The sequence below is a fragment of the Thermobia domestica genome, chromosome 4 (assembly GCF_964235325.1).
Source record: "Thermobia domestica chromosome 4, izTheDome1.hap1.1, whole genome shotgun sequence".
NCBI lineage: Eukaryota > Metazoa > Arthropoda > Insecta > Zygentoma > Lepismatidae > Thermobia > Thermobia domestica.
The window spans coordinates 229,732,550-229,876,728 of record NC_137457.1 but is presented as its reverse complement, the minus strand read 5'-3'; the positions used below and the strand labels follow the sequence as shown (position 1 = coordinate 229,876,728).

The 144,179-nt window shown below is 36.5% G+C and overlaps 1 protein-coding gene across 2 annotated transcripts; it reads left to right on the top strand.

The window, feature by feature from the left end:
* Positions 1-31,111: 31,111 nt before the first annotated feature.
* On the top strand, positions 31,112-135,381 carry eIF2Bdelta (eukaryotic translation initiation factor 2B subunit delta). 2 transcript variants are annotated; one of them, XM_081755533.1, is made up of 12 exons: positions 31,112-31,214; positions 43,155-43,190; positions 53,131-54,743; positions 63,299-63,443; positions 75,115-75,246; positions 86,407-86,528; positions 98,359-98,473; positions 119,934-120,113; positions 122,977-123,104; positions 128,038-128,215; positions 132,502-132,682; positions 134,885-135,381. In XM_081755533.1, the coding sequence occupies exons 2-12, from the start codon at positions 43,176-43,178 to the stop codon at positions 135,088-135,090; spliced, it is 3,015 nt and encodes a 1,004-aa protein (XP_081611659.1). In that variant the 5' UTR covers positions 31,112-31,214; positions 43,155-43,175; the 3' UTR covers positions 135,091-135,381. The 2 variants fall into 2 exon arrangements, with proteins under 2 accessions (XP_081611659.1, XP_081611658.1); XM_081755532.1 differs by lacking the exon at positions 31,112-31,214 and adding an exon at positions 31,235-31,352.
* The last annotated feature ends 8,798 nt before the right edge of the window (positions 135,382-144,179 follow it).

Sequence of the window (144,179 nt, the reverse complement as noted above, 5' to 3'; positions counted from 1 at the left end):
GATTTATCAATGAGGTTGCGTTTCCCCTAAGATGGTGTACTATTCATGGACAAGATTAGTTGAAAATTATCATTCTATGGGTATGTATGTGTGTAATGAAACGTATCAACGCTTATTTTGAGAATTAACAAATCACTTTGAGGGTAGACAGGATGTTATTTTAGCAAAATATGAATCCGGGGGGGGGGATATCACTGGTCTTTATCGGGCAGGATATTTTCGTGAGGGTGAAACAATAAAGCAGGCTTATGAAAAGTTCTACCAACTGGTGTCGTTACGTAAGACAAATAGCTTATCTGACGATATCACAGCGAAAGTACTAGGCGAACCTATGAACTTTCCATGACCAAGTTTTTCAGAGTTTTGTGGAAGTACCTAAAACAATGGTTAGTATGCGTGCATCTTAATTTCAAATAGTAGCTACAAAATTCTGAGAATACGCGTATTATGTGGACAGCTGAAAAAAGAATAAAAATCCCTGAAACATATATATCCGGGCATTATTTGATTTTGTAATACAGCACTTGTTAAGAAATGCTGATGAAAATGCTCTGGTTGAAATAACAATTGAGTACAATAACTCAAAAATAAAGAAGCCTCTATATGTCTCATGGACACGTAAATCAGAATTGATACCGGAGGTCCTCTTCTTTGTGAAAGAGAACAACCTCAATTTTAAATAAAATATTTATTCCGAGGTACTGTAACTTTTAAGCTACATTTGCAAAAGAAAGGAATCGAACCCGGAGGCCTTCTTCAGAACAGTAGAAAACATGCTTACTAGTAACGAGCACTTCCTTTTTTGGGATTCGGTGATCTTTAGGGTACACATTGTAAATCCTCGAAGGGAAAAGGTAAGACACGTGGTACTAGTAAGTATATTGACCTTACTATTTATCGAGAACACAGTACCATTCCAATGAAAAAAAAAAAGTATATTGTCTTCCCAAAAATATTATTCTGGGGAAGGCTACAGCAATTATAGACAAGTATATGCACTGAGAAAAATCATTTGGAACGAGTATTAAAAAAAAAGCACCAAAATTATGTGAAGAAATAAACCTAAACATAAAAAGTACGAATGGTTGTACTATTGATGATATAAGAAATTTCAACAATATCTCAAACCTAAGTACCAAATTATTGTGTACACGCTGAACCGTTTGTACCAAGTAATTTATCTGTGAGTAAAAGCAAAAAAAAAAAATCCTCATCCTCTATGAGAATGCTCGCTATAAATTAATCATGTGTATTACATCTCTTTTAAGTATGAAACGATATTGTAAGCATTGCGTACAGGGAGTTGGAACTTATCATAAGTGTGAACATTATGAAACTTAATTTCTAAGATTGTATCATGCATAACCAAAATAAGAAAAAAAAAAAAAAACATGGTTAACAAGATATTCACAATCTTGTTTTTCGATTTTCATTAAATACAGTGAATATGTAGTATTTTATATGTATCTGAGGAGAATATTATTATTTATTCACTTTTATCCTCCTCCTCAATATATAAAAAATCACTTATTTAACGTTTTACTATAATAATAATAATTGCCATAGGCGCCGATTTTGGGGCACAGGACGCTTTTGGCCCCCCAATATTTAGAGATGGGGTTCTCGCCCCCCGAATATAATCAAGTCGAGGAAGAATTAACAAAGACGAGCAAGAATTTCTGTCGTAAACTTCGTTGTGCTTTTAATTCGATATAGAAAGAGCCTTCTTATGCGATATAAAACGCCATTTTCAAACTATGTTTCATGGAGCACTGAGGTTTCAACCAACACTCTGGTAGCACTGATATGACAAGCGAAGATAAATGTGGGCGCAAACTTGCAGTGAAGTTACCAAATTTTGAACCTGAATTTGTTTTAAAGCCTTTAGGCACATTTGTATTAAGTTGTGAATTTCGCAGCGGAGTGGATGCAGCTTACCGAGAACTGGGAGGAAAGGGTGCCTTCATCAAGCAGTTGATAGAACATGGCTGAATATGATGATATATTTATTCATTGTTCCCCCCCCCCCCAATATTTTCTTCACGTCGGCGCCTATGATAATTGCACTCAAGCATCCAATATTGTATATGTACAACTTGACCGTTTTAGGATTAATCATTTCTTCTTGTGCAAGATTTACCCCTTCTCCTCCTTATTATCAGAAGAACAGTTTAGTATTATTATTATTGCATTGCGTTCCAACTCATTACACTGCACAGTAACCATTTCAATTTTGTTAAACAATTACCACAGTAAAATTCACTTTTTAACAGTTTTACATTGCAAAAACTCTACAACTATCATCCATTGAAACAGTTCTATCAATTGCTGGATTTTTATATCCTGAATACAGTTCATAGTTTTTAATTACATTAGTTTCTAATCATACACATTGTTCTCAAGTAAAAACTTGTTAAAATCTTTTTCTAAGAATATTTCTATCAGTTTTTTAATAAATGTATCATTATTAGTTGCTTCTTCATAAAAATGGAAAAATTGTTGTAATTTGTTGAAAGTCTTTCCATGTGTCTTCTGAAATTATTGCAGAATTTTGTCTTGTATATCTATATCAGTAATAATACTTATCACATTTGTCTTCAAAATATTTTTATGTATGATTATGCAGTGGTGAGTTATTGCATCTTTAAACTCTTTTGCACAGCCATTGCACAGTAATAAACTTCTTCTTTTAGACTCCCACAAATGGAACGTGTTTATTAGATATCGAATGCTTATATTATTATCATCACAACGACAGATCTGCACATTTTCACGTAAGATATTACTTTTTCATCACACATTTTTACCTTCTAATTAGCAATACCCACAAAAAGAAGCAGAAACAGTTTTTTAATGCTGATGATGCAGAATTGTTTCTTTTTCTTTTTTATTTACATATATACAGTAGTACGAAGAAATCTTCTCACCGACTAGAAGCACAGGATTATTTACATATATACAACAGTACGAGGAAATATCTTCAATGAATAGAACCACAGGATTATTTACATATATACAACACTACGAGGAAATATCTTCAATGACTAGAAGAAGCAGCAGAGTTTTCCTTTTAACCACCATATTTATATAGTTTAGTAACCCTAATACAACATTGAACAATTATTAGCGGCTCCTTTATTCTTTTATTTGAAACGTCCACCTAAAATACAAGTTTCAGCAGGTAATGAGTAATAATCTGAAAAAAATATCCCTGAAACTGTTGGATTTCATTATTTTGTATGCCCAATTTAAAATACAAATTGTAATCTTACGTCCAGTTTTATGAATTTACCTTTTTCTACAATACATTTTTTCATCGGAATACTAACATTATCGTTTTCACAGAAACCGAATTAGTAAATAATTTTAGAAAAACTGTTCTCCTTAAGATTATATTCAACTAATTATTTTTCAATGTGTATGTGGTCATAGGTTGAATTCACGTACACGCTGTTCTTCAAAGTTTTAGTATGCCCGGAAGCTTACGAACGGCATCTGGCAAAACAAAGGTTGATGTACGTCGTAACGCTCGATGAAGCATGGATTTACCTTTCCGACTGCGGCAAACCGAGACCCATCATGTACCAAGAGAAAGGCGCCAAGAACTTCAGAAGGTGGGTCTGTGTCTGTAAAGAATCCTTCCCAAAAGGGTTCATGGTCGTTACTGGCTACTTTTACCGAGGTAAACTGAAGATTCGTAGGATGGCGAAGAACTGCTAAATAAATTCGCAGAATTTTCAGGAGCAGATCGTGCGGTCGATCTACGAGCATGAGATTTCAACGATGTACGGAAATGACCCCAATTTGGTGCGCATTCACATGGACAAGGCCTCATCACATATCTCACTATCGTCCCTCGCATTCTACAGGGAGATAGAGGAGGCAAGTGGTATACAGGTGATACCTTTCAATGAGGTACCTATTAAATCTCCAGATGCAAGTCCTATGGACTATTGTGGATTTGGATTGCTGAAGCGAACTTTGGGAAAACGGCGTGTGACAACTGTGGAAGGACATTAGAAAGGTGTGCAAAGGGAATGGGACAAGATTCCCCTCCCAGTTCTTCAGAGAAGCCTATTACAGTGGAAATTACGCTGTCGGGCTATTGTTAGGAACCAAGGGAAACACATCGAGCACTTAAGGACCTGGCGCCATGGATTCTTCTAAATTTTTAGGTAAGTCGAAATTGGCCAAATGTAGACTGAACAACCTCTGTACTCTGAATAACCCTGAGAGTACATATCCAAATTAATCAAGTTATCATTAACATAAAGATATAATTCTACACCGAAACTTCTTACTCTGTGTCAAGGAAATCATTTCATACCATATTAGCATTGAAAGTTGACTTCAATATTAAAATTAAACTCCTAGAGGCAAGCCTTCAGAACTCCCCAACAATGCGTGCGAATCCCAAGTGAACATAGCTTCGCTTCCTGATCAGCATAGCCTATAAACGTGTCTAGAGAACTGGTGAGGCTCAGATGGAAGGGACTCCGAGTGTTTCCAACGTACTATTTTGTTACTAAAAAAAAAAAAACGAAATTTTGAAGTATTGACTTTATTTTATAAGAAACCGAAGATAAAGAAAATATACGGTAGAAAACAAGGTACGCCCGGCCTCAGAGCCTCATAGTACGCTTCGCCACTGTGAGGATTCAATATCTGGTCCTCCATATCAATACACTTTACAGCCTGCTATAAATTCGTTTGTTGAGTGGTGCACTCATTCGAAACTCAACCGTCAATTCCGACGAAACACAGGCAATTGTCTTTCCGTCTCCACAAAGACGCTCATATATTAGACGAATCGTCTCGACCTCACCACCGACGATTCTGTCATACACCCCTCGAAGCAGGTTACATATCTAGGCGTAGTGTTTGTCAGTAAACTTACCTGGAAATGACATGAGCGGAAACTTCCGGTACAAAATACACACAGACTCAACATCATTCGAAAATTAGTTGGTATGGCTTGGGGATTGCACTCTAATACCATTCTTACAACGTATAAAATATTCTTACGCCTTCTTCTCACCCATGGACACACTGCCTTGATATCAGACCAGCCTCCTTCTATCAATACCTCCAGATTATCGAACGGCACGCTATCCACCTTGTATTTCCTATTCACTTGCCTCAGCCTACGGCTCCAATCTACCACCGAATAGATTCTACAACATATAGAGTCTTTACGCACAACATAAATTACCGAGCGCATGAGTTCCGATAATCTAGTATATTTTTACACAATCCATCTTGATATCGCTCATGACGTTCCTCCGGTATATATATACTCCTCTCCAGCATCTTATGACACCAAATTCTCACTCTTCCATCCTATGATCCTACAAACTTAAGTATGACTTATTATTCTGATTATCCTATTATCCTTATCATGTTTACCCATCTTTGCACTTGTAATATCTTTCTTTACCAACCTGGGCTTCCTCTTGTCACTCATTAGTCTCGAGTCGCACCGAGACAGAAGATAACCCTCATATGTTACTCTAACAGCTCCGCAGTGTTGTCTCGTTTACTGCACTTCATAATCTCATCCAATTCGATACATCCCTCTTGCCTACACTTAACTAATTTTGTTATCGCTCAATCTATACCACCTTTCTTACTTTCGGTTTTATCCGTTACATATATATATATATATATATATATATATATATATATATATATATATATATATATATATATATATATATAGGGTGTCTCAAAAATTTCTTACCACACCTATTAAAATCCAAATGTATGTACTTTCAGCGAATTTGATGTGGTAGGTTAACTTGGGGGTTAGGGGGACACTTTCTGGCGTATGTTACGCGTACGGCCGCTATCTTGGTGCCGCCATCTTGAATTTAATTTTTTTATTAAAACGCTACGTGGGTCATGTGATACATGACCATAGGCTAGAATTTCACCAGAAAACCGAATTTGAAGTCAAGATGCATTTACCTTTATGTGGTAAACAGTTATCAACAATTTCAGGTGTGACTTTCGTATTACATAATGTGCTGAACATGTCCGTGCTGGGCAATGCACGTGTTCAGACGCTTTTCCCAATTGCTATGCACACGTATTAAGGTTTCTGGGGATATTTGTTCGTAGGCAGCCATGATACGTTGTTCCAGATGTCGAACATCACGAATTTTTACAGCATACACCATAGCCTTCACATGTCCCAACAGGTAGAAGTCAGGGGGGGTTAAGTCTGGTGATCCGGCAGTCCATTCCACTGGTCCACGTCGACCAATCCAAGTCCCAGGGAATTGTTCATCCAGGAACTGACGCATCTGGATGCCATAATGGGATGCACCATCTTGTTGGAAGAACCTTGGGGAGGTAACATGCTCGGACATCAGAGCCGGCATCGCGTTTTCCTGCAACAACGCGAGGTATCGTTCTGCATTTAACGTTCCTGGAATGAAAAACGGACCAACGATCTTTGTTCCCCATATGCATACCATAGTTTTCCCTGCACCGGTCATTTTCGAGGGATGTCAAAGCGGGGTTGTCACGGAACCAATAGCGCATGTTTTGCCCATTGACCTCACCATTTACGTAGAAATGGGCTTCATCCGAAAAAAGTATCTGCATAGCGAACTGGGGATTTACCCTCAACTGCTCAATAGCCCACTTGCAAAACTGGATGCGACAATCGGAAAGGTCTTCCGACAAATGTTGCTGCAATTGCATTTTATATGGATGCACTTATACCTTTGGAGCACCCTGTGCACTGAACTGTGACTCACGGCACACTGCATTGCTAAACGACGTGTGCTTCGCTGTGGCGACTTCGAGAAAGGAGGCCAGCACGGCAGTAGCTGTTTCTTCGTCCGTGGCTGTCCTTGGTCGTCCACTACGGGGTCTATCCACAACTGTTCCCGTTTCCTCGAATTTGATCAATAACCGTGCCACTGCAACATGCGATACAGGTGCTCGTTGTGAATGACGCGCATTGAAATCGGCAGCCACTACGCGGGCACTCCTTCCGCCCCATATTTTGATGATCCGGATGCGTTGGTCCCTCGTTAACGGCATGATTCACAATCTGTAACACAAAAGAAACACACTCAAATTCACAACTTTAATTGTGGATAACTGTTTACCACATAAAGATAAATGCATCTTGACTTCAAATTCGGTTTTCTGGTGAAATTCTAGCCTATGGTCATGTATCACATGACCCACGTAGCGTTTGTAATAAAAAAGTTAAATTCAAGATGGCGGCCTTCCCCGTAACGTACGCCAGAAAGTGTCCCCCTAACCTTTAAATTCACCTACAACATCAAATTCGCTTAAAGTACATCCATTTGGATTTTAATAGGGGTGGTAAGGGACGTTTGAGACAGCTTGTATATATACATATATACAGGGTGATTCAATAAGAATGTACCAGGCCTATATCACAACTGATGCGGCACGTAAAGCCTTCAAACAAAACATTGCATTACAAAATCGTATGTGTAGAATGCAATAAAAATAGTAGCGAGACCAGTGGCGTCTCGTGAATACCTCCATCGGGGGCAACTTCAAAATTTGCAATGGAAAGTGGTATAACTGTTGGAATCGTTCGAAAGGACATTAAATGTAATGCAACTTTTAGAGGACAAACTTTGTCATATCCTTTCCCATTTAGCCGCTAGAGGCGTTGTTGCAGACGTATCTGACTACCCGTAGCAGGCCTTTATCTCAGCTAATAATGCACATAGAGCCGTCAAACAAACAATTGAACTACCAAATCGTATGTGTAGAATGCAACAAAAATAGTAGCGACACCAGTGGTGTATCGTGAGTATCTCCAATGGGGGTCATCTGCAAACTTGACATGGAAACAAGGGTTGGTTGTGTCTCCATTGAAACAAGCGCACAATGGGAGAAACGTCGAGAAGGAGCACGTTATCATATTTCTTCCTCGTTTCCAGCAACACGATCGCATTACCTAAAGTGAAAGTCAGATGGTGCGAGGGTCACACCAGGTGAAAGTCGGGACAGTACATCCAAACCATGCCCTGGCAACACAACCGCCGACGTCTTTGCAGGATTAACTCTGTGCCTAAGATAAGGGTGGCCCAGACCCACAATGACGTGGACGCGCGATGTATCTCTTTGTACGTACGTACAATATGAAATATCTCCCAAATCAAGGATCATGTGTTGTGGGCTTGTTTGTCGTTGTTTCGAATAACACACTCATTTATCGTTGCCAGTGATTGTGTGGTAGTACTCTTGTAGATCCAGTAGCTAACACGTACATGACCTTGATCAAGACATAGTCTATGCGGCCTCGAATAGGCGATCACTGCTATGTCAGACAGAGGGCAGAAGGAGCGTTGCTGTATCCAAAACAGGTAACAAAAGCGTGTAGAGTTCGAGAGTGATTAACCTCTGCAGTGATATAAATTTTCCCGAGTACTGGACAAGGTGTCGTGCATTGAGTTCTACTACCCTATTGTGAATAACACAGAGGCCCGAAGGTTGTGTAGTTACTTTTTTTTTTGTAAACGTGAGATCCAAGTAAATATATGTAAATACAATGGAATTTAAATATGCTGATGAAAACAATTTAAATGAAATGTAAATAATCTTAATAATATGCAAATCTACTAGCAAAGTCGGTAGAGCTATTTAAAAGTCGATAGAGCAAAATTTAATTTAAAATGATGAATATATTATGCTGAACAAAATGAACTCAAATTACTTTAGAATTTGAAGCAATGATGAGAATCTAATATTCAAGGCCATAAACGCAGTTTTACTCCAGGTGTAATGAGTCAATACTATCTCCCACTCACGCAACAACATAAAGATTTTGGTCAATCATGTCGCACTGGACTAGGACAACTCCAGAACAGCTGAAAAGAATATATAATATTGGCACAATTTCTACATACCTTGATGGACTTCCTGTGGAGAATGATGCACTCTGATTTCATTGGGATGAATGAATTTTAATATGCCGTAAGCACACGTTATAGATCACACTTTACACTTGATTTACAAGAGAAAAAAATACTTTTAATTTTGAATTTCGAGGTAGTTTCGTCGAAAAGTTATTTATATTGATTTAGGCCTATCTTCACATATAATCAGATTTCGTGCCCGTTGCTTCACACATCTTGATCCTGGTTCCTGGTGATTCCTGTGGATTCCATGTCCTCTTATCCTCGCGTTGGACTCACTATCTTCCGTTTCTAGTGAGACGTCGTTCCAACGATGGCATCGCTCCTCTTCCCATTGGTACGAGACTTTGCTGCCACACTTCTGTTTCGCTTACGCCTAGTCTTTTAGGGAATAACTGACGTTTCCCATTCCCCGGTGCACGTACCGTAGTTAGTTTGCTGGTAGATGCTTGTTTTGCATATCTAGCGCGATCCAGCCCGTTAAATGGCTATGGTGCGACTATCTAATTTTCATCACCCTAATAGAAAAGGGAAGATGACTCTGGCTTTACAAATTACTTGCAAAAACGATAGTTCGAAGTTTCCGCATTCAGCGTTTGCGTAAACTCATTGCAAAGGTATAACAAAAAAGCACTGTTCTGTACCTAAGTACACAGTTGGCTATGATGAACTTTTATACTTTTAAACGACTAATAGTCTAGAGCAAGACTTATACTCCATTGCTCTTACAGTGTCTATTACTTTGCTGATAGCACACATTATTATTACGAGCAATAAGCACCGAGAGTGTAACTTTTTCCACTAAAGTCAAAGCTGAATACTCAATATGCTATAGGCGCGCGAAGTGTAATGTTTCTTCATCGTCGTCCAACACGAATTAACAAAATACTCAAAGAGCGCGAAGAGTGATACTTCCCTATTGAAGACTAAGCACGAATTCTCCTGTACGAGAGCGCGAAGAGTGTTCCTTCTCTATCGAAGTGTAGAGACGAATTACCTTGACTTTCCCCCGCTATTCTCTTGTAACAAACCCTTCTTGTTGCCAAAAATCTGGGCTCGCCTTCTATCTACTGCGAATCTTATGGCGGGGGTGATTGCGGCAAGAGGGGGTGATTGCGGCACCACACGTCATTGTCCTATCTGACCTTATTACTACACCTTGCCTACTTTTCACTTTAATTACATAGAACTGGCAAACACTATTTAAATTTTGACACTTACACTATAAACTAGAAAGATCAGGCTCTCATTTGATATGTAGCACTTCATGAGGATTCCATAAATAAATGCAGAAATTAGTTTCTAACAATGTGCAAGCGTTGCACTTGAGTTATCCTCATCCTCACACTTGCTTCAGTCGGTGCTGCCACCTGTCGGGATTACTCGTAGGCATTTCACCTGCATGAGGTGTTGTCGCAACTGAAATTTTCATCTGATTTTCAATGTTTTAAGTGATTGCACTATTTGTAGATACACAGCATATTAAAATAAGTATTTACACACAAAAATACACATAATATAAACATATGACATGCTGTCATTTCCTAACAACTTAATACAGCATGATTTTATTTAACGTGGGTGCAATTTTTCTCCCCAGGATGTCTGCTTCTCCGACCACAACTTTGTCGCTCTTACATCTATTATGCATCCTCCCCAGGTTTAGACTATTGGACTTATCGTCCTGAACCGAAATAAGCCTTTCTTAATTTATTTTCAAAACCATACTATAATGCAACTAACTTATCCTACATACTACGATATCGAAAACTTCAAGAAAATGTGTACATCACTTAAAGAATTACTTGTGGAAGCATAATTATTTACAGGGGTGAAGGCTTCTATAGGGAATGCTTTATTCCTTGATTTTTCTCCTTCAAGTGGAGGGAGCTTCAAAATCCTAGGCCGGCACTGAGCTGTCGAAAAGTTCGTTGGAGATGATGCTTCCGAGGAAATAGGTGTTAGATATGGTCATGTTCTCATTTTTCACATCTCTTTGTATTCTATATTTTTACAGGTGCCTCCCAACTCCAACAAATGTTTTTGACAATGGCTGTTCTCGACTTTGTGTCTCCTGCTGTCAACGTATCCGACCAAAGTAAAATTGTCGCCTATGTCTTTTGTATGCCCTTAGATACATAAAGTTCAGCTATATGCACCTGTACTATGAATAATCGAGTTAGCAACGATGTACCAGCTGCTTCAAACTCGAGTGTGTTCTCTTCTTGCAAATAAAGAATCTTGTCTTTAAACTTTTCCTCTTTTTTCTCTTTGCTGCGTTTCATAAGCTGAGTTCCTGTAACATCCCTATTGTATTCTTGTAAGATTCATAAATACTCTTTAATTTTTACAAGGTATAACTTGTAAATAAATAGATCTTGCAACATTGAAAAGCATCATGCTCGCGGGATCGCGAACGGAACTCTGGGTACTGACGCTAAAGATGGCGTGGTCTTGATTCGTAGTTTGGCACACACGCCTTTCATCATGGCTAAATAGTAAAAAAAAATGAGTCATCAAGTTGTTTAGACAATATTTAAAGTTTCACTTAGCAAGAAGAAGATTTTGCATTGCATATTTCGTAGTGTGCAGTGTTGGTTTGAAGGAAAAGGAAGAAAATATAGGGGCACGTTATTTTTTTTTGTTGGACAATGTGACCTGGTCATTTCAGTCAATTTTCTGAGAACCTCAGTTAGTGTATTGGTGAAGTGCATAACATTACTATTGTCTGTTCATCTCTGTGGATATTCTTCGTTATCTCTTCTAAAGTTTGCAATATGTGTTTCTCTAACAGAAGCCATGATTTAAGCATGAACAGCTAATTCTAAATCGGAGCCCCCCAACCTGCGACACTTCCAATCCAAAAACTCTATCGTCATGCCATCAGACGCATTTTCATTTGATGAATTCTCAATAAAACGTAGATTGTCAAGGTTCTGTCAACGTAGCTTTGACAGTATTTTGAATCAATTGTTTACTAACGGTGTTGTGGCAGCAAGCATGCCGTACTATTCAAGTAACTTTTATCCTAAGACATATCGAATGCTATATTAATGGTTTCTCTAGTTGTGGAATCATGGATTTGTACATTTGTAGTGAACAGCCTTGCACCATTATGCATGGTGCACAAGCTCTACCATATTGCTGCAGAATAAAAGTAAAGATGAAGCTACTAACTAAAGTAAAGATGAAGTGTAGTTGATTAAGTTGTTTGCCTGGTTGTTTAGACTTACCATAACCAGGGCCTGTGTATATTTTCATTTATTATGTGTCGATATTCTTGAATCTATCTGTCATCACTCGTGCTTGAGATGGATATTGAATTATTATTACTTATTATGAAGAGCTGTAATGTTATGAGGACCATACTGTATTGTCCAACCTAATCTAGCCGGAGCCCACCTGCTTGTCTTCGCCCTGCCTGTATGTACCGTAATGGGAGTAATATTTACCAGGAGATCCACTATGACATATCCTTGAAGAAGTAAGGAATCCTTCGTTCGATTCCTCTAGTTAGCTAGTGCTGTATAGTTAAATAAGTGAATAAGTTCCTTGAGTGTGTTTTTGTGGTTTTCACTCATATTCTCTGAAGTTCCAATTATCAGTGAAGCTTTCAACTGCAGTACATTTTTATATATGTGTGTGTCCAACGTAAGAATAAAGTATGCAAAATATTTATTATTATTAGGCTAATATGCCAGCATAAGCAAGTCTTGTTTATACGGGCCTACCTTCGTAGTAGGCATATTGGAGTGTTGCTCCGCTTTGCACGGATGCTGAATCTGCTTACTAAAGAGTTTATTTAGTGTATTGTGATATATATTGCAAGTGGCCTATTTTTAGGTACTTGATACAAGTATTTATGCACCTTTAGTGGAGGTAAGTTTGGCTGCTCAGTATAAAGCCAGCAGCATATTAATGGCACACATAAATGCAATACCTAGTTAAGAACATATGGAATTGCGAGCTTACTCGTAGGTGTTTATTTGAAGCTAATATAACTGTCTCAGCTATTTAAAGTTTGCAGCACGCTTCCCTCTTGCACAGGTTAGTGCTTCATTTGTCTGCTCGTTTTGTCTCCGGTCAGTTCCTTAGTGAACTTAATTCGTTGTGGAAGTTCTTATTGATCTCACTCAGGTTCTTTAATCCCATCTCCTAGCTAGGTATCCTAACTACGTTAATATGTTGTTCAGGCAATACATATTATTATATGGACTACATGGGTCTCTCTCCTTCTAGCCGAGTATGTCGCTACAAAATGCAACTTGTCAACTATCCCTTTTTACGTCTCAGTGTCTAATCGTTACGTTTTGTAAATAATTTACATGAGTTGTCGCTACTGCATGATGGCTTTTCAGTTCTATTAATTATAAGCTCAACTGTCGAGTTTATTATTAAGTAGATGTGTATGTGATTAATCTATTGAGTACATGTTTTGGTCAACCGACTAGTCGAGGTTCGTTATGAAAGTGTACGCAGGTCTGTTCTTATAAGTGCACACGATATGTCAATGATCTGGTTAATATGTCTGTTGTTTATTATTGCCTTATCTATATTTTGGGTACATATTTACTTTTGTCTTATCTACATATTTGTGTTTATAGTAATGATGTCATGTTTCCATCGTTTACGAGGATACAACATTAATAAGTAAAAATTTTTTCAAGTGACTTGTATTGTAGTGCTCACATACATATATATGTCTTGAGACATTTTATATTAGTCAATATAGGCATAATAAAAGTTTATCTCCCTGTATTTTTAGTATCTAACTGAATCTAACCTAAATAGTATCCTCAGAATTGTTGTTTGAGTTTTCAGGTTATCTACATGCAAGAATCTCTCTACGTAAGAAAAGGGCTGCCTCCTAAATGCTCGTAGAGTATTTAGGTGGTAGCCTCGCTCAGGTAAGATACGTTAGTTGTTGTTTTCTTTTAATTCAGTTTCTTCAGTGCAATCAGTTTGTTTTAGTTTTCTTTTTGTTTTTATTTCAAGGTTCCTGTGTTCATTTGAGTATATAGGTGGCAACCCAGTTTTTCCTCATTAACTTAGTGCTATAGTGCTGAGCGTTATATTTAGCCGTGGCTTCCTAGGGATTAGGGCCCTCTGGAGCGCTACATTCCCAATTTCGTATGCTTTCTATATAGAATTTATCTACAGCTTTGCTTTGAAATTAAATGTCACTTGCAATTAATATGAATAAAATTCGCTTATTTCGATCTTTCACATATATGAAATGATATTAAACACGAATAATAATAAACATAAAATGAAATTAACTTTACACTATTATTCCACAATTAATCCTTTAATTAACTACCTAAATCTAAATAAAATTAATTATACGTAAAATAAACATTTCATACGCAAATTAGCAAAATAATTATATGCATGAATAAAATCATAATCATTTACATAAGCTATTGTATGTATATTACGTTATTCCCTTCAAAGGAATATGTAATGTTATTCCATTAATCATTGCATTTTCTCACATCTACATTACAATTCAGTAGTTGGAAAAGCGGAAAGAGTATCTCTGAGAACTGCGTACTGAATATTCTTTAGAATTTGTAGTAGCCAATGAAACTTCTAAAATCCTTCACATTTATGGGTCTTCTGAAAGTTATCACTTTCTCCATTTTCTCTTGGCACTTTTCTATGCCTTCAGGCGAGAGTTCATAGCCTAGAATGCTTATGCGCTGTCTCGCAAACTGATATATCTTCAATCTGAGGGTCAGACTACCTGCGTGCAATTTTCCCAGAACTACGTCAAGATGACGCATGTGCTTATCAAAAGAAAAACTCGCAATTGCAATGTCATCCACATAATGGCCGCTAAAATTCCTACATTCGTCACCTAAAATCGAGTCAATAGTTCGCACGCAAGACGCTAGACTTTCTTTTATCCCAAACGGTAATTTCACAAATACGTATGTTATGCTCTCGTGAAGGAAACCTAAGTACTTCAAGCTATCTTTCTCCACTTGAATTTGGAGAAAGCTTTCCACTGAATCGATAACGCTCTAAAAACATCTATCGCAAAGGTCCTGCAACGTACACAAAGCTGGGATAGGCTAAGCGAATTCGCTCGTAGTGATTTCCCCCAACTTTCGTGCATTCAAACATATACGGGCTCGTCCATCTTTCTTCGGAACGACAACTAGTGGACTGGTATACGAGGTCGGGAACTTCTTCACGATTTCACAAGCCACCCATCGGTTTATGCTGTTGGTCACCTGCGTCTTGTATCTTAATGCATAAGGATACATTCTCGCCTTTACGGGGTCTGTCGTCTGTGACCTCGATGGTATGTTCGTAGTTTTGTATACACCTGGGCTTCTCGTCAAAATTCTCTCGGTGTTTATAGAGAACGTTATACAATTGTAGTTTCTCATCCCTACTTAAGATGGTATACTTTTCGACATGCTCCTTGATTTCTGCTGGGGTAGCCTGGGTTCGAACTTACTCCCATTCATGCGGCGAGTAAATAACATGTTCAGTGGTGGTTGGGAATTTACCATCGTCCAACCGTGTTCGCATTGTTGCCAATTCCCTACCACGACATCCTACTGCGTCAAACAACTATGACTGAACATTCGTATGGGGTCCTCTACTTGACACGCACATACTACTTAAATTTGGATTGTCACTATGCAACTCTCTAGCATCGTGCTCGAAGTCCCAGGATAAATTTCTTATTATCAGATCGTCTTCCTCAATGTTATGAAAAGAAACCTCTATTGAATAGGGATGGTTTAGCTGCAACACCCCCTGATCGAAGTTCAGGACGGCTCTACTCTGCAACGAAAAACTGAGATCCCAAAATCAGTTCTCTATTTACCCCCTTCACTATAATACCAACGGTGTAATACAATCTTCCCTCAATTTCTAACTCTAAAATGGCTTGTCCAATAAGTGATGCGACAGATCTCCAAAAAGCAGAGCTCACTTTAATGTTCGTTGACTTTATAAAGGCTGGAGAAGGTTCCAGCTGTTTAACTCGTTCACAAAGCTGCTCCGATAGCACACTGACCGTAGCGCCGCTATCCAGAAGCGCTAAAATCTTCTCACCAAAGAGAACTACTTCTACTTCCGGTAATGTAATTACGTTGTTCTTCGGAAGTTTGTCAACACTAGTGTCTAGTAAGTCCCGAATTATTGCGTTCGTCTCGTCAAAATTTCTCTTATCTAATTTTATTACTTTTCCATTTCTCAAAATTAAGCAAATCTCTTGCTGACGATCGTCGTCGTTTTCTCCACGGGCAAAATGCTGTTTCTCGATAATTTCTAAACATTTACTACAATTATTCACGTCTTCAATTACTCCAATTTCTTTAACAAGCGTCTCGCAGTCTAATTCATGCGATATACAATTCTCGTTCTCATTATTAGGCAAGTACTCAGGTGTAATGTTCGCTGGCTTTTCCAGAATATTCAGTACACAATTCTTTCCTTCGTCTTCCTGATTACGCGTGAGAAAACTTCAGTTTCGCGCACTAATTGGGCTGTTCGGTCGTGAACGGTTTCGAGACTAAGGCTGTCTCGACGGTCCTGGCCTCTGTTCTTGTATGCTTATTTCATTTATCTGCTGAGAATAATCATTTTCACTCTCATGCCCAGAGTTCCTTCCTCTACCACGACCACGCCTATTTCCATTCATTCCTCCAGACGACGCGCTGCCTCGCATTTGCCAGCCACAATTGCCTTGTTGCCAATCGTGACTCCCATTATTCTGGTGGTTTTGGATGCCTATCCTATCCCTCTGATTATAACGAACACGATTTTGGTGCGCCCTTCTGTGAACTCTGGAGGGTTTACTTGGCCTATTATTCTGCTGTGAAGCAGGCGACAGCTCACTCTCTCCTTCTTCTACTGCGAGCAGGTTATTCCCTCTTCTACCACCATTGGCAGGTTATACCCCCTTCTATTACTGCTCTGGGGTTGGTACGTACTTTGTAATTCTCCTACGATCCCTAAGAGCTCCTCTATTCTGCGGGGCTTCGACGAGACAATACATCGGTATATCGAGAACAGAAGTTGTCTCGGAAGCACTCGAAGTAGGACTTGTTGCGGCAGTGGCGGGTCGAGAATGCTGTTTGTGTGTAGCAGCTCTAACAAGTATTCTGTAAGCTTCTTGTTCCCCCTCGGCTCGAATCTCGCTGTTAGACATCGAAGCACGAAGGTTTGCCAGCTTTTCTTCGCTCAAATAGGTAGCCCGGAAGTGACCTATTAATTCTTTGTAGTTCTGACACTTTACTGAGGTGACCTGGAGATCCCCTTAAAACTTCGTGTACAGAAAGCTAACCTCCTGTCTTCAGGCACACCAGTAAGTTCGAAGTCGCTCTCTAACTCTAGTAAAAAGTTATGAGTTTGCACCTCCTTTTCTGTACCAGTGAAGGTGGGTAACGTTAGGTCCCGGTGCAAGAAACCTATTGCGGACGCTAACTGACATGCCTGAGGTACATTTCGCAAATAGAGAGACGATTGATTTGCCTGAGTGTCTCGTCTGGAATCTTCAGGGGTGTGTCTCGACGGACCTGGAATTGGAGTCACTGCTCTGGTAATCGAGACGGATGCAGATATATTAACATCGGTCATTCGGTCTCGAACCGTTTCTCTCAGCGATTCGAGTTCTCATTCCAGTTTGGAACATACGTTGTTCAACATTCTCCTGGATTTCATGAATACCATCCCGGCATTCGCTTTGTACCTCCTCGAGCTGTTGTTCTTGCCTGAATTCTCTTCATGCTCGAATCAATTGCTCTCTCCAATTGATCTCGACTTGTCTGAGGTTCTTCTGTAGTTGATCTACTCTTCCCTCAACCGTGTCAATGCGACCTACTAAGTCCCCTACACTGTCTCGGACACCTTCTACCTATGTCGTAACTTCGGTCATATGGTCACTTACTCTTTCGATGTCTCCCCGTAAGTGACCCACTTCCCGGTCTACCTTAGCCAGATCCGACCCTAGAGCTTCGGTGACCACTTCAATCAGATTCCCTGAGCTGATCTCAAGTTGTCGAACTTGCTCATCTGTTTCTCGGATCGTAAACTTGAGCTCTGCACGTCACCGCTAATTTCTTATGTAGAGTTTCTGCAGTCGGGTCTATCCGCGCGTTTAGTTCTTGACGCTGGTGGTTAACTCCTGCCTAACGCTAACGGTGGTTTTGCGCCCTGCAGACTCTATGCGCTCTAATAGTTTCTGGTTTGCCTGTTCCTGTTTTCTCTCTATTTTCCTTGCAATATCTTGCAATGCCTTCTCTTGTTTCTCTGACATCTTCCTGAACATTAATAACAATGAGGGGGCAGGGTCAGTCATATTGCCTACGTGTTGAGCCGAGATTCCCGGAACTGGTTCTACGGTACGCTCGTTCGCTACCTCACTGGCTGCGAGGTCGCCAGTGTTTCCATCTAACACCTGTTCCCCTACCTCAGGTGTGTCTCGAATGACTACGTCGCTTTCATCGTTTCCCTTGTCTTGTGTGTAGTTTTCTAAATCATTCCGAAACTCGCCTAATTATTAAAATTTTCTTCGAATTCAGCCATCTTTCTCGCTTGGCTACGCGTCTTTACCATGAATACTCTAAATTTTCTAATAACTCTAAATTTCCTGGTTATACAAATTTCAAAATATGATCCCCTTCTAAATTCTAAATGTCGGGATACTCTATAATTTATTCATAAACACTAGATAACCATCGACAATAAACAACAGATAAACAAAACACACTTTTAAATTTTCTTGAGCAGACCCGAGAAATTCTAATAAAAATAACCTGTCACACGCAAAGGCTTATTTCGGTTGACATGGTTATGTGAGCGATAGTATTGCTAAGCTGATGTTTCAATTTGGCACATATAAATTGCTATGACTCGAATACTTAAATGAAAATGAAAAATGAAATGAAATCTTTGAGTTTTGCGTCCCACGCTTATTCCGGTTAGGCTAAAGGAAACGGTGAAGATAAGAAATGAATGAAATGGTGGAATGAAGAAAGTGGGAGGAAACGGGAGAACTCCGGGAAAACCCACGCACACGGTGTTTGTCCACCACAAAGTTCACTTGGCGGGGCCTGGGATCGAACCCGGAATACTTAAATGAATTTATGTTACACTTCCTCAGCTTTTGACTACTCAGTTTCGATAAAACAAACAATTTTAAAGATTACAAAATTTTGAAAGGTTTTCTCCAAATCTATACTGAGCAGTTTTTCTCTAACCTTACAAAGTTAATAATTTTGTACCTGGAGTGAATCGTGCCCCACGCTGGGTAAGCCACTTTTGTGAATAACACAAAGGCCCGAAGGTTGGGTAGTTACTTTGTAAACGTGAGATCAAAGTAAATATATGTAAATACGATGAAATTTAAATATGCTGATGAAAACAATTTAAATGAAATGTAAATAATCTAAATGATATGCAAATCTACTAGCAAAGGCGATAGAGCTATTTAAAAGTCGGCAGAGCAGAATTTAATTTAAACTGATGAATATATTATGCTGAACAAAATGAACTCAAATTACTTTAGAATTAATTCTAATGAAATTACTCTACACTATTACTTCCACAATTAATCCTTTATTTAACTACCTAAATCTAAATAAAATTAATTATACGTAAAATAAACATTTCATTAGGAAATTAGCAAAATAATTATATGTATGAATAAAATCATAATAATTTAATAAGCTATTGTATGTATATTACACTATGCATTACAAACTTGTGACGGGACGAATACGAAACTTCCAGGAGCAGTGAAAGCTCTTTGATTGTGTTGATGTTCGAGTGATTGTAGTAGGAAGTGTCGGTACTAAAATAACATTCATGCGGTATACGAATTGGGAGGCATTCCAAATGCTCATGATTTTAGTGGAAGGCCGGGAAAATTATAGGACTGCAGCTCGATTATACACTGAACGCTATCCACATTGACAAGCTAGCACGATAAACTAGCGAGATTAGCAGCACGATTGCGGCAGAGATGCAACATGCGTGGACGCTATGGTGTCCGGAAAAGAGTCGTACAAAATGAAGATGTTGCCATTGATATAATTGCCGCTATTGCAGTAAATCCTTATGTATCTTGGCGGCAGATCGCACGAGATCGTGGTATCAGTCAAGTTAGTGTCCTGCGTATTCTGTGGAAATCACATTTTCACCCGTACCACCTCTCTCTGCATCAAGAACTAAGTGATGTGGACTGTAATTTACGGTTTCTGTTCTGCAACTGGGTGGTCAATCGCGTGAGAGAACATCCGAATTTCATTCATTTCATTTTTTGGACTGATGAAGCGACATTCTGCAGTGATGGCAAAGTGAATTTCCACAATGCACATTACTGAGCAGTGGAGAACCCTCACCGGATGAGGGAAGTCAATCGGCAACATCGATGGTGCATTAATGTGTGGGGTGGCATTGTAGGGACTCAGATCATTGGGTCATGGTTTTTTGCTTTTCATTTAACAGCTGCAATGTTTCGTGATTTCTTGCGACACCATCTACAGCCGCTATTGGAAAACGTACCGCTCCATATACGTCAGACGCTGTGGTTTCAATTAGATGACTGTCCAGCCCATAATGCTGCCATGTGTAGGGAAGAGCTAAATGTTCTATTTCCGCAACGCTGGATCGGAAGAGGTTCCAATCTACAGTTTCCTCCGCGGTCGCCTGACCTTTCTTGTATGGATTATTTTTTTCTGGGATCGAATTAAGGATCTTGTGTGTCAACCGACCAACTACAATTCGCAACATGCAAGTCCGCATTACAACCTCATTCCGGACCACCAAAGTGCAAGAGTTGGAAGCTGATGCTCACAATTACGTACAGCGAATAAATCGCTGTATTTGTGTTCGGGGACATCACTTTGAACACTTGTGAAAGCCAGGGGGCGTCGACTACACTCTACAGAAGGTAAGCTTATTATTTAGCTCTTTACTCATCTTTCTCCAATGGCTTGATTGCAACGCCTCACCCTTCTGTCCCCATGTTTTGTTACATGCTTTGGCTGCAGCACATTCGGTTCGTCTTTCTTCGTTGCAACCAATAGTTTCTTCTTCCGTTTTGTTATAGCATCGTATATTGTCCCTCACCCTAGTTCTCCCCATCCACTGCGCTTCTGTCGCAGCCATACGAAAACCACTCTCTTCAAATATTGCGTATGTCATTGGTTCCCTATTTAGAGATTCATTCAACAGCAGCAAATGTACCTCTGCTTACTGTTACAGTATGTACCCTCTCCCCGTCATGGTCTCTTACTGACGCCATTTTGTCACCACTTAAACGGTGTGATTCCACGTATGTACAATCGTGCGTCCCGTTCGTTTCAGACCAGTATTTACTTTTTCTTCCCTTTGGTTCCGCATGCAGAAACCCTCGCATCATTTGAATTTGACCTCGTAATGCGATCGTGTTGCTGCCACATAGAAAGAAATATGCCAACGTGTTTCCTCTCGACGTTTCACCCATTGTGCGCTTGTTTCAATGGAGGCACAACCAACCCTTGTTTCCATGTCAAATTTTGCAGATGACCCTTGTTGGAGATATTCACGATACGCCTCTGGTGTCGCTACTATTTTATTGACGTCTACACATACGATTTGGTAGTTCAATTGTTAGTTTGACGGCTCTATGTGCATTATTAGCTGAGATAAAGGCCTGCTACGGGTAGTCAGATACAAGTTTGCAATAACACCTCTAGCGGCTAAATGGGGAAGGGTATGACAAAGTTTGTCCTCTAAAAGTTGCATAATATTTAATGTTCTTTCGAACGATTCCAACAGTTATACCACTTTCCATTTCAAATTTTGAAGTTGCCCCCCGTTGGAGGTATTCACGAGACGCCACTGGTCTCTACTATTTTTATTGCATTCTACACATACGATTTGGTAATGCAATGTTTTGTTTGAAGACTCTACGTGTAGTATCAGCTGCGATATAGGCCTGGTACGTTCTAATTGAGTATGTATGTATATAATGATGGGTCAAACGTCAAGGGATGATGGAGAATGACAAAAGAACTGATTTAAGAAAAGAAGTTGTTATCTGAAAACACGTCAGTTCTGAGCTACGTATAGCCCGCCGAAAATGTAAGAAAAAGAAGAAAAAAAGAACAAACTGAATAGAACTAGAGAACGAATTGTCGGAGAAAGGTCGGGCCAAAGAAAATAGTGTATTATTTGACCTGGAGATTCGATTCATGTACAAATCGATGAGAAACAGTGGCGGCGCAAGGGGAGGCTCATCTGGCAGCACTGAATGGGAACATTGATTAAAACTTACCAGCAGGATGGAAAAGGACACGGAAAGCATTTTGAGGGACAGTTCCCTATTTCTGAAATGCAGCAATCCGGAGCTATAGCCCGCCGAAACTGTGGTTGACTAATACAAACGAGCGAGAACGAGAGAACGAATTGTCGGAGAAAAGTCAGGTCAAAGGAAATAGTGCATTATTGGACCCGGGAGGGGACGCGGCGCGCTGATTGCAATGACTCATTATGCAAAACTTTCACAAACATTACATTGATGATTGTCCGGGTATCGTCCAGTGAGTATCCAGAAATCGGGCGCAGGGCTCGCGGGCTTCTCCATGAGAAGTAAAATACATAAATTAATTTGTAATGAAGCGCTTGTTGAAAGACTGTGGATAAAATTTTAAAATTTTTCTCAAAAGGAAGATTCTGAGTTCGTTCTCCACTCATTGCAGATACTGTATGCTTTTCCAGTTCATGTTAATCCTGGATTCTCTCGTGCTGAACAACTTGGCTTTCCTCAATGCCTTCTCAAGAAGGGCGGAGATAAATAATTATTATGAAGCACTGCAGTCCACATTTTTAATTAGCGAACCAAATATCGCAAATTTATTTTTCAGACCTGTGCCCCCCTAAAAAATTCCTGGATCCGCCTCCGGTATCGGCTGTTACCAATCGCCTACTAATAGTCATAGCGTACCCAGTGTGCAGGCCCGTAGCCAGCCCAAAAATTTAGGGGGGGGGCGGTAGAAGTTAGGGGGGGCCGACCCAATCATATTATACTTCATCACCATATTATAGTTCATTTGCAAACCTACCGTAAAACTTTTAGGGGGCCAGCCAAATTTTAGGGGGACCCGGCCCCCTAGCCCCCCGTGGATACGGGCCTGCCAGTGTGCGAATTAGGTAATCTATATTGTGGGGGATAAAATTAGGCCAACAGGATGCAAATTTTGAAATTCAATAATTCAAAATGAGACAATAATGTCTTATCCGCCCTCCCCCACATATATAAATATGACATCTGTAATAAATAAGAGATTTATTAATTCAATAAATCTAGACAATAACTATGTACGTATATATTGTCTGACATGCACACACCCCACAGAACCTTTCTGAACGTATTTAAATGTAGTACTTCCACACTTTTGTCCCCGTAGCTGTCTAAGGTTTATTTACTTAACAATTTGGCCCCAGCGATAGCCATACTCACAAGCATATGCTAATTTTTCCACTCATATTGAAATCTTCCACTTCGCGTTATTACACGCAGTTTGCAAAAGAAAACCTACTTCAGCATTATGAATACCACTAAAATTATCAGTACAGTTAAACCGAACTTACTTTAAAAAAAAATCTAGGTATTAGCCTATTATACGAGAAATGGATTGTTGCTGGTCCCGATTTCTTGCATCAAGGTCAAATCGAAGGCCAAATATTTAAAAAATATCAATTCAAATTTCGAGCTTGCGCTTCTACTCCCGCTAAAGATGCGATCTTTATTTTTATTTATTTATTTATTTATTTTTTTAAATATTGATTCCGTGACGGAGCTCAGGAAGTCAACACTTACAATTAGTTTACTGTTAAGTTACAGATGAGTTCATTCATTATGTGCTACGTTATTCAAATAAAGTATAAACATTACATTGATATTTCCCAGACAACATTATTGGCGTGGACAGCAAACTGTGTAGCGAAAAGAAAGATGGAAAAATGAAAGGTTAACTTTAAAAAGCCCGCTCCAGTTGAAATGCTTAGGCCTCTTTCACATTATCCAGCGATTTGCCGGATCCGATTTCAGCCCCTTTCATATTATCCGGCGTTTTGCCGTGGATGAAAAATATGCGAGCAGGGTTGCTGTGCAACTAAAGAAACAAAACTCTGATTCTTGTCGTGTTGTGGTGGTTGTAATGGACAGACGCAAAATGTGTTTTCTACTCGCCTTGTTAAGACACAGGCAGAAAAAAAAAAAAACGTCAGAGACACATATGGGTTCACCCTGATTTTTCTATACAGTTTCCACAATTAAGGGAAGACGAAGGAAAATTCTTTAATTACTTTCGTATATCTATCGCATTAACTATTGTCATTCATTAGTTTTGTTAACGTGGCTGCAGTCAACAAATGCAAAATAATAGGGTAAGGGGGTACAATTTCGAACAGGTACAATTCTGAACACAGTAGGAAGCTTTTGCACCATTTTTCGAAATACAACAGTTTCTAACACTGAGTGGAGAATATGGCGTTGACAGTGACTCCTGTGCTTGTTTGTTTCTGATAGAGTTGTGTGTTTAATTGTTTGTTGAGGCCGTACAGAAATTATTCTTCAAACAAAGGTGTGTATATCAACCTTAGAAAATGTCGTACTATAAAATAGCTCATTGTTTGATTGTAGGCCTACTATAAAATAGTTGTATTGTTGCTTTAATTTGCGAAATGTTGATTGTTAGTTTACTCTAGTATGTTGCACGGTCCATGATGGAAACAAGCATGGTACACCAGATGCCATCTACGAGCAGCATTTGTAACTGTTTAGTCGCAGATAAAGTATAGCGAAAGGTACAATTTCGAACACCAATAAGGGACAATTCTGAACACTAGGTTGAAGGTACATATCAGCCAGTTGTGCTACCATTCTAAGTGTGCCCTTCGTGTTTTGTATTACAGATGCCACGACGGAAAACTGAAAAGAAGAAGCGTCTTTTGTGGGATCCTTCTAATATGGCAAGAGCTGTTAAGAGCGTCTTATCGGGTGATTTATCGTTAAGAGGGGCATCGGCATTGTATCACATTCCACTAGGCACCCTTCATGACCGTGTAGGCAAGGAAAAGGAAAGGCAGATTGTACTTACTCCACCGATAACAGGCAAAATTGGACATCCCACAGTACTATCGGAAGAAACAGAGAAGGCTTTGGTGAATAGATTAGTGTATTTCGGGAACAGAGGATTAGGACTTACACCTTTGCAAGTAAAACGTGCTGCTTTTGATGCGGATGTGGCCTGTGGAGTTCAGCACCCATGGAATCCAGATGTGAAGATAGCTGGTGATGTCTGGTTCAAAGCCTTTATGAAAAGACACCCAAACATAAGTTTGAGGAAACCAGAAGGACTATCGAGAGCTAGAGCTGCAGGTATGAATGAAGAAGAAGTGAGGAACTACTTCAGAATTCTGAAAGGTGTAATGAATGTCTTAAATTTGTTTGATAGACCTCAATACATATACAACATGGATGAGACAGGGATTCCCTTGAATAACAGATCCATGAAAATAGTAAGTCAAAAAGGAAAGTGTGAGATCGTGTCACTAATCAACGTTGAAAAGGGGGAAAACGTGACAATCGTTGCTTGTTGCAATGCTTCTGGCTCTTACATTCCACCGATGATCATTTTCAAAGGTATCAGAATGCGCCAGGAATTCAACGATGATTTTCCACCTTGCACAGTTGTGGAGTTGAGCGAGTGTGGTTACATCAACGAAAGGCTTTTCCTTAAGTGGTTGGAACATTTTTGTATATACAAAACTCCTGGTAAAGTTTTGCTTATACTGGACAATCATGGAAGCCACACCAATTTCAATGCTTTGAAATTCTGCCAGGAGAATGAGATCGAGCTCGTGGGTTTACCACCTTATAGTAGGCACGTTCTCCAACCTTTAGATAGGACTTTGTTCAAGTCTCTGAAGGCACACTAGCACAGGAAAGCAACAAACTGGCAACATCACCATCCCAACGAGGCTCTGTTGAAGCTCAGATTTAATCCTCTCTTTTGCGAGGCTTGGAACGAGGCAGCTTCTGTTGGCTCGGCCATAAAAGGTTTTGCGTGTACTGGAATCATGTCCTTTTCGGACGATACTGTTCCAAAGTCCAAATTTGCTCCTTCCCTTCTGTTCGTATCGTCTTCGGAAGTAAAAATCAGTCCAGGAATAACACTGAAACTAATGACATTTGTGCACTAGGAACATCGAAAATTGATGATTCACCTACATCACAAGATCAAGATAGACCCACTATTATCTCACCTACACGAAATACCTCAGGTTCTCCTATACTACAAGACGAAGACAAACCTACCATTCTCTTACCTACACAAAAATCCTCCAATTCTTCAGAAAATTCTTTGGTTCGTAATATCCTCAAAACTCCTGAGAAGAAACCTTCTACGCGTAAAAGAAAACTCTTAATCTCGCTCCATCTTACAAGCAACACTCACATAGTTGAAGTGCACGCTAAGAAATTATGTGTTGTTAACCGGCCTACTCCAGGAAAGAAGCTTCAAGTTGCAAGACAGCCGCAAAGAAGCAGGGCATTAACTCCAACAAATGAGGACATATATGACTTTTGTCAGTTGAGCTATTACAGTGAAGAGTCCGTCGTGAAAGGCGACTGGATAAGATGCCAATCTTGCCAAGTGTGGTATCATGAAGTGTGTGTAGGTGCACACGCTAAGAAACAATTTATTTGTGGAAAATGTATGTGATCGAAATTGTACCTACCGGTGTTCAGAATTGTACCTGATGTGGTACAAATCTGAACGTTTCTGTGCTAACGAAAAAATTATGTTTATGGACATTGTAACAGAGCTTTGTTCTTAATATTTCTGTAACGCGACACATAGATTACAAACTTTGTATTTACCAAAAATTGTCATGTTATTACGTCTAGTTTGTCTAAAAATAAAAAAAGTTTCTAAAGTGTTCGAAATTGTACCCTCTTACCCTATGCATTTTATTTGCTTTGTTACCAGGCCCGTAGCCAGCCCAAAAATTTAGAGTGGGCCAGGTAGACGTTAGGGGGCCCGACCCAATCATAGTATACTTCATCACCATATTATAATTCATTTGCAAGCCTACCGTGAAACTTTTAGGGGGCCCGGCCTCCCTAGCCCCCGTGGATACGGGCCTGTTTGTAACCGAAATGAGAGAACATGCCACATACAGAAAAGATGTGCACTTTTTATTAGAGAAGCGGTATTTTGGAAGAGATTTTCTATACTGTTTCCGCAATTGATAAACTTGGGCAAAATAGCGGCCCGGTTCTGGATATTTAAAATACCGTTCCGGTATTTAACTGTTGTGACTAAGAAAACCAGGCTAAAGTCCCCTTGGGATAGTCAACTGTTGAGGCTTATCCGAGAATCTCAAGCCAACATTCAGCCACTGACCCCAAGACTGGTCTGTAGGCTTTATTATTATTATTATTATTATTATTATTATTATTATTATTATTATTATTATTATTATTATTATTATTATTATTATTATTATTAACTGTTATGTCCGTTCTTCTCACGGGTAAGATAAAATATCAATGTAAACAAACTGAACAATGAGAGAAGAATTAAGAAACATTTCTAAAATTAGATACATTTTGTGTGAATATATATCCAACAACGTACGTGTTTTCATTGGGAAGGCCGATGGGGGCTGAATTTGAACTTAAACACTATCGGGAGTATCAATATACATCTGAGCGACCTCGATAAATATGAATTCGACACAAATATTGGTCATTTTCTACTACTTTTACATGTCCCGGTAAACGCCCCTGAGACCCCTCCCTGGTTCGAATTGTGAAAAAATCGCCTCTGGTCTTCAGCCGATACCGCAAAAACTATGAATGTGACACTAACACCTGTCATTTTCTACTACTTTTACATAGAAAGTAAATGCCTCTGTGATCCTCTGGTTCCAATTTTGAAAAAACAACGCCTCTGGCTCCCAGACGACGGAGGCTGTATTTGGAAGTCAACGCCTTGGGAGTATCAGCATTCATCTCAGCGACAGCGAAAACTATTGATTTGACACTAATATCGGTCATTTTCGATTATTTTTACATGTCTCGCAATTCTCCACCCCGGTGACTCCCGGCCCGCATACAATGGTGGCTGAATTTTAAAATTATCGCTAATGAAAGTATCACCATTTATCTCAGAGACCGCGAAAACTGAATTTCACAGTAATATCAGTTATTGTGGATTATTTTTACATGTCTCGGTGTTCTCCTGGCCCAAGTTCCTTAGCTGATGCGGACTAAATTTGAAAGTAAACGCTATCTTGAGTTTCACCATTGAGCTCAGTGACCCCGAAAGCTATGGATTTGACATTAATATCGGTCATTTTCGATTATTTTTACATGTCTTGAAATCCCCCCCTTCTGGTGACCCCCGGCCCGCATACAAATGGTGGCTGAAGTAATCGCTAATGGTAGTGTTACCATTGATCTCAGCGACTGCGAATTGACACTAATATCGGTCATTTTCTACTACTTTTACATGTCCTGGTAAACGCCCCCATGAAATCTCCTGGTTCGAATTAAAAAAAAACGCATCGGCTTGATCTGGAGCCTGAACCAAGGTACCCATGACCAAATTTTGGTAACTTTCGGTACACTCGTATGGTCCCCAGACCGCACAAAGACAGACAGATATATATATAAACTCTTTATTTTATTTATATTAGATTATTATTATTATTATTATTATTATTATTATTATTATTATTATTATTATTATTATTATACTATTTCGGGTTTATTCTTTTGTTTTAAGCGTTCCGACTATTGACTCAAGTCTCTTTAAAGCACTGCTCTAGTCCCTGAATTCAGAGGACTATTCAAGAAATTACAGCCAGATAATTATAAAATACATAAAGTAGGGTATATTTATCAAATATCACATCATGAATTCTCTCTTGCTTTGCGTAGCAAAATAGTACATAAATGTATAGCAAAAGACTGTATTGCTGAAATATTTGATAGTGTATATTTGAATTTTGGGTCACCACAAATTTATAGAAGCTCATTTGTCCAGTGCTACCCGGACATCTCTCAATCTTCATTTACATAGAAAAATAATAATTTATATTGATTTCGACACTTCGGTAGTATTGGTCGTTTTCAATTAATTTTACATGTCATCTTTCCCCATATATTGTATGTACAGGTTTGGTTAATTACTCCAGATGTACTGGGCTAGAAAATAACCACATACACAAACACACTCCACATACACACAAAACCACACGCTCCCATATTATAGCAGCCACTTTCTGCTCTTTCCTGGCAACACTTGCTTCCTCCCCCAACACCCATCCGGTAGTTTGCCGCGTATATGTGAAGAGCTTCATTGCTTGTAATGTCCCGCTTGGCTATATACAGCGATTTGCTGCGCCGGATTCTAGCAGGGAGATCCGGCTGTTTTTGCTCGCCGGATAAACGTCCGGCGACCACCGCACATATGTGAAGAGCTTCATTGCTTGCAATGTCTTTCTACCTCGTCCGGCAATTCGCCGGAAACGGATCCTGCAAATCGCCGGATAATGTGAAAGGGACATTGTACAGACACAGACAATGACATGTAGAACTAGTCGTATTAGCAAATGCTGAAGCAAATCTTCAATTATGCGCTTACTCAGCTTCAAACCATGTCTGCTCACTAAGGGCGCATCACCAGCGTGTACGTTAACATATAGCCACCAAAGAATATATCTCAGATTTTGAGTATAGTTTCAAAAGTTCATTTTCGTAGACTATAAAAGGCAGTGACTACTATAAACGCAAACTACTAGGGAATGAAAACCATGCGCTAACAAAGAATATACTGGAAAATGATCATCATCATCATAGGTATTCTGCCTTTATTGGCAGGTCACTTGCCGCAGCTGAGAAGCTTCCATGCTCCACGGTCCTCCGCTAACCTTTTCGTCTTCGCGTATGATCTTTCTGTTTTAATATCATCCATTAATTGTAGTCTCTTTCGCCCCCTCCCTCTCTTTCCCGCCACCATACCCTCTAGGACGTCCCTCATAATACAATCTCTTCTTAGGCAATGTCCCAACCAGTTTCTCTTCCTCTTCCTAATAATATCTAAAAGTGTTCTTTTCTCACCCACCATTTCTAACACTCTCGCATTCGTTTTCCGCTCGACCCAACTAATTCTTTCCATTCTTCTCCACACCCACATTTCGAAGGCTTCCAGTCGATTTTCGTCACCTTTACGTAATGTCCACGTTTCCGCCCCCAACACTGGAAAATGAAACACGACAAAAATAAAAATGGGATTATAATCGATACAAATGTAGAGGATGAATATCAAGGATGTTATAAAATACAGAATCTGCCCATACGCATCTTCATCATATGAACTCAATGAAGCCAAAAAACAACCGAGAATCGTCTGATCCGGCACGTCTGATTGGCTACTCTCGTTTCCGCCATGATTGTTGGCTCAAAACATTACGATCTTAGTGGCGCGAAGTGGGCAGAGTAGGTGTGGCGAAGCTGTGACGTATGGCTTCACGATTTTGTAGTATGGGCAGATCCTCTATTTTATAACATCCTTGATGAATATGATATGTCCGACCTTCGCCAAGTACGGTGGAAGAAGTTATTTGTTTACTTCCTCTTGGCCAACCGCTAAGAGCATTTATAAACCCATTATGTGACTTTGTTATGCGCAATTAGTATATTCAAATTCACGAACGACGGCAAACTGAAGGGTATGAGGATACAGTTGCAAGTAATAACCGTAGTTATAATAATATAGTTCAACTAAATAACGATGAAAATAGTTGGGAAATTAGAAATGAACAAAAGTGAATAATTTACATCACTCATTTCGAAAATACAGCTAGAAGTTTAAACTTACAAGAAACGACAAAATCAGTGAAATTTGGTGTTATACTAAGCATAGTTTGGGGGGAAAAGTGAGCATCCCCGGTGGGGATACTTCAGCTGACTTCTTTGGGGGTGAACAAAATGTGATTGAGGGGGAAATCCCCCTCATCCCTCCGGTAATTTGCATCCTGAGCGTACCTTTTGTAATGTTTTTGTCTTCATTTCAAAACTTCCACTTGTGAGGTAGACATACGATAATCTTTACAATTGTAGTTTACATAAATTATGTCCGATTCACATACTTGTAGTTGTGTTAGTGAATAGAATAAAAGAGAAGACTATTTGTAATTTGCAGTTATTTTGACTTCCATACCTGGCAACGCTTGGTTATAGTGAATGTCGATGTGAATTGTGAACTGATTGCGGTATGTTTTCTGCTTTTATAAAGTTCAGTATTTTGAATGTGTTGTACGAAAAAAGTAACGTAATTGTGAAAGTAACTTTGTAGTTGTGGAAGAAAGAATCATGCCAAGGTGTTAATTACCGTTGTGTATATTCATAATGTACGTATTTGTACAAAATATGTCGCATATTGAAATGCTCACTTAACTATTTGAGTTTTATTTTGCTGACGGGAGTAGCATTCTTTTATTAAAAGGGCTGTGAAATTTCTAGAGTCAATGTAATTGGGGATTTATATGTAGAATAATTTGTAGATCTATATATGTGCGTATAATAGCGAAGTATTGTATGACGTTCTAAGCTGATGATGTTTAATTCAAAAATTTGAAATTCAGCAGAAGGATGATGAAATTACATACGGGTTTTTAGAAACATACGTCAAATTATTCAACAAATCATCTCTGCGCCGTTGTAACATTTTCTGGGCCAGCTTTACAACGCCCGCTTCAATTGTTATCCTTATGTAGTCACGAGAAAAATGTAGAGTTGTTTACGAAAGATGAGTTCGTCCTTTTTTTTTTTTTTTTTTTTTATAAAGCTGTCAAGTCTAGGGTAATGGTTGTCAACAATAGTTTAATGATACGATGCAATTTGTGTTGATTAAAAAGTAGGACTAGTGTAGGTAGCTTAGAGTAGGGGAGGATTAAGTTAAAGTTTGGACCCCTTTCTGTAACAGTTAATCCAGTACCAATTTTGACTTTTGCTGAATTTTGGGAACACTGTGAAAACTGCTATCATTGAGTTGCATCTTAATCTGAAAAATGAAGCAGTTGGTAGGAGCTAAATCTGCCGGGTGCGGAAACGACATGTGAGTGACGAGAAACTTGTGAACGAGGAGTACTTGGTAAGAATTGGGTTCTTCGTACGGTACAATTCGGGGTAATTGTTTAGTAATGGGGGGGGGGGGCAACAGTAACGAAGGCAAAAAACAACGTGCCCTGCGGGGCTCTTACCCGCCTTGACTCGCTAACGCCCGCACGGCAATACTGTCTGAATTAAATGTTATTAACCTAATCTAACCGAATGTGAATAGAATATCAAAAAAGTCAGTTGAAGCCTCGGAAGTGCTACAGATCATCGCAATAAATTTCTGTGTTCGACGGTCTGGCCCTTGGGGACGAATTGACGATCAATAATGCTGCAAAGTCGGAAAGCACGATGAATATGGTCTTCGTTGATCGATGGTTCATTCTCCGCTTTGTCCCAGAATCGTGCGCATAAACCCAATATTCATCAGTAGTGATGATCCTAAACGTGAAGGATGGATCATCTACAACACGCCAAACGGAGATCTTCCCTCACGTCGACACGATGTCCTTGCTATATTCGGCCCGTGATATCCGGATTCGATTTCTGGTGGAAACGTCATATGGGTCGGAACCTACGTTAAGCTGTAGGTTTTAGCACGCCTCTCATCTTAAAGGGAAGCTGAACCAACCAGGCTATGTCTCTTTTGTTCAAAGGTCAACAGTCGGGGGACGAATTTGGCAGAGGCAAACAGTTTAATTCCGACATTAGAATTGTCGATACTGATTCGTACGATACACCATCAATGTCTGGAATATCTTTGATCATCCTCGGACAATCGTTATGCACAAGTTTCCTAATTCGTCTCAGTTTTTTTGAGATAATTCTTGAAGAAAGTCGTCCGAGTCACTCGTCGCCTTCAAGGCATGTTCTTTGATCTTGGAATTGTCTGTATCACTGAGTGTGTCATTATTGCCTCATCAATGTAAGCTCTCAGTGGTAGAGCGTTCACCTCTGGTGCTTGGGGTCTCGGGTTCGATCCCAGCCCCCGCCAAGTGAACTTCGTGGGTTTTCTCGGGGTTCTCCCGTTTCCTTCCACTTTCTTCATTCCACCATTTCATTCATTTCTCATAATCACCGTCTCCTTTAGCCTAACCGGCATAATCGTGGGACGTAAAACTCAAAGATTTCATTTTTTTTCAATGTAAGCTTGCCGCAGCTTATTCATTGTCTCTGTGGCCGATTTGCCACCTAAACGCAAAATTTCACGTTGGCTTGTTACGTCAATTTTTTGTCTCTGGTGTAATCATAGACTTCTACATACACGTGCTCACAGAACCACCATCGGAACAATTTCTTGATTAACATAGTTGTTGTGAGAGCATATTGCCATATCAAGTTCGAAGGTCCCTATAGCTGCATACCTAACCTTATGCTGCCATGTTTTCGCCCGGCAGAACTAGGTTATCATTTTATTATTATTATTTATAGACAGCGTTGTGTAAATTTTATGAAAGTGAATGATCGGTACATGGTAGTTTAATTTCTTTCGGTATCACCTTGCTGTTCATTTCATTTACTCTCGTTTGCTGCAGTCTCCAGCTGACATAATCACAGCAATAATGTAAACTTTGGTCCGATGTAGGTTTTAGTAGCGTTATATTCCATTTTACTAACCTGCGACATGTTCCTGTAATTAATTACCGAAGATATTTGGTATGCCAAATGTTTTTTTAGTAATTACAGGAATATGTCACAGGTTAATAAAATTGAAGATGTTAACAAATATTCATTAGCAAATATTAATAAATGTTTCTTTCGTTCCATAAGCAACTACAGCTTTATATAGGTTTTAGTATTTGATTTAAAAGAAGAAGAAGAAATATCGATTGTGTCTATCTTTGTATCATTTCTGTATTGAAAATTGTGTTTTTATTCATTTATGTATAAGGAAGTGGGAACCAGGGTTGGCAAACACAATGGTTTTTTATTGAAAAAACCAAAAACCAGTTTTTTTTTGTTTAAACCCGGCTTTTTTGGTTTAATTTACTCTGTGTATTTATATTAGATATGGACAGAAATTAGTTTGTTTCGCCTTGGTGGTATTATGCAGCAACAAGGTTATGCTGGAAGGGATCATATAAGCTTAAAGCACAATCCAAACCGCTTCTCGGCTTACATCCAAGAGATTTCGTCACGAAACCGGGACTAATTGGTTACAAATGCGATTGCCGACTCACTTACGAAGGACTCCTGATAAAAATACGTTGTACTAATCTTTACATAGGCCTGGTTGTTAATATAATTGTCAAGAGTCATTTCAAAAGGACAAAATGATAAACAGTTACACAAGTAAAAACATTATACATTATACAGAATTATATATAAATTGGGAAACTCCCGCCTTAGCCATTGGGAAAATCCTGTTATTACTTTAAATGTATTTGTATGTAAAATTTTAAGGTCAACGTATCATAATCACTACGCTAAAACTGAAGTATTAAATTACAAATTTGGTATGTAGATATCATTCAATAAAATTAAAACAAAGTCGAATCCAAGCTGATGTTGGAAGCTACGTAGGTAGTTGATACATTTTACCAATTTCTATCAAAATATTTAAGCAACCTTGGCTTCTTTATAAAACAACAGGCATTTAGGCAAGCAGAAATATATAATTTGGTTTCGTTTCGTATGTTTAGGCTTAACATCCTTCTGAAATACCAAGGTTATCATGGAGAAGACTTTCGCTTAAAGGGACACCTCGAATCGCTACTTGGTTTACACTTGAAAGATGGGCTGTGGTTTGACCGAGAATTGATCACGGGAGCCCTTGATTAAAACGTGAAAAGTAGATAAACGGAATGTAGATGGTGTGATATGTGGAGACGTCACCATGAAGTTCACACGATTTAAAGCATTTTCATTCTTTTTTTTTTTTTTTTTTTTTTTTTTTTGTTTAAACCAGTTGGTTTTTAGCGTTGTGTAAATTTTACCCTGGTGGGAACTGTAGTAATTGTCTCGTACTTTTGTACAGGATTGGCTGGTTTAAACCAGCTGTTAAAAAAAGAAAGAAAAAAAATGCTTTAAATTGTGTGAACTTCATGGTGACGTCTCCACTTATCACACCATCTGCATTACGCGTACCTACTTTTCATCTTTTAATTAATTGGTCCCGTGTTCAGTTCTCGGTCGAACCACAACCCATCTTTCAAGTGTAAACCAAGTAGCGATTCGAGGTGTCCCTTTAAGCGAAAGTCTTCTCCATGATAACCTTGGTATTTCAGAAGGATGTTAAGCCTAAACATACGAAACGAAACCAAATTATATATTTCTGCTTGCCTAAATGCCTGTTGTTTTATAAAGAAGCCAAGGTTGCTTAAATATATTGATGGAAATTGGTAAAATGTATCAACTGCCTAAGTAGCTTCCAACATCAGCTTGGATTCGACTTTGTTTTAATTTTATTGAATGATATCTACATACCAAATTTGTAATTTAATATCTCAGTTTTAGCGTAGTGATTATGATACGTTGACCTTAAAATTTTACATACAAATACATTTAAAGTAATAACAGGATTTTCTCAATGGCTAAGGCGAGAGTTTCCCAATTTTTATATAATTCTGTATAATGTATAATGTTTTTACTTGTGTAACTGTTTATCATTTTGTCCTTTTGAAATGACTCTTAACAATTATATTAACAACCAGGCCTATGTAAAGATTAGTACAACGTATTTTTATCAGGAGTCCTTCGTGAGTGAGTCGGCAATCGCATTTGTAACCAATTAGTCCCGGTTTCGTGACGAAATCTCTTGGATGTAAGCCGAGAAGCGGTTTGGATTGTGCTTTAAGCTTATATGATCCCTTCCAGCATAACCTTGTTGTTGCATAATTAACACTAAGGCGAAACAAACTAATTTCTGTCCATATCTAATATAAATACATAGAGTAAATTATTTAAACCAAAAAAACCTGGTTTAAACAAAAAAAAAGTTGAAACATTTTTTTTTTGTTTTTTCAATAAAACCATGGTGTTTGCCAACCCTGCTTTTGTACAATATGTATATAGTTATGTGTTGGTGGTTACAGGTATATTTGTTGTGATTAAGGGATCGAGCATTGAATCAGCTGCTGGGAAAACAATGTGAGTTCATGAAGGCTAATTTTAAGAATAATTGTGATGACATGCTAGTATCGTACGTACGTACTTAAAATTTGCGTCTCAGTGAGCTTTTAAACTCATTTGTCATGGACAAAAGCTGTTTCTTTCATGCGGCAATAAGTGATTGGGAGATACTTTCCAAAATATACAGGGACAATTAAACTACAACCTACATAATGAGAATTGTAGAATGTCAGTGGAAGACATTTTAATTTTTAACTTGACGTAAAGCTGAACGGAGCGAAGTAGCTCAAGTGGTAGAGCGTTGGCTTCGCATTCTGGAGGTTGCGGGTTCGATTTCCGCTGCCGCCCATCCTGACTGGGGTTTTCCAGAATTGTTCTCAGTCCTACCAGGCAAAATGCCGGGATTACACCTACCAACAGGCCTTGACCGATACTTTCCAAATTCTTTTCATTGTTATTGTTGTTTTTAGATATCCAGTATAAAATGACATCTGATCTGTATCTGGTGATTGTTAAATAGATAAATAAATAAAAAAATTCTTCGTCTTTTACTGGCAGTTCGAATGTTCGTTCTTAATAATGTATTCTATTTTTCTATGCAATCAATTCCAGAAACTTTTGAAGTACGTTATCGGTCTGAAGCCTTACACCCTGTTACTATAGAATAAATTAGTACAGCACAAGAGTTTGCTTGTGAGAGTCAAGTTTCGAAATAACTTTTTCTTTTTTTTTGGGGGGGGGGGGAGGATCATGTGGGTTTTTTCGGATTTGATGGTAATTTTCGGATTCTTAAGTTTCCTTTAGTCAAAAATGTTAAAAATTTGATTTATACATGAAGATAACCATTTGGAAATCTGTCGTCCCTTTTCAGCACTGAGGCTATATGAGACATGTAGGCCTACCTACAGATTAAAGTGAAATCCTACTCACTGCACTCTATTCCAACTGGAAATAGAACTCAGACCTACATGCACCAAAAGACTCTAACCATTAGATTAGGAGAGGGCTGTTCAGCATTTGAGTATATGGAGAAACCAGTATATATTGGTTTGCCTTCTTATCACCCTGCGCCAAACTCGGTAAAATTAAACTTTCCATGGCTGAAGACCAAACTGTATTCAGAAACGATATAAACAATCACACTGTTTGCATGCGATATTGAAACTTGTCGGCCACTAAAGTGTATTTTCAAGCAATGACTATTCCTAAGCAGTAAGACTTATTACCTGCGTATCAGTTTGTATTTTATAAATCAGTGGTATTCAGCCAGGGATATGCGATGACCTCTTGTGCAGTATATAAAATTTAAAACGAATGTAGTTCTGTAACACAGTTCTATTGTAGCATGCTTTCCTTGTTTCTAGTAAAACTTGGTTATTTCATTACCAAATAAGTACAGGGTTCACACTTACTGGAATATCGGGAAAATGCTTCAGAATATACCGCAAGACATTGAAATTTACTATATTTCACAAAAGAATCTGGTAATATCTTAGCTGTTCAGAGATATGAAGAACAACACATCGGGGTCGCGGTGACTCAGTGTTAAACGTTCACCTCTGGTGCATCGGGTTTCTGGTTCGATTCCAGCATCTACCATTTGGGTTTATTGCGAATAAACACTATGTGCATGGGTTGTCTTTGGATTTTCCGATCCTTCCCACTTTCTTCCACTATTTCATTCATTCTCATTATCACTGTCTCCTTTAGCCCACACAACGTAAGCATGGGCCGTAAAACTGAAAGATTCGTGAAAAATGCCTCAAAAAATCAAGATAGATTTAAAAGGAAGGTAAGAAAACGACTGAAAAAGTAAATTATCTTTTGAAATAAAGAAGGTTGAGCGCCGAAAGGTGTTAACTTCAAATTTACAAAGGAAAAGAACAGGTTAAATAAAAAGAAATCAAATAATTCAGAAGAAAAAATAAGTTTGTTGGTTGTAGATAATAAATGAGGGACGAATTGTGTGTGTTTATGTTCAACAATGTATTCAGAATGCCGAAATGATATACATCGTTAGTATATAATTATCGTTTGGTACTAGTGTTTTGTTATATTACAAATACAGAAGAGCTCTCTTGTAGCTTTATGTTTGAGGTATCCAAGTTCAATTCTCCGTGGAAGCTCATGTGTTTTTTGGATCCCACGCTAAGCTGTAGGTCAATTAGAGATGTAAATGAGCGAACTTTTCAGGCGAATTTTCATTTTCGAAAGTTCGTTTCCGAACTTTTCATAAGCAACTTTTCCCGAACTTTCGCTTTCTTTTATTTACTAATTAGCGACACTCATTTTTATAATAACTTATTCTGAACATAGTGCGATGACTGTGAGCTACCTATGTGTTATACAGTATAGTTATTTGCACCATAATGATACAAGATGGACTGACACATATTGACATTATACATGATATGGATAAACACGTAAAACACTTTATTGTAACTGAATCAGTGCTTTCCACAAAGGAAAAATATTAAATAAAATGATTAATTTTGTATTGGTAATGCGTGAGTTTATGATATAAACTTGTTTGTGCAAGTCAAATTTAAGTTTTCGATTGTCAGCATCATGTAAAATTCTGCCGAAAACATACTGTTTTATGATATAGGCTTGAAATTTGAAATACATGCTTGTAACGCTCCGTAACGTCTTTTGAAAAAATGTGAAAATTATGTACTATTAGAAAGAGAAAAAAAACTAAAATAAATTTACTTCGATTTTTAATATAGCCATGTTATATACCAAAATGTTTGTAATTTTACAGGGATTTTTTAAATGGACAATTTAAAAAAATGAGCCGAACTTTTCAAGTTTGAACTTTTCATGAAATTTTCCAACACTAAGGTCAATGTCTCATAGCCTCGCTGCTGAAAGAGGACCTAAAATCAAATCAAACCAGACCAAACTCCAAATGTAGGAAGGTTGACTCATTTTTCCATTAAGTAAGAAAGTATAAAATAAAAAAGAATAATAATTAAAAAAATAAAATAAAAAAGTAAAATAATTAAATGAATGATGACCATAAATTACGATGACTGACCATAAATTGATGGTGTTCGTGGATCAGGAAAAACTTCTTTCTCAGTCGTAGAAATCTGCCAGTATTTCAGTGTGAAACGTGAAGTAATAAATTCTATATTTTTGATATTCTGGAATTTGAATAAAGATAGTTGAAGCCTAGAGGTACACGCTTTAATGGAAAAGCATCGTTCGGGATACGCGGAAAAAAATGAGTGCCACTGTTAAAAATAATTCATAAATATATTTAAAAACTGGAGGGTTTATATATTGATACGCCATTGTAACGTAAAAGAAAAAAAAATCACCATGCAAATATCAGCAGGGAGACGTTGTTTAACGTACTCTGTGATACCAGGTTGATAGTGGATTTAACTCAACATAAAGTTAAATTTTTTTTCTCAAATTGTAGTACGTCAAGTTATTGCATATTTCAAATCAACATGTTAAATGAGGATTTAGAATGTCGGATTTGTTATTTAGTGTTGCAAACAAATTCCAAATTTTGGTGGCCTCCAAAGCAGTAATAACACAAGTGAGACGGACGGTGCAATGTACATCCAAAGTACTTTATTGTCTATGATCATGATATAATGGATTTCGAATGAGTAGGAACAAAGGAACGAAAATTTAACTTTTTTCAAAAGCCTTCATTTCTAAAGGCTGCTTAGATAGTTTCTCATCCAGTTGCATGGATAGCTTTCAGAAGATGTGAAGGTGATAATGCCATTTACTAAAATTCGATGTCTTAAACTGTTCTGGAGATATGATAAATACTAGTAAAATTTACAACACTGCTTAAAATTATGTAATTCCGAGAACTTGTAATTATATCTACTACAAAGTATTGAGTTGAGTTCATTTTGAGTTTAGTGTCTCTTTCAGCAGCGAGGCTATATGAGATTTGAACCTACTGATTAACGTGAGATCCGAACCACCTGCCGGGAGTCGATCCCGGGTCTTCCACACCAAAGGTGCAAACCCTAACAGCTTAGCCATGAAGGAGCTCCCACAAAGTATTATTGTAATGTTATAGAAGGAAAGTAAATCAAAAAGCGGTTTAAAAAGTTCCCACAAATACACCATTTTAAGAAATATATATTAAATTTAACAATTCTTTTTTCATATCTACGAAATGGTTTCAACTAACAAATTGTTGTAAACAGCCTTATGATCTTTATGCCTATTCAAAACCATCTACCTAACTAGAGGTGATACTTACCTAAACATATTTTCGAAATAAAAACTTCTGAAAAAAGTCAAAATTTCAGTTCTTTGTAACTTTGTTTCTTCTTTGATGTATGTCATATGATGATCGTATTATTTGACAGTAAGGTACTTCGGATTGCATGTCACTTGCGGTATTACTTTTGTAGAACCCTCCAAAATTGGGTTATTTTTCGATGTTTGTGATGTAGCGTCCTTAGTTTGCAACACTGCGTAATAAGTATGAAATTATAAGTTTTTGTTTTACATGTAGGTTTAAAAAATAACCTGACATAGTGCTATTTGAACAAATACATCTTTATATTAGGTTGACAACACTGTTAATCTGGTGGCATTGAGTATGGCAATGTCCCCCTGTTGATATTTTTATTGTAACGAAATTTCAGCGTGTGTATTTGTTTGAAGGCTACAAAGGCACATCAAGATAAATGGTCACCCTGTATATATATAAGCTCTCTCATGTCTATATGGCTACATTATGCAACTTGGGCACGGGGATTGGGTTCATTCCTAGTGAGAGATATGGTTTTCATTCCACGCTAAGCTAGGTGTACGCTTCATATAATCTACGTGCTGAAAGATATTAAGCTCCAAACCAAATAACTAAATAACATAGTAAAATTACATGTAATAAATATCTACTTCAAATAAACTTATGACAGAAACAAATCGATCAAGCCAGTTTTACGTGTTGATCTGAATTTGAAGTTTGAATTCCATTTCTTGCTAAGACGTTTTTGACTTCCACACTGTCATGAATGTATATGCCCATGAATTATTCCAGAGCGGATTCTTACTCTTGTACACTCACGGATTTAATTGGCTTATCCCCTCTAATGAGATAGCAACATTGTACCTGCAAAATTTAGTACCGGTATAGATCATGTTATCCTGACATAACTAATGCATGTGACGAAGGCTATGCATATTTCATTTGCGTTTATTCTTGAATATATTAAAGTGGTATGATATTTATTGATGTTTATTGTAGAAATTGTCGTGTTTCACCCTAACCTCTTCAGTCTTTCACCCTAACTTCTTCGTCTTCACATGTGATTTTTTGCTGTAATATCACGTCCTTCATAATTTAAATCATATGATTAATTTCACGTAATTACAATATATTTGCAAAATAATTAACCTATTTATACACAAAGGCATTATTTATTGACTTGTATAAAAATACATTCCACTTCTAATGGAATATTTTCACAGTGCACACCAATGAAGAAACTATATTTTTTTTTATTGTTCCCAAGATGTCAAAGACGTTTGCTGTTCGCATATTTCGATTGAAATTTACCTCGTTTGCTTGAAATATGTGTAAATCAATGTTTAGATAGAAATATTTGAATTCTGTAGCTAATATTTATAATGATTTCATGACAGAAAAGACTGGATAAGATTTGGTAAAATGTTTTGTACGTGGGTCTAAATCCTTTATAGCCCAGTCTTCGGAGTAAAGTTTCAAGGTTTAAGCGTTTAGGAGTAATAATTCCTTCTAGATTCCGATTTAGTTATGTCAGGACACCAAGACATGCTACAACATTGCGAACTTTGCAGGTACAATGTTGCCATCTCATCAAGATGGTCGTTAGAGGGATAAGGCAATTAATTCTTGGTGTACCAAGAATGTCCAAAATAGTTCGACTTTCTTTTTTTTTTTTAATTGATGTAGTTAAATTTTAATTTTAAACCGTCTCGGTTGTGTTTCCTTTGTTTCATCCGTCGATATGAATACATCATTTAATTTTTACCCCCTCCACACACACCCCTCTTCATCACTTGTCCCCCACGCCAAAATGAGTACGTAAATTTTCCAGGATTGAAGGAGGAATCCACAGAAATGCCCCAAGTTGCCCAGATTGTTTATACATGATGCTCAGGTAGAATTATGGGTCTTCGTGATTGCGTATCCTCCTTTGTTCATCTCACAAAAATAAATACATATAAGTAAAGAAATAAACCTTGTCCTAAAAAGGTCCAAATCGACATTCCCTACATTCTAAACTGTTATTTTTTTCGAAATTTTATTATTGTCTTTTGTTTTACAGTGCATTGTAATGTTTATTTCAGAAATAAAATATTTTGTACATTAATTATCTGGAACAAAGGTGAGATTTTTTTCTTGTCCGTTCGTTCAGTGAATTCAGAAGTTTTAGTATTTATTAAATCTTAATAATATATGGAAATGGGTATCCCAATAGAAGTTGAAAATCTCGTAAATAATAATAATAAACGCATTGTCATATAGCTTAATTGCTTGATTTTACCAATAATGTACTAATAGAAATATCAAAAACTTAGATGGGTTTTTCTAGTGATGTGAGCCCATATTTCATATTCTGTGTTGAAAAAGCAAATACAGTGTATGGCAAATTACAATTCCCAGAAGCTGAAAGTTGAACTTCTGATGGGATGAAATAAAGAATGCTTTCCGTGTATGTTGTGTTTCTCATTTATTAATTTTTTTTCTTGAATCTTTTGTTTGCGTACTTCAGTATTTGGAAATTCAGTGTAGAATTATGATAGTATCATATTGTATGTATTTTTCCCTTCTTGTGAATAAACAAGATAGTACAACGAGGTAGTTTTATGCATTTAGCAGTGCGTTTGTAAAACAAAGAGAATATAGAAGTATAACTAATTGTTATTTGTTCTGTGATTCAAACTGTGCTCATTACCTTTTTCACAGTAGCTGATTCAGTTAAATGTTTCCATAAATGTAGATACTAACGTCTAGGTACGGTGATCTTAAAAGGTTGTTTTCTCTTTTTTAGTAAACTGGATTCACAAGCACCATGGAAAGTGAACAGGTATTTTTTTTCGGGGAATATATTTAATCATTGCTCGTTTTTGTGTGTAAACTTTATATTGATTTCTATTAATTTCAGTGTTTGGCATGGCCACTTACAGTTTAGTAATATGTAAATGGGAAAGAAAAATTGGAGTATTTTGAAAAGATAAAGAAGTGTGATTGACTAAAAGCAGTGCTAACTTTCTGTTTTTTCTTTCTATTTAAGATTGAACATCTTCAGTTAATTACTTGTTCTTCCGTGTGTGTCTGTAGAGATTAGCGTTGTTAAAAGTCGAACAATTGGTTCTTCGAATATTCGAACGAAATTCGTTATTCAAATAATTGCACGACAAATTATTCAGATAACTATTAATTCAAATATCAGAAGAAAGATCACGTGAATAATTTTAACAGCACTAGTAGAGATCGTTGAAACAGGGTTTTTTGTTATAGTGCATGATACTATAGTAGTTATGCTTTTAGTAGTATTGAAAAGAAAGTTCTTTCGGATATTGACTTTACAAAGAGAAAGGTAAAACGTCCTTTGAAAAGTCAGAAACAGTGCACCATCAGCAGTAATAGCGTGTATCCAACGCTCGGCAAACTGTGGCTCTCATGCTGATAGAAATTAACGCAACGTGAGCTAATGAGGTCCAGTACTTGGGTCACTGCTGAAGAACTCGGGATCATCATCATCATTGACGTCGTACGAGTGGAACAAATGGAAATTTCGACGGTATAATGCCCGATGAATATCGGAGATGTATTTGCGTTTTCCATTTAAATCATATATACTATGGTATCATGGGCAATCCTAGAAACATGTCTTAGTATTCTTCTGAAATAAGAGTAAACTTCTGTGATTGACAGGCACTGGTTAAATTTATCATGCAAACGTTACAATCGCAACGTGTACACAATTGTATTGATTGTGTGGCCAAGTGGCAGAAGCTCATGATACATGATACTTCGCAAAATCTTCCACACATTCAACATAAGCTTCTAGTGGTGCAGTGGTTGTTTAGATTACTTGAGTGTAGATGCATATTTTACTAACCAAATGACGTCAGCCTTAAGTATCGTAAGAACCTACTTCTCATCCTATGTTAACAATATGTCCAGAAATCGATTCTTTCCCTGACGGAGATACAAATAAACACATGTATTTGCTCATATTGTTTTCTGATTTGCAGTCAGGTCATGTGAGATCCATCGCCGTCTTGTATACAAGGAGGTAATCTAAAAATAAGTTTCCCTGTGCTGGTATTACTCACATAATTATCTAGAACGTTTGCATTTAAGACACTCGTCATACCTCTGCACCAGCTTGATGAACGTCTGTTCATAAAAACTTGTGTCTTGCATATGGAAGAATCACTGGACGACAGTTGTCACCTCTTCATTACTTACAAAATTCTTTCTACTCAGCCACATTTTCAAGGCAGGGAACAGGTGAAAGTCACTGGGTACAAGTTCTAAATTAAAGGAAAAGTTCAATGTATTCCCAGATAATAGTGTGCACATTTGCCACAGTACTAGCCGTTGAGCCGTTGTCTGGTTTATTGCCAAGGAGAATGACATCTAATGTGAGCATCCTAAGAAGCTTTTCTTGATTACAGCCTTCAAACTCATTGAGTTTCACAGCGTTGTATGTTGACAATGCCTTCAAAAAAAAAAAAAAAAAAAAAAAAAAAAAAGCAAAAGAACGCTTTTCATTTCTAGACAACGGTGAGGGGCACTTTACTCGCCGATAGAACCACAGTGAGCTTTTTGCCGACGATGAACTGGGATGTTTCCGTTTCATATATGCTGATTTCATCTCTTGTGTAAAGGTGTGGACAAAAGTAAAAGTCTCGTCCCCTGTGACAGATTGACTGATGTAGTTGTTGCCCTTCCGCTCATAGCGCAACATGCTATGTAGGAAGATGGGTATCCACTTTGATGTTATCACGAGTAAAACTGTTGAGGTACCCACCATACCGAAACTTTTCGGTATTGCTCGTGTATGTCTAATGCTAAGCTACGTGGGTCATTTTATGTCAACTCACCTAGAGCAATGTGCTTCAATGTATCAGATTCTCTTCAAATTTTTTTTCATACGTAAATGCCAATGAAATTATACTAAATATTTTTTTTTCAAAATTTTTTGGGTGAGAAATGGGCCGGGGAGAAATTTTTAAAAAATGTGAATTTGGCTCCAATTTCACTTTCCGGCACTCAGCTTCATGGAACTAAAATTACCGTAACTTCCTTATTTTTCAAGAAGTTTTTGGACTCATACAGGTGTCAAATGAAAGCTTAACTTTTGCTCTTTCAGTAGATCCTAAGAAATCTTGCAAAAGGTTACGCTGTAAAAAATTAATGGGCATACATTTTTTTTTTTTACAAATTGTCATTGCTCAAAAGTTACAACTATGAAACTTTTTTTGTTCATTCATCTTAACACGTACATGATATAGTTAAAAAATAAAAAGGGTGTTTTTTGTATAAGTTTTGTTACAAATTGTCATTGTTCGTAAATTACAACTATGAAATTTTGATTTTTTTTTTTTTTGTAGAATTATGATATGGTTAAAATATTAAAAGGATGCTTTTGGTATTTTTGTAATTATTATTTTTGTACGTCAGAGTGCAATTCGTGATTCGCTCTGGGCCTTCTATATTCTACTGGCCAGAAAATGAATACTTTTGTTGAGTGCCTTGTGAAAATATCACCTGGGAAGTTCCTGTTCCATCTCTTACAAGCCAATCAGGCCGTACTTGCAAGTAAAAGCAAAATTTAAAAAAAAGACATAATATCATCAGTGAAAACAATGAGCTATGAAATATAGGACACAACATTTTGTATGTAAATCTACATAATTCTGAGAAGTATTACCGCTATGTATGTTTATTGTTTTCATCTATGAACATTAGTCTATTATTTCCTATTTTTGTTGATAGGTTTTGTAATAATCGCTCAACCCCTTACATTACTAGGCCTATATTTTCCATTCACAAAATTATTACAACAAAGGCCTCTCTTTTTGTTATTTAATCGTACCGAGTAAATTCAAACTAATCCTATAGAAAGTTACAAAACTTTGATAGTTGTAAGCAATAGTACAATTGAGAAAAAGAAAGCCATAGTTAAAGTACAAAAATATAATATGATAATACCAAAACTGCACATTACACCAGTTTTATTTTTAAGGATATCTAATATTTACTAAGATGATTATTGAAAAACGCTTTAAAGTGTGACATGGCCAAAATTTTCCGGAATCGGAAATTTTACTTTCCGAAATCGAAATTTTTCCGATTTTATTTTCCGGAATCCGGAAAGTAAAAATTCCGAAATTGGCCATCACTTACATCAGAGGAAAGGCATAATCTGTTAACAACACTAAAACTGTATATTTCTGTACATTTAAAATACAAATAATAATAATAATAATAATAATAATAATAATAACATAATTGCAAAAATGCCAAAAGTACCCTTTTTATTTTCTAACCATATCATGTATGTGCTAAAACGATTATGTAAAAAGAAGCTTTGAAAGTTCCATAGTTGTAATTTATGAGCAATGACACAATTTGTAACAAATCCTAAAACTGTATATTTCCGTACATGTAAAATAAAAATAAAAAATATAATAATAATTACAAAAATACCAAAAGCACCCTTATTATTTTTTAACCATATTATGTATGTGCTAAGATGAATGTATAAAAAAAGTTTCAAAAGTTTCATGGGTGTAACTTACGAGCAATGACACAATTTTTAAAAAACCCTAAAATTTGCTTTGTATGCCCATTAATGTTTGACAGTGTAATCCTTTACAAGATTCCTCAAAATATACTGAAAGAGCAAAATTTAAGCTTTCATTTGACACCTGAATGAGCCCAATAAGTTGAAAAATAAGGAAGTTATGGTAATTTTAGTTCCATGAAGCGGAGTGCCGGAAAGTGAAATTGGCGCCGTATTCACATTTTCAAAAGTTTCTCTCCGGCCCATTTCTCATCCACAAAATCGTTAAAAAAAAAAAAAAAAAAAAAAAAAAAAAAAAAAAAAAGCAATTATTTCATTGGTATTTATGTATGAAAGAATTTTGACGAGAATCGCAAACATTGAAGCATGGTCATGTTTTAAAATTAGATGATTTGACATGGAATGTCCCATGTGATAATTTTATTGAGAGTCAACATCCTATGCATTTGAATAAGTGCATTCACCTGTACAACATTTTCAGCACTAGTGAATGTGCTATGGAATCTTCAGTTTCCACCTGCAAACTGCCTACACAACGGCCTTATCATTTGTACTGACATGACTGTGGGATCATAAATATATACTAATGCCGCACCACTGTCCACAGCTCTTTCCTGCCCAGCGTTGTAACACACAACCATCTGCCATTATATTCAGTATGCTCTTTCCTCCAAATCCGATTTTCTTACACCACTACGCCGTCACCACCTCAACAGCAGGATCAACAACAATGAAAGGGAATTATAACATTAAGAATATTGAATGACTATCGAATGCACAGAAAAAAACGAAAACTTGTTTTCGGACTATCCCTCGTATCATTTTCCAAGCTCGAAGAGGTGCTGGCGAATACTTTTGCACTGAAAATTAAATATTCTTTCATGTTTGGTCAGTATAAGGCTGAATATCCACCTTGGATATCTCATTGTCTGTGGTTGGGAACGTCCCCTAAATACCAATCGGAGATATTAGTCTTCGTTCTTAAATTTGTTAAACCACTGCACACATGGGCTCTCCACTCACCACATCCCATCAAATTACATAGGTCTATTTTGCTACCTGTTTGATTAGCGTTTAATTCAGTTTGAACTTAGAAAGATGACCTGCTTTTATTCACGTTCCCGTTTAACCGAAATGACCACAACCAGAAGCTATAAGAGGATTTACTAAGACGTTTTGATATATATATATATATATATATATATATATATATATATATATATATATATATATATATATATAATATGTATTTAGTCTCAAAACAAAGGATGAAAGTTGCGCGTGCAGTTCCTCCGCATTGAAATCCGACAGAACTTTCTTGTTTGCGTATTAACTACCTGTTCCTAACTTAACTATCGCTTTTTCCCTGTGTGCACCATGTAGTGTGATAACCATGCGCTTTCTTATACACCATCTTTACTTTTTTTTAACGTATAGTATAGCGGTAAAGTATGATATAGGGAATCACAGAACTTATTGATTTCCAGATTTACGTGATAGTGCTCTCAAGTGGAAAGCTGAGAGAGTTAATAGAGAAAAGTAACAACTTGCAGGAATGATGGATTGTTGCTGTAGATATATATATATATAAATGAATAAGGAAATTACTGTCTACTAATATTATATATATGTATGCTCTAGCATAACTGTGGAACACCGGGAATAATTGAAACCGAACTTTGTACACATATTGGTTACAGTCTGAAAAACCGTATTGTAGGGGTAAAACGCTGGCACACTTAAGTGGAATGGGAGGGGTGACAAAAATGATCGAAAACGAATCTTTATTTAGTCTCGAATCCGTAGTTTTCAGGGCCTCTAAATTTATTGGTGACATTTTTGATGCCCATTTTAGTCCAACTTCATCCCCCATTAGGGTTTAACTCTTTCCGGCACAGAAACTCAATTTGTATTGAAACGCAATTTTTACTTATTCTACGTTAGAATGGCATAGTACAGCGTAGAATACAAACTAAACTAGTTTTTTAAGTTTTTGATTTGTGAGTAAGAGATGGTGAACCTAGATCACACCAATGCCACAATCTACAGTTTCTGGAAAAACTCGGAAGCATTTGGGGCTTCGGTGGCTCAATAGTAAGAGCATTTCCCCTTTGGTGTGTAAGGTCCCAGGCTCGAACCCAGCTCGTGCTAAGTAGGTGTTGTGGTGGACATACATCGTTTGTGGATTTTCTCAGGGTTCTCTCATTTCCTCCACTTTCTTTTCCACAATTTCAGCCGTTCTCTTAATCACTGCCTCATAATCATGTAACGTAAAACTGATATATTTCGTTTTTCTTGGAAGCAGTTCCTCTCGCTGTGCAAACACAAAGGCATTTGGTAGGTGCTCACATATATACAGTACGAACTTAGTGCTGAAATTTTTTCTTGTACAGAGATCGTCATTGGCACTCCAGTCACACGACGGTTCTGAGTAACAATTCGCTTTAATGCGCGACAGAACCTGTCACTGAGAGGTCCTTCCAACCTCTGTCCTTCTTCATTGATGTGATTTTGCTGTGAGTTTTATAGGCCATTATCATCTTGTACATTATCCCTCACGAGACACCCAACACACTTGCCACATTTGTCACGCTTATAGTACATAACCAGTTGCTAACAAACTACCCTCTTTGGAAATCAGAGGTCGTCCATTTTACACTATCACTTGTCTGCTCAGTCAGTTCAGAGCAGACTGCCACTCTACTGCTTCTCATGTAGTACGGAATTTACCCTAATGCACCACCACCGCTGCCTGACCATTGCCAACCCCGATATCTGACTGTTTCCATTAAATTGATAGGGATCTGTACGCAACTCATTACGAGGGTCACTACGAAAGTTTTGAGATGTGAAATAACTTACATACTTAAAATCAATTTAACACTTTCATTTTCTCAAAGTATTCACCATTACACTGTACACACTTTTGCATCCTCGGAAACCACTTTTGGAAGCAGTGTTGCCAGTCTTTTTCTTCAAGTGTTGAAAGTTCATTCTCGCAAGCCACGACAGCTTCTTCAGGGCTACAAAATCTCTTCCCACGCATGCGATCTTTAATCCTGGGGAACAGAAAAATCACACGGGGCCAGGTCAGGGCTATACGGCGGATGAGTCATAAGTTTGACCTCCGTAGATTCTAACAACTGAATTGTGATGTTGGCCGTGTGTGCGGACGCGTTGTCATGATGAAGCAGGATCCCACGCAATCCAGTTCTTGGACGCCGTTCCCGAAGCTTCTGGAACACTTTTGTTAGGCAAACAGTGGTGTACCGCTGAGCAGTAACAGTCCTTTGTTCTTCAAGTGAAACAGTTGCAACATGACCAGATTTGAAGAAAGTTGCGATAGATCCAAACTGTAGCTGGCGTTTATTTTCAGGGTCAAATTGATAGATCCAAGTCTCATCACCAGTAACAATGTCAGAGACGTGTCGAGAATTGCCTCCATCAAATCTTGCAAGCATTTCTTCACACCATTCCACACGCATGCGCTTCTGCTGTTCAATCAAAGTGTGAGGCACCAACGAGATGAAACCTTCCTGAGCCGAAGATGATCATGAAGAATTTTTGTTACTGCTGGCGATCCAATGTTCACTGTAGATTCAATGTCCTTGAAAGTTGTTCGAGGATTTTCTCATATCATTTGTTTCACAGCGGCAATGCTTTCATCTGACACAGCTGTTGCCGGACGTCCAGCTCTCTCTTCATCTTTAAGCGATGTCCAGCATCTTCTGAATTCACCAAACCACCGAAAAATTGTAGCACGAGAAGGAGCAAGGTCCCCAAATACCTCCTGCAAACGGTCAAGGCTTTGTGTCTCGTTCAAACCACTTTTGAAATCGTAAAGGATCATTGCCCGAAAATGTTCCCTTTCGAGCTCCATTCTAGACAGCCGAATATTGCTCACATCAACAAACAAGTGAAGGCAGTACGGCCACGCCGATAAGCGAGACGAGTTGAAACTTGCTTCGCTTCTTCGCTCTGGATACCACTACCGAACGCAATAGTTGGAATTCAAATACTATGCCACAACAATGCGTATCTCAAAACTTTCGTAGTGACCCTCGTACACGAAATTGGAAAGGTTTTTTACCGACGTGCTCCGAAATCCTTTATCGAGGACCCCATTTGAAAATTTAAAGCTTAAAATATGTGGCGCCTTCATCAGAAAAATGCCACAAACTTTGATGTAGAACTTCGTTTGTATTCTACGCCATTCTGACATCCCAATATCTAGAGGTCTGTACGGATGCGAGTATCCTAATCCAAATGGGTATCTGCGGATATATATTTCTTTTCTGTGCGGATAAAGTTGCGGATATGGTTTCCTTCCTCTTTTCCCTACCTAAAAGAATGCTATGAAATTTGTGATGATGGTGGAAAGAGGACTAAGAAACGTTTGTTTTTTGAATTAAAAGTTTTAAAACCTGTTGAAAAATAACTAAAAATAAGTGTTTTTGAAGCTTGTGACTCAGTGACAGCAAAAGGATAAGAAATGACACGAGAGAGTTGCCCTTTTATTGTTCTTTTCAGAAGCTATTTAAAAGTGTTTAAAAATATTTTCGAAATCATGACTATAATAGAATATGTAAGTTGTATATATTTGCTGCCTCATTATCTGCGGATGCGGGTGCGGGTAGAGTTGCTGCGGATGCGGTACGGATGCGATATTTTATATCCGCTCAGACTCGACCAATATCTCGCCACAAGAACAAACCCATTTGCATAATTTCGTAAGTTAAAAATATTCCAACTTCATTTACAAATGTGAATTTATACACTGTTAACGGCACTATGCTTCTGCAGAGCTTAGCGGAGGTGTTCGAAAACATAAGTCTTTAAAACAGCACATTCGAGCACATGTTAGATTTTCAGATTTTTTCACACCCATCAAAAAGACATGTGATTATCCTACCCAGAAACCACACTTTGATTATTAATTATAACGATTCACTCCCTTCCGTTCACTTCATTTGTGATAGTCCACTTTTTATTTTTAATATTTATATTTATTTTCATGTTTTATTATTTTTAAACATTGTAAATGCTTTTTTATGTTTTATGTTACTTCTCACTTTCTTTTTAATGTTTTTATTTTATTCTAATTACTGCAAGTAAGTAGTAGTATTTTTTCCTCTATAATTTGTATGTTTCATATTCATTTCAATTTTAATTTCATTATTCATTAGGCGGCTATTTATACATATTGTATCTTCTTTAATTATTTTTCCCTTTCTTTTGTACTCTTACCAACGAATCTGTCCTCTTGTTATATGTATATATATACACAGTGGCGGATCCAGGATATGATCAAGGGAGGGGCTAAACCATAGTTTGCAGCTTTATCCAGTGTAAAGCAGGATTGAAGCCCATTTTATCCTGTGTATATTTGAGCGTCAAGGGAGGGCTATAGCTTCCCTTGGATCCGCGCCTATATATATCCACTAAAATCTTCCACTAAACTCTCTTTCCAAATTGGGAACACCATCATGAAACTGGATGCTAATATAGCGCGGGAGTCATTACGTTTGCTGTAACAATTTATTTTCGTTCTACTTCGTCTTCTGTCTGATATGACGTTAGCAAAATAGCTTGACATAGTTTTTCTTTTTTATTTGTGTTTTAAACTTGTGTATAGTTATTCATAAAACAATTAGGAAATATAGTCACAAGATGTACATGTTTTTGAGTAAATAGAATTTACTATGGCATGATATTTCAAGATCGGTAATACTGTTTGTAATCCTATGTTAAATATTCCTTTTTCTTCTTGTACGGACTATGGTAAATTTCCATATGTAAGACAGTAGAGCGCCAATTATTCAAGTTGTCAGATTTAGTATTTCTCTGTTTACATCTGTCCAACTGTATTTACGGTACTTCGAATTATCCAAAACATAGGTTCAAAAGTTCGATTTATCCTCGATTTTTTACTATTGTTTTCAATACAGTTTTCAAGGGGAATGGACTTCTGTTCGAATTATCCAAGTTCGAATTAACGAGACTCCACTGTATCATGTATTTGATTATGCGAATAATAGACTCTCTACTGTATTGCTTTAAGTACCACATACTTTTGTTTCTCAAGTAAACACTTATAAAATTAATGCGTACTATATATATTTTGATATAATCTTGACAATTATATCAAGATTTACTTGATTTTTGTATAACATACAACATTTTAATCCATTGTTAATCTTTCTAGACTTCAGTGGAAGGAAAACCAGAGAACAAACGAATAAAAAGGAAGCAGAAGAAAAAAGGGAAGAAATTCGATGTTGATGAGGATAGTGTTGAAGCCCTAAGAATTCTAAAGGCTAATTCAGATATTACAGCTGACGATGTAATATATCAAGAAAATCAAAGATTTCAGTTGGATGATGATAATCCATTGGTAGAAGTCACTCTAAGTGAAGGTCCTGGAAGTCTTCCTTGTCTAGATGCTGTGGGCACTAAAGAGAATTTAGAAAATAATTCTGGAACTCTGTCTAGATCCAAGAGACGAAGAAACCGGAAGAAAAAGATCTTAGAAGTACTTGGCATTACTAATCGTGACACTCAAAAGAAAGAATCAAACAAAAATAGCAAGATTTCTCATAAGAGATCTAAAGATACTGCAAGAGTGGAGGAGACATGGGAAGTTAAATCAAATGCAAATGTAGAAGAAAGTATCAAGCATATAACGCATTCAGTAAATGCATTGACAGATGTTTCTGGATTAGGTAAAGAGTATGCGCGATTCCATAATATTTGTCTCCAACCGGAAGAGAATAACTTGAATGTTTTTCAGTCTTCTATTTTAGATGAATCGTTGTTTCGCAAAAATAATATAAGAGAACATTTCGAAGAAGGTAACATAAAAACAGTAAATGCTAATAAAATTTGTGATAACTTGACAGGAGAGAACTTGTTAGCCGAACAGAAAAGTTACGTAGCACTTACTAAAAATTTAAAAGAGTGTAGAGAAACTGAATGTGAATCTCTTCTTAATGATAATCGGCTCTCTTGTTCCCAGAATACAGATGTAGGAGTTTCTTCGGTCAGTCTTCAAGAACAGTTCGAAAATAACGATAAGACAGAAGCGACAAGTTCAGTACAGTCTTTTGAATGTGATTCAAATAGTAATAAAAGGCTGAATACTTCCGAGTTCTGTTTAGCGGAGGAAATAGAACCATTGCTTGGAGGTAATAGATTTAATGAGATATTGAATTCACATAAACAGTCCAGTAACAGGAGTGTAAGTGAAAGAGGAAGTCATAGCGAAGAACGAAGGAAAAGAAGCTTCGGAAGCTGTGACGATCCAAGGTATGGATCAGATTCTTTCGTAAACCTCTGCAATGCATCTTCATACTTACAGTATGGTGATCTTATAACAACTTTATCAAACGCTAGTTTCAATTCGTCTCTGTCCGCTGGTGTAGGTGATACTAATTTTAAACCATCGTTTACTTTCACTGATTATAGTAATCTAATTTCTGAAAATATAAAAGATACTTTAATTCAAGAATATTTACCTGTGTCGCTACAAGAGAGTTCTGGTGAATTGAGTAACCCTCCGATTGCAGAATCTGAGATGAAGCCTGTAAACCAACAGAACATTCCCAATGAAAAACAAAGTAAGTCCAGGGAAGAAATACTGGCTGAGAGGGAAGCTAAAAAAGCAGCGAAGTTAGCAGCAAAACGAAAGAAGCAGGAAGGCTCCCAATTCGCAAAAGGAGATGAAAATAAAGACCAAGTCAATGAGGCAAAGAATGAAGTTAAGAAGCCATTAGCTGAGCATGCAGAACAGCAAAAGAAGGTGGATAGTCATACGAACAGGTACGTATGAAGTGGGATTATGATTTAATTTTTTTCATTTTCCCCATGTTTATAACAGCATTTTACGATCCACCAGTGGGCTTTAGCCCTTGGTGTACAATGGCATCGCTAATAACACAAGAAGAATGTAAGTATTAGATTGAAAGAACATATTTAGAGACGAGGTCAGTAGAAATGTCTCAGGATTTTAAAGAAAATCTGTTCGATATAAAATACACTAAAGTGTAGAAAAGCGATACTAATGTTAATTTGGAAAGGTGTTTCTGGATACAAGAAGACGTTTCTATAAAGATAAATTATTGAGACTTTCTAAAATCAGAATAAATAAATAAATAAAATTATGAATTTAGATAGTCAAATTGTTAATTTTTGATGGAAGAATTTAATGAAATACATTTTGAGTTTTTCGAGTAAAAGGAAGAGAATGAAACCAGGATACTGACTCTTTAGACCGTACTAGCCACGAGGCAGATTCCATGAATATTGTAAACAATTAGGGAAAAACTACTGCTCTTTAATAACTTTGTCTTTTGTTAGTTTTCATGATTTTACTGTGTCGTTTCTTTTATTCTTTTCACGGATCTTTCATCAATTGATCTCACAAGAACCTGAAATATCAAAAATAATTTTGTACATAGGAGCGGTGAATACATGTTTTTATGGCTTTCGAACGACGATAAGAGAATAAAGTATGATGATCGTGGGAAAAAAAATTTAAGATTTCAGCAGATTTACATTTTTCATGGCACTTTCATACAAAAAAAAAAAAAAAAAAAAAAAAAAGTCTCTTCATTCGTTCGTTCGATGTACGTGTAGAGGCTGTGTCGTTCAACGTAACTAGACGAAATTTTTAACGAAAGTATTTTACGATCCACCAGGTAAGATAGTCCAGGATGTTATGTCGAATTTTATTCCTACCCCTAAAAATAAGGATGGCCAACTGGAGGGTGAAGATCAAATAGGCTATTTGTTTGAGGGAGGGAGAGGGTTTAGAACGTTATATCCAAGCTTTCTATAAACATATTGATATGATATTACAGTAAAGAAAGGAAAGTTCTGTAAATAACTAACTTTTTGTGCCATTAAACTACATCATAATTGTCATTGATAGCTGTAATTTCGTAAACTGAATATATATTAATTTCTAACAGAATATCATAAGTTTTTAATAAAGTATCCCCCGAACGGAAGATGCGATGTATGCAAAATTTAATGCTAAATCAACAACAGTAGTTTCGTAGTTTATGATATTGTTTTTGTTGTTGTTGCATCCCAACTTGAATTTAGGCAATTCGTAAAACACATATGACAAAATATATTAGCTTCAGGCACTTGATAAGCTGGTTAGGCAATACCTGGTACGTGTGATATGTTGAGTTACAGAACTTACACTTGCTTGCAATCAATTAAATGTCAGTTTCAAAAACAATCAAGATATGCTTCACAAGTACTGAAGGTTTGAAAGGTACTTTTTTAAATTGTAGAATCCACTACAGGGAAAGTGTGTTAATATTTGAATAAGAAAATAAAAAGAAGCCAAACGTGCTGTTTCCTACTTTGTGTTTTCTTGGATCTGTACTCTAGAAGACAAATTTCATTGAAAATTTTCCGACAACGCTTAATATAATTTTGTTCATATTTCATAATTAAATATTTAAGTAATAATTGCGGTTTGACTTTATTTAAGAAAAGGAGCGAGAAAGTTTAGTGCGGTGCTTCATATCTTTTATTATTCTGAGAAAGCTCCAATGTTATTTCTTTATAATCTGATATAAGTGGATCGAATGATGAAAAGAATATATACTAAGTAAAGATTTCAGGTTCTATTTCTAATCAACTTACTTAATGCTGATGAATTTTATGAATCGGATAACAGTGGTGATGAAAGTAAACAAGGAGACTTACAAAACGACAAATAGATTAGTCTGGATTACACAGAGCTCCTTTTAGAGATGATACAGTAAATATGCTTCGTGTGGAGTGTTGTACTGATGGGGCGGAAACGTGGACATTACGTAAAGGTGATGAAAATCGACTGGAAGCCTTCGAAATGTGGGTGTGGAGAAGAATGGAAAGAATTAGTTGGGTCGAGCGTAAAACGAATGAGAGTGTTAGAAATGGTGGGTGAGAAAAGAACACTTTTAGATATTAGGAAGAGGAAGAGAAACTGGTTGGGACATTGCCTAAGAAGAGATTGTATCATGAGGGACGTCCTAGAGGGATGGTGTCGGGAAAGAGAGGGAGGGGGCGAAGGAGACTACAATAAATGGATGATATAAAAACAGAAAGATCATACGCGAAGACGAAGAAGTTAGCGGAGGACCGTGGAGCATGAAAGCTTCTCAGCTGCGGCAAGTGACCTGCCAATAAAGGCAGAATACCTGTGGTGGTGGTGGTGGTGGTGGTGATATATATATATATATATATATATATATATATATATTAAAATTTAAACCAATATTAAGAACCATAGTGAAAATATATTCAGTTAATTTGACACTTAGAACTTGTTCCTTTGAGGCATATTAGAAATATCTACTCAACATACTAACTCCCAGGAAAAAATCTGAAATTTCAGGTTTGTAAAACGTGTTGCTTAGGAAAGAGCTTTTCGACTCTCTTAGTATTTTGTATACTGATGTTTTGAAACCAGGAAAAACTTTGCGGCGAAAAGTAGACAACAATTGCTGCAAACTCTAGACTGATTGTTCACGCAGCGATTACAAGAAATGACTTCTTGTAAATCAAACGCATAACGACGACAAAACAACTTGAGAGGAGAGATGATCAGATAAACTTGGTGCAATCGGAGACGTAATAGAAAGCATAGTAAATCTGTTTCAGATGGCTTACTGCATGAGTAGGTAATTGTTAGATCTGATAATGTGTAGGTGTCGTAGTTCTTTTTATAGTTTAATGTCCTATGATTATGCTCTTTAGGTTAAAGGAGACAGATGATCAATGGAAGTGAAATTGTGAAATTAAATTTTTGTGCACTTCCACCGGAAATCGAACTTGGGACCACGTGCACCAAAGGCACATGTACAAGCCACTAAACCAGCGGGTAGGACTACCATGGTTCTTTCAGTGTTCATAAAGTTGAAATCGCGATATATAGAGGATGGAGTTGCACGTTTGTGCTAATGCTAAAAGTGCTTGTGCATGTATTAGGTACGCATATATGAAAAATACTTATAAAGGAAGGTAGGAGAAAAAGGCTCTTTGAGTTGTGAAAGACAGTGTTTTCTTATACAGAACGATAAGAAGGATTATTGCAAACAATGTGAAATTCCGTATGACAAAGAATATTACATACGGAGGAACAATGAGTGAAAATAGAACGAAAGTAACATCATCTTTTCTTAATTCAAGCAAAGAGAGGGACTTAATCCATTTTGGGGTTAGTAAATTCTTCATATATATATATATATATATATATATATATATAAAGGCGCAAAATTTCTGGTCACCAGGTCGCCACTGGCGACTTGAAATTTAGAACTGGCAGCCAGTGTTCAGTAGGAATGGATTCTGCCTAAACTCACAGGGCTGCGGTTTGTTTCGCACGAAAATAATTGTCACTGAGTGAGAGTAAACACCGAATGTGAAGTCTTCACAACGGACATGGAAAGTGAAGTCTTCATAACCTTATAACTCGCCCCTCCTTTCCCACCCTCAACGAAATGGTTTGCCTCCTGGAGCGTCAACGAGAGATGTAATCCCTTCCTTTTTCAAACCAAAGGCCGTGGAGAGAGGGGGCCTCTCATAATTTGTACGTGAGAGATACTGGCGACCATCATTTTTGGATTGGCGAGTGCGTTTTAATTTGAAATTTTGCGCCCTGATATATATATATATATATATATATATATATATATATATATATATATATATATATATATATATATATAAAATCACATGAGCTGACATAAATTATTGAGCACTTCCTGTAGGGCTACAATGATTAAACTTAGCATGATTGTAGCTTTTCGGGACAAACCCACAGGAAAATTGCCAAAAGTGAATATTTTTAATTTTTAGGGATTCTAAAGAGAGGAAGAATTTCCCCATGTTATTTAAATGGGCCATTTTTGGACCTATAATCTCATGTTTTAGGTACTTAGAATTGGAATAAAAATTTGAAATTCGGTATGCGTGTACGTTTTCGTTAGCATTACCTAAATGAATCATCAGAAATAAAAATTTCCAACCGTAGAGTGGTTTTATGGGGAACTGAAAAATCTATGTTATTTATATGGGACGTCTTCTACACTCCAAAATGTTTAGGCACTTCCGGCAGGATTAGAATGATGAAATGTGGCATAATTGTAGCCTTTTAGGACTAACCGACAAGAAAATTGCCAAAAGTGAATATTTTTAAATTTTAGGGGTCTAAAGGGGAATGAAGAAATTTCCATGGTATTGAAATGGGCATTTTCTTGGAGTACAAAATCTTATCTTTTAGACGGTTGAAATAGGAAAATAAACAATAGAATTGTGGATTCAAGAGGTGCGAGGCCGTAGGCTGAGCAAAGACAGTGTGTGGGGGCGAAGCCCCCGGATGGGCAGATTCAGGAAATATGAAGAGCAAGTTCACGAAATTCACTGTTGATGCAAAGTCCGATAGACAAGAAATGCGAGGCCGTAGGCCGAGCAGACTCGGGGGACTGGGGGCGAGCCAAATGCTAGTATACTATATAAAACTACATGAGCTGACATAAATTATTGAGCACTTCCTGTAGGGCTACAATGATTAAATTTGGCATGATTGTAGCTTTCCGGAACTAACCCACAGGAAAATTGTCAAAAGTAAATATTTTTAATTTTTAGGGGTCTAAAGGGGGGATGAAGAATTTCCCTATGTTATTTAAATGAGCCTTTTTTGACCTACAATTTCATGTTTTAAGTACTTAGAATTGGAGTAAATACTTGAAATTTGGTATGCTTGTACGTTTTCGTTAGCATTACCTAAATGAATCATCAGATATAAAAATTTCCAACCGTAGAGTGGTTTTATGGGGAACTGAAAAATCTTTCCCATGTTATTTATATGGAACGTCTTCTACACTCCAAAATGTTTAGCACTTCCGGCAGGATTAGAATGATGATATGTGGCATGGTTGTAGCCTTCCAGGACTAACCGACAGGAAAATTGCCAAAAGTAAAAATTTTTAATTTTTTAGGGGTCTAAAGGGGAGATGAATTCCTATGCTATTTAAATGGGCATTTTCTTGGGAGAAAAAGAAACGATAGAATTGTGGTTTCAAGAGGTGCGAGGCCGTAGGCCGAGCAAAGACAGTGTGTAGGGGCGAAACCTCCGGATGGGCAGATTCAGGAAATATGAAGAGCAAGTTCACGAAATCCACTGTTGATGCAAAGGCTGATAGATAAGAAATGCGAGGTCGTAGGCAGAGCAGACTCGGGGGACTGGAGGCGGAGCCCCCAGCTATCCAAAGGCTAGTATATATATATAAAAGCCATCTTATTTTCACTACAGCATCATACCAGTATGTCAGGCCTAATGTTATTTGACAGCTGACAATTGACGCTAATAGATGTGTTAAAAGTGTTGGAATTCTTCTAATAAGATGTAAGGTATTGCGCTGTGAAGATGAGCGAACTTTTAGCAAAACTATGCTAGCTTTTACAATTTTATTTCGATATAGTCGCATATAATGCGCAGGCCCGTGAATCAATTTATACTGTTCGTGAGCAGTATACTATTTTTTGTGTAATTATCCATTTATTGCTTATGTTTGCAGTAAGATCAGTCAGTACTATTTTCTTACTGTTATTACTGTAGTGTTATAAGGGGTTGGTTGTACTTGAAAATTGGGGCTGCGGTAGCTCAGTGATAGAGCGTTCACCTCTGGTGCTTAGGGTCCTTGGTTTGATCCCAGCTTGCGCCAAGGGAGTTTTGTGGTGGACAAACACTGTGTGCGTCAGTTTTCTCAGTTCTCTCGTAATACTTAATTGTACTTGAAAATTTTGAAGAATTTACTTTAAAAAATGTTTTCAAAGGGTGTATGTGGTAATTTATTACCTTCAGTAAATAATTAGAGATCCAACATTTATCCTTTTAAATCGTTGCCGAATTCAACGAAATTGCAGAGAAATATAATTAACTGTAGAATTGTAGTACTCATTATAATTAATGTACTCGCTTTAAGGCCTTACAAGAAAAAGAATCTGGCGCATGGTTGCAATCAATTCCATCGAGAAATGTTGGAACTTTCATGGATAACAATTCTTTTCGTCTTTGTGTTGCTCTACGCCTTGGCGTGAACATGTGTAAAAAATTTACATACATTTGTCGGGAGCAAGTCAATGAAAAGTGTTTGCATCCATTGAGCTGTCCCAAAAGCGCAGGCAGAGTGTTCCGTCACGCTGAATTAAATGATATCCTAAAGCCTGCTTTGGCCAGCATAGACGTGCTTTCAATTTTAGAACCATCAGGTTTATCAAGGGATGATGGGAAAAACCAGATGGCATCACGTTAATCCCCTGGGAAAATGGACAATGTCTAGTATGGGATGTCACTTGTGTTGATACTTTTGCAGCTTCTCATATCGTATCAACATCTAAGGAAGCTGGAAGTGCGGCAGAAACAGCATGCAGACGAAAACATTTAAAATACAAATGCTTAAAAGAAGACCATTTTTTCATTCCCTTTGCTGTTGAAACAATGGGTGTTTTCAGCAAAGAGGCAAAGAATCTAGTGAAACAAATAGGTTCACAGTTGGTTGCGAAAACAGGAGATCCGCGGAGCAAACAATTTTTAATACAGAGACTCAGTTTAGCAATTCAGCGGGGGAACGCAGCTTGTATTTTTAAATCATTCCCCTCTGCTCCTATTATGGAAGAAGTTTTTTATCTTAAATAGTTAATACGTTCCAGCTAGCCACATCTACCATCAAGTACTGCTATATGAAGGTTCAATTATATCACATTGCACAGCACAGTGTTGCCTAGAATTTCGTATATTATGTAATGCATTGATTCTTTGTACATCATTTTGTATATTTTGGTTAACTTTTTATCTATGACAGGTTGAGGATATTTCTTTTAATGTTTTGCATGTCTAATTTATTTTATGTTCTTTGGTTTGTCATTTAATTTACATTTTTATATTATGTATGTCCGTTTATAAATTTCCTTTTTGTTAAATTCTAAATGTAAAATAATTAGGCAAAAAAAGAAAATGAAATTGACTGTTGAGAATATGTAAAATTGAATTACAATTCTAATTTTAGTGGGATTAAAAAATGAAATTCTTCAAAATTAATGTACCAAGAAAATTTATATCTTGTTAATATATAGAACTTTAACATATTTCGTTCTTCAATGATTACGTTCTTTTAGTAATTAAATATGCTTTCAATAGGTGTGTAATCGTATCTCTACGTGTTCATAAGGAGATACAGGAGATTTCTGATGAAAAACTTACGTGAATTTGATATAACATTCTGTCCTTATTGTATATTATAGTGATATAAAGTTTATAAAATAATCCACAAACTTAACGTTAAACCATGTGTTTTAAAGCAATCCACTAAATAATGCCAGAAAATGACATGGTATGATTAACAAATTTACACTAAATATATATCTTTGTTTATTCTAAATGAAAAGTCTAAATATAAAATTTCATAACTAAACTTAAGGTGTTCTGTTCTAGGTGAAATATCAATAAACGCTGAAGTATGTGTTTAATTATTTAAATACCGAATTGCAGTCTCTAAACGTAGGGATTGCGAGATATGGGTAACTTACTACAATAATTACAATCTTCATCGCTTTTTCGTCATAACTCTTTTCTGTTTTATGTCAAATATGAAAGAAACGCCGAAACACATGTTCATTCATTTTAAATGGAAAGTCTAAATAGCAAATTTAATGTCTCTAACGTTAAGGGATTTTGAGATATAGACAATGTGTTATTCTAATTTCCAGTTACACAGTTCGACCTAGGCATTGACTAGCCAGTCAGGACGCCTTTATATTTATAGTACATGTTGTATTGAATAGATATATTGGACCAAGAAAACTAGAAGTATAATCACATTAGAAAAAAGGAAATTAATGGAGAGTGAGTCTGTTTTTTTTTTTTTTTTTTTTTCCACTGTGTAAATATTTTAAGGCATTGCGTTTCTTTTATGACTATTGACAACGATAAAGGTACCAATTAAGTTATTCAAAACACTGAAAGGTATATCATGTCTTCGTTTACATATAATTCCTTAATATAGTAGTTGTTACCTACATATTCCTATTCATTCTATCCCACTAACTTCCTCTTTTCTTATTTCTGTCTTGAGATTACTGCCAACGGGAGCAAAAAATCGACAATTGGTAATTGTTTAATAAATTCTTAATAGAACAGAGTAGAGCAAGGTGATTATTTGAGTTTGTGTATTTATGTGGATAACTGTATTCGCTAATAAAGGTTTATTTAAATGTTTGTAGTGTTTTTCTTTAAGAAGGGTAGGGGTGGAGGAGGATTAGGGTTCTTTAATGTAGTACAATTTTTCATTTAATTATTTTGTATGTTGTAGCTCTGAAACTGTAATTTGTGACAAAGTGTCCACGAAACAAGAAGCAGTTGCATCTCCAGAAAGTCTTTCGGAGCAGCAGAAGGCAGAATGCAATGAAACAACTAAAACCAAAGCACAATTGAGAGCTGAGAGAAGAGCTAAACAGGTAACTAACGTTTCAGTAATGAATTTTCTTTAATAGTAAGTTATAGTCAAGTGTTCCTACTGATTCGATGTCGAAATGCAAGAAGTAACGAAGTGCAAAGCAAATTAGAATATTTTAGACTGTTAGAGATCAATGCATTCCTAGAAGTAACTTAGTCAAAACTACTCTAGCATCCAGTAAATTTCCTGTTGTGTATTACAATGTACACTTCCTGTAACAATAACTTTGATTTAGTTACCATTACAAGTAATCTGTTTTCACTGGAAATTTACTTGTGTATATGCTGTTGTCTTTCCAATTTCTTCGTTTTGGTATGAGTCGCCTTTCTAATTTAACCATCAGATGCAAACTTCTTGCTTGCCTTCTATTATATTCTGCTATACCTTTTATCACATCCGTCATTGCTTTTGCTAGTCTCTTTTCCTCTTCTTTATCCTAACTCTTATGCAGGGACGTAGCTAGGGGGAGGGCACGGGGGCACCGGCCTCGCACGGGGGCAAGCAAATCTTGGCTTGCCCTCCCTCCCAAATATTTATTCAAAATTGTATGTTACAAATTGTTTTTATCCGACAATAAATTTAAAAAAAAAAAAAATCTTATCCACAGTAAAGTGTAATTATTCATACTTCTAAGAAAAGGTTATTTTTAAAAATCAATTTATAGGCTATTTCTTAAACGTTAGGTGAACGGTAATAAGAGTATAAGATCAGTAACTTTGGGGCCAGGCGTCATCTTCGTTAATATTGCGAGGTTCTTCCAACCCTTAGAGTGATTCCAGCCTTATACTCGCCTTGAGGTCCTAAGGGCTAAAATTCTATGTGAATGCACTTTTTGTAACCGACTAAGACAAAACTGAAAAGTCGATTCAACTCAAAGGCTAGGAAGAAGCCCCCTTCTATTGCTAGGTTTTGCAACATCTTCTTGTTCACCTCAACCATAGGTTGGTGGACAATAAGGAAATTTTAAAACTTTTCTCTTGCTTGGGAGAGCAGTTTTATACTTTGATAAGGTATCTTCTTTGTAACTGCATCTAGATATTGTATCCTTGGTCTTCCTCTTTCTGGTTTTCCTTCTGCCTTTCCCTCTATCAGCACGGTGATCCAATCGGAGTGCAGAATAAGATGGCCAAGCATGCTATTTCTTCTTTTTTCCTATTATCTTCATGATCTGTCGTCCTTCATTAGCTTCCTTTAGTACGTCTTCATTCCTTTTCCTTTCGGTCCGTGATATGCGCAGCATTCTTCGCCAATACCACATTTCAAATGCTTCCAGCTTGGATATTTCTGCTTTGCTCAATGTCCACGTCTCTGATCCGTAAATCGCCACACTCCATGCATGTCTCAACAAATCGTTTACGAACGTCCAGCGACACATTTCTCGATGTTAGTAGTCTTATTTTCCTATTGAATGCTTGTTTAACCTGCGCTATTCTGGAACTTACGTCTTTTTCACTTCTTCCGTCCGAGCATATTAGACTTCCTAAATCGGGGAACGTCTTAACGTCTTCGATTTTCTCTCCTCCTAGCCATAAGTTTGCCTCATAGTATCTTATACTTTGTTTTACGAGAAGGTTTTGAGTGTAGATTTACTTTCTTATTTTTATTATTTAACAATGATTCTGGCAAAACAGAGGAGGATAAAATATGTAAACTATTTAGACCCTTTTCTGTGCTGGCATTACTGCGGCTGAGCGGGAAAGAGTTTATTTTCTTACTGAATGTGGAGTGCGCAGTGTTAAGTTTGCTATGTGTGTTCTTGAAATTAAGTTAAATATGAAAAGATTTATAAAATCTGGATATTTTATTTCACATAAAAAAACTGATAAGCAATTGGTGAGATCTGCAGCGAAACTGATAAGCTGCATGTTGTTGCTGAGGAAAATATTCATTCGGAGACTGTTGATAAGGAAATTGCTAGCACCTCACAGCAAAACATTCATGAGAATGACTCTTTTCAGAGGCCCAAAGAAACAGATGTCCTGGATCTACAGAAGCACGTATCTAGAGAAGAAATAACTGCCCGTCGCGAGTGTTTAAACCGTATAGTGGCAATTGTGATCCATTTGGGTCTACAGGGATTGGCTTTCCAAGGCATCGCAGTTTAAATAAAGGGAATTTCTTGCAAACATTCGAGTTGTTACGACATTTTGACTCTTTCCTAAAGAATTATACAGCGCCAGGCAATACCACTTATTTATCCCCAGAGATTCAAAATGAAGTTATCGTGTGCTGCGGTGAGCGTTACGAAAGGTCACATAGGTGGTGTGCAAAAGTTATTTCGGAAGTTTCACCTTCGCACTGTATTTCCATTGCTATGCGCACAAGTTAAATTTAATAATTGTAGAAGTGTGTTTGTTCGAACAAGCAATTGCCTTTTATATATATATATATTGCAGACTGCATAATTATTTCCCAGTTGTAAAAACTCATAGATGATTACAGCAAGCTCAAACAGCGTTAGATTTGGAGCAGTCCTCCAGTATACCTGACCTTTCAGACATTCGTTGGGTTTCACATATTCGTTCACTGAATGCTGTGAAAAAGAATTTTGGAGCTATAATTATAATCTATGCATTAGAGGGTAAGGAAGCTAAGAAGACTACTGAAGCTGAGGGTATTGCAAACAAACTGAAATCGTTCGCAACTGTTTAATGCTTGATTGTTTTTAGCAAGATTTTGGGAATTACTATTGGCCTGAAAAATTTTCTATAAGAAGAAGATATACCCTAGCAGACGCCCAGCTACTTACTGGTTGGTTGTTCAAACCATAAAATATCTTAGAACAGAGGAAAACTCATTGCGTCTCCACACTGAAGCATTAGAGTTTGCCAAACAAAATAGTGTAGAATGTTTTTAATCAAACAAAGAGCAGAGAAAAAGAGATAATAGTGGTATGAAAAATTTTCTGGTTTCGGGTAGTATTCCGAAGAAAAGAACAGAGGGTTACACTGAAGCGAGTTTTCGTACAGAATTCCTCTATCCAGTAGTTGACAACATTGTGCACGAGTTTGACAGACGATTCTGCAAGGAAAATATATCTGTAATTCGCGGCATTCAAGCATGTCATCCTAAATCAAAACTGTTCTTGATGAAGGAGGCAACGGAAGAGTCTGAGTAGCAGTCATCAAGAACAGTTTCGAAATAGATTTTCCTGAACATGAATTCATTCTTGTAAAAAAATACATAAAATCTCTTAGGAAAGGTAAGGAAATTTAAAATATCTTGGAGCTGCACGCTGTTCTGGCCAAGACAATTTTCCCCCAAACTACGAATTTGCTGGAGATATCCTTGACGCTACCTGTGTCATTAGCTTCTTGTGAGTGTGCTTTCGACGTGTATAAGAGGCTCAAAACACATCTTCGTTGTAAGTCTGGTCAGGACAGAACATCAGCATTAGCCGCACTTGAAATAGAGCAAGAGATAGCCTCTAAGCTTGAAGAAGATAAAATTATTGACATATTCGCAAAGTGGTCGCATAGGCGTCACAGTTTGCGCTCAGCAAGTAATTTGTAAATGCAGTGTGGCAGAACGTTGTCAGATGATGCAAGAACAGCATAAAAATTAGTGTTGTAATATTAGTCCAATATTTTACCAATTATTTTATTGCATATGTACTTCGTTGATTTGATTTTTTTATGTTCAGGAAAGTTCAAGTAATTGTAGGCCTCTTTGATATTGATTTATGTTTGAGACACACCGAAGATATTAACGATTATGTGAACAATAAAACGTACTAATATGTAAAGGAAGTCAGGATCTTTGAAAAAATGCTAGTTTGTTAATGCTTATTAAATTTACACGATTGCCAGTTGAAATTATATTGAAGTTTGTTAGTCTAATATATAATGTTTCTTCAAAGATGTAGAATATTATGTTTTAACGCTAAAATATACATCTTGATAGTCAGTATATTTAGTCAAGGTAGCCTCATGTAAGTCATGTCACTTCTTTAGGGTAGTGAACGTCTGTTATTATTTTATTTGTAACTATTTTCTCAACTTACAAAGTATATAAAGGTACAAGACAAACAGGTATGTATAAATGTACCAAAAAGTGTTTATATGAAGTACAGCGTTTTATAATGTTATAGTTGGATGTCCTTGCATAGGTAAAACCCTACGTGTATTATACATGGTTTTTAAATTATTGTTCATAGAAGAAGTTCACTTTTCTCAACTAATCTCCAAAAGAGTAGTTAAGTTTAGGACAATTTATTGGTGAATTCTCCGAACAATATTTCGTGTTGATTATCCGCGGTTGCCGCGTCACTCGATTCCGCGATTATAGGCTGCCAAAAGCATGAAAAAGTAAACTTTAAAGGTCCGTAGCTCCAAAACTATGGGACCTACCGTAGTCGGATCAAGAATTCAGTTGGGAACTAGTATGTGTCGTATCCAAGTATCAGAATTCTTCGGTACTTCTGCAACAAATTTTAAAGAGGAAGCTGGTGAATACTTCAAATTATATGCCCGTAGCCAAAATCTCTCTACAAATATTGCTGCATGAATACCGCAGGATTCTGAAATATGTATTTTTGGATAGCACACGTATTAGTTCCTAAGTGAAGTCTTGACCCGACTATGATAGGTCTCATAGTATTGGAGCTATGGAGCTTTTAAAGTTCATTTTTTCATGTTTTCAACAGCCTATAACTCCGAAAGGAAGCATGTGCACTCAGGTTGGTCTATACTTTTCGTCTTATCTTGGTGTCAGGAATCACTTCCCAAACGCTGTCGGTGTTGTTTTGAAACATTATATATACACTCACAGTGGCGGATCCAGAATATGATCAAGGGAGGGGTTAAACCATAGTTTGCCGTTTTATGCAGCGTAAAGCAGGATTAAAGCCCATTTTATCCAGTGTGTACCTGTTCGTCAAGGGGGGCTATAGCAAGCATGCCTCCCCAAACTCAGAACTCTGGCTACGTCCCTACTCTTATATAATAAATAAGGCTTTAAGTATTCCATCCACTAGATTTATTGAAATACTAAAGTTTTACTACGTAGTTACGACTTAATGACCTTCGTTCAAATGATATAGAATACTGGTAGACAATTAATGCGTTATTTTAAATTTTATATGTAACAGTGTGGATGTAGTTTCAGTAGTAAAATTGTTGAAGAAGTAAAATTGTTGAAATAAGCAGTTCACACTTCCAAAATTAATATAAAAGTTATTGTAACACAGCATTCCAGGTATCGTTTAATTTCAGTTTTGTTTTATTTACATTGTGGTACTCAAGTTGTTTTTGTTATCTCGTTTACAATCCTTGGTATATCTGTGACTGATTCTGGGGGCAATGGATTTTTTGAACGAAATTCTGAATTTCTTCCAACACATGTTGCCCTAATCAAGATTTTCTAATACGCGCAAGAGGATACATAATGTATGTTCTTCACATCTGATCGAAATTATATGTCCCATTTACTCCATATACACATCTGCCCCGTATACCTGATGTGTATATAATAATATATCAGCTCGAGTATTCACTTATTCTTGACCTTTTACAGAGTGTAACATTTGATGATTTTGTAGATGTTATGTGAATCGCTTTTCTTAATCTATGCAGTAGAGGATCTGTCTTGCTAGAGACATTATAAATGAAGTTAATCAAGGTGATCCTTATTATTGCTCTTTTCATTCTAACTTCCGCTAATACTTCCTCATTGCTTCTTTTACCAGCTAATTTCTTCGTTTATTCTCTATACCCGCACTAACATACGCTTTTCAGCGCAGGAAACCCAGGTTCGATTTCCAGTGAGCTCATGTGATTCGGATTCCACATTAAGCTATAAATCCATGGCTCAATTAGTCTCGGTCTAAAAAGGTCGTTAAGCCCCAAATCAACAACGAACCAAGTATTCCACACAAAACATTTGACTGATCTTTTGCGAAACATTTAATGATCACAAAATACATTTCTTTACAGTTTTTTTTTTTTAATTTCTACTTTTGCTTTTTGACATCGTTAATGTTTCTTTACTTTCACCAATAATATTAGCATGGTATTTTAAATTAGTCACGTGTTGTACTTTTTCCCCTCCAGTGTGTATACTTAATTCATCATTCGTCATTATCCTAATCTTTATAATATTTATTTTCATTTTGTATTATTCAAGCCTTTTCCTCAGTTTTTGTAAATATCTTGTAATCTTCGTTTCAAATTCCGCTGTAAGAGATATATTATTCCAAAGCGAATAAATGTAATCTTTCTTCCTCCTAATGAGAAGCCACCTTCATCTTCTAAATCCTTCTTAACTGTCTCTAAATAATAATTGAATAATTTTAGAGCATGTTAACATTTTTGTCGAATTCTACTATGTAATTTCTTCTGTTTTCATTGTCTTCAGTCCTTCTATTCCATCCTAACTTTGTTCAGCATTCTCATCAAGATATTCTAGCTCAATCACTAAGAGCCTCTCCTAAATCAGTAAATACTTCATATACTTTCTTTACTTCTTTGTTGTCCATTGGCTAATGCTCGTGCTTTGACCCTGCAGTCCCGGGTTCTATTCACGGTAGCGGCGTGTTTTTCGCATACCAACCCGAGTAATTTATTTTTATTTTATTTTATTTATTTTGCACCTATTACAGAGTATAAGCCACAACTACAATAGGCTTATAAACAGTAAAGTATAAAAATTTCATAAATAGAACAAAAATACATAGATTCAAACTAAGTAAGTAAATAAAAGTTACAATAAGAGAAAAAGAAAACGAGAGAATTACATGCTTTCTTTTCAAATTATCTCCATTAACATGGGATTTCATAATCCAAAACAGTAATATACATACGTACACACACACACACACACACACACACACACACACATATATATATATATATATATATATATATATATATATATATATATATATATATATAGAGAGAGAGAGAGAGAGAGATTCATATACATACATATATATTTACAAATACAAATAGATACACATACAAACATACCTACACATACATATACATAGAGTATTTCTAAGAAGAACAGAGAACGTGTTAAACTATACTAAAACTAAATAAAATCATAACAACTAGCTGGTGAGTCTGGAACAGTGAACTCAAAAATTCATATAAATTTAAAACCTAAATACAAAACCGTTATCATATTATTTGTTTACCTTGGAACAATCAGAAATTCTCCACTAGGACACTTCATTATAAAACAATAACATTATCTATTCAAGGATCACAGAGTCAATATTCTATTTGTTTCATTCAACTCGACCAAATTTGATAATTTTCTTTATTCTGTTCACATACATGAGAAAAGGCATCGCAAAATCTACATCTGTATTCATTTTTATAACATATCTTTTACATAATCTAATTACAGGAGAATTTGAATGAGTTTCTGAATGTGATTTCTTACAGCAAAACGGAGGTCTCATTCGTAGAAATTTGTTGTTGATATTAAAATGCAACAATTTGAGAAACTCTTGACTATCGATTATTTCATTTACAGACTTATAGAGGAAAACAAATTCCATAAATTACCTTCTATCGTACAAAGATATGAAATCGAAATTTTTTAGCAACGTTGAATACGATACATTTTCTTTGTATGATGATCTTTTATATGTTTTATAGTATAAGTATCTCAAAAAAATTATTTTGTATTCTTTCAATTTTCCTATTGATATACTTATAAAAAGGTGTCCAAATTATAGATGCATATTCCAATTTACTACGAATGAGACTATTGAATAAAATCTTTAGCGCTTGTAAATTTGTAAATTCCTTCATACTTCTAATTAAAAATCCCAATGATTTGTATTCGTCATAAATTATTTTTAAGATGTGTGTATTAAAACACAATTTATTGTCTAACCTTATTCCCAGATCATTTACTTCTTTAACTCTTTGAATAGCTTCTTTGTTTAGCGTATACTCAAAACGAAGTGGATTACATTTTCTAGAAAAAGTAATAACTAAGCACTTCTTTACATTAAAGTGTAGTTTATTTAGAATACACCACCTATAACACTCATCCAAATCCTCCTGAATTGTAAAGCATCATTGTGGGTCTTTATTTCCTTATACAATCTCGTATCGTCTACAAACATTAAACAATTAGAATGTTTTATTACTGTCGGCAGGTCATTACAGAGGTCCGAGGTTCGATCCTTGTGGTATGTCAAAATTAATTTCGTACAACTGGAAACTAACTTGCTTAAATATCACAAATTGTTTACGGCTTTTTAAGTACGATGGAATTTATATTAAAAGGTTATCTGATAAACCAAAAGCCGATAACATTTTAAGTAATACGTCATGATCTAATTTATCAAAGGCTTTAGCAAACTACATTATTCTTGCTATCAAGTGAATCAGAGAGGTACTGAGCAAAATTAATTAAGTTAGTTACTGTGGATCTCCTGGGATAAAATCCGTGTTGGTGTATAGATACATAAGATTTCACATGATTATATATTTTAGCATAAAGAATCTGTTCAAATATTTTAGACGGAGCAGAAATTAAAGATATCGGTCTATAGTTTTCAACTTCAGATGGATTACCTTTTCCGTGAATTGGGCGGATTTTGCTAATTTTCCAAGTTTCAGGAAAAATTTGTGCTCTCAATATTAGGTTATATGCTTTCGGCAGTTGGTTGTGTCTCACTCAGCGTTGGTAATAAAATGGGACATTCAACTCTCAGTTCCTTTCCTTTTTCGATAAACTTTTCACTGATTACTCGTAAGAGGGGGGGGGGGGTGTAAGGGGGGTGATTTTTATTTTGAAAACAATAAAATTTAAGTGATATTTTTTTTCTTAATTGGTAAACTACGGAAGTTTTAGGTTTCATTATTGCTTAATGTTAGAATAAAAGCACATTCAGGAATTTCTTATTTATGTTGTTATCCCAGACAGAAAATGCAGGTGGTTTACAGGCGGCTGAAAATGGAACACTTTTAAACGCATGAGATAGGTATCGATTTTTTTCACGATCATTGCATGTTCATTTCACGGAAACAGGTAGTTTTCATGTTGATAGGGTTGCAAACTTGCAACGTGAAAAATGCGTGTAAACAACATGTAGAGAGTGGAAAGACATGTACAGGGTACGTAACTGCATATTCCATGTAATTGACATATACGTTACCTCATGAGGATCTGACGACCGCTGCTTTTCATTTGATAGAAATGTAATTGACATGTTAAATACATGTGAAATACAGGTGTTAGCGAATTAGTGGGCGTGTTAGCGGAATATACATGTAAAGTACATCGCATTAAGTACTATACATGTGTCAGGACCTTGCATATGTGCATGACAAACTGGAGACTTGGTGCCTGAATATTACATGTTTCCTGTAACATTAATGATTCACTCCAATCAACCTGCACTTGTTTAACCCATTTATTGGCAATCATGGTAATTGCATTTTCCGTTTATCTGCACGTTGCCTGTACATTGCATATAGGTGAGTTCACACTTCGCATGTACACGAAGATAGAAGATAATACAGGCAATTTATTAAGTTGTAATCCTATGTATTATATATGTGTCAGGACCTTGCATAGCGAATGTTGAATTGGAGACTTGTGCCTGAATATTGCATGTCTCCTATGCCTATAACGTGAATGTTTAGCTCCAATCCACCTTGTTCACCACACGTATCTGTTTAATCCATTTATTGGCAGTCATGATCATTGCATGTTCCCGTTCACCTGTACACTGTACGTAGGGGAACTACACACTTCGCATGTACACGAAAATGATAAATGTAAAATCATATATTCTACATCATGCGTTTTCCATGCCATATGCTAATACATGGTATTTACATGTAATGCGAATGTCACGCATGTATATTACATGGTAAACAGGCACCTTCCTTGTACTTTTCATTCTTACTGTATTGCGAATGTTATCAACAATCCATTTAAGGTACTTTACATGCACATATTCCCTCCATTTATTTGCATGTGAGTGACTACGTGTACATTGCATGTTCTCATTTTGATGTACAGTCTCTGTACAACGCGTGTTTCCGTGCAAAATTTCCAACAGAAGTTTAATACTTTTTCGACATGCATATCACTGAAGACAGTGTGCCTGTAAGATTTTCTTTACATGCGTTTTCGCTGAAACAAGCGGCTGTATAATGCCTGTCAAAATCTGACAGGCTTTTACAGGCAGTTCCATGTACAAAACATTGCATGTTTCCTCAAAAATTTTCATAGTAGATCCGCAAGCTGTTCTTACATTCGACATTTACTCAGTAGCAGTACAATATTGTTCAACCAGGATCTAAGAGCTGGCGTGGTCACCATAATATTGCGAATTCAGTTCACAATGATTGGACGAAAGATAATGTATATTAATCTTAATTTTTCTTTTTAGGCATTTTAATCAGTAAACAACCAAAGTAAAATATACAGTGTAAAATATATTACCATTTTGCAAAATCTTTGCATTGCGCTATACAGCAAGTATATAGTTTTTTAAAAGTGTTTTGTTTAAAATTTGAAATTCCCCATATCTGCTCCATAAACCACCTCCTTTCATGTAGGGGTCTTCAACCTATCAGATGTGGCCCATAGTGGCGGGCGAAGGCTGCATACAGCAGATAACCTATAGTGCAGTATTTAAAACTGTACGATTCTACAATCTGTTTTGTAAATAATTGGATTTTATGTCAAGTATGTAGTATTTCAAAAGGCCTAGGGTTATGTCAAAGAACTCTGCGGGCCACCTCTACTAGCATTAAACCTTCCATTACGATTATGCATGCCCCCTTTTCTCCATATCTATGATTTCTTCTACTTCTTGTGTTCAAGAAATTTGTATGTTTGTATCAACACCAGATTTTTTTTCTTTCTTTTTAGTCTTAACCATTAATACCAAATTATTTACAAATTCCACTTCGATTATTTTACTTCCAGGTACTTAATGAGAAAAACTCGTATACCAATACAGCCACTTTTCTCATTACTTGAGTAAAATATTATGTATTTTTCGCTTGGTAATTCGTCGTTACCTGTCCACATAACTTCACAAATTCCTACGAAATGCTGATTACTTTGTTGAATATTTTTCTTTGAAATGGTTCATACTTTCCATATTCCTGTCCTGATTCATTTTTCTTGATAGTCATTTGTCTCTATTTCCTTTGTTTACTCCACACTGAATGAAGGATACGTCCGGTACTATATTTTATCTTCCAAAAAAAAACGTTGTAGATATGAGGCGTTCCAGGTAGTAAGGACAGACTCAACATGTTGATTTCGCTTTACTACCCGGAAACGCCTCATACTTTTTCTTCATTTTGTCACCAAACATAGAAAATACTGTAGTAATATTCCTATTGCTTCCCACACTGAATTATTCTGCAATAAAGTCAGTCTGACCATGCCTGGGACTAATGTGTAAGTTGCCGTACCAGTCACTATGGCTTTCGACAGCTTGACTGCTGAAAGAAACACTAGACACACTTCTAGACACACTTTGTATAGCTTCTCCATTTCGATTCAACTCGGTAGCAATCTTTGGTGACTTGGCTTGGAATTTTCGTGCAGCACGCAATTTTTCGCACCTCAAGCTTTTGTTTATCTGGGAGGATCAGCGGAAATAATAGTTTTAATGTTATGTAATAAAATTAGAAAGCTACCAACTTGAGACAAAATTATACAATGAAGCGTTAATTTTTCAGGAAGAACAACGTGCAAAGAAAGCAGCTGCCGCAGCACAAAAGCAAAATCAACAGCAAGCAGCAAGTCGAAGAGAAGCAGTATCTGAACCGCCATTAGAAAAAGGAGAAAGAAAAACTTATCCTGAAATAGAGGTAATTTTATTGCTTTAGTGTTAAATGCTGGTGGTATTATTAACACTTTCTTTTCCACTTTCCGAAGGGTGTATTGCACTTTAAAAGGAAATTACTATTTGAATATTTAAGAGTAATTTTAACCACAAGGTTAAGGCAGAAAATAGAACATAGTCTTGGGAAGCTGAATCGAGTGCAAAAAACTGGATCTCGATATCTCTTACCGTTTTTGCTATGCGGAAACCAGTATTAAAACTCTAAGTAGTAGTAAATTTCAGCCTTTTCTGGCTTTGATAGAGTTGCGAGTTGTGACGATATATTTTCTTTGAGACCATGAATCGTTTGTAGAAAATAGATCCAACAGTTACGTTTATATTTCACACAAAGTATTTAATTTAAAACTTATATGACACAATCCATTTCTCTCCGAAAAAACGAAGAAAGGGCAAAAGTAAAGGAGCTTTTCTAAAATGTGTCACAGTCCTTCATGTATTCGGAAACAGTTTCGACGATCCTTCCATGTTTTTCAATCCACGAATTTTAGTGCTTGTGCTATTAACATCTCTTCATACTGGTCGTCTCACTTCTATTGGAAATATTTTGTTCGGGAATCTTTATCACTGCATAGAAATGTTTTACTAAGTCATATATTGATTTGGTGTCTTGTATTCCGAAAATCCATGTGTTTCTAAATGCTATAAAATGTCGAAGTGCACATGATAGTTTGCCACCAATTCTGCGCCCGTCTCCAGTAAAATATTGTGTAGACCGTAGTAGATTTTGTGTTATTGAGAACGTAAGAGGCACGTAAAAAGAAAGGTCAGGTTTCGAGGCGACATTCACCTCGATTAATTAAAGTGATTAATTAGAATCAATAGAATTTCGAGAATTTTCTGAAAGTTGTCGCAGTTCATCAATATCTATAATTATAATGTTGAATACCCAAGATGGTAAATAATTTCACAAATTTCGTAAGGCGATTCCATATGTTGATATTGGTTTCATAAATTCAAGAACTAATTTGGGACGGTCTATAGAAAAGATCCGAAGGCACCCCAGTTAATCTTGAAAACGGCTTTTGTAATTTTTATGATATTGGTGAAAACTTCACAAATGTGTACCATTGGAAAAGTTAAGAATTGTGAGCTTAATCAGCTAAAGTTCAAGATTTTCGAATTAGTGTATTTCCATTTTGCATAATGATGGAAAATTCCTCCCTTAAAAGTGGACACAGGTTTACTTGACCACTTCAGTAATTTAACATCGATAAATTTATTTAATCTTAGGCACTGTACGTGGTTAACAGGTCTTCTGACTTTGTCATAGGTCGTCTCAGTGGTGCGTCGTGATATGCGCTGGTGTCCGTACCACTGTTTGTTGTGTTTCTTCCTTCCCGAAACAATCCTTGTCATGTATTTGAATATGCTAATTACTTTCAATTACTTTTTGGTTGCAAAATTTTCCATCAGATTCCATAGCATTGCAAAAACAACTTAAAAAAAAAAAAAAAAAGAGCGTTATTTAAGTTTTGAATATGATTTTATAGTACGAAAGAAAGCCAGAAAGTTCTTACCCGCACCATGATAGATAAGAGCGTGGCAGCTGCAATTTGGTCCACGAACGCGTCCTTCTTCATATATTCACATTGTATTACCTTACGCTTCTCACATCTGTAGATCAGTCTTAATCCATCTGCCTAAAAGTCTTCGTTGTTAGAGGCAAACCAGGTTTCTACCACATTGAGAACCTCCTTGTCATCCGTGAATGCCTCCTAAAATGTTTCTTCATATTTGGAAATAGGAAGTAATCGAACGAAGCCCGATGGAGCGGATATAGTGGGTGGGGCTTTTGTACCCACATTGTCATACAAAAGTGAGCGTTACTGCTGCTTGGTGTGGCAGTGCATTATCCGCTAGCAGCAACACACATTTCGAGAGCAATCCCCATCTCTTTGCTTTGATAGTATCCCGTAACTTTTGCAGCAGTTTCCTGAAATATGTTTCTGTGATTGTAGCGTCTTTTTGTAAGATCTGAATGAAGAGTACACCTTATGGTTCTAAAACACAGACAGTAGTACCTTGCTGAATGAATGCTACAGTATAGTATATATATATTTGGGGTGGGTGGGTGAGGGGTATGTTTTCATACTCATTTCTTTGGTTTCATGGCCTAATATATACATCCAGCATTCATCCATAGTTAGAGGCACGAGTTTTTCGCAATGCGCGATAAAACGAAATGCGTCAGAATTAAGTAATTTTCAGTTCCTTGACGTTTTATGATATTCTGTATTTTCATTTAAAACGCGAAATTGGCAGTTTTGCGCGAAATTTCTAACTATACCCGAAATAACGCGAAATTTTAAAAATATGTTTTCATTAATTTAAAAACGCTAGTGTTCCGCTAATGGAACGGTAGAACGCGGCATGAACGGTGCATTTTGGGTATTCGGACTCGGCTATAGAGAACATGTTGCGCGTTAGCTATCACCATCAAAAACTTTCCTACTCATAGTAAGTTTAGTTACTGATTTTTCTTCAGTTGGATTTTAAAAATATATAATTTTCTATAAGTGAAATTTACAATGTCAAGTGAGTGTATTTTGTGTTTAGGTAATTGATGGTTTATTTCTGTAGTGATCTATGAATATAAGGAACAGTTATAAAACTATTAGGGAATATCATTTCCACAAGAGCTAAAAAATGCGAAACTTTATTTGGAAAATGCGACAAAACGGGAAATATGAAAAACGAAACGCGAAATTTTCAAACTCTTAGTGCGGAAGACTCTTGCCCCTATCCATAGTCATTAATTTGTTTACAAAAGCATTCATGCCGTTGTGCTGTTAGTGTAAAATGTTTTGTGGACATTGCACACGTTACTGTATTAAAAAGGTGTCAATAATCAGGGAATCCATATTATTGCTAATTTGTTGATATACAGAATGTCATGTAATATGATGTGAACGGACCTGCTACTATGTTCAATCCTTTACTAAACAAGTAATAGTCACACGTCTGTCTTCAAGCACTAGCTGCTCACCTTTTCCTATTACGCTTGGGTCTTCAGCTGTTGCGAGAATACATTGTCTTGGGTTATCCTGTTGACTAGTGGGACAGCATTTGAATTACCTCTTCTAGCGTACCATTGTGTCGTGAGATGGGCATTCCTCATAATTAACTGCTGCCATATCTCCCTGTATCATTTGTTGTTGATTTTCTTTGGAAATGGAGGAACCTAATCATAGCTCGGAGTTCGATTTTGTCCATGATCTCACTGCCTAGTTTTCTCACTGTAACATCATTTCATCAGGGCCTGTAAAAACACAAATTAGGACACCTATATGTAACGACCCTTTCCTCCTAGTCCCGCCACTCGAATCCAAATCGAGAGTCTTAATAAAGAAGGAAAGAAAAAAAAGAATTTTAATTCAACAATCGATTTAAACTCGAGTAGCAAACCCGAAAGAAGGGTCTTGGCAGAACAGACACATAAACCCAAAGTCGCTGCGATAGGCTATACGGATTGATATTCCTTGTGAATATGTTAATGCAAAGCACAAAATAAACAGGATATAACAAATAATCATAAACAATGGAAAAAACAGATTTCAAATTTTCAATAACAAACTTTATTTCAACAGAGATGGTTGTGTATATATACTAATACGTTAGATTAATATATATACACAAAGCAACAATAACAACAAAACAAAAATATAATAAAAGGTATATATATTTAACTCGCGAAATAATTCGTAGATGATTTTAAATTCAAAAGTATAATTCAAAAGATTCAAAAGATTGATTGTTAATTTAATCGCAATACCTAATAGCAATTCCGGTACCTCAATATGAATCTCTCGAAGTAATTAAGAAATTCAATTATATAATAAACCTGATGCTAATGAATCTCGACAATATTTCATCAATTCAAATATTTCAATCAGAGTAAAGTTCTTTCTTAAATATATAAAGTGAAATTCTCAATGTTGACTAACCCTATAGCACCATTAATTTTTTGTCACCGACTGTAAAACAAACGTTAATTGGTGACATCAAGAACTACCACAGTTAATCATATGAATTTCCTTCCAATCAAATTCCAAAAAATATAATACAACACTAGTTACTAAAAAAAAAATTATACCTAGTCCTATTATTTTTGGACGTGACTGTACAAACTTGAAGAAATTTACTAGATTTCCAAATGTCGTAAAATACTGATTCCACAATTACTAATCTTTTATGATAATCAAACGTTTGCACAATGAACCTTCAAATTTAAACGCTTTTTGAAAAGTTTTACTCTTTAGTGTTCGATCTAGAATATCAATGGAAACCATTCATCAGAAGGAAATTTAATTACGCACGAATTAACGAGTCTTAATAACGTATCAATATTCATAAACATATCCACAAGGAATAATGGCGAACTTCTTACTATTCTTCGAAATAGATCGGATCAATACTCCCGGATTATCATTCCACCAATTTCAAATAACACTCTGGGGAGGGTTTAACTAGAACATGAAACAGATCCCTACTATGGCAATTTAAATCAACTGCAATTAACGTCGTAGTCAAAGCGGAAACAACTCTATACACAACCAGACAGGATTTGTTAACAAATTGACCATATACTACTTAAATTGGAAATTAACTCACCCAAATTTTCCGTCTTCTTGTTACCTTGTTTCACAATCTTATTACATTGGAATTGGCTTCGTTGACTGACCATTTAGACGTAACTTGAAGCGAACAAACGTATTGGTCAAAACAGCACTTGTTAAGAAGAACCTTTTTAAAAGGTTCTTGCCAAAAATTTCAAACTGAAATTGTTTCGGCATGCGAACGATTACTTGCAATAGCAATTGAGCTCACTAAGGAAAAGCTTCCTGCATTACAAACCAAAGCAAGTAACTATCGTTTCTGAGTTCCTTTCTTTTCTTTTCGCAGATTTATTGTCCCACAAAAAAATGTAGAATTCGTCCTTTTGGGCAAAAATGCTCCACACGCAAACCAGATATAACTAAGGTTATCGTAATCAAAACGATTACACTGGTTATTAGGACAAATTCGTATCATATAAGCGGGCACAAAGTTAACCTCCCTTGGTCCCCCGCTTAACTCTTGCCTCGGCTCCTATACTCCTGTAATCTTTCTGCTTAAAATATGAAAAGAAGCTTAATAGAAATGCTTGGTTCTGAGAAACTGCAATTAATATCATAGCACAAAACACTATATTCCACACTTTTCTTTCCTTTCGCCGCTATGCCCAATACATTCATTGACCCCCTTTCGACATCACTGTTAAATACAGACACAGACATCGACACCAAGCAGCTCAAGGCACACGTTTCGTTCCATATCCGTCACCACACATGCAACCATGAGTAAACGATCCGTCCTGGAAAACCAACTAAGAAAAAGTATGCGGGCACAAGGCAGCCGCATAACACGAAGCCTCGATCTATCATGTGACGCGCTAGCAGACATGAATGATTTCCATTTTAGTTCTTAGATACGCACACTCCTACTCTTTCTTTATCTACTTTTTATTTTTTTTAAAAAAAAAGTATAAACAGATAAATACAAAGATTAAATATGTATGTAAGTTAGAGCTAATATGATTTAAACAACACTATTACATAATGTAAATATTTATTCCCTTATTATTTCTTAATTTTTAAACAATCTCTTGCTTCTCTTAAGTCGACATCATGGGACTAGTCCATTCAGTCGTAGAGCTGGGGGGGTGTCCTCAAGGCGACTCGTTACATATACCAATCTATCATTGTGGAGATTTTTATATTATTAGCACCTCCCTGTCATGGTTAGGGTAAGAAATTTCTGGACTTCCCTCTACTTAAGCAATAAAGGTAAACAGTACAAGAATTGTGCGAAACAATTGCAACATATCCACTATTCGGTTTAGTCACAAGCATTTAATAGTTAATGCTTTTGTTACTTGTGTGGTAGATGATTAATTGCATTTTTTCAATTCATTTGGTTTGAAGCATTTTAAAGACGGAGTTGATAGTATGGTTAGGACTGTGAATATGCTTATTCTACTGTGAATATGTTCCGAAGATAGCACAAGACACAACTAATAATTACATTGGAAAATCGTGGAAAGCAGGAAGATGGATGAACGATTTCTAACATGCCCGTTGCATCTGGATGTCACATGATAGCGAGTACATGAATATAGTGATGAACTACTGATTTTCTTTTGAAACTAAAACGTTCGAAATGTTAGCTTCACTTTTGTCACCAAAGTAATATGAGTCTAAACTGTGGTGCTATGTTGCAGAGGATAATTAAGAATGCTAGTGTGACTGAAATGTAATGTTGAAATCTTTTAGTTAAGTTCACATTATTTATTGCCTTTTAGCTTGAAGGAGACGGATGATTAATGGAAACGAGTGATTATGAAAGAATTGGTGGAAAGAAAGTGTGGGGAAAAACGAGAATTCCAGGAAATCCATTGACATAATATCTATCACGAACTCACATGTGGCCCCGTGTGTGTCACTAACGCTCTTTTTCTTGGTACAAGCGGTTCCGGGTTCGATTTCCGGTGGAGACACTCGATCGAAAAGGTGTGCCAGGCTTTTCAGGCATCCTGGATGTTTTTTTTTCCCTGTTTTTCCTCGTTTGCACCAGGCAAATGCCGGAATGGTATCTAATATGAAGTCCCAGACCGCTTCTTCCTTCCCCATTCCTTTCTGTCTTTCCCCTTCCCCTAGTAGTATGGTCCACGAGGGATGTTATCCCTCATACGTAACTGACTTATGGCCATAAATGCCTATAATGTTCAAAAGTATGTATAAATAGATAATTAAACGAACTCAACATGACCTAGAATCGAACCAGAGACATTTTGCGGCAGAGATGATCGCTCTCCCACTGAGCCTCTGTGTTGATTTTACTATTGTTGCTGGAGTACATGCCATTCGTTACTTCTAGTAAACCCTTCCTTGGCTGGCAGTGTTCTTCCTCGAATAATGAAGAGCATTATATAACCACTTAACTTTTCGACTGAAAAAAAAATGCCTCGGCAGACACTAATATTCAAAGAAATGCATCATATCTATTTCTCCAAAGTTGCAGTTATTTCTTGCGAGAAGTGTCCATCACTCGTTCGTCGTCGAGGACGTGTAATATTAACTTCGCCTCAAGATTTCGTGTTTTCGATCGTTGTTGAGAATCTGATAATCATTTTCCATTGTGTAGTAATTGTCATATAGGAAATATAGCAGCATGAACATTCCATGAGACTGGAAATTCAGTGAATAGTTTACGGTTTGTCTCTAACTTGTAGCCATTTTCAGTGGCATTTATAGCATTTATTTACCAGTGAATTGTTTCATACGAAAGAAAAACATTCCATGAAGCATAGTAACACTTCACAGAATTTTTATTCAGCAGCACGTGAATCAAAAGCCATTCCAACTAAAATTCGCATTTTATATTTTTCAAAGTAACTATTTAGTAGAAAACGTACTTAATTTGCAGAAAATTTAATGTCCTAGAACTCGGCAGTAGAGTGGCAAAAGTCTTGAACCTTTTATAGACTACTGAGAAAAATGTGATGAGTATGTTATGAAAATGTAGTAAATGTTCCGAACATGTTCATAGTTCTTTTATCGAGTTTTCGTGTTTAGATAAAATTAATATCATTTGAAAGGACTGGTTCAGTATGAAATAATCTTTCGACATTGTTTGGAGGAGTTTCGTCCATTATAACTTGTATATTGTGCAAGGACGTGAGGCAAACATCGGTTAGTCCATGTGTTGTAAACATAGAATACCTTACCATTATTTCGTAGAACATTGTGTTCGCAAATTCAGTCTTTCGTTTTACTGTTATTTGAAAAAAAAAAAAAAAAGTGCAGATTTTACTTCGAATGATTCATGTTCGTATTCAGAAAGCTTCATTATTTAGCTATCCCGATTCATTGGTAATAGCTACAGGTACTTATCAGTTTAATGGAAACATCTGAGTTTAAAACAGCGTCCGATATCTAGGTTGACAACGATCAGACTGTGTCCGCAGCCTTGTTGTATCTGCGTGCTAGGGCAAACTTCGTAATATTTGAAGAGCAGTAGAACGGCAGTGAACTGAGCAGATTGTTATAGTGTAAAATTCTAGACTTTGATTTCCAGGGAAGAGCCGCAGTGGCTCATTGGTAGAGCGTTCACCTCTGATACATGGGGTCCCTGGTTCGATTCCAACTCGCGCCAAGTGAACTTTGTGGTGGACAAACACCGTGTGCTTGGGTTTTCTCGGCGTTCTCCCGTTTCCTCCCACTTTGATTATTCCACCATTGCATTCATTTCTCATCATCACTGTCTCCTTTAGCCTAGCCGGCGTAACCGTGGGATGTAAAATTGGAAGATTTTGTTTCATTTTTGATTTTCAGGGAGGACAAATTATTGGCACTCGATAATGTGATGTCAATGTGACGAAAGTGGCAAGTGTATTGGATGTGTCGCAGGAGATAATGTCCAAGGTGGTGATGATTTACAAAACTCAAAGCAAAACCACATCAGCGAAGAGGAACAGTGGTCGGAAAGAAACCCTCAATGATAGGTTCCGCCGAACATTAAAAGTGAATTGTCGCTCAGAACCGTCATGCGATTGCGCTGCAAGTGATAGAGGAACTCAAACAGCAATTTCCACAACTTGTGTCGATAATTTCTGTCCGCCGCGAGTTAAATGACATGGACATACGAAGTCGGGTTGCACGGGTGGAACCACTAATAAGATACCATAACGCATTAACACGATATTAATTGTGCAAAATGGAGCGCAGATGACTGGGAATGTGTGATATGGTTGGATGAGTCAAAGTTCACGCCGTTTTGCGTATCGGACGCCCAAGCGGGCGTATGATTCGCAGTGCGTCCGCCCAACCATGAAATATAATGGCGGCTCTGTGATGTTGCGGGCTGCAATGTACTGGGACTTATATACTGATGCTTACTGGTCGCGTCACTGCCCGTGATTGTCACCATTTTAGGGAACCATATGCATCTTATGGTCCAGATGATTTTTCCTGTCAATGACACAATATTCTACGATGTTAGTCTGCTCATTCACACAGCCGGAGGTATTGTAGCGTGGTTTGTAGAAGATCGAGATGAAGTTGAGTACCTCCTCTCTGCACTGTCCCAATCCCCTGACCTGAACATAATTTTACATCTTTTGATCCGTTTTGGAGACAGGAATCCAGTGTAGAGTTCCGTCCTGTTACGGAACTGAGTGATGCACTGCACACGAAATCGTGTAATATTTCACTTGCTACCATTTGAAACCTCTATGACTCCATTTTATGTTTCATCAGAGCTTTTCTGAAGGTGAAAGATGGTTCAGTGCCATAGTATTTTTGTAAGTTGCACTTTTTTATGATGTTTGTGTTAAATTGATCAGGATGTGTTTATCTTGCAGAGATCACAGCTGTAATCAGAACTAATATTTTGTAGAATGTGTCCTGCACAATGGATAATGTGGTTTTCTAGAGTAAGTATAATGTATTCTTAACCTTAGGAGAGTCGATCCCTACTGGGTATACATTTACTTCGATTTTATGCTGTACAGTAAAACGTTTTTAATGTGTAATAGTACAGAAGGCTGTTCTGCGAATGTTTGATTAAACAATTACTTTCTCCCGCGACCGTGGTTAGGTGCATCTGTCAGCGTAGTGTGTAAACTGTGAGAGAATATGTGTCTTCTCACTGAGCTATAATCTAACCACACCGAGCTACTTTCAGGATGAATATATTGTGTAACTTCTCTGAGTGTTTGTGTTTTCTCGCTGAACCGAAAGTGCCGCCTGAACTGTTACTTTTGAGAGGAATATGCTATAGATTCATAATTTGTTTTATTAATGAGGAAACAGTGTAAGAACAAGAGTTGTGACATTAGCTTGACTTTAACCAACAATATGATCTGCCAGTATATAGATTCTTTGATCCCAGCGTTCAGTTCTCCAACGAAGGGGACGAAAACAGGACCATGCATACAAGCTACCACCAACATCAGGCGAAACTTTGTAGAATGGCCATGCAAGAGAATTCCCCAACCGAAAGAGATGGCGAATCATCTAAATATGTTCTTTGGAACTGTTAGCCCACTTTTCGCCAATGACTGAATCTTGAAAAGATGTTCAAGACTAGCGGTAATCAGCTAATGATGCCCACCGACGGAAACGTAGGTGCAACGATCGGAAGCTGTACGAGCGGCATCTGACCAACCGAGGGAGGCGGCTCATCGCTACACCAGATGAAGCGTGCGTGTACTTTTTTGACTGCAGCAAACCAAATTGTCATGTACAGAGACACAGACGGGAAGCGCTTCACAAGGGTTTCGAAAAAGATGCATAGTGGTTGCCAGCTATTATCACCCAGGAAGACTGGAGATTCGTAGGGTAAAGGTAAAGGATGCTGATCTACGAGCAGGAGCTACCAGAAATATATAGAAATGAGATCGTCAGGTCTGCATCGATCAAGACAAAGCTTCATTACACAACTCAAGATTATCCCTTGCATTCTGCTAGGATATGAATTAGGCTGCTGAAATACAAGCCATACCTTTCAACGAGATACCTGTGAAGTCTCCAGATGCAAGGCGAATAGACTTTTATGGGTTTGAACTACTTAAAAGGGCTTTGGACAAAAGGCGTTCGACAAATGTGAGTGGATTTAGAAAGCTGTGAAAGAGAAATGGAACAAGATCTCCCTTACAGTTCTCCAGCGGAGCCTTCTGCATTGGAAACTACGTCACTGGACCATCGTTTGGAATCAGGGGAGACACATCAAGCGCTGCCACACCTGACGCCTTGGATTTTCGTAACTATTTGCTAATTATAATATGGTCACATATCATAGCCTCTGTACTAATTTGCAAACCATTTATTTCGTTACAGTTGTTACATACGCAAAATTAAGACACTTACTTTCATTATGGCTATTTAAAGGGAGTGAATGTGCGTAAAATTATTTACGAACGATGAAGGCTTACTTCATCTTTTTCTTTACAGAAATTCTGCAGTGACCTACGTGCATTGGAGTTTAAATAAGATGTTTTGCGTAATATATGCTAATTGTTTCAAACGCTTAATAGAAGAAAATTGCAGTTACGTAATTTTTTTGTATCTTGTTTCTGTTTCATTAGGTGGATAAAAGGCCCAAGCCAAAGTCAACTGATCAGAAACTTGTGAAGTCTAAACAATGCCGAGTGAAGCTCTTTAGTCACCTGATACATGAACAAGAGCGAATCTCTACAAAAGAAGCTGTGTAAGTATGGAAGTTGTCTGATTAATTTAACTCGCGCCTTTTATTATCTTCAAGCATAAATTTGTTAGCTCAAGTTGCGACATCTAAGTCATTTTTGAGCACTCTTTTGAGTACGAACCTATTAGTGACAATCCAAAGGAAAGGAAAAAAAAAAAAAAAAAAAGAGGGTTGATTAATTCTTGGGCAATGATAAAGTCGATATTTATAACTGATGAAGAAAAGTCGTATACGGTTTCAAAGGTTACTCTTCCCATCATGAAACAGTTCTGTACGTGCAGTTAGTTATAAATGTATTAATATAGGGTGATGAAAAAAAAAAAAAAAAAAAAAAAAACGGATTTCATTTGGGTCTAGAATTTCTAACATAAGTCTGATTTTCATGCGGTTTGTGGTAAATTATCAAAAAAGGATGGCAGATTTATGGGACCATGTTTACTAGTTTAAATTCATCCGGGGTAATATCGGCCACGCCTCAAGAAAACCGCAAATATTCACCAGTGTACCTTACAATTGGAATCATGTGCGGTGCGGTGTGAAGATTTGAGTTTTCTTCGTACATGGAAACCTCGCCAAGAGCAATAAGAATAAGAATAGGAAACTGGGCCGCTGTATTGGGAATTGCGCTGTACAATTCAGTGCTACTGTGTGAGTGTAATCAGGACACAGTGAGAATAGTGTACTCTTTGGAGCAACATGAGTTTATCGTTAAAAGTTTTTGGTAAACGGAATCTGTTCTTGCTTCGCGAAGGTAATTTAGAAACAAATTTGCCTCACGCTCTGCTCCAAATAGTAACATAATATACCTATGGTGGCTAGTGAATAAATTGGAAGAAACAGGATCGCTTCTGAGTAAGACAGGGAGCATCGGACCCTGTAGGCAGCTCTTGTGGAAAATGTCATTTATCGACTCCTTAGGTCGCCTAAGAAATCTCTCCGTTGTTTGTCGCAAGAAATCGGCTGTAGCTATTCAACATGGGATTTTTGGTTGTTACCGATAACACTTAATTTGTATTCTCACTAACACTTAATTTGTATTCTGCAATTTTGCTTCAAAAATCCAAAACTTCATTCCAGTTGCAAGGTACACTGGTGAATACTTGCTATTTTTCTTTAGGCGTGGCCGATATTACCCCGGATGAATTTAAAACAGTAAACATAGTTCCATACATCTCCCATCCCTACTTGATCATTTGCCACAAACCGCATGAAAATCGGACCTCAGAAATTCTAGATCCAAATGAAATCCGTGAGTTGTAAAAGAATCACTCTGTATATTTATTTTAGAGATGAGAATTTAACAAAAAGTTTCGACCTATTGGAAGACGGGTGTTTGCATTGAAACTGTTTATTATGAAGACAATATACTAAGATGCTCAAGAATTTTAAAACCATCTCACATGGGGTGTTCAACAGTTATTGTCCCTGATTTGGAAGGAAATTTAGTCAGCCATTACAGAAATGCACTTCGTCCACTTGTGTTCTAGAGCTGTTACAGCTTGTAGAAAGAAGATTCTGATTGGTCAGCAAGCCATTGTTCCACAGCATGTGTAACAGCTGCATCATTTTCGAACTTCTTCCTGCGACCAGTATTTTATCACTTGGTAAGGGAGGGCACAATCACCCAGCACACTAACCATGTCAACATGCATCTCGATCGGTGTTAGGCCTTTCATTTTGGAAGTATTTGATGACAGCACGCACTTCAGTTACATCCATTTTCATAATCCGGACGCACTTACTACCTGCAAAGTATAGAGAACATAACCAGTATCAATGACATTGCCCTGACTTTGGTACACAAGTACAAAATCTTTGTTCAACTGCTTCTGTATCGAACTAATTGTTCTCCACTCCTCATACTTCAAATTCCGATTCCTGAAAACTCTGCACTTTCTCAGGCCTTTGGCTGTCCTGAAATAAAGCTATAGAAGAGATCCGAAAGCTTGAAAGTGCATGGAGTTTTCAGGAACCGAAATTTCAAGTGAGATAGTTGATTGTTTAGGACTAACTGTAAGTTCTGACGGAGAAGTTAGTTTAATTAATTAATAGTATAAATCAATTCATTTCGTTAACTCATCATTTAGCAGTAATTCGGAGGATTGTTTTTTTTTTTAAAAAAGCAACACTGGTGACTTCAGGTATTCGAGAAGACTGGGGTACTGTTATCACTAATTACATCAACAAAATTAAATTTTGAGCTCCCCTTTGGGTAAGCAGTTAGGCTACGTGCATTTGATCTTGGAGACCCGGGTTGGATTCCTGGCGGAAGCTCATGTGGTTCGGTTCCCACGTTAAGCTGTATGTCCACGTCTCATATACTCTTGCTGATGAAAGGGACACTAAACTAAAAATCAAACTTTAAGCTCTAGGTACATGTCTCATATAACCTCGCTGTCGAAAGGGACACTAAACTCGAAGTCAAATCAAATTGAAAACAAATTTTAGGACATCAATATACTTTATTATAATTTGAGTGGTTGTACAAAAAAATATGAAATTCACAATAGTGTTAGGTCTGGCAACATTGTATATCTTGAAATTTAAACCCTCATCGGTTGAGGAACATAATGAGATTTGTACAGGAATATATTGAGTGACCCCCCTCCCCCCCTCACACACGTACGCGCACGCGCGCGAAAATCGACTCCGAGAGCAATTGAAATATAGGCTGAAAAGCAGACAGCGAAGGAATATTATAGATGAATCATTATGTTGTTATTGTTCCAAATGTGTTACGTACTCTCAATAAGTAAGTACTTCAGATATGAATTTACATCCTAAGAAAACGAATTTGGATGATTACTTACAACGTTTTCGATAACAGAAGTATTAATTATCTACTTTCTTCAAATTTAGTAGCAAATCTGATTTTAAATTATTAAAAGTGGAAGAAAATTGTAAATAAAACTTAATTACATTATGAGAATAATTTGCATATTCTAGTTTGACGCAATATACAAAGAGCTCATAGATTGTCCTGGGCTAGGCGTCGGTCTTTTTTTTAGTCTCTTAAAGTCTCCCTTTTTCAGAATAAGTCTCCTCTCTCTCTCCCTGTCTCTCTCTCTCTTTTATTTATTTATTTATTTATTTATTTTTTAACCTTCAAGTGGTGAAGAAATTTAAATTATGGAGCAGGATTGTGGGATATGCTATTCTTCAAATGTGGTAAAGGTATATGCTAAACATAAAAAGAATCACTTATGGTGTTCTAAGGTCTAAACAAATTGTTTTAGTGGCTGCAAATCCGCGCAATTCTCCTGAGACAGTCCAAAGTAAAGATCTTGGACCAAGCTGTAGTTCTTCGCCTTGTGTTAAACTCTATAGTTCCAAAAATGCAGCAACAATATCTGAATACATTTGGGTTATAAGGTCAGCATGTTTCAATTATTCAGCGTCATCTTGCATCTGTATTAAGGAAACTTTTGATGCAATGTTTCTAGGTGGTGTTCCGACTGATTTTTCTTTAAATCCCAAAAAGATGCTCTACTTAATAATTGTTGCACTGGGACCATAGTTTCAACAGATGATTTCAGATGATGTAGGAACCTCTTTTTATTTAGTGTGTTTTGACGAAATGACCAACGTAAAAGATAAAAAAGAAATGCGGATATCAGTGCGATACTGGTCGGAAGGGAGGAGTGAAGTAGTTTCTAGACATTTGCACACTGTAACCAATAACCGTGAAAATAAGTGCCTCCTACCATAAAAAATATACGGTTTACCGTTTTTCTAAAATAATGGTAGGAGACCGTTTTCCTGTCAGATGTTTGTGTCGGGCATGCGCATTGGAGAGAAAAAGCACATGTTCGAAGCGAGGATTGGTAGCGCGTAGGTTCGGATGTGTTGTGCTTTGTTTTGTTTTGTTTCTTTCTTTTGTTTGTTTGTTTGTTTGTTTGTTTGTTTAGTGTGTGATTTTCTGGTGTGATATGTACAATAGGCCTACCACTGTTGAAGATATCCTGGAAATTCAACATTAAGCAAGGTAATGTATGGGAAAGCACCATGTTAATATTTGAACTTTGTTCAGTGACAAACAAAACTTTAGTTGGCTATCGTGGCAAGCAGATCGCTCCAAAGTGCAACGATTCGAAACCAAGAAGCTGCTGGATGTATAAAGTCTTATGATAATGTAGCCAACTACGAGTGGTTTGTGAAGCTAGAATTAGAATCACAATGTTGAAATACTTATATATATATATATATATATATATATATATATATATATATATATATATATCGTAACAGCATTACATAAATTGTGTTGCATCAACTAGAATTTTTCATGTTACAGAAACAAAAGTATACTGTCACTCATGTGTGCCCGAAGGAGGGGCAGGGGGTCGCTCCCCTAGCTAGTGAAAACGTATTAAATTTCTTAATACAAATAAAAAATATCAGGGTATATAGTAACCAGGGAGTTCAGTCCCCTAGAAAATTTTCATCGGGCGCCCTTGCTGTCATTATTTTTTCTGGATAAATAAATTGTTAGATTTGAAAAATATTTTGTTAATACATTTGAGCGTTTAATAGTCTAAATATGCAAAAGTTCGATACTCTGGAAGTTTGGTGACTTTATATATATATATAAGCATTGATGCCACTGTTACATTATTATGCAAACACGTATTTATTAATTTGAGATAGCGGATACTGAATACTGTAGGCAGTGTTGTGAGATGGTTTTACACTTGTTTAGTCGTACTTCTGGTCATTCTAAGCTATGTTGTCGAGTGCCTGCTTGGTTATCTGAAACCGTAATAATGCGACTAATCGAATGAATTGCTGATTAGAATATTTGAGATCTATTAGTCTACTGGTACTCATAGCGAAAATACATGCAATAAAGCTAGTCTTAACACTGTAACAGAATATCGATTTATGAATATCTTAAAAGGGCATGGATGTTTGTTCCAAATACATCTTCAAAGCGTGCGAAAACTCAGCTATAAAATTCAAGTTTTTTTTTTTTTTTTTTTTTTTTTTTTTTTTTTTTTTGTGTGTGTGTGTATGTAATATCGAATCCTCTTCTGGTGTTTTGTTCAATACATGACAAAATTAGTAATTTTGAAAAGAAAAAGCAATGTATGTTCAAGATGATATCAGAAAAAGGGTTCGATATTACAAACTAAGAATTAATTTCAACTTTTATTCTTATGGATATTATGCACGTCCTAGGTGCAACGCTTCTTTCGTTCACTTTTGTTTTCTTTAGTTAAGTAGTCTTTAACAGCAGTGGACCAGTGTGCACTCTAGTTGCATCCATCCAGAAAAATTATTGCTAGCCAGTGTGTGTACTGATACAGTTTCCAGCAATTCGATGAAAATTGGGTCAATATATTGACCAGCAAGAATTCTTACTGGATCTAGCAAGAGGGCACAGGTGTGTTATTACCGTAAATCTTGTACGGTAATAACACACCTGTGCTTTTTTTTTTTTAAAAAAAAAAACGACCCCTAAATATTACGGTAAATTACCGTAAAATATACGGTACCAAATTTGTTTCTAGACACGGTCAATATTATTTTGCTTCTAAATATACGGTCTGCCGTTTTTATGAAAAAATGGTGGTCCGTAAAATTTAGGGTAATCGAATGGCAGCGAGAGTTGACGGTAATCGGTCAGTAAATTTAAGGCGAAATTTTTTTTACAGTGCAGACGTTCTTCATTGGCAAAGCTGATGCACGAACTCCTCATGAAAAAAAAATCATTCTCCCATTAGTAAAGCGAACGTATCTGTTCATAAGCTTCTGATGATTGGCTCAGATGTGCCCAATGTGAACAAGAAAGGCCACAAACTATTCAATGAAGATTTAATTGGAATGAGATCTCGTGGATTAGTTCACATTGGGACCTGTCCTCTTTATGTTGTTCATAATGCATATCTTAAAACCTTGCAGACCTTTGGCGAAGATGCATCTAAATTAGCCTTAGCTGTTTACCACTATTTAGATGGATGGCCAGCCAGATTGGAGGAATATATGAAGATTCAAGATGATCTGAAGTTACCTCAAAAGAATTCTTAAGCATTCTCCGTCTAGGTGGCTGACTTTCACTTTCTTAAATTCATTTCATCTGTAGAGAATCAGACTATTCTGCAGTCTGGTTCATACAAACAGATCACCAGTCTTTTACGTTGTTCAACAATCAAAGCGAAACTGTACTTCGTTAAATCTTATGCAGAACTTTTTACAAGCTTCACGGAGAAATTTCAACAAGACGAACTTCTAATTCATATCCTGTACTCTCAGCTGCAATAACTGTTTTGGAAGCTGGGAAGACGTGTTTGTAAATCTATTTCTGAAGATAACTATGATGTAAATGAGTTATTTGATCCTAAAAGCATGTTGTCCATGAAAGATATTGTTCTTTCACAGGATGTAAATAATGAGCTTTCATGTCTTCCAGAAAAAGATGCTATGGTGTTTATGGAAGGGGTTAAAGAGCATTATGTTGCTGGGAGCAAATACTTAATTGAAAAGGTAATGAAAGGTTGTGGTTTGATTAAAACTGTGAGATGTTTAAATCCTTCCGAAAAAGTTGTCGAGATATAGTTTCAGTTGCCAGAGAACTACCTATTGATACAAAATATGATGTGCTTATTGATAAATGGAAGATGTTGCAGATGAAGACAGTACCAGACTTTAAAGGAAGAATTAATAGTTACTGGCATGAAGCAGGACAACAAATTTATCGAAAAATTGCAAAAGTTACCAAGACTGCGTTGTCACTTTCACACGTGAATTCAGACGTTGAAAGGAGTTTTTCTGTATCCAGATGGACTTTGACTGAGGACAAGGCTACTAGCGAACAGATATTAAATGCAATTTTGGTGATTAAAGATACATTAAAAGCATTTGGGAACAAACCTGAATTGTTTCCCATGACATCTAAACTTATTGCTACGGGACAAAGTGCACATAAACATTATACAATGTATCTAGAAGAGCAAAAGAGATTGTAAGAGGAGAACAAAAAGAAGAAAGAGACAGAAGAAAAGTTAAAACAAGCTGAAGAGTCTAGGAAGAAAATTGCAGACATGGAAAATAAGATTACTCAAACAAGGAGGGATTGTCAAGTAACTTCTGAAGCATCTGACAGTCACTTTAAGAAAGCTAACGAACGATTGAAGAAGGCAATACAGAGGGGGAATTTTCAGGAAGTTACTCTTACACAGGGTATGTTGCAGGGCATTCAAACCATGCGCCAAAGGAACAACAGAAGCTTCAAGAAATGGAAACTTTAATGAACTGTAGAAAAAAGATAAAATAGTTTAATCACTGTTTTGTCAAGAAACTTAAGAATGCTTGATGTATTTTTAATATCAACCATTACAATTTCTGTAATATCTAGTTAAAAGTTTTAATGCAATTTTAACTTTTACGTAATACATCCCATGCAAATGATTGAGGGTAAAGTTGTATTGGTCATTGTTTTGTATAGTAGTTACGTTGAGTGTACTTATTAACTACGCTCTTTTCATTTTTTTTCCTGGCCTCAACCGGCCTTCTTTGGTATTATATCCCTTTTATAAAGAGATATACATAGACAATTTTTAGTGCAAAACCATGTATTAAGCATAAGGATGTCTTGAGCATTTCGTGACTTGGTCTCTTTTAGTCTCTTTTTTGGCCATTTTAGTCTCTTTTCTCTCTCTTTTAGGAGTGATTTACCACTTCTAGCCACTCCCATGTTTTTAAAATGGAAATTGAACGCCTTTTCTTCTTCTTCTTCTTTTTTTTTTCAAGTCTGTGAAAACTTGCACCAGAACACTTGTATTTATCAGTAGGTCAAGGACCAAAAATGAAATAAAAGATACGGGCCACTAAAGTTACGCGTACTGTTGAAATATATTTATTAATGAAAAATGAACGAAATCGTTTTCAATGTTTTAGCTGCTAATTGTATGTATATACACTACCAGAAAAGAGAAAGCGTAATCGTAACACTAGAAAGGTACACTGTAAGCCCTTTCGTTGAATCGCTTCATCTGGTTGGGAGAGGAAGTTGGAACAAAAGAAAAATAAAGGATAGAAGGAAAGTTGTGAAGCATAAAGTTGAGCAGCTACTTCTCTGTTCTTTAATTTTTCTTTTCTCTTCTTACTATTCTGTCGCTATCGAATGAACCATTTAACGATAGGCTTTTTAATTATATGTTTTATAGTTTTGTTTTCACTGTTTTCTACCATGTGTTTGTGTTATATTGACGATGATTGCAAGCCTTTTCCAAAATCGCAAAAGATACTAGTAATTCCATCTGTGTGTGCAGATACGAAAGCGAGGGTCATCTGAAGGGAATTACAGCCTTCTACGTTGATCCATCTGGTACCTAAATTTAAAGCTGGCACATCGACATGAACATTACTCTGAGGAGGAGGTGCGCGGTGTTATTTATTTTTATGGGTCAAGAAACATCAACCATCTGACATTCATCGAGAATTGGTGGAGGTCTATGGAGAGAGTGTTATGTCGCAGAAATAAGTGTGTGCGTGGTGCAATGCATTCTCAAGTAGTAGAACTTGATGACAGATGATGACAGACCAGCAACGTCCATCACTGACAGAAATATGTGACGTCGATGTGGTGATTCGTAAAGGCACAAAAGAGTGAGATTGCAGGACATTGAAGACGCATTGCAAATTTCAGATGTTCAGTGAGAAGTATCGATAGCGTTTCGATATATTGGACCTGGTTATGCAATCTGGAGCAACATTTCTTTGCAAAGGGGAAGATTTTCTGTCACGTTGGAATGCACGTTTGGACCACAATGATTCCTAAGTCGAATGTTAGTGTAATATTATATGTCAAACTTGATACAGTTTCAGATATTTATCTGTGCACATTTTGCAGTAAATCGAACATTCACCTTACTTTTTGGTATACCTTTGTATATATTTAAAGTTACATATTACAAAGGTGTAATGGATACAAGTGTATATGCCAACAACCGACCATCATGACAATGAAGTAGAAGTAATGTACGATGACATTAGCGACATATTGCACCTGGAGGGAAGAGGTAATGTCAACGCCATAGTAACGGGAGACTTTAACAGCGTAGTAGGAGAAGGAGTCGCGAATAAGGTGGTGGCACCATTTGGACTAGGTAAAAGAAATGAACGAGGCCAAATGCTTATTGACTTCTGTAGACATGATATGGTGGTGACGAACATGTGGTTTAAGAAAAGTAAAACCAAGCTGTACACATGGAAAAGTCCAGGAGACAAGAAACGCTATCAGATTGATTTCATTCTTGTAAATCAACATTTCAAGAATAGTGTATGAAATGTAAAGGCAGTACCGAGAACGGATATCGATTCGGATCACAGCCTCCTAGTGGCCGAAGTGCAAAGCTGGTTAAAGACAATCAAGAAAAATGGGAGGAGAAATCGAAAATGGAACTTAGAGCAAGTAAGAAGAATGGACGGGATGTGAAAGAAGAGATCGAAGAAAAATTCTGTGTAATTGGCAATATGGTAGACAATGTAGAAGATAGTTGGGGAAAAGTTAAACAGATTCTACTTGACACACTCCACAATAACAGTGGCAAGATGGAAAGAGCACCGAGAAAACCGTGAATAACTGAAACGATGCTTAAGAAGATGGATGAACGCAAAGGGGCGAAAAACGTTGACATGAAAGAATACAGAAGGCTGAATAATGAATTGAGAAGAGAGACTGACAAAGCCAAAGAAAATACATGGAAAAGATATGTGAAAAAACAATGGAACTTCAATGGCGCGGCAGATATGATCTGATGTATCAGAAAGCACAAGAATAAGGAGGGAAAGCTAACAAATGTATACGCACGTTTGAAATCGAAGATCAACAAGGTCATGTAGTCACTGACCATCAAAGAATTCTTAGTTTGGGAGGAATACATAAAAGATCTGTATGACCAGAAGAACCACTCCAAAGATATTGCAATCGAAGGAGAGAAAGAGGTGGATGATGAAGAAAAAGAATCCAGTATGTTGAAAAGTAAAGTAGTACAGTCACCCACATAAGTACCTGGACCCCAAGTAATGGAATTATCACAGGCAGGGGTCCAGGTACTTATGTGGGTGACTGTACAAGCCATCAAGGACATGTGAAGGAGGAAGGCCACTGGAGACGACGACATACCAGCAGATTTCCTCAAGGCATTAGGAAACAATGGAATGAAAGTACTGATTTCACTCATTAACAAGATCTATCTGAGTGGAGAATGGCCAAAGGATTTTCTTGATGTTACAATGATTGCATTACCCAAGAGAAGGGAAGTAAAGAAGTGTAGCGATCAGAGAACCATTAGCCTTATTTCCCACACTGGAAAGATAATTGTGCGCATACTGAACAGGTGGCTGGAAAGTGAGATAGAAGAGATATTGGATTAAGATCTGGAAAGGAAAAAACACCAGAGATGCCATTGGGTTGATGAGAATTATATCAGAATGAGTTCTTGACGTGAAGGAAGAGTTGTGTTTGTGCTTCATAGACTGACAAAAAGCTTTCCACAGGGTCAGTTGGATGAAACTTTTGCAAATACTTAAAGAAAGTTGGGGTCATCTGGAGAGACCGACGACTCATTCGCAACCTGTATGTAGGACAACGAATCAAGTTGCACTTGAATAAAGGGGAAACCAATAGCGTGGAGATTGGAAGAGGAGTCAGGCAAGGATGTGATATGTTACTCCAAATTATTTATCATTTACAGTGAATGTTTAATGGTGGAAACATTAATGGAAATTAGAGATTTCAAGATTGGAGGGCAGATCATTAACAAGATCAGGTATGCAGATGATACGATTATCATAGCTAGAACCGAAGAAAGACTACAGAAGATGATTGACAAAATAGTTGACACTGGGAAACTACAGGGAATGGAAATCAACATCGAAAAATCGAAAGTCATGAGAATATCCCGCGGAAATGCGCACTTGCGGGTGAGAGTAGAACAAAAAGAACTTGAAGAGATCAGTCATTTCAAATAATCTGGGAAGTATTTTGACGAAAGACGCGTGCTGTACCAAAGAAATCAGATCAAGAATTGCCACAGCCAAAGAAGCATTCAACAAGAAATGGTCACTTTTAACCAGCAGCCTTAATAGTGGACTAAGGAAGAAATTGCTAAAGTGTTATATATGAAGTTGGAGAGCTTCTAAATGTGGTGTTGGAGGAAGATGAAGAAAATAAAATGGACAGAGAGAGTACCAAACGAAGATGTAAAGCGGATAGGAGAGAAGAGGACACTTCTAGCTACTATCCTTTGGAGAAAGGCCAATTGGATTGGATACATCTTGCGAAGAAATTGTCTTCTTCATGCCGCCATAGAAGGAAAGATAAAAGGAAAGCGAGGAATAGAAAGAAGAACACAAGTGATGGATGATTTGAAAATTATAAGAAAATATTGGGAGTTAAAAGAGGAAGCTGAAAATCGAGAAACATGGAAGAAACCTTTCCAGACCCAAACTGAAAATTAAGAAGAAAATGCCCTCATTAGTTCCAAGACCTGCCAAAGGGCAGAATTGTTAATAATAATAATAATAATAATAGTAGTAGTAGTAGTAGTAGTGCAGTATAATTAAAGCTCGTAACTGGACCAGCGTAGCGACTATAGTACGCATTTTATCTGATACTCATGCTTTAAGTTACCGTCATCCAACAATAAAAAAATTTGATAGTGACCCGGAAGATTTCAAAACATGTTCATACTTGTTTCTCTCGTAGTTGATTACCATAATGTTATGGTTATTAGACATATAGTAAATAAATCGATTATCCTTAATTAATTAAACATGTCAAATTAATAAGCTTAATTATTGACAGAGTGTTTCTTGGTATGCATTGCAGAACTCTATCGTCAGGTATACACCCATCTATAGTGTGTTTAGGAGTACAGTATGCGGACAGAATAATTGTTGGTTCCAATGCTCGATGTGTTGCTCTCTTGAAAGCAGTTAAACAGGTAACTATGTAATACCATTTAAAATATAAGTCTAATTTTAAAAATCATATGAAGTTTTTATATTTTGTGCAACAAAGTAGTTTGTAAAATTCTTGTGCCATTTCAGTCAGTTGATTTATCTACCGAGTACTGAAGTAGAAGGCAACCTTAATGTTCTGACTTCATTGTATTTTTTGTATGTTTAATTTGATATACAAATTGTGTAATAGACTTTTTGAAACATCTTAAAAACCTTGGGGGGAGGTATGGAAAATTGACCTATTAACCTTCTCCTCCTACTACATGATAGTGAAACCGATATTTTCTCCGAAACCCGGTGTTGCCAAGAAATTCAAGCTAGCTGACAATTCTCGACCAAAGGAGTGCGCATTCCTCTCTGTCACTTGAGAAAGGTTTTGGCGAAAAAGAAAAAAAAAAAAGTAGCGTGGAAACTCCGAATGGTTTGTGTTGTTTTTCTGTTATTTGAGACTTTGAGTGGAAAAATCTTCCTTCTTCCTTTGGAGAGGAACAAAATTCGAACTGGACGACAGCTCTCGGCAAAAATAGGGGGTGAGCAAAAGCTGATCTTCTCCGTCATATGAATATGGAATGGAATGTCTCAAATGTTTTGGCGAAGAAGAAAGTAGTCTGGAAACTCCGAGTGCTTGATGTTGCTTTGTTTGAAACTTTCAACTTGCTTTCAACAGAATATTTCTTTTTCCATTGAGAAGGAATGATCTATATATGCAGGCAAATTGGTCAGTGTTTGTTTATTTCCCCCTTCTCTATATAGAAAGATAGAACCCACATGTGTAAGCCATTAATCACAGTGTAATGGGGACCAAAGCTATGGCAACGTCGTTGAACATAAGTTAAATTACAATGTCACTAGTAACAGGATATGATTGTTCAGACAGTTCCGATTACCACCCACTAAGGTTTTTAAGATCCTACCAGTTCTATATTTATAAATATGGTGTTAGACGGGGAAAAAAAATCCAAGGAAGGATGCATCCAATTAACTCCATATATACACAATGTGTAGAGGAGGGTAGGACAGTAGAATGATAAGCAGTGTAGCTTCGCGACCCAGTGTAGGGCGTGGCATGAGTGTATCTGGGTGGCATATTGCAATTGCGGATTGTCCTTGCGCGATAGCTCCAGGAAGGCAGTACACAACGACGTGCAGGGGCCTAAAACTCATACAGGGAGTACAGACTTGTTTGTTAGTATGGCGTTGAAAATGGCAGATTGGACATTCATATCCTGAAATCTGGCGCACGAATTCGATGTTATTTCATAGTCACCAGTGTCCGTTGTATTGGGAGCCGTGGACATATGCAAACCAACCGAGCAACGTAAATTACAAACAAAATCATTTCACATGAGATAGATAGGATTTAACGAAGAATGCACGAAAGGAAACGGAACAAGTGTAGTGTGTGTAGTGGAATTAGTCGTTAAGCTGTGTTTCACACACAGGAGTGTGATAATGTATTAGTATGATATTACAGGGTATCTTATCGGTCACGAATGTCACGAAAAAGTCACGAAATCAGAAAACGGTCATGAAAGTCAAGAAATTTAGCTTTTGGGTCACGATTTTTTTTCTTTTTTTTTAACTGTGCAAATGTAAGTACACATTGGAACATTTTGTCCTATAAAACGTCAAAATTCACCATCAAAAATGTCTATGGTCGGCTTTAGACGCTACCAAATCACAATCAAAGTACGTTTCTCTCGCATGGATGAAAATTCGGCCTAATTAGCACCCAAATTCGCTCTTGAAAATGTTAGGAAATTATATGATTTGGTAAAGAAAAGGTAACGAAAAAGTCACGAAATTTCATTTTGGAATTTTATTAGACACCCTGTATTATAAATACCAGTGTGTGGATATTGCTTAATAGTGATAAGTGAAGTCTGTGTTTAGTGATTTAGTGGCAGAATATGGTAAATTAATAAGAAACCATACAGGAGAGAATCAAATTATATATGAAGGTGAAAAACCAAATAATACAGGGAAAATCTGAAGAAAATGAAACAAAGAAGAAGAAGGAATACTACATAGATGGGCTAAATATAGACCAAAAGCAATGAATGATGATATTTATGATAAGATCAACGTTAAGCTCGACTTGAGTCAGAAACTAGAGTAGATTAGTTTGATTAGACTTAGACTAGAGTAGATTAGTTTGAAGACAAATCATCATTAGATAACAGCAGGTAGTAGTTAGCATTTGCTGTTTTTTTTTCTTTAAATTTTATTTTATTTTGTTTTGTTTGTTTGTTTTGTTCTGTTCAATGTGTTGTGGTTTCGCGGCTCAACCCTTGTCTTGGTCCTTGACCCCGCTCCAAAAAAAGAAAATGAATGATGAAATAAAGAAGGAAGAGAAGAGGAGATTGCAATGATGATAGCCTGTTTCGGTTTAAATCTTAAGGTGCCGAAACCGAAGAGGCGCGTCTGAGCAATAAAAATAAATAAAAAGTCACCAGTGTCTTCACGAAGGACATCCATGGAGACAAGGATCTGAACTTAGATTCTTCCAGTAAACATAGAAAATATACGTACTGTATCCTATACTGATCATAGAAATAGGTCTGGCACCAAACAAACGTGCAAACTATACTTTACTGTTATCATTCAGGCACACTTACCATAGTGGGAAAACACAGTGTGTCTAAATTGAAACGCACAAGACGTTCAAGACAGTGAGAAACAGACAGACAAAAAGTTGGTGCCAAATGAACCTAAAAAAGAATATGAATTTTTCCTCACTAAACTTATAAACACTCAAAGTTAGTGTCTAAATTTGGGTGTTAAAATAAGAACTCAGATTGGCTGAACCGTGTATTATCAGTCTCAAAAACTAGGTACTAAGAAATTATATTCTCTAAGAATCCGAAAGAAAACTTATATATATATATATATATATATAAATATCTTTGTTATAAGTTTGTTATAGTTCAAAAAAATTTTCCAACTAAGGTGTGAGATAACTTCCAAAAGAAAGGCAACATGATCACTCTTTGGGAAACAAGTTAATTACTGTTATAGATTGTGGTGGCAATTATTAAAGAGGATACGAAATCTTTACAGCGCAATCTCTCTCTATATAAGTAGTTGTCCTGAGTGACTGACTGATTAACGCCCAGGTCAAATCGCGTAAGCTAGAATCTTCAAATTTGGACAGAGCATAGAATTTGTGACGTAAGATACTGGTAAGGAAGGATTTTTAGAAATTCAACGAAGAAGAGAAGGGGTGGCAATTATTATCTTAAAATGTCCATATCTTGAAACATCTGAAGGTTAGAGACATGAAATTTGGCATACGGACTTCTCATTTAAAATAATTAGATATGTGTTTCAGCATTTTTTATTTTTCTTTTATTTTTTTAAATTTTAATATTTATCCTAGAAGGAAAGAAAAGGGGTTGAGAAGAAAAAGGGGCGGATAATTCAATAAGATGCCCGTATCTCAAAACCTTTTAAGGTTAGAATCGTGAAATTCGGTATTTGGACTGCTTATTTAAAATAATTAGATATGTGTTTTACTGTTTCTTGATATTTCCCTTAGAAGGGAAGAAAAAGAGTGAGGGTACAATGACCATATCTCGAAATGCTTTAAGATTAGATACATGAAATTCGGTATTTAGGCTTTCCATTTAAAATAACTAAAGACACGTTTAAGCGTTTTTTGTTATTTATCGTGTAAGGGAAGAAAAAAGGCGGAAAGAAAGAAGGCTGGACTTTGCAATTATTATAAGATGATCATATTTCGAAATCCCTTAAGATTAGAGACATGTTAAGGATATGGAACTTGGTGTATCAAGTCCTTATTCAAAACAAGTGAGCATATACTATATCGTTTTCGGAAATTCCGTGTTTAACGACAGAAGGGACGATTTCAGTTTTTTTCTCAATATGACTTTGAGCTTGTCAATTTCATTATCAGAGTGAAAACGGGAAAACACATTTGAAACGAATTTTTGAACCTTGGGTCGACGTAGATTTTTCAAAATAGTGCTTACTTTCGGACACGCCTCGTAAAAAATAATCAAAAACAGCCGGTAGTAGTGTTCAGTCCATTGTTTTCGGAAAGTCGCTGAAATTAAGAGTGACATTTCTGATGACTTTCAAATCCAAATTCATTTTCCTTCGACGTGAGATGGAAAGAGAGTGACATAAAAAATAATTGAAAACTATTGGTGTTAGTATCCGGTCCATAATTTCCGGGGTCATTGACATGAATAATGAAACTTTAGATGTCGTTTAAGTCAGTTCAGCCTCCATTGGTATGGGGAAGTGGAGGGCGGGTGTGCAAGACATGTAAATAATCGAAAACGATAGAAAACAGTCCATTTTGGTATTGCTGAGATGAATATTGAGACTTCTGATGGCATTTAAATCGAATTTCATTCGTTATGCGTATTCTAAGAAGAAAGGGGTTCAATTACTTTCCATAACCAATTTGTCTCGTCGAGGAGCCGGCATTTCAGTCAGTACTATATAAAGCAGAACATCCTTTTTTGAAGTACATTATCTTGCAAGAAAATACTCTGTGAATCGGGATCGTTTTGGTATAATAATTATTAGGCCAGTCAATGAAGGGTCGAATAAAAAAAATGGTGGAAAGCTGGAACAAATTTTATTTTCTTTATATAAGTGTCCATAACAACATACTAATTTTGCACCACTTTACCACCCCGGATTTGGCCGCCATCTTGGAAAAATGGCGCCAAAAATTAGTTTTTTGTAAATATCTCGCATGGAAAGCATTTTAGAGCAAAACATATTACAAAAAATAATCTACATTAAATTCTCTACAAGAAATGTTCTCTTCATTTTTTCTCTAGGATGCACAGTTTAGATGTTATAGGCTTGGCAAGTTACTCATTTTTCTTTCAGCATCGCTTAGTAGCAGAACCTTAACGAAAATTTTCTGATACTATTTTGTTTTAGTAATTTTTCTTATATAAAATATAAATTAATATATTTTTCATTCATTGCAGGTGTGACTAAGGATAAGTAATCTGTTGTATTAGATCATCTATGTTCAACGTCAGCTGAAAAATGTTTTAGCTGTGAGAAACTGCTCGGTGATACATGTATAGTAAAGGAAGAGGGACTGAAAACAGTAGACTGCAGTATTAAAGTGAAAGATGGAAACGAGTGTCAACTTAAGGGACTGAGAAGTGTTACACTTCATGGAAAGAGTAGAAAAGTTTACACAAAAGTAAGAAGTAGCAAAGCGTTGCTATCACAACGTACTTCATCACCTACACCGATAACCTTTAGGTCTGAAGTACTAAGATTTAATTTTCAAGAAGCCTGCCTGTTTTGTAGACAATGTATCGTCATCCGCAAAAAAAAGTTCGCATATACTGTAACTTCCACATTTTCATTAATAACTCAGTTTTCTTAATATATTATCGCTTCTTTGTGCTTTCCTTAACAAAGCAGTGTAGTAATGAATAATTATTTATGATTTTTGTGAAAAAATAAAGCAAAATAAGAAAATTATAAGCAAAAAACTGTGATTGTTATGAAACTTTAGTCTGTCAGATAATTACGCGAAGAATATCCCGAGGGAAATTCACTCCATACAGTGCACAGGTATTAGGAGCACTCACAAATACGTAAAATTGAAGAAACAGAAAATAATGTATTTTTGAGATGAACATACAATTCACACTTCACGTGAAGTTCCAATATGGGAAATCAATCAATATCTTCAGTTGAAATTACTGAAAAAAACAGAAAATGGCTATTTAAAACTCCAAGTGTAAACCTGCGCTTGGAGCGAGTCTATTTCTAATATCAGAACGCGTTATTTCGTAACATGCCTGCGTGGCCAAGCGGGTTTAGCAATGCTGTTGAGATTCTAGAACCGAAGGGTGGCAGTTCGAGCCTGAGTACGGAACGCTTTTTTTTTTCAATATAGTGAAATATTTTTTAAAATATAAATGTCTAATTTGAAGTGCTTAAAAACACAAGACCAGATGAACAATCACTTTTCAAAGCTCAGTCACATTTATTCACTATGTTCATCAATTAGGCTATATACGAAGACACTAAAATGTGGAACGTTAACGATCCTTATTAACGTTAATACCACATCCGTTATAATGAGAACAGATTTGTGATCTGAATACCAATCTTAAACCATACGTCCAAAATGAAAATTATTCATGTTCTTGATACCTATTGCAACACTCAGTTGTAATATAGAGAGTGAGAGTGCGAAAGAGAGAGATAAAATACTGTATACAGGGTGCGGAAAAATTCCCGGAACGGTCCAATATCTCGCGCAGTATAAATATCACCAAAACAAAAATAACACATGTTAAATAGTTTTAAAGAAGCTATCCAATGATAGAAAACACAATCACCTATCCCTACCTCCTTGGGGACTACGGGGGATAACTTTAAAATTTTAAATGGGAACCCCTATTTCTTATTTCATATGTGGATTCTCCAGAAAAAGTGATAGTGATTTGATCAAAAATTGAAAACAGTGTGTGCGAAGATGAAGTTACATGGAATACAATATCGATAATTGTTTTGCAAAGTAGCTTCATGAAGTAGTTCTTAGTAGTAGGGTATTTACAACAAAAATAAGCCATTTTTGTCACCATTTGTATTTTCTTGCAAATTAATAAATATGGACAAATGCATTATTTTATGAACGTTAAAATGTATGAATTCGTTATGTGGGTAAAAAAATCATATGAAAATTTTACTCTGCGTGGAAATCGAACTCATGACCTTTCATGCCGCAGTCCCGTACGCTAACCGCATGGCCCAGAGCTCGACACTGAGAGGCCACATTTTCATAAAGATTTGCCGCCTCCATTTTTTATGTGTCGATTCAAGTGCTATCCGTGAAGGCACTGTTTTCAATTTTGGGTCAAATCACTGTTACTTATTCTGAAGAATCCAAATGTGCAACAAAATATGGGGATTTCCATTTAAAATTTTAAAGTTACCCCCCGTGTGGGAATGGAGAGTTGCGTTTGGTATCATTGGATAGATTTTTCAAAACGTTTAACACGTGTTATTTTTGTTTTGCTGATCTGTATATTTCGCGAGATATTGGACCGTTCCGGGACTTTCCCCGCACCCTGTATAAGCTTGTATTTTTAATTAAAACAGTTAGTGTAAATCATAATCTGGATTTTTATAAAGTAAATGAAACAATCATATAGAAAATGTATACAGTTTAAAATTGAATTAAATTGCAATTCCAGAATCTGTAACATTATACATTTCTTATTTATTTACATCGAATGTTAACTTATTGTATAGTTTATAGCATGAGTATCAGCTGATATGTAACTCAAAATTATCTATAAATTGAATTTAAATAGAAAATGATATAGTTGCTATAAGAACAAGTTTATGAAAATGAGCTGTATAATAATGGTTGTATTTGAAACAGAGTTTGCGTAATGGAGTAAATATTTACACCGCCAGCTTTGCAATACTGTGCGGTTTAAATTGTCAATCTCATCAATTTTACTTATTTTTATGGAATTTAGTATAGCATTATGAAACATTCAACAACTGATCTAGTAGTGAAACATATTTAATAAGATTACCGCACATTACGGTAGATTCCGAGATCGCTCCCAGCTTTGCGAGCACTTGATAATATCTTATTATTATTTCAGATAAAATATTATGTGGAAGAGCTAAATTAAATTAGAAAATGAAATGAAATATTTAACATCCCACTATTACGCCCTTTAGGCGGGAAGGTTCTAGATTGCTGGTCCTCACATAGAGGAGAATTTGGATTAGTAACCAGTTTGGTTCTTTTCTTTATCAAATCTCAATATACAATTCATATAGTAATGTCGAGCAAGCGATAGCGAGTGAAGGCAGGTTAACCAGGTTGATTGCTTTCTTCATCACCACTCAATTGGTATACGGACCAGTGTTCTAGAATCCTGCTATTTTAGGCTAAGGGAGAAGATAATTAAAGTAAGAAAAATGATATAAGAATTGGTGGAATGAGAAAGTGGAAGGAAAAGGAAATGCTTTGAGAAAAGTCACGGACATAATGTTGTCCACCACAAGCTTACTTGAACGGAATAAAACCAGAGACCGCATGCACCAAAGGTAAGCGCTCTACCAGTGAACCATCGCGCCCCATAAATTAAATAAGAAAGATAAGTAGTAGGCATTGTATAATTGAATATTGTATGTAAGAAACTTATTGTCCATAAAGATTCTTTCTCTTCAAGCTTTTGTAATTGATGTTGCAAATTGTCCGATGCTTTGCAATGCGGGTCAAAGGAATAAATGCATTTTTTCGGGATAGTATCGTCTGCCCCTTGCTGCTATTGGTGGTATAAAAGTAGTGTTGAGTTGATTTTTAGTTTCTTGTTCCTTTTGTTATGTGAATATAGACTAGACCAAAATTTTTTACTGGTGTTCATTTCAGGATCACTCGGTAGCATGTTTTTAGTGGAGGAATATTACGTGAATATAGATTACACCAAGTCACAAATATTTTGACAAAGATATACATTTTTATTACACAAATAGTTTCTGCTTTTCCTTTTACTGCAAATGTTTGTTTCTAATAGTGATTTTTATTCTTATTGTATCCGTGAATACACATTCAAGACTTTTTTTTAAAAACAATAAGTTGTTTAATAAGGCACTGAAAAGTGTTGGATTTTGTAACACTCTAACACTTAAAAACATAATACTGAGTGATCCTGAAATGGACACCAATAATTAATTTTGGTCTAGTCTATATTCACGTAACACTTTCAACACCGAGGCTATATGAAACGTGGGCTTACTAATTAACGTGGAATAAAAATAAAAAAAGTCTAGTGGCTAGCGCGAGTGTTTTTGGTTCTTGTAGTCTCGGGTTCGATTCCCGGTAAGGGGCGATTCAGGTTAAATTTTCAGGGGAGTTTATGGGGAAAACGTTAAAAAATATAATTGCAAAAGTCTGATGCCAGTGTTTTGTAAGCTATTGACAAAATAATAGAAAGACAGGAAAGAAATTCTCTTGAGAACTGAAAGTGAACAATGTTTTCGCATTTATGCTTAATTTGCTACTAGCGTGACACATTAAATTGAATATAATATAAATATTAGACACAAAATTCGCTACTTCACGGTTGATAACATGGTAAATGCTAGGTATTGTTAAACATTAAACGTAACACCTCAATTTTATATCAATAAATAACTTAAATAAATAAAGAACAAGACAGAACAATATTATTAACCTATATTTGCATAGTATATAAATTAAAAACACGTTGTTTATCATAACGAAAAATGGCTGAACCGTTTGAAATGAATTTTATTAACATAGTTAACACCTACCTCGGACTGGGTTGTTGTCACGCCATTTTTATTGAAATGCGTATCCAAACAGAAGAGAGGGGGTTAAAATGTATGCCAAAAATAGAATCTCTCACGTTTGTGAGATGAAATATGATACATAAATTCCTTATTTAAAACGAGTGTGCACGTGTCCGACCGTGTTTAGAAATTTCGGTACTAAATGGAGAAGAGGGGCAATTTGTATCGTTTTTGCTCAATATTTAAGAATGATGGCATCGAGATTGTGTCTTGTCTTCACAGCAAAACGGATGAAGCACTTGAAATTATCTTTTAAATATACGGTATTTAGCATTTGGTCCAGTCGGATTCATTAACACATATGTCGTAAGAGGAACAGATGGATATAAACACCTTATTTTAAAATATGTGAGCCCATCTTCCGTTGTCCTTAAAAATCCACTTTTGAGGGGGAAATGGGGCAAGTTCCAAATAAGGTGGTCAATATGTAAAAGTGACGTCGTGTTTGTCTGTCCGATCATCACGGGAAATCAAATCAGCCGTTTGAAATAAATATTTGAATACATTTAGTACTTGGAAGAAAATGGTTAGCTGACGTTCACTAGAAACTTGACAAAACTTCGATACAAATTAGAAGATAGTCAGCTATGCCTAAATCTAATATTGTAGGTGGAAGTGAAAACGACGAACGAAGTAACAGCGGATTAAAATTTAGCATTAGAAGTAATTGAAAAACAGAATGTGATGCGCGAAAACGAGAAAAAAAAGGAAAAACGTAACGTTGCCGACGACAACACACTGGATGGTGCTTATTGAAAGACCCATAAACGCTATTCATTAGCTCATTCTTCACGGTTTGGATTGCAAGAAATAAAACTTTCTTCGTGCTAATACGCCTCTCAAAACGAAATGTTATATTTCTGCAAAATTTGTTTTTCTCACATGACTGGATATTTTTAAAAAAAATTCTATTGTGCTGAAGAAAACAAAACCATATGACAAGTTGTATTTGATCTGAAGACCCCATGATCTCTACTACATGTTGTTACTCATTACATCAGCGAGACGTTGTTTGCAATGACACTGATACATTGAGTGGTTTGTTCGAGAAAGTTGCTTGTCTCGATTTTGTTTACTCTTTAGGTTTTTCGTAGAATACATGAAAAAGAATACATACATTTTTCGCTTAGCTATCCAGTTTTAACTGATCAGAAAACAGCAATCTACTGGTGAAATGATATGGGGTAATGTGTAGCATTTTGTTTTTACGCCATCGATAGCAGCAAGGGGCACATGAATTACATAAAAAGGGAGTGTGTTGTTATGAACTACTAATATCTTTTTCAAAAAATCTACGTGTTACTTCGTAGCTCAGGGGATAAGTGAGAGATTACAATACACAAGGTCGCACGATCGAGTCTTGTCCACTGCTATTATGTTTTTTTTCTTTATTTTCATTGTTTAACGGTGAAAGTGACGTAGATACATTTTCATTGGCATTCAAAAAAAAAAAGAGAAGAAGAATGGAAGGGAATACGTAGCCCTGAAAAGGGCTGTTTATATATAAGTGTTTAATAGGAGTTCCAATGACCTTCTACATCGATGACTGCCTGGAGCCTTCTGGGCATGCTTTCGGTAAGTCTGCGGAGAAAGCGTTCACTACGGGAGACTTCCTCCCAGCTGTTTTCAACGATTTCCCATAATTGATTTTTTGTGGATGGAGGCGGGTTAGGCCAGTTCTCCTTCATCACCCTTTTGACCTCTGCCCATACTGTCTCAATTATATTCATATCGGCTCCACGCGGTGGCCAATCTAGGACCTCTAAATCAGCCTGCTGCGAGAGCCAATTCTGAACTAATTGACACATATGAACCGGAGACCTGTCGTGCTGAAACTGGATTACTCCATCGGGGTAGATAAAACGCACAGATGGCAACATAACATCCCGAAGGATATGTAAATATTGCTCACCTGTAAGACGCCCCTCTACCCTATGGAGTACTCCAAGACACTGTGATGTCATGAAACCCCAAGATGATACAGATACGCGTCCACAGTGACGTTTGTGGAAAACGTATCTGGGATCATGCCTGGAGCCTCTCGGACGATACACGACTACTGGGCCATTATTTGAGGAAGAAAATGTGCATTCGTCTGTGAAGACAACATGTCTCCAATCACGGTTCACATTTTCTTCCGCAAACTGAAGCCGTCGTCTTATATGCTCTTCCGAGAGGAATTCTTTCACCGCAGCACGACGGGCGTGAAGATTAGCTTCCCTAAGACGCCGTACAGCAGTATCTCGAGAGCCTGGAAAAGCTGATGCGTGCCGAAGTTGTCTGGCGGTCATGTTGGGATTAAGTCGCGCAGTAGCAACAAGCTGGGCATCCTGCTCAGGTGTTGTCACACGACGCCTACCACTACCTCGGCGCCGCATAGTTTCTCCAGTCTCTCGAAAACGCTTTATCCACTTCTGTGCTGTTCTTGGTAAAACTCCACACCTTTCAGCGGCTTGTGCAGCGCAATAGCCTTCTTGCACTAAAGCAAGAACACGCTCTTTTCTATTCTCAGCCATTTCTGACTTCTACCCTTTTCACGAGTTGCACGTTGAATGAGCACCCCTTTTAGTTGAAGCTATTAAACGACAGTTGGTTACTCCAAGAGCTAGTAAGATCGTAGTTTTTATTTGCTAAGAGGCAGAAAACACGTTATTTCGATATATGTTGTTTGACTACAAGGGAGCACTTCACAACTGATTACTGAGTGATAAGATCTGTGGTATTCTGTTCAACTTTCCTTTAGGCAATTTTAAACGTAATAGACGATATTTGTCTGACCTTGTCAGTGCCTGAGGCAGAAGACAAAATCAATGAAAATGTTTTCAACATAACATTTTCGATTTATGTTTATCTCCTATCCGTTTTTGTTACGATTGCCTTCTTTAGAAATATCAGCTCTCTTTTTTTTTTGGCCCCTATAAGGAAATGCTATTGCGGTTTTCCAACGTTCAATATTTTTGGCAAAATTAACACTTTCAAATAAAGCTAAACAAGCATATGTTTCACAGACAAAACAATATGTAAAGTTCTACTTTCCAGTTAGGCAACATTCCTTCAAAAATTGCAACTATAGTTTGCATCTCAAGTAATAGGGTAAATGTGCCAGTAGTCGACCATTTAAGGAGATTTTCAACTTTGTTAAAGTATAAAAAAAATCATTTTTACTAATAACTTTTACTGCATATGTCATTAGAAAGAACAGTGTTTAAATTTTACGTTTGTGTAGCTCGCATAGGAAATCTTTTATACATAATTACACAGGAAAAAGAAAATACCAGAAACCCTGAAAAAAACAGTAGTCGGCCTATGAAAACCAAAGGTCAGCCATTACTTTAACCAGTACTCAGCCACACTATAGAATTGACTTTTTTAATGGAATTTTAGAGACCAATTCCTCAGTAGCAAATTAAGGGACAAATATATTGCACTCAGAGTTCCTACAAAGAAAAACTACGTGGAAAACAGGCCCGCAACTAGAGGGAGCTAGGGGGCCTGGCCCTCCTAAACGTTTCGTAGCCCCTCCAGACCTCAACACAAAAAACACAATTTAGATATGTGTAAGAGATTTTTAATGACTTGCCCCCCCTAACATATCTATGTCCCCCCAAACCTCTGTGGCTAGAAGCAGGCCTGGTGGAAAATATATTGCGATACAGGAAAAAGGACTTCTTGTATGATATTTACCATAAACTAAGAAAAATGTGCCTCGGCCTAGACTAGCCTATTTAAAACTAATATATAGGCCTATTTATATTTACATTTATATTTACATTGATATTTATATTTAGCTATGACATTAACCCTTTAATATGAAGTTCATTAAGCACATTCAGGACACATAAGCACTTGTTTAGCAGGTTCCTCGTACGATAATACATTGAGGCACGTGCATTTTAAGTGGTACCAGTGATCACAAAAGTGACACCCAATATATTTAAGTGTATCGTTCTCAATATCACTTATGAATTCTTCTTCAGGCCTTAGACGGCATTTCAACAACTTCTTGCGTCTCGTCTTTTTAACTACTAGTGCTACTTGGCTTGACAGTCCTTTTCTTTTTGTTTGACTTAAAATTTTTCCTTTCTTTTGTATTCTCTCCCTTTTTCATTTTAGACATTCCTCTTCTAGTTTTCTTTTATTTTCATTCTTTACCATCTGATAATTTCTCCATGCTTGGGAGGATACTGCACTTTGAACTTTTTCTCTGGGCACATGTTTGGTAGTTTTGTTTTTGATTGGAGCTAGCCAGAAAAGATGCTAATCAAAGCCAGATGATATGGAAGTATTTTACGAAGGTTTTCTTTGAATTTCTTCTGAGATCATATGGAGTTATTTCTGGCTCTACTGACTGTAGAAACAGAAGCAGACCTTTCACCTTGCGTCGCTTCAGTACAAGATGCCATAACGGATATGTTGTTTTCCTGGTTTGAGTCAGACGTAACGTCTATTTCTGATATCGAAGATATATTTGTAGGCTCTAGACGGCCAATTGCTAAAATTTGGTATGTTCCAGGACTAAGATATAGAGCATTTCACTAGCAAGAATCTACTGATAGCAGATCGATCCTCTTCGGACAGAACAATAGCCTTATATGTGTTCATTAGTGTAGAATAAGAAGACTCTTTGGATAGAGTATCCTCAACGCACCTGATTGCAAAAACATCTGACACTGAGTCTATTCCAGTAGATGTCTTTGGACTGGTTGAAAGAAACGCTAAATCACGCGTTCTTAAACTGTTAGACATATTTTCCTCACGCTCATAGTGAGTTAGAATGTAAATATTTATGATTATTCTGTATTGTTTCGGCAATCAGGCAACTCTAGGAACAGAGCAGATAAGAACAGATAATAATAATAATAATAATAATAATAATAATAATAATAATAATAATAATAATAATAATAATAATAATAATAATAATAGTTGAAGAGCAATTGCAGCCTTGGAATTAAAAACGTGCAGAAACGCGACATTGTGCGGAGTAATTTAAAAAAATAAATCAATTAGATATGGATAACCCTTACTTCCTCATAGCTACCTTAGATTAAAAGACTAAGCTATGATCAGGGTCAAGGGCGTCGATCCTGCTAGGGCCGGGGGGCCCGGGCCCCCAAAGCTTATGTAGGGCGTATGCTTAGGGTAAAATAAATACTCATTACCTGTCCTTTTTAAATTTTAGAGAAATAATTCAGACCAGCCATAAATCCTTAACCTTTTTTCCCTCAGTTCTAGAAAAATACAAGAATTGAAATGGTTACAATACCAGACTGATATTAAAGTACGGGACAAAAATAAACGACCAACATCGTCATAAGTTTTAATGGCGTTTTCGATCGTTTAATTTTATCCCGTACTTTATAACTGTATTATACTTGTATGATGCAATTAGTGACATCATAACAGTTACTTTTTCATTAAATCGTTAGAAAAGTCTTCTACGTATTAGTTAAGTGTCTTAGTTGTATGTCATGTGTCATTTAAATTGAATGAATGATAAGTGGATGACTACTGGAGTATATGTATCCAGTAGTCGTCCGTTGAAAGTAATGGGGGGCTGACCATTGGAAATTGAAGTGAAGAGTCATTTCCAGTAGTCAGCCCCTAATGACTGACTACCGGAAAACGTTATCAAAAATGCAACTTGTAGTCAGCCCCCCTTATTTCTACGCAATATCTTGGTTTGTATCATAAACCAAGAATTTTTGATAAGCTACGATACATTCATGCATAGAAGAAAGCAATAACTCGTACTATTTTACAATAATATAATTTTAACTTAACTTTGAAGTAAAGCTTCTTCCTTATTTTTTATTAACAAAATGCGCACTTTGCTCACTTGCATCAGCAGACCTCAAATGATAATTTTTCTTTTCTGCCACGAGGAGTCACACCAGGCCAGAACAAATGAGGTTGAATACTGGAGCTCTGATTTAAGTTGTAGTTGATTATTTGTTTGATAACAAGCTACTGTATGTTTATTTAATATGCTTTTTACTGAAAAATGGCTGACTACTGGAGACGGCTGACTTTAGGCACACTTACCCTCCTAACTAACTAACTAATTCTATGGCCTATGGAACCCGGAGGTTCAATGCCGCATTCACAAAAGCTCTCCACTGACTTCTATCCTTAGCTAATTGGATCCAGTTTCAACTTTGTATTCCTATTTCTGCGAGATCCATCTTAATATTTTCCTCCCATCTGCGCCTAGGTCTTCCTAATTATAAGCTCAAGTAATATGTAACATAATAATAACAATAATAATAATAATATCTTAGTATCAAACTTTAAGCGATTTTTATATGATGCATATATTCATGAAAATAGTCACTACTTGTTATGTACTCATTTGGTGTTCCCCTAGGGTTACTAGGAATTGAAATCAGGATCTCTGACTGTGCCGTCCAGTATGCTAACTGTATGACCACAGAGCACGGATCTGACAAAAAACATTTTCATAACGTTTTGCTACCCCTCCTTTTCCCGTATCGATTAAAGTGCCATCCGTGAAGGAATTGTTTTCAATTCTGGGTGAAATCAGTCACTTTTTTCTGGAGAATCGAAATGTCCAATAAGAAATGGGAGTCCCACTTTAAAATTTTAAAGTTACCCCTACCGCCAAAGGGAATGGGGATAGCGGATTTTGTTTGGTATAATTGAACTATACATATAAAGCAGAAACATATATTCTCATTTTGGGCGTGTGTTTTCAATTTGATATTAACTTAGAAATCTATTTGAACTTTGGTAGTGCTAGCATTACCATAGCGTCATCTTCGTATACAAACAGATGGTGAATAAAAGTGACAGAGGTTTGAAAGCTGACAGTTTATCTGATTTTGTTTTTATAACCAATTCAAATGTTAAAAATGTAACGTTGTATTTAGAAAAAATAAAATATCCTTATATTGAAAGAAAACCGGACTGGGAACCGAACCGTCAATCATTACTGTAATTTCAAGCGCCTCGCTAAACCCACTTATTTTCTTCTTAATTTACGTCGCGAAAGGCGGCCCCGAAGTTCACTTACCAAAGTCTACTTTCCCCTTATCAGTACTTTCTGTATATTTCCTACTCGGTTATACACGTTTTACAGTAACCTTGAATGATAGGGACACAAACACAGACACGTCGAGAACATTTAAAATTCCAAAAGTTCTCCCACCGGGAATCAAACCCGATACCCTGTACACCACAGACACACATGCTAGCCACTAGACCACACAGCCAAGTTATAAAGCCAGCGCGTTTTAATAATTCTACTGGAAATGCACGAGATATGCACTTGTAATACATTGAGTGATTTATTCGAGAGAGAGAGGCAAAGCACTTTACTTTGAATTCATTTCTTGGTTTCGTTTCTACTGTTTATTCTTTGTATTTTTCGTACACTACTTGAAAAAGCAAATACATTTTTCGCTACGGTGTCCAGAAATACTATTTTAACTGATCATAAAACAGAAATCTTTCGGTGAAATAATATGGGGTAATGTGTGCTATTCTAGTTTCATACCGAGTTCCTTCGTAGCTAAGCGGTTAGCATACGCACCTTTGACGTAAGAGACCGGGTTCGATTCCCGGTGTGAGCTCATGTGGTTCGGATTTCACGCTAATCAGTAGGTAAACGTCTCATATAGCCTCGATGCTGAAAGGGATGTTAAAATCAACTCAACATTATTTTATACCATCAATTGAAGCAAAAGGTAGACGATACTATCCTGTTAAAAACATGCATTTATTTCTTTGGCACATATTACAAAGCATCGGACAATTTGCGACACTTCAAGAAAAAGATGCTTTATGAATATTAAGTCGCTTCAAGCGTTCAAATCGCTTTGTAAAAATCCAGATTATGAATTGCAATAACTTTTTACGTTGTAATTAAAATTACAGCATATATTGTTTTCTATCTCTCTCACATACTTTCTCTCTCTCTCTTTCTTTCTCTATATATACACACCTGTATATTACAATAGGTATCAGAACATGAATAATTTTCATTTTGGATGTGTGATTTAAGGTTGGTATTCAAATCAGAAAGTTGTTCCCATTATAAAAATGTTAACGTTCCTCATTTTAGCGTCTTCGTATATAAATGATGACAGGGTGAACAAATGTAACAGGCTTTGAAACGTGATAGTTCATCTGATTTTTTTTTCAAGCACTTCAAAGCAGAACTTTATATTTAAAGAAATGTTTCCATATGTTGAAAAAAATCAAAACTGCCGGGAGGCAGATTCGAACTGCCGCCCTACGATGTTAGACTTTCAAGAACACTACTAAACACGCTTGACCACCGAGACAATTCATGAAAGAATATGCTGTAATAATGCTCATATATCGCTCCAAGCGCACGTTGACACCTGAAGTTTTAAATAGTAATTTTCTCCCTATATCAGTAATTTCAACTGAAGATATTGACTGATTTTGCATATTGGAACTGTGCATGAAGTGTGAATTGCATATTAAACGCAGAAATACGTAGTTGACTCTTCAGTTCATGTTTCTGTTCAATAGCTTCACATGTTAGTGAGTGTTTCCTAATACCTGTGTCATTTTCCCTCTTTTTTCCCACGGGATATTCTTCGTGTAATTATTTGACACACTAAGGTTTCATAAGATTAAAGGTTTTTTGCTTATAATTTTCTTATTTTGCTTTATTTTTTCTCTAAAATAATAAATAATTATGCATTATTACACTGCTTTGTTAAGGAAAGCACAAAGAAGCGATAATATAGTCAGAAAAGCGAGTTATTAATGAAAATGTGGAAGTTACAGTATATGCGAACTTTTTTTTGCGGATGAGGATACATCAGATGAATTTAAAGAGACAGAGTAAAAAATTTGTGAGTGAGCGTGAGAGTGTACATCGTGTTGAAACCATTCAAGTTAAAGATTCTATTATGGAAGCAGCCGACAGAAGAAATGACGACTGGGGCAAAGAAGTTAGTATTAGGATTGGCAATGTTCATGATTTAGTTGCTGCTGAAGCTAGATACCATTCCTCATGCATGAAAAAGTTCAAGATTTCGAATGAAACGTGGTCGTCCGAAAGATAATGTTGTTTCAGATGTCATGGTTTATGCTTTCAACTACCTTGAAGCTAACAAGGAAGAGTGCCAATTTTTATTCAGTGAAATTTTTCAAGATTATAATGATACACTGCCAACTGAAAAAGCAATAAGAACTAAACTGAAAGAAAATTACTCAGAAGATATTTTTATATCAACAAACAAATAACGCAGGATGCAGAAGAGCCGAAACTTGAAATAGAGCTTCCTCAAAATATGGTGCACACAGTCCTAACGAAGAGAGAACATTAAGAAGATGCTTACTACCATACTTTTGATTAAGATACACCGCAAGTCCTACTTGCGATGAGGCTGAAAGATATTTTGGTGTAGCTGCTGCAATTATGACATGAAAAATTGTTATACTTTTTCTTTCCCATTTTGTGCTATTCCCTGCCTGGTTTTTCAAGATAGTAGTATCGAGAAAGCATTTTAAGGTCCCAGGAATGAATTAATTAACGTCATTCAAAGATTATCTGCTGATGGCTATTCATCAATTTCGTAAACCTGGGATCTGATATCTTCATCAATTACTTGCCCGGCTGTCATGATTCTCAACTTCTCTTCGTCCATATACTTACGCTTTTGACGATCATACCATGCATCCGTGAGAATTTTATGCCCTGTATCACGGAAGCAAACTATGGACTTCTTGTTTTTGTTTGTTGGTATAATAATATCTTCTGAGTATTTTTCTTTCAGTTTAGTTCTTATTGTTTTTTCAGTTAATAGTGCATCATTATAATCTTGAAAAATTTAACTGAATGAAAATTGGCAATCTTCCTTGTTAGCTTCCATAATAGAATCTTTAACTTGAAAGGTTTCGACGCGATGTACACTCTCACGCTCATTCATATTTTTTTTTTTTATCCTGTCTCTAAAAATTCATCTGATGTGCATTGTCAACAAAACAGGCAGGCTTCTTGAAAATTAAATCTTAGTACTTCTGACCTAAGGGTTATCGGCGTAGGTGATGAAGTACGTTGTGATAGCAACGCTTTGCTACTTTTGTGTAAACTTTTCTACTCTTTTTATGAAGTGTAACACTTCTCAGTCTCTTAAGTTGACATTCGTTTCCATCTTTCATTTTAATACTGCAGTCTACTAATGTTTTCAGTCCCTTTTCTTTTACTATACTTGTATCACCGAGCAGTTTCTCACAGATAAAACATTTTTCAGCTGACATCTTGAACATAGATGATCTAATAGACCTGATTACTTATCCTTAGTCACACCTGCAATGAATGAAAAATATATTATTTATATTTTATATAAGAAAAATCATTAAAACGAAATATTATCAGAAAATTTTCGTTAAGGTTCTGCTACTAAGCGATGCTGAAAGAAAAAAACGCGTAATTTGCCACGCCTACAACATCTAAACTGTGCATCCTAGAGAAAAAATGAAGAGAACATTTCTTGTAGAGAATTTAATGTAAATTATTTTTTGTAATAACATGTTTTGCTCTAAAATGCTTTCCATACGAGATATTTGCAAAAAACTTGTTTTTGGTGCAATTTTTCCAAGATGGTGGACAAATCTGGGGTGGTAGAGTGGTGCAAAATTAGTATGTTGTTATGGACACTTATATAAAGAAAATAAAATTTGTTCCAGCTTTCCACCATTTTTTTCCTTATTCGACCCTAAATCATCCTTTCTTGACTGGCCTATATTCGTTTTCCGCTGGAGAATCTTACCATAATCAAATTTTGAAATTGTGTCCTAAGGTGTGAGTATGTTAGAGAGAAAGAATTGTTACTATTATTACTTATTTCTTTCGAAGCGTTGGACTCAGTGTGAACTCGATATGCCTAATGTAGAGCTGCAGGGTTTCTTTGAACCGCATGAATAGTGTGTGGTTTTCTTGATTACTCAAGCGGTCCCAGATTCGATTCTCGGTGTGGGGCCGCGGTGTCTCAGTGGTAGAACGTTCACCTCTGGTGCATGGGGTCCCGGATTCAAACCCTACTCCCGCCAAGTGAACTTTGTGGTGGACAAACACCGCGTGCGTAGGTTTCCTCGGGTTTTTCCCGTTTCCTCCACCTCAATGGAATGGTTCTTCATTCCACCATTTCATTCATTTGTCATCATCACAGTCTCCTTTCGCCGTAAAACTGAAAAATTTCATTTCATTTCGATTCTCGGTTCGGACACTTGGTCGGAAAGGGTAAAAAACTTTTTTAGCCCAGCTAACGTGAGTGAAGGTTTCCTCATTCACATCAGGCAAATGCTGGATAGTAGGTAGCAGACAAGTCGCAGGTCGCTTCCTTCCTTCCCGACTTCCCCGGGTATTGTAATTGTCGAGGGACGTCATTTCTCAGACATATCGTGCTTAAATGGCTATAGGTGCCTAGAAATTTAATTCCTCATTGAGTACTTAAATTACTTACACGCTTTCCGCTGGTTTAGTAGTTAGCGCGTGCTACTCTAGTGTACGTGGTCTCGTCTTGATTTCCAGTGAGAGAGCACAAAGATTTAATTTCACAATCATTTACTTTCAATGATCATCCATCTCTTCTAGCCTAAAAGGGCATAATCGTGGGACGTTAAACTGAAAGATTACATTTAATTTTTTTCAGATTACTTACGTGAACTACGACATACTAATTAGGGAGAATTTATCGATATTGCATGTTTCTTTTGAACCGTTTGACAAAAACACAAAATTTCTACGCGAAGAGTTTGATTAAAAAAAAAAAATACGAATGTGTGGTTATATTACATGAGTTTCAGATGGAGGACGAAGGTAGGAGGGACGCAAAACATTGTCCACGATATCATGCCGAAGTTTATTGTATTGTTTGGTAATAGCATTGTTATGCATTGAAATCCTGATCTATATTTCACTTGAATAAAGTTACTTAGTATTATTTTATAGTAGTATAATGTCTTCGTAATTTTTTTTTTTCTCTTTGCTATTAATGTAAGTATTGTAGCATGAAAACAGTGCTAAATTTAGTTAGTTTATAAGTATTTATATCAATTTTGCATATGGTTTCTTTACTGAAATAGGTAATTTTAGATTTCGAAACACCACCACAAAAGGAATTTGTGCGAGCGTTGGAGGCAGAAATCCAGCAGTGCGTTAAGTTTATTCAAAAGTGTCGCCCCATGTCAGTGTCGATGACGAATGCAGTGAGATTTCTAAAATGGCAGATGACTCAGCTACCAAATAATATTCCTGATTCAGAGGTATGTTTGTTTTTTCTTTTTATGTGTAATTCATTAGACGGAAATAATTTTCATTACAGTTTTATCATATTAGATGTAATTGTCAAGAATTTTGAAGTGTTTAATGAACTGTATTGTTACTGTGGTTTTAGGAGTAGAGGGTAGTTATATGAGAAAGATGGATTAATTCCATTCGCATTCTGGCCAGCCTTCATGAAGATTATTCTAAATGATATTCCTATACCATGCTTCGTTTTCTATCATCCCTTTAGTTACAAAGTATAGTTCATGTTCCTTTTCAGTGACTTACATTACAGTTTCGGATCCAAATTGCATGTTCCTTATCATTGATTGACCGCCGCACCACACGCAAAGGAAACATATATTCTGTTCACTCTTCATAGGCTTTTTCTTCTAACGTTAATATATTATAGTATTGGTGAATTGTAAACACATTGAGAAGCTGTTCAGAGGATTTAATATATATATATATATATATATATATATATATATATATATATATATATCCAGGAATATTTGGAAAATTTATTACTTGTTTTCCTAACCATGATGGATGATCAGTGTAGTTGTTTCTTGTGTCGAAAGAGGAAATTCTAAAATAGATTTAAATTCTCGCTGATTTTCGTCGAGTTACGAAGTTTGTTAGGATGTTAGTATGACCAGGATTACCGTTTCTGGGTGCTTTCGTGAAGAGAATTAGAACTAGGATTGGAAGTCAATATAGTCCCTATAGTAAAAATGACCACTGACCATTCGAATTTGTTTTTCTTTCGTTTTCGTTGTTCTTTGTAAACCAACGACATGGAAATTTTCTTTTGGTATGATTATTTTTATACTATTAGTGCATTCAGTTATTAACATTAATAAACTCTACCAAAGATCGTATCCAGTCGTTCACTGAATTCGTTATATTTAATTATTGCTACTGTTAAACTGTTGAAAATATTTTTTTCTCTTTAAAGGAAATAAATTAGAGAACAAGAAAGGTAGGGAGAACCAATATGTACAATATCATTAAAGAAATCTACTTGATGGGTACCAGCATGTAGAGAAATTAACACAAAACTGTAATATAGTGGCTGAATAAACTGATATTCACAATTGTTTATGCTAGAACAACAGCGAAAATTTACTCTCTTTGGAACTCCGTAAGGACCGACGTGGTGTTCGATCAACGTATCAGTACGAATAAACAGTTGAATGAAGTTCATACGCAATATAAATAAAAAGTCTCATAAGAACAGTTTCTATGAAGTATATACTTACAGAATGCATATTTAGTAGCTGTTTCCATTTTTTTTTCAACTCTGTAATTAAAAGTGGCTAACATTATAACGTTTCATTACTGTTGTAATTTATTTAAAAAAATAAGGAACATAGATACGTTCAGGCAGTAAATGATTGTTTTACAATGTTTTGAAACAACTATGCGATACTTCATGTACAATATATAGAGTAAATACAGATAGATGTTACAGAAGGCTGTTTCATCCTTATGGTAGCAATTTGCAGTCACCACCAGAGGCGCTAGTTTCGCGTCAGCAACGTGATGCACGCAGTACGGAGTAGCCAGACACTTGTGTACAAGCCGTGCAGAGGAGAGACGTGTGTGAGCAGAATGCCGCCGAAAATCGACCCTTTTTGGGAGGGCTACATCGTAGCACTTTCTGATAGGCTACAGCTATGGTCGAATAAAAACACAGTGCAAGAAGAAAGGTTTCACAGTGTCTGATAAGGGAATTAATGCAGCCATCCATGGCAATGCAAACCCAGTGCAAACCATTGCCATGCGTCGTCAAAAGGGGCAAAAGAAGCAACCGGCTCCACAACGCAGTCAATACGTCATTGCCAAGGTCCGCCAGTTTGTGACCCAGGAGAATCCACCCACCCAACGTGAAATAGCGAGGCGTGTTGGACGGTCAACTGCAACTGTACACCGAATCATACGTGACAATTTTGGACTCAGAAGTGCACACAAGCGTCGGGTCCATGTTCTGAAGCCAACGCACATCGCAGAAGGGCGGGTGGCATGCAAAAGACTGTATGAAGGTTACCTGGCAGATGACAAATGGCGTTATGTGATCACCTTAGATGAAGCATGAGTCTATTTGACAGGATCCCAGCAGATGCGTGCAATTTACTACCGCCGCAGTGATGGAACCGATCATGAAAAGTGGGTTCGCTCCTGCAAGGAGAGTTTTCCAAAGGGATTTATGGTAGTGACGGGTTTCTGTGCAGAAGGAAAGCTTCCGATACACCGGGTGTCATCAAATGTCAAGGTGAATGCAGCGTATTATATCGAGCATGTACTGGAACCCATCTGTCGTCAACATGCCCCGGCTTTTTATGGCAGTGACACTGACAGAGTGTGTTCATCCACCAGGACAAGGCCAGCAGCCATACTGCCAAACGAACGGTGGCGTACATGACACGTATGGAACAGGAGACAGGTGTAAAGGCTATCCCATTTCGAGACATCCCCGTCAAGTCACCAGATGTCACCCCTGTGGACTTCTGAGCTTTCGGCCTCCCCAAACGTAACATCAGTAAGCGTCGTCCGACCACACTTGGTGGCCTTTGGAAAGTGTGCATGGAGAAGTGGGCTAAATTGGATCAGGCAGTGCTCAATAGAGGTCTCCTTCAGTGGAAACTACGATATCGTGCAATCGTTCACCAACGGAGCTCTCACATCGAACATGATCGCTGGTGGAAACGGGGTTTTACGCCCTAGGGCACGGATCTGTACTTCACTACCATAAAGCTGAAACGGCCTTCTGTATAATAACTATATTACTAAGACTTTACTTTAAGAATTAGAATGTTACTAAGACACAAATTTCGTTAACCAAAATTCGTTTTCCAGGCAAAATCAAAACTCGAGGAGGCAATAAACAAATATGTAAAGGAAAATATAGAATTAGCAGATGAACAAATTTCCATCACTGTTTTACCTAAGATATCGGATGGGGATGTTATTTTAACTTATGGATGGTACGTATTACAGAGTGTACTTATTTTTTGTTATAGACATTAACAACAGCACGACTTAGCTTCGATTCATGAACAGATTACAAAAGATTCATGAACTTAAGAAAAAGCTCTATGATAATCAACCGTGTGAAGTCGAGTAGCAATGTTCGATATTGTTCCTCTTCTGAAAGTAAGTACAGAGAAAGAACACAGTACATACATACTAATAGAGTTATAGAAGATAAATACATACTAATAGACACATTCATTTAAAAAAAATCTTTAAAACTATATAAAAAGCATTAAAAGAGTACTGCCAGATCGAATGTTTCAAATCATTTCTCACCAGCTAATCAGAGGAATTCATGCGCATATGAAAAGTAGAAGTGAACACTTACCTTGGTGATAAGAGTGACTGTATTCATAGGAATTAATTGTCTTCGAAAGACCACAAAGATCTAAAGACCCTTCCGATAAAGTGAATCGTTTTTGCAGGCGAAGAACATCACACATCATTCTCTAAATCATTTTTGCTTTTGAATCTTTAGTTTCTGATGGTGATATATAGCTAGTGAGATGTTTGGAGAGTTCGGAAGATAGGATGACAGTTCCCGGCATCAATTTGTAATTTTCTTCAGGGCCATCTGGCCCATTGTGAATGTACAGAATGTTCCTTTTGTTTGATAGGTTCATCCTGCCTTTGCCGGAGTATATCCGCAACCCGATCTACTTAGCCACTATACATATCCGAGTTAGCCGTTTGAATCATAGTGGACAATTTTCGTTTCTGTCCACCACATACAGAACAACTCTTTGGATGCAGTGGAGTTTCTGATGTGACTGATTCCGGGTCCACTGGCTTCAAGCACTGATATGACCGCCTGCAACTCGTGTGCAACAACTTTCGTATAAGTTTCAAACTTTTCTTATAATGTCAAAATTTGTCTTATAGTCATAATTCCGCACGTAGAATCTTGAGTTATAAGTAAGATCAGGTAACAGTTATTGTTTTATTTAATAGTATTTTGTGGACAGTATTTGGCTTATTTTCTGGATTTCTGATATTGTTCTTCCTTTATAAGTTTCCTTTTGATAACTAATTCAATCAAAACCGTAAGGATGAGGGTAGCGAAAACTCCTTAACACTTCTAAACTGTGACTTGAATGATTTTATTCCAGTACGAAAATGGATCGTGGTGTGACGTATATTTGACTTTCTATAAATGGGCAACTCTGGCAAAATTATACTGTTATTATTTTCAGTTTCATGTGTTACGTTGATGTTACGGTCTATAAGGCTTGAATTGTGTATTAAAGTTACAAACCTAATCCTTATGTAAATGTATCGCATACAGCTGGAACCAAAACAGCACCTAAAGTCTATACTCCGCATCTTCAAAGTAAAAAAAGGAAGCTGAAACAAAAAATAGTGTAAATACCCTGAAACTGACTACTTATAGGAAAAAGTTCCTATCTAGACTTTTTGAAAAGATACAACAGGTATCCAATACATTTCAGTATAGTCATTGAAACCTAAACTAACACTTGGAAAAATTTCTTATACAAAACATCAAAATAATGTTCCGTAATAATAATAATAATAATAATAATAATAAAAACACTGAAGTCACCTTTTCGTTAAACATAAGAATGGAAAATTGTTACGGTATTTACGTATTGATAAAATGGTTATATCAGGTTGAATCATCAATCAAAATTGACAATACCAAAACAAAGGATGAATTAAGAAATCGATAAGCATGCCTGTATTTTAGTCGGTTTCAAGCAAATTACAGAAATTTTCCAGGAAGCAAAATGGTAATCAGTATTAGTGCCTCGAAGAATGTGGAGAAAAAATTCGAAGGAGTTAACAGAACAATAAGTTAATTACTGCAGGATTCTACAGGTGTCTATATTAAGTTCCGTGCATATGCAGGCCCGTATTTAGGTAAGTGTTATTCTGTGCTCGAGCACGCGGCGGCAAAATTTAGGATTTTTTAAAGATCCGCAATAAAGTAATGTTTAAAACTAGCAACCCGCAGAACCCCGTGCAAGCGCGAGAAAATATGTTCATATGTTTAATTCGCTCTAATTAGAGTTACTAATTAGCTAGCTTGTCTGATTATTTTTAAAAGGTCGTCGTCCCCCATCCCCACCTCAAGGGTTAGGATGAACTTAAGCATCATGAAATCTGATACCGTCAAACTTAGCGATCTCGAAAACTATGAATTCAGCACTAATATCTGTCGTTTTCAACTTCAAGATCTCGCCACCTCCCTTGAGAGTGGAGTGTGACTTTGAAGTTGAATTGGATTAAAATTGTCACTATTCATCTCAGCGACCCCCAAAACTGTGAATTCAATTCTAATATTGGTCGTTTTCAGGGGGCAACAAATTATTTAGAGCACAGGGGCGCACAATATATAAATACGGCCTGCGCATATGTCAAGACATTTACAAAGATATCACAGAAAGGAATACTTTATTAGGTTGAAAAAACATAGTTGTGATGCCAAAATGCATGAGAAAGATGTTCTGACGTTTGTGTATCATTGAGACAAAATTATCTGATAATTATTCTTTATTAGAATCCTGTCTTGATTGTATCCAAGAGTGATGGATAACGGCGTATGCTGTCTGAAAATGAAAAAAATCTTTGTTTTCCGTCAGTTGTAAAGAAGATAAGGGCAGATAAATGTGATAATATTCTAAATATATATCAAACTTTACTTTGTGATAGTGACTAAAAGTCTGAATTGATAGTCCGTTTCAGTAGTTTCAAGACTTATGTTTCTCCGTCATTGTTTTTCTCATATGAAAAAGATTTAAAAGCTTAGTGATTATTTTATTTATATATTTTTATGTATAGTGTCCAAGGACAGGGAGTAGTTGAGAGTGGTTTCTCTATTTCACTTTGCAGTAGAAAACGTAACAAAACAAATCGTACTTTACCCAAAGAGCTGTTGTAGAAACAGTTAAGTACGAAAGTGGTTTAAACAACTTCGTTACTACAGAAGATTTACATGGAAACTATAAAAATAAAAAAATAGGATAAGAAATAGATTTAACGTGGAGGCCGACTTCCAATTCAGAATAACTTGTTTCGAGACGAATATTTGGAAAGTGACAATTCCAGATCAGTAGTAGGCATTCCATTAAAGTGATCAGTATATTTAGTGTATGTCTTAAATTATCATATACCTTGTATTTCGATTTTGATGAGCAACTGTGGAACCTCTTTGTTTTAATCATTATGTATGTATATTCAAACATGCAAATAAGCATGCTCTACTTTTTAATATCTTTAATTCCCATTGGAGTATTTTTTTCCTTATACCAATGCTGGAAATTTTCCCTATTTTTGTGTCTATTTAAGTACACGTCTTCAATTATAAAATATCCTCATAATTCATTCGTAACAATGTCAACATCTCCTGTCATGCTATTTGATTGACTTTATCATGATAAATTCATTCCAAATTCCCAAAGAAAAGATGATTTAAAAAACTGCAATATTCGGTGTTAACCAAAATAGTCGCCGTCTGTAACCACACACTTTTGTCATCGCTCAGCCAACAATTGGATTCTGTAACTGAAGAAGTCTGGAGTCTGCGACGTGAAGAAGTACTCAACTGCATATTGCACTGCCGATCATAAAGGAAGGTCTTCCCTACTAAGAAGGGATCAAGATGCTGGAAGAGGTGGTAGTCATTGGGAGACATTTTGGAGCACTAGACGGAGGAGAGTAAAGGAAGATTTCATTCTTCAACTCGTGGAAAGCCTGTACCGTCCTTTGCGCGAAATGTGGCGATATCATGAGTGTTGACCATTGCTGGATACTTGCGAACAAGTTTGCAATGCATTTAATCTAGTTCAACATTGTAACGGCTGTATTGATGGCTTGATTTCGCTTCCCACCGTAGAGTACCATAACAGCAACAATACCTGTTGAAAGATGGTTTAAGAAATTATCCTAGATGTTGATCACGATCCAGCCGTTGTGCTGACCGTTTACGATTGTCATAGCTTATCTGTTTTTCATCAAAAGTGACAGTTTAGTGCAGAAAACTTCGCTAGTTATTCCTTACACTCAAAGAACTGTACATTCCCAGTTGACTAGTGTCAACTCATGAGACGTATGAGTTCAGTGACTTCATCTCAGGGCCACCGAAGAACAATGGTGTGTTGCATGTCTAACTCGTCTGCAATAGCACGTGTACTTCTGAGGATGTGTCTCCCCAGTGTTCCTGAGGAGCTCATCGGAACTAAATTGGACAAACCAACAGCGAATGGTCCTTTCATTTGTCATTCCTGACCCAGGTACACAGGTAACACTTTTTGCCACTTGCTGTGTGGAATGTCCCAGTTTGAATTCATAAGAAAACGTCTCGGAATTGTGTGTGTCCATGCTGCATTTTTGTACGACCCTGTTCAACAAATCTCTTCCTTCTTACGGATTGGGTACGATTTATTTTTAAACTCGACCTTAAACTCTGGTGGACGCACGTTGCCGGAAATATCTGCACCCGGGACTATTTCTGCTGTCATCCGAGTGTGGGGGGAGGGGGAGTCATGCCTCGCTTGCACAGCGACAACAGCTATAAAAACGAGTTTTGCAGTACCTGAGTTATCCACGAGCAGAAGAAATGAAAACATAAACCCGTTCTGAAAACTTCGCTATAAGCGGTCTGTACGGAAAATATTGTCCGTAATATACGATCATTTCTTCCATGTTTTAAATAGGAAGTGTGACGGGGATTTCATTTATGTTCGTAATATCCAAGAATTTGCTATTTCCGAGTCCTTTATAAGTCGGCTGCACTATATATATATATATATATATATATATATATATATATATATATATATATTAAAGGAATAGCTTTCGTTGCCTAACACTTTTACGTTCTGACTATATGCACGTTATTCACTTTTATAATTTATTGTGTTGCAGTTCGTCACTTCTCCAGCATATTCTTATAGCAGCTCATAAGAAGGGAATACATTTTCGTGTTGTCATCGTTGATGGAAGACCATGGAGAGAAGGCCGAGAAATGCTTAGGAAACTTGTTCAAAAAGGACTAAGTTGTACATATGTTCTTATATCAGCTGCTAGTTTCATTATGCGTGAAGTAAGTACTTATTTTTTTGTACATTTAAGTTGCTTTTTTCTTGATTAAGTCAGATTCTCAATATCAAATGATAGCGTGTGTATTACTCTGTTGATGAAATAATTGATAGTTTTTTTGAGCACTTAGTTAAACATTCGAAATGATCAGTTACAGCAAAATATCAGTAACAACGTTAATTCTAGATCTTAGATATAGGCGTGATTGTTTACATTTTAAAAATATTATCTCAATGACGCCCCATAACGGAATTACTTAGATAACTTTCTTCAGTAGTTTGACTGCCAGAAGAGTTCTTCATTACTATAGTGAACTTGGAACTACTTTTGACCTTGCCAACTCGGAGAAGGCATTTAGTATGTATGTAAGGATATTAGAAGCAGACGAACTTTCCGTGCTGGTCTAGTAGCTAGTGCACGGGCCTTTGGTATACGGGGTTCCGGGTTCGATTCCCGGTTGAAGAACATTGAACGCAATGTAGTGGTTCGATTTTAAACTAGATCTACGTCTCATATAGAAGAGGGAAAGAAACGCTAAACTACAATGAACAAAAAAATATAGCAGGCGGTTTCCAGTTCTGCGTGTTGTATAATCACCTAAAAAAGTTCTGTCGGATTTTAACTCCACAAAAATATAGCCTATAACATGAAGTAAGACGTATCTGGAAAACAAGAAATAATCCCTTCCATCAGCAATAACCCATCTCTAACGCTCGGGCAGTTTATGAATACCGCGCTGTTAAAGATAAGCATAACGGGGATTAAAGAAGCCGTTCAGTGCATTTGTCAAGGGTTGTGGCAATATGGAGGGTGCATTAGCGTTTCCCAGTCAAGTCTAAGAACATCGTCAATGGTCAGAAAAGTGTGGCTTTGCATTGTCCTGAAGTGAATAGTTTTCTTGCGATCCACAAACCTTGGCTACAAGGTTTACAGTTTGTTATGCACATTCCAATTGACTCGAATAGACCGTTTCAATGAAGTAAATCTGCACGTTCAGCGAGTTTGCATATCTAGACTCCTAACTATGAAAACATTTACAATCGTTACAACACCAGTCCTTTCACGGATTGAAGCAGTTTTCCGTAAACTATGAAAACATTTACAATCGTTACAACACCAGTCCTTTCACGGATTGAAGCAGTTTTCCGTAAGTTGTTATGATGGAAGATAAAATGTGACTTATGCAGAAAATACGTGTATGCGTTGCAAGAGTTGTAACTTTTAATAATCCACCGCAAACTCAGTCGTATCTGACTAAACAAACGTTAGTGTGGAGCAGAAAAGCACTTCATACAAATAATAACAGTATGTTTCAGACAACGTAAGAAATGGTAATGCGATTTGAGTGAGTCATTTATCAATAAAATATAAATGAAATTAAAATTGTTATCTTCAATAATTTGAGTTGTTTGTTCTAACCGAATTTTTGACCATTATTTCTTTCATTTAGTCTTCATCAGAGTGTAAAGTTCTTTCAAGATAGGGAGGTCCTTCGGATATTCATAGTTCCTTGTTGGAAGTGAATATTATCTGGCAAAGAATATCAAATGCTAATGTCCATATTATGTTATTAACAAAGTGACAATATAGTCTCTGGAATAATTTTGAGAATACAGATTCGAAAATATAGATGGAATTATGTGTAGGTGTATCTTTGATGGAATGAAGTAGCGTTTAATTTGTCCACTTGAAGTAGTTGATGAAAAAGAACTGCGAATAAACCCTCATAAGTTAGAAAGTAACATGAAACGTCAAAGCATGGTGTGTAATAATGTAATTATTGTAGCAGTGGTGTTTGCATATACCTAGGTAGTCCTTTTGTGATCTTCATGTCTATTACATGTAGTCAGCAACAACCTTCGGAACATCCCTAGAAACTGTAATATTCATCTGATTGTAAAAGTAGTTACGTTTTTAGTATAATGTGAATGAATATATATTTGTATAATCACATCATTGACATGTTCTATACCATATGCCAACTAGCCAATGTAAATGGTCACTGAATGCAATAAATTCAATTCAGTTTAATTCAATTCTAAAACCGACCTTTTTTGTGTGTGTGTGAGAGATAAATATTTATATACATTTATGTTAATAGTGCCACAAGAATAGTGGCCAAAAATTCACTAAAAATAAATTCATTCCAAGTTAAAGTAACAAGTTCATTAATGTAGTAATTCACGTGAAATTACATTTTATCAATGAAATGTTATGGGTTGTAAGAGATTTTTCTTAATAAAAACTAAGAGATTAAAAAAATCACGTTCAAGTTTCATTGTGGTAGTACTCCAATCTACCTCTTAGATCTTCAGGCACGACAGTGTTATAAGGATTACGAATGGTATTGGTCTTCTTGACTAATAACTTACGACTAAATAAATAATTCTCTACAATTTAGCTTGATTCTAATTGTTCAATGAATGGCCTCAAGTTAAGATCAGATATTTGTGATTCCCGTAACTTTTTAACTAAAGCAGAATTTTCCTTTTTAGAATAGTTCCCAAAATAAGTTATTCTATATCAAACTCAGAAGAATCGTGAATTCTCCACAATAGATCAGCTACCTTATTTTCATTTGAGCGATATGATGAATATCAAAATCAAAAATTACATAAATGTTGACCAGTGAACATATTTTAACACCTTTTCGGATTACCCAGAATCGAACTCAAGCCTTTATTCTCTGTATAAACGTGAAATATAATATTAACAAACAATGCTTATGGAGCGATGACGTCTGTTAAAAGACTTTTTTTTTTTTTTTTTCTTCAAATAGTGAGCTACTGATTTTAAATTTCTTTCGTTATCTAATCGTCGAATCCATCGTTCCAATTCTTTTACTAGCCTCGTCAACAGAGTGAAAATGAATTAGTTAGATCAGGTACTTTTAATGCTGCGTGTTTAGTTAACATAGCTTTTACTTCTTTAAAGGCTATTTGTTGGTCTACATCGGTAAAGGGAGTTAATACATCCTGAATATTTGGAAGAAACTTGCCAGAAAATTGATTACCCCGAGGAACCTCATAAGTGCCTTCTTGTTTTCAGGTGACGGTATATTTTTTATTGCTAGGATTCGAGCAGGATGAGTTTCAAAAGATTTCTAGATGTCATCAAACCGTTCTCAAAAAATTGATCTAATACTCCTTAAACACCTTCATGTGTTGTCATCTATCTGCATGTACGAAAGAGTATCATCGAAGAAATCCTTTACTTCTTCATTTTCTAAACATCTAGGATCTTCGTCACAGGCCTTGCTAACAAATTACTACATGTCTTCACTGCCAAGGGCGCTGATCCTGGGGGGCAAAGCTCAAGTGGGCCCCCGCATTTTATTTATGAATATACAATATTTTGCATAATTTGAATGCAATTTGTCTTAAAAATCCTCATATACGGCTTCTGTATCTGATACCCCCCCCCCCCCCCTTCGTTCCCAGATTTACAGAAAAATCGCCGCCGTTGTTCACTGCTATTGGTACTCAAATGGATCTGTAACATCCTGTTGGAGTTACTATCGTCATTATGGACCTAGATTCGTCGCAAATACGCATTTGGTGATAAGCTGTGGAGAGATCTATACTGCTCTGCTAGGCTGGTAAGCATTCCTCCATGCGCCTGGGAATCGGAGAAACGTCCCCCAATATCATAGAGTTTGCCTGCGTGTAATTTCCCTCCAACCTATGGCTATCACTTCGATTCTTATTAGAAAACAACGGCTGCCACTCAGAGTAATCAACTTCAATATCCTCCACTAGAAGCAGTTGTCTTAATTCCTCAAAAGCTTTTGTTTTTATTTTGGAATTGGGAAAGAGTTTTGTCGAAATAATTTCGGATCCTTGTGGTGCATTTTACATTCATAATCTTCTGTTTTGTTTTTTATTTGTGTTTCTCTCCTGATGACCAGTTTCCAGAACTATTAGAGAAGGATCCATCTTACGCATTAATTCATTAAAACTACTATCATTTTCATCAATCTCCGAGTCGTCCGAAATATTGCTTTCGTTTTGCGTGCTTTTATCATTTGATTCTGTGCAAATTTTCGTAAAGTTAGTCCACCAAATGCTACACAGTTTGTTTTACAAATTGCTCTCAGTAGCACTTGATATTAACTGAACTCTGTTATCACCTAACACGCCACTAACAACAACCAGGCGCTGCACACGCATCGTCAATGTTATCTATACCTCACACATCTTATCTATAAAAAAACTACATGTGTTTCTATTATTTTTATAACCATACTATGTATATATGTTATTTATATATATGTTTCCCTTTTATTTACAGGTAACAAAAGTTTTTCTCGGTGCTCACGCATTGCTCGCAAATGGGTATGTTATGTCTCGAGCAGGAAGTTCTCAAGTAGCACTCGTTGCCCACTCATACAATGTGCCTGTGCTCGTTTGTTGTGAAACCTACAAATTCTGTGAAAGAGTTCAGACCGATTCTTTTGTATATAATGAACTTGGTAAGTACAGTAATGCGAAGAAAATGTAGGCGTTTGGAGCATATTCTTATTGCTTCTTATGTAGCGTAAGGAAATAGCATTACAACCTTACAAATTATAAAGCAAAACATAACCAGTCTGAGAGTAACGCTAATTTTAAAACATTTAACGAGTTAGAGGTTGCATAAACATCTAGCCGAAATTATAAACACAACTCACCTAGGCAATCAGTCACGCTAATTCCCAACAATTTACACTCTGATTAATAAGTTGTCATTAGCTTCGCTATCTCTTCCCTGGCGCCAAGAGATGTCGCTAGCGTGCAGGCAATTTGCAAACGATCGAAGGTTTGGTAGGAACGGCTACTTTAATTAATAGGAAGCCCCTAGTTTGATCTTGTACAATGGTAGACACATTGCAAATTATATTGATGTATTTAGGGGTGCTCGAGTGATAGGTCTGAAAAGTAGGTTTTAGTTTTCAGTGCCGTTTATTGGTGTGATTATTTCCTTGTACTTAGCGAATTCGTTGAGTAATTTAATGCGTTGTAATACGCTTAGATATGACAAATACAAGAAAAGTATATATTTTAGGGCAGTGGTTCTTAAACTGCGTCAGCGTTGCCTTGCTGGGAAGTGTTCTGAACAATTTTAATTAAATCTGAAACTTCTTCTATAGCACTAACGAAGAGTGAATTCATTTTGTAAAATAGCCTGAAATTCAGTTCGAGTCTTCATTGGGTGTTTGTTTTTGAATAGTTTAAAATGAAGTACCTCACATTAATAACTAAGCTCGTTTCTGTTTTGCTCAACACACTATTTATGCGGAACATCATTTTCTTTTATTGCTGGATTAAAGTCGACTGATGTCAGTCTTGTGAAAATATATATACAAACTCTTAATATTATAACAGTTAGTGCACTAATCCTAAATGCCATCCATTCTATACATTTTTATTAATATCCAATGTATGATTCCTGCTTTCCATATGTCTTCTAACCCTCCGTAAATTTGAATTCTCTATGTGAAGTATTGCCATATTTAACACTTGCCAATTTATTTACAAGTTTAACCTACAATTTATGTTCCTATATTTTTTTAATAATAAAGCATTTGCAGTTTTAATTTTTATTTTTGTTGATGTAATTTGTAACAATCATATTCCAGCCCTTTTCAAGTTTATTTTATTTTAAATCCTAACGTAATAAGCTTGAAATACGTTCCTTTCAATGTTATTGGTGGCTCGATGTAATGTCTTTCTGCCTTTGTACTGACTGTTTTGTAGTTCACATAGGTTCGAAACAGCATTTTTAAGATTAGTACACCAACTATTATAATATTAAGAGTTTATATATTTTTCCACACCAGTGTTTTTTGTAACATAAACATGTGAATAACAGCTTAAGCCTTATACCCGAAAAAGAGTACCCCATGGGACGTACTGAAAATATCGGCACAAAATTCAATAAAAAGGAACATTACACAGGCTAGATTTTTATATATAATTAATAACAGTTAATTACCTAACTAATTCATGACTCTCTCACTACGTGGTTTTCAAAATAAAATTTAGAAATTTAATACTACTTTAGTGCAAGTGTAAGTACTGTTAGTAAATTTTACTTGTATCGGAAATTTATTACGTAAATATTAATTTACATACAACTCAGAGTCCGTATTTTTATTATGCATTTGATCATGTAGAAATCCTATTCTAGATAATGCAAGAATAAGTGGATTAAAGTTGGTTTACTTTACTGCCATTAGCTGAATAGAATCTGAAAATGTTCTGAGATTGAGGTTATGAGGAGGTGAGATATTGAAGTGGAGTTAGGTAGAGAGCAAATTATCTTAGTAAGTATATGCAAGCAGAGACGTAACAAGAAATTCTGGATTTTGACCTTTTCTAAAACTTGTTTCGATCCATGATTCATATTTCTATGCATAAGACAGTGATAGATGTTGAAAACCATTCATAGACAATCCTTTTCGTAATTGGGAAACGGCACTGATAATAACAATGAGAATTACTGTATTGGTAAAAACATGCTTTGTATATGTTTACTAATAAAGAATCTGAAAACTTAAGAGGGTTAGAGAAGTAAGATTGTAGAGAAAGCGCTCACCTCGAAAATAGAGTGGTGTATTTCTGATCAAGATACATTTGGGAATTTATTGGCAGGCTGTGTTTAACAAGGAACTAAAAATGTATTATCTTTTCAGGTGATGCTGATGATTTGGTTGTTACAGACACTGAAGTCAGTTATTTAAAGAAGTGGAAGGACACAGCTTCACTAAACTTGTTAAATTTGACTTATGACGTAACACCACCGGATCTTGTTACTGCGGTTGTAACAGAGTTAGCTATTTTACCTTGTACGAGTATTCCAGTAGTTGTAAGAGTGAAACACACTGAAACCGGATTCTAATATTTAAATATTTGGCAGCAAGTAATTTTTTCGCACTGTACGATATACTTTGACAAAAGAATGGAAAACGCATGTAAGATATTTCTAAAATATGTTCTAAATAATCACCTTAAACTTTTCAATATTGGTGCAGCTGTAAATAAATTGTATTAGATACATGTCTGTAGCAGTTTCTTATATCTGTGTTTTGCCAGATGATACTGTTTTCTAGTTAAAGATGGTTTTCCTAAAACTTCAGCATGATTGATTTATTTTCTAGTTTCAGTGAAAATAAATACTTTGAAAAATTTATTGCAAAACTTGTTTTTACCTCTTCCCTTGTCCTCTATGCTTTGTTTGAATGAAATCAACAAGTTATACGACTATATGCAGGAAAATACGAGGAGTGTTTAAAAAGTATCGAACCTTTGGTTGGGATAAGTGCATTTATTGATTTGAAAATCCGAAACACTAATCATTTTCAAAGTAATCTTCTTGGTAATGCACACACTTCTCCCAGCACTCAAGTTATTGGTAGAAAACATTTCTGGAACGCAGTTTTTGAAATGGTGAGCAACCGTACTGTCGCATTCCACATGATGTCTTCTCTTGACTCAAATCGGGCCCCTTTTAATAGTATTTTCAGCTTGAGAAATAACCAAAAGTCACACGGAGCATGTCGGGTGAGAAGCGAGCATGACGACACAGGAATGTTATGTTTGGCGATGAAAGCCTCAATCAAATTTCGTGGACGCACTCCTCATGCCCAAATTCTCGTTCAAAATTGAATGTATACGATTTAATGGTTTCCGCTTGGGTATCGTCAAGCTTCTGGCAAAATTTGATGCAATATCGCTACTCAGGTTTTTCTGTCATTTAAAAAAAAAAACTGAAATCCGACGACCGCTCACTACAAGTTTTCACTTGTTGGCCGACTACCAGCGACTGACGCTTTCTGCAGGCGGGGAAAAAAAATCACGACTGCGCATGAGTGTCCTCTCTACATCTACAGTGAAGAAAGTCTCCCTCGCTACATTAGTTTACGCGGGAAAAAGTAAAGTTCGATACTTTTTGAACACACCTCGTAAAATTAGGAGATTGTCGTCATTAATTTTACTTTTACAACTAAATTCAAAATAATGCTGTAAAAGCATAATACTAAATATTTAGTATCTTCCAAAGTATTTGCCAGTAGTTAGTTAAAAAGACGACATACAACAATCAGATTTTTAAATTTACTTTTTCTATCAATGTTGTAACTTGGACGTAGTCCATTGCACATAAAACATTGGTTTATTGGTCAAAATTGAGAATACATTTATTATAATTTGAAAAGAACATCATGAAACCACATAGGCATTATTTTGTTCGATAATCTTCTGCTGTGCGACATTATAATTTCGTCGCTATAGAACTTCGTGGTTTCTGGTCGAAATATTGAGTTTTCACAGGCCTGTTTTGAAACTAACCTAACACCATTTAGGGAGTTAACCCAGAGCCTTAATAAATAATAGTCTGATGGTATCAGCTCCAGACTATACAGTGGAGGTATTAATAACTCCCAGCCAAGGTCTCTCAATTTCTGATGGAACGTTTACGATGTATGCGCTCTGACGTTGTTAGCGTGGAATACGATATCTTCCTGTTAACAAGTTCCGGCTGTTTCTTTTAAATTGCTAGGTGCACTCGGGTTAATTGTCGACAATACAGATCGACTCTATCCTTCTGTCCGGTGGCAGCAGCTTCTGATGCACGATGCTCTTCCAATCCTACCAAGCGCATAGCATAACTTACCTGGGCATCAGTATGAACTTTGCCAGACTTCGAGTTTCAACCCTGATCTTTTTTGCGCATTGTTGTTGTAGGTTATCCACTTTTTATCAGTGATGATCAACTGATTCAAAAACGGCTCCAGTTCATTACGTTTCGCAGATAAAAATTCAATCGAATACATGTTTTTCAATCAGATCATATAACACTGAAACATCAAGCTGCTTTTTGTAACCAGCTTTTTCCGAATGGTTTAACACTTGATGAATATTTAAGACATTGGCGATGTCGTGACTGCTTACAGTATATGTAACTCTTGCTCGACTTTGATCAGAATGTCATTTACTTTTCCTGTGATTGATCGCCTACTGCGGGGAGCATCTTCGACATTGAAATTTCCAGAACGGAAGTGATTGTACCATTTTTTGCTGTTGCTTTTGATAACGTATTTTGCCCATAAACAGCACAAATTTCTTCACGGACCTGCACAGCATTTGCGCCTTTATCGAAATAAAATTGTAAAATGTAGCGCAGTAGTTTACTCATCTGCACGGCGCAATACTTTACGTGTGATTATAAGAATTACAACACTTTATGTACATCTACTAGCTTCAACTATAGCTGTCAAGTGATCGTAAATGTGACCTGCTGCGACTCTATATCGTGAGATTTAGGATACTAGTACCATTTCATGAGCAAAAGGTTCAATAGTTCTTAGATTATCTGATATTTTTATATAAATTTTCACCATTATGTTCTTTAAAAGAGAGCCACTGTGGAAAGCTGTCTATTTTTTTTTTCTCGAAATTTTTAACACTAAAGTGTTTTTGCTTATTTACATTTTGGGAAACCGTTTTATCTCAGGCCCATTGAAAATAGGATCCGAGACCCAATTGCTTTCGCGATGGATCAAGCTGCAAACCACACCCACATAAAATATACTTTGTGATAACCACTTTGTTTTCCGGTATAGCATCATCATCATCATAGCTATTCTGCCATTATTGACAGGTTCTTGCTGCAACCGAGAAGCTTCCATGCTCTACGGCAGGTACGTCAAACTCAAGTTATGCATGGGGTCAATCCACTCCGAGCCAAATCAACGAGGGGCCGCACCTCAGAGGAAAGTGATACATTATATTTCGATGTTACGAAATTTAATATCGATAAAAAAAAATGTAAGTAGTAAAACATCTTACCGGTATTTTGTTGTCGAACTGATATAAATTTTGACAAATGTAGTAATTATGCTGTCTGCGAACAGTTAAATCGTACGTGTCGTAATTTTTTATTAATCAGATCATTTAAAAAAAATATTCGAATAGAGATGAAAAAATTACACACAGTCATGAAACAAGAACATATTGCTAAATAGCCAAATGAACAATTACAGAATTATACTTACATTACTGATTTTTCCTTGAGAATTGGCATCTTTTCCGGGAAACAAGAGTTTCAATGTCAACTACATGATTCTGTGAATATGCTATTTTCAGGATGGAAGACAAATGCTTTGCTGTAAGCCTTGATCTATGAGGAGTTTTGTTTGTGTTCATAAGGGAAAATAATTGTTCACAGATAGGTGGAACCAAATATGGCTAGTTTTCTCGCAACAAACTGACGCATTGCAGGGTATTGATTTGGCAAGTAAGAAAAGAACTTAGGGATTCCTATTTCATTATATTTGTCTTTCAACACAGAATTTCAATCAATTCCATTTTAATGCTACTATCTGCCTTCTGAATGTCGAAGGAGAATGGAACACTAAACAAAGAGAAATCACTCTTACACGATTCGAAATCTTCAAACCTATTCTCAAAGCCATTGATTAATGCCTTTATGTATGTGGGAACCATAACGGGTGAAGTCATAATCACTGTGAGACTTCTTGAAACCCTGGCAGGTAGGAAAATGAATTAAGTTGCCATTGCTCATCTGTCCTTCCCAAAGCCTGAGTTTTAATTTAAAGGCCTTAATATTGTCATACAAGGAAACTACAACCTGATTTTTCCCTTGTAACTTCAAATTTAAATCATTTAAATGCCCTGTTATGTCCACCATAAAGGCCAAATCCTGTACCCAAGTATGATCACAAAGTTTGCCAGGTCATTCGCCTTTCATTTCCAAGAACATTTTAATTTCTTCCCGGAGAAGCCAAAACCGCTTTAAAACACTGTAACATGAAAGCCAACGAACCTCTGCATAGTATAAGACACTCTCAAATTCACTTCCGATGTCCAGAAGTAAAGATGAAAACTGACGTTGTTTCAACCCCCGAGAACGAATAAAGTTTACCTTTTTTCACAAATTTCAAAACGTGATCCATTTTTATAACTTTTGAACACAAACCTTCTTGATGAATAATGCAGTGGACATGATGAAACTTACTACTTGGAGATTCTTCTTTCTGTTTGGCCAGTAACATAGCAACAAATCCGTTCTGTTTTCTTGTCATGGAAGGACTTCATGTCAAGGAAAACTTGTGTCTGTTGCTACACACACAAGTTTTGATAACGGAAGATTGTATTTTTCCAAGAGACTAATTACTTCATGAAAGATGTCCTCGCCGGTTGTTGTATTTTTAAGAGAAACTATGGCCAGTAACTCCTCAGTTATATTTAACTCATTATCACATGCCCGAATGAACACAGCTAATTGTGCCACACCACAAACATCTGTACTTTCATCGACTGCAAGGGAATATGACGTGAAACTTTCAACTTTTGCTAACAACTGTTCACTTAAATTAGTAGCAATATCATCAACCCTCTCTGCGGCAGTATTTCGCGACAAGGAAATGTTTTTGAAAGTTTGAACTGTATCAGGACATACAATTTCAGCGGTTTTTACAAGACACTTACAAATTCACTTTCACCAAAACACTTAGAATTCTTTGCTATAATTTCTGCAATGACATAACTTGCTTTGACAACAGCTTCATTGTCCCGTTTCACATTCGTGAACACATATTGTTGCTTACTGAGAGCAGCCTTAAAATCGTTCAATTTATCTTCCCTTGACTGCTCTTTATACTGGTCATATTTTGCACGGTGTATTTCGTAATGACGCCTTATATTGTATTCTTTTGGCACGCTTATAGTTTGTCTACAAATCAAACAAGTAATTTTACCTTTAATTTCGCAACAGAAATAGACGATTTCCCACTTTTCTTGAAAAACACGGCGCTCACTTTCAATTGTTCTTTTTTTGGTGCTTGAAGGTTTCGATAACGACATTTTCCTTAGAAATTTACTGTAAAGCACAAGATAACTGTTTGCTTAGGTAAGCTAATGGCCAGTTCAGCGAGGTAGACTTGCACACTATCGCTACAATTCATATACACTTCGCACTGTGTAAAAAGACACTAAGCTCGGTTACGGCTACGCTGAGACAAAGTAGAAACTCGGATGCACATGTGACATTTCACAACCCCTACTGCAAGGGTGGAAATTGGACGAGGCTGTGACGACCAGTCCACTCCTGGTCCTTGAAATTATTTTCCTTCTGTAAGGGGTGAGAATGAGTGGAGAAATACATCACAGAAGTGCAGCAACAACAATCGGTTTTCTCATTGATGCTAAGAAAAAGTTTTTAAAAAACATTATTTCTTCTTAAAAACTGCACAACAATATTTCTCTTCCAGAAAGTAAAACTAAATATGGATTACTGGGAAACTTCGATATGCGAAAAACCTCAAGCAGTGAAATAGGCCGGCGGGCCGCATGTTTGACATGTCTGCTATACAGTCTTCCGCTAACATCTTCGTCTTCACGTACGATTTCTGTTTTGATAACGTCCATTAATTTTAGTCTTCTCCTCTCCCTCTTTCCTGCCACCATACACTCTAAAACGTCCCTCATAATACAGTTTCTTCTTAGCCAATGCCCCAATCAGTTTCTTTTCCTCTTTTTAATAATATCTAAAACTGTTCTTTTCTCCCCCACAATTTCTAACACCCTCTCATTCGTTTTTCGCTCGACCCAGCAATTCCATTCTTCTCCACACCCACATTTCCAGTCGTTTTTCATCATTTTTTGCGTAATGACCAGTTTCTGATTCATACAGTAGATACTTCACACGAAGCACTTGTTTCCAACTCTGTTCAAGGTTTCACAAAATAGTATTTTGTTCCACCTAAATGCTTCTTTTGCCATTCCTATCCTTGCTTGTATTTCACGTTCACACTTCATATCACTAATACAGGGCTCATAGCGAGTCACTTTTTTTTTTTTTAACCAAAAGTTACTTTTTTTCAAGTTGGTCACTAAAAGTTACTTTTTTTTTAAAATTTGTCACTAAAAGTTACTTTTTTGGGAAGTAATGGGACTTTTTCGTATGATTTATGTTTTGCATTAGCAGTTTTCTAAGAAAAATATAAAAATAAATGGAAAAAGGCAGAAACTTGTTACTCGTTACTCTTCTGAAAGCTTCAGTACTTCCTGCCACATGTGAAATAGTCAGCTTTATTCTCACTTCAGCTTTTATTCTTTCTAAAGCACAGTGGATGGTTGGTGGATGCTTAAGCTCTCAAGGTGGGGTTGAAATCCCTTCTGTGTCTATTCTTTCTTCTATCATAATAGTCTTTTAGTTTTCTCTCGTAATAGTTAACGCTCCGCTCAACGTTGTGTGTGTGTGTGTGATTCATCATGTTCGTCTTGTGTTATGCTTCTTGTATGGTCTTTTTAAGTGTAGGTGATGAATTTGAATATTTCACGGCTTTGAGAACTCTCAATGCTAAGTTAAATATAATGTCTGGGATGAAGAAATTCGGAAATAGGCCAGAACTGGTTCCACTTACAGAAGCTTCTTGCATCTGCTAAGTCTGCTTACCGTAACTAGAAAGCATACTTAGAAAACCTAAGAAAGGAGGAAACTGGCAGTGGACAACCTATAGGCAGGAATTTTTGGAGACGAAGTTTGCTCCCTGCAACGAATTTTAGCATCTTATTTGGTGAGACGAGAGGATCACCAAGATTTCTGTCGCAGACGCGACGCACACACACATATATGCATATTCATCTGTTTGCTAAGAGAGAAATTCTTAAGAGTGCTTTTATACGAGGTTTACTTAAAAAGTTAATTTTTTTTCATTAATAATCGATGAGCTGGACCATATGATTACAATCTCTACTACTTTTGATTCATTTACTTTATTACAATTTATACTTTCACGCAGGCGGATTCGGACATATGTCCACGCCATTTTGGTTGTAATTTGAGCTGTGACTAGTGTTGTAAAATTTCCGGAAATTTTGAAACCGTCGATAAAAAAGTTTTTTTTTCGGTTTCTTTCCGGAAAATTTGGAAAAATAACAAAAATCTGTGTATTAGGTTTATTTTTACTAGTAATGGAACAGTTTTTTTCCTTCAAATGCGTGAAAGTGTAAGTTGAGAAACTTCAATATTGCGAATATTTATTAAAAGAAGCATTCGAAAATAAAACTTGTAATTATTCTTGAAAATTAATAGTCTGCAATCATTTCCTTTATGTGCTTTTTAGTTGTTTATTCGTGGTTGTGCATTAATTACAGGACTTTTAACGGCTGCATAAAACACATCTACCATCATGAAGCGTTTCTGTTGCAATAAATAGGGCTCTTAACTGGAACTGGGTTCCTAATATGCTATTTGATCTGGTGAAAGTTTGCTAATTTCAACCAAATTACTTCTTAAAAGGGAGAGCAGTAGGCAAATTTCACTAATACTCATGCACTAAAACATATAATTACTATTACTAAATATTCTAATAGACTTTTATGCACAAAATTTTGTATGTAAACAAATACCTGTTTTCTGGTGTGACAAATATATAAAAATGAAAGAGATTATATTTGTAACTTAACAACTTTTGAACCACCAGACCGATCTCGATAAAATTTTCAATATAGATGGAATTCGAGCCTAGGATAGTTTATATCATTTCACTTTGAAGGTGCAACTTGGAGGAAGGACCGGGGGATATATATTGAAAATGATCGATATTAGTGTCGAATCCATAGTTTTCGAGATTGCTGAGATGTACAGTGATACTTCCAATGCCACTTAAATTCAAATTCAGCACTGCAACTTAGGGGAAGGGGAGAAGATTATATATATATATGTGTGTGTGTGTGTGTGTGTAATGATTGAAAATTACCAATAGTAGTGTCGAATCCATAGTTTTCGGGGCCGTTGAGATAAACAGTGACACTTTTGATGCCATTCAAATCCAAATTCAAGCCCCCAACTTTAAGGAGAAAAAGATATATAAAAATGATTGAAAATGGCCGATATTAGAGTCAAATCCGTAATTTTCGGGGTCGCTGAGATGAAGAGTGACACTTTCGATGCTGTTTAAATCGAAATTCATCCCCAGAAATTGAAGGAAGGGGAGATATATGTAAAAATGATGGGAAATGACCGATATTGGTGTTGAATCCACACTTTTGGGTCGCTGAGATGAACAGTAACACTTTCTATGGCGTTTAAATAAAAATTCAGCCCCCATCAGTATTCCTAAAGGAATAGGGTGACCTGTAAAAGTAATTGAAAATGACAGATACTAGTGTCGAATTCATACTTTTTGGGTCCAGTTCATTTGTGACAGTTTTGGTGTCCATTATGTCCAAAATGAAACGTATTCTCCCCGTGCAAAGAACCGGTATTTTCCTAGTAAATAATAACGAACGGAAGATTCAAATGTTAAACTCTCTAATATATTTCTCGTTACTCAAATTTACACTTGTGCGGTGTATATGTATGTGTAAATAAGATCATCTCTTTCTAAGTTGTTCGAAAAATATACAAATAATAAAGAGGGATTTTAACCAGAAATCAGAAAACTAAAAAGCAAAATTAAAACCTGTTGCTTTAAGTACTTTTCCTGCTAGCAAAATACATTGTATGTACGTTGCAGACACGTTGCAGCAAGTAAGATTAACATCAGGGGAAGAAATAGTTTTTAAATTATATTTTCCGGCTTCTGCCGATATTTCCGAAAGATTTTTTTTAGTGGGTTCAAAAGTTCCAGAAATTTTTCACAGCTCAAGTAAGATACGTATCCCCATAAAATATATATTTAATTTTAACATACCAGGATTAACTAAAATGATTCTGGCCCCGTTATTTTAACAGTTCCCTGCCTTAAAGCGGGAACTTCATAAGATTGCTTAATTTAAATGTGTCTATCTTAATTAATATTATTGTAGTATCTTTTGTAGTCATAGCTCCATTCTATCATGGTGCTTACTTTAAGGGAGTGGTACATATATATTTGTTGACACAAATTTTCCCTATTTTAATACAAGAAACGTAAGTACTCAATGATCTTAACTGTACACTAGTAAATATATATATATATA

Bases quoted from the DNA above. Each gene is read 5' to 3' on its own strand.
- eIF2Bdelta (XM_081755533.1), top strand. The intron at 98,474-119,933 runs GTAACTATGTAA...TTACTGAAATAG, and splicing joins TCTTGAAAGCAGTTAAACAG to GTAATTTTAGATTTCGAAAC. The intron at 123,105-128,037 runs GTACGTATTACA...ATTGTGTTGCAG, and splicing joins GTTATTTTAACTTATGGATG to TTCGTCACTTCTCCAGCATA.